Genomic DNA, 142,894 nt, shown 5'->3' on the forward strand with positions numbered 1-142,894 from the left:
AAGCAACAGACGGAAGGTCAGCCACTCCATCAGCCTCGAATGTAAAACAATTGAGGGAAAAAGTCAATTGGAGAACTCTAGAGAGTCTGCCTGGCTTTAATTGTATTTTTTGCCTGAACCAACCCTTGGAACCTGATGAATGAGAAAGGGACCTCTTCTCTCTGTAGGCTTGGGTTCCTCCTTCTCGTCTACAGCCCTCCAGGCTACGACCTGAACCGCTTGCAGTGCATGGCTATGTTTAAACTAGAACCCCTACATACATTACATGCAAACACTTGTACTGTTAAATACCCTTTTGAGTGGATCACTTACGCCCCCTTTTGGTCTACACAAAGGACTACAGGGACCTAGTTCTAATGCAACGGACTATTGCAGTGATATACCAACTTGTCTCCCTTTTATTCTTGATAACTATGAGTGGAAAAAGGGCAAACCATGCCCAAATGATCATATTTGGCAAGAAGCACGTTGGTCACATAATGTGCAGTCAATTGAACCCAAATCTATTTGGCTAGAGTAATTGGAGTTTAATTGACTAGTACACACTTTTTTGCTTTACCAAGCAGAGTTCAGATCTATGGCTCATTTACTTGGCTGTGATTTCATTCAATTTACCCTCTAAGGAAAGATGCTGCTAAAAGTTTAAGTCTGAAGGGTGGGGAGGCAAGAGTGCGTGCATTCAAACCTAGTCTGTGGCCTCACTAAATATCTCTCTAAGAGAAATTAAATCTTCTGTGAAAGAAGTGCTTCTCAGATGTGACATGTAAACAAACATCTGAGCAACAAAACATCAAAAACAGCATCCAGCTTTACAGAAAACTTCAAGTTGTTTTCATAATAATGTGTGAAATGCGATGGGAAGCATTGGGTCTCTTCCACAGAGGTCGAAAAGCTAAAAGCTTCACATTGCAGTAGCAGAGAGAAAAAGTACCAAGAGGCAAAAAGGGAGGGTTAGTATTTACTTGTGATACATATTATACCCTACCATGCAAGGATTTCTAGCGAGAGCTCTTCGTTTAAGCAGCTTATGCACCCCAAGCAGCCAGGCACTGCTAATCCACCGTGCACCTGTTTTATATGTTTATTTACAGTATGTATTCATTAAACAGACACAAATGTTTAGCTGTGAGGATGACGACGCGGCCGCCCTCATCGGCTTAAAGAGCAACAACAATGAATGAGGAAGTTGAACTCTGAAACTTCAGATGAAACCAGCGGGTGGGTGTCTGTTCAAATGAAACAAGTTGTTTTTCTGCTATTGAGGGGAGGATGGAGGGAAACAACCGTGTCTAACTTAAAGTCTTGCAGCAGCAGAGGGGCATCATGGGGGGTTGTGTCCCAAATGGTACCTTATTCCCTATATAGTGCACTACTTACAACCAGAGCCATATGGGCCATGGTCAAAAGTAGTGCACTATATACGGATATGGTGCCATTTGGGATGCTCCTTTGAGATTCCAGCTACTCTCCCCTATCTGACCTAAAATAATGTTTCTGTAAACTAATATGTATGTATGCAAGCATTTAGGCAAGGCCTAATTGATAGATGTGACTGAATGTAGGCCTAGAGTGCACTCTTAGAAAAAAGGGTTCCAAAACGGTTCTTTGGCTGTCCCCATAGGAGAACCCTTTTTGGTTCCAGGTAGAACCCTTTTGGGTTCCATGTAGAACCCTCTGTGGAAAGGGTTCTACATTGAACCCAAAAGGGTTATTCAAAGGGTTCTCCTATGGGGACAGCCGAAGAACCCTTTTAGGTTCTAGATAGCACCTTTTTTTTCTAAGAGTGTATAGGTATCTCTGTCTTCTCAGTGTTTTGTCTGTACAGGACCTTTTGTATTTCTATATTTATTTTAAATGTATGTAGCTCTGTCCTTGAGCTGTTCTTGTCTATTGTTGTTCTGTATTATGTCATGTTTCATGTTTTGTGTGGACCCCAGGAATAGTAGCTGCTGCTTTCATAACAGCTAATGGGGATCCTAATAAAATCCTAAATCCTATTCCTACAATAAATAACTCGTCTCCCAATGGTTTTATTTTCCACACACAAAGCAACGGAGCATAAAAACTAATCTCTGATCCAATAAGAAAACATTGTGAATACTGTAAGTACAAAAGGACTGAACATAATGTATGTCTATGAGCTAACAGGCCTACACTATACCAGACCCTAATATTGGAGAACACTAACACAATACCATATACTACTGCACACTATACTAACCATGCACTATACCAGACCCTAATATAGGAGAACACTAACACAATACCATATACTACTGCACACTATACTAACCATGCACTATACCAGACCATGTAACCATATTACTACTTCTATGTAACATTACAACTATAACAATATTCTGTATACTCTACCAACACCCTAATATAAAACCATGCCAGAACCAGTCCTGCCATAGGTTTTAATCTAATCTAAGAAATATGGGGAATGTTCATCCTTGCCGAGATGTCACCTCTCTCTTATGAACCGTTCTGTGATATTGAAAGATAACGGCACTGACACTTCAGAGCAGCAACCAATTAGTGGAGTGAGTGCCGGGGGGATAGATGGCCACAGAGCGGGGATAAAAGCACACACAACCGCACACAAGAACACACTCACATGCACACACAGACACACACACACACACACACACACACACACAGACACACACACACACACGCGCACACACAGACACACACACACACAGACACACACACACACACACACGCACACGCGCGCACACACACACACACACAGACGCAACGGGGGATAAAAGCAGCTCTACTGAGGGAGGCAACCTGGGTGACCCTGACACGCAGCACAATGCACCGCAGCACAGGAACATCCAAAGACGACGACCTGTCTTCTCCCTCTCACTCATATTTCTCTGGGAACCCAAAGAAGAGAGAGCTGATTAGAGAGCTGGTCCCGCACCCACACACAGTCCTGAGGGAGCTGGCAGAGTGGTGGCGTTTGGCCCTGGCTGAACCACTTGAGACAATGAGCCAAAGTCTATGTACCGCCACTGCTGCAGTGATGAAGACTTGAGTGGTGTCCTGAATATGCCAACCACTTCAGGTTCACTGGTTTGTTGATATCTGACAAACAGTGTGGCAGAGAATATGAAGACGTGCTGAAGAGGATTAGTAGTGGTAGTGTGAAGTGGGACCAGATATATATATATAGATAGATAGATAGATAGATAGATAGATAGATAGATAGATAGATAGATAGATAGATAGATAGATAGATAGATAGATAGATAGATAGATAGATAGATAGATAGATAGATAGATAGATGAGATAGATAGATAGATAGATAGATAGATAGATAGATAGATAGATAGATAGATAGATAGATAGATAGATAGATAGATAGATAGATAGATAGATAGATAGATAGATAGATAGATAGATAGATAGATAGATAGATAGATAGATAGATAGATAGATAGAGCGAGAGAGAGAGAGAGAGAGAGAGAGAGAGAGAGAGAGAGAGAGAGAGAGAGAGAGAGAGAGAGAGAGCAAGATCATTTACACTGAGTAGAAACTCCATTGTTATTCAGTGCCGGTCTGTGGTTCTCTGAACAGCCTGTTCTAACTCTGTCCGTGGTTCTCTGAACAGCCTGTTCTTTGGTTAAGAACCCACATGAATTATAAAGGCCTTCTAGGCTGATATGTATTCTACAGAGCAAGGACCCCACCTGGGTATGTTGTTTTAACCACCCCTGATGGAAAGAGCTGATTGTACAAGGCTTACAAACGTGATAAACAAACATCTACAGTATGTCAAACTTGAGGTGGGTAAAATTTGATAAAACTACGTGAAATACAATCTTTACCCACACTGATAGAGGCAAACACAAAGAAAATTCCTTATATGAGAGTGAAAACACGGTGCGCTGCAAGCCAAAAGAAGAATCTATGAGACTAACAATAGCAGCTTTTGCTTGGAGCAGGAACAGTGAGGATCCCGCTTTTTAATGCTTACTGAGCAAAGTACCTACCAGCTTTTTGAGTGAGCTGAGAACAAAACAAAACAAGTCTATGTCGGCCCTAACAACAAGATCGGCATACATTGCACCCAGGGCAGCAGAAGAAGGAAGCATCTGAAGAGTGGATGCTGTTGAGTCATACTCAGTGAATGATAGCAGGGCAGAGATGATTATTCTGCAAATAAGGAGGAATTTAGTTTATAGGGTACTCTCCGGGAACAGGAGGGAGATAATGATGTCTATGTACGAGAGAGAGAGAGAGAGAGAGAGAGAGAGAGAGAGAGAGAGAGAGAGAGAGAGAGAGAGAGAGAGAGAGAGAGAGAGAGAGAGAGAGAGAGAGAGAGAGAGAGAGAGAGAGAGAGAGAGAGAGAGATAATTAACTGATGCTCTGGGAGACTCCGAGGAAGTAGGCCTACATGGTATTGAGTTTGCACTGTATCGCCAAGCTACAAAGTAAAAATAGGCTATCTCTCACAATATTGGAATTATGACATCCACAGACCAGTAACAGAGCCCAGAGAGGCCTACATCTAGAGCCATGTGTTGTTGTTTTTTGGATGAATCTCATTTCCGTGGCTTCAGTGGGAAGTTGTTAAATATTGTCATGGACATGCAACCAATTCTGGGGACAGTTTACCCTAACCCATCTAATTTTGCCTCGGATGACTTCTTCTTTAAATTGTTTGGGTGGATCACATCCAACTAAGAGGTGCATACACCGCCACCTACTGTACTGGAGTGTGAGGCTATAAATATATACAAACAGGGGAGGGGAAAAGGAAGGTGAAAAGGGAAGAAAACATTTTAAGGGAAGAAAAATGGTCATACCAACCTACACTACACCCATTAAAACCTCTCCACCAAGGTGCAAATTCCAGGGGAGCCAGGAGGGGCTCAGCTCCCCTTAATGAGAAGTTAGCTTCCCTTAATAATGCTAATTTAAGCATTCTACTATTTGTTTAAACTGTAGTGGTCAATATTTGAATAAAAGCTTCCAAATGAAACGAACACCCCTACCTCTCCGTCATGGTTTAAACCAGTTTTCTATGTGGCGGTGCTGTCCACTCAGTAGTGCTGCATTTCGACCTCAGCTGAGCTCCTTTATATACAATATATAGATTTTCCTTTGTACTTTTTTTTATTTTTTATAGCGTTTATTCTAATGCATTAGATTTTCACAGAAGTAGTAGACCAGGGGTATTCAACTCTTACCCTACGAGGTCCGGAGCCTGCTGGTTTTCTGTTCTACTTGATAATTAATTGCACACACGCAGACAAAAATATATATATTTGGCCCGCGCTACAGACGGCTATAAAGTTCTGCTAATACAGGACTAGTAAAGGCCTAGTGCACTACGTGGGTGAGAAAAGAAAAATATATATATATTTTTTAAATCATATTGTATTTTTATTCTAATTTTTCAGGGGGTGCTGCAGCACCCTCAGCACCCCTACTTTCTGACCTTTACAACAATTCCAAAATTATTACTGTACTCCTAATATTCAGCAAAAAAAGCATTAATATAGCCAATCAGAAAATAACTACTGGACTCGCATTTGATCAAAGTAAAAATAGCCTACATGAAAGTAAGAGAGAGTAAACATTATTGTTTCTGGTTTAGTTACAATTGAAGTGTCTTGGCTCGCTGGCTGCAAATGTGATGAGTGTGATTAGAAGGAGTCAGGCACAGGAGGGTAAATCACTGAATACAGAGTTTATTCCGTCGTACACAGTTGCGCTGGATAGCGACAACAAAATACAGGCATAGGGGAACAATCTACCCCGGCAATACAAGGTACTGGTAGCTCCAACAAAATACAGGCACAGGGGAATAATCTACCCCGGCAATACAAGGTACTGGTAGCTCCAACAAAATACAGGCACAGGGGAATAATCTACCCCGGCAATACAAGGTACTGGTAGCTCCAACAAAATACAGGCACAGGGGAATAATCTACCCCGGCAATACAAGGTACAAGGTACAAGGTACAAGGTACAAGGTACAAGGTACAAGGTACAAGGTACAAGGTACAAGTAGCTCCACCGCGCTACACTCAACTCACATAAAACAATCACCCACAAGGACAAGGGGGCAGAGGGAACACTTATACACGGACTAATGAGGGGATATGAAGCAGGTGTGTGTAATTGACAAGACAAGACAAATGGAATTATGATATATGGAGCGGCAGTGGCTAGTAAGCCAGTGACGACGAACGCCGAAGCCTGCCAGAACAAGGAGGGGAGGCAGCCCCGGCAGAAGTCGTGACAGTAAATCAGTTCAAAAGATTGAAGAGTGACTAAAGTGACTGCCCAGGAGCTGTGTGGGAGAGCCAGGCAGATCAGATCAATCAGACTGCGCAACTGAAAGACATTAGAGGATTGCGTTACATATTCTGCAAAGCCATGCAGGCTTATGATTGGACAAAGATGAAAAGGAGCTTCATGTCAAATTGAATGTCCATTAGTCTCACTTGGAATTCTCGTCTCGTCACATTTTTGTCAACTAAAATAAAACAAATTTGTTACAGTAATCGTTATTTTAATGGCGTCTCGTTGTCATCATTCGTTTTCGTCTGGAAAAATAGGTTGTTAATATTTTTCGTCATAGTTATTGTTGATGAAATTAACACTGCTCTGGACATAGAAATCAATAGTGCTTTGTTGGCAGAAACGTGTCCCTGCTCCAACTATAAGCCTGGGATGAATACGATTTTCATTTAGGACTCTGGCCGGCTTCGGCCTTGCTTGACTTGGTACAGTGCTTATCACAGTCATGTGGGGCTCCTTTTGCCTGCAGCTGTTTTCTCCAGCGCTCTGTTTTGCTCTTTCGCTCTCTCTTTCTCAACCTCCCCCCCTCTCTCTCTCTCGCTCGCTCTCTCTCTCAATTCAATTCAATTTCAATTCAAAGGGCCTTCTCTCACACACACACACTCGGTCTGCGTTTCATTCTCTGTACTGTGATTAAAGGTCTCTGTATGGGGTAAACATGCAGACCTACATTGGCAATCATCATTAACATATTGTATTATTTACTCAACCTCCATTTCCCAGGTCATCCTGGTTTTGCATTATAATGATTTGAATAAAGGAGAAGGTGACCACTGGGGGCAACCAATAGGCTACATTAGAACATGAAGGATTACAACATGACCTTTAAGAGTATTTTTGTGGTTTCAACATTGTTTAAGCTACAATGGACTGACTTATTTGTGTCTGTATGTGTCAGTGGTGTAGGCAGACACCTGTTGATGGCAGGGCCAGCAAAAATGTAGGTGGGCCAAAATGGGCACTCAAATCATTATTAAATTATCATAGCCTACCCTATACCCTACTGTAATCAATCACACACACAACAAACCATCTAACATGTGATTTCGCATTACAGACCAAATATTCTTGTAGGCCTATGTAAATCCATGACTCTTGCATTTAACATGTGACTCACATAGACCTATCCTTAATAAACTATAGGTCTATAATTAATAGACTATGAGACTAGAACATAATGCCCTGATATAACAGTAATGATCACAATAGGCAGCCACAGCCTATATAGGTTAGAACACTGGTCACCAACCTTTTCTTAGACGAGATCACTTTATCAATCAAAATGCAAGCTGAGTGTAATTCTCTGCTGGGCGCACGAGATCAAGTGTCCCTAAAATGTATTGTGTGATATCAATTAAATTATCAGTAGCCCATATGGCCTAACTATAGTGAATGGGCGGAGAAGCTCATGAAAAATATATATTTCCAATTCATTTAAATTCCTAAAAATGATAGGTTATTTACATTGACTGGAAATAAATATTGTTTCACACATTTGCCTATTTTCATATATAATAAGAGAGGTCTGATTTTCTCCATGAATGCCTACCTCTTATTATAAATAACGTAGAGTCCCTTATATTTCAAAACTCAAGTCTCACGCTAGGCTATATGATAACACTGGTTATAGGTCAGTTGTTGTAGCCTATATTACTTGCGAGGCACATCGGAGCAGAAATTGAAATAACTTTTTGTATTTTTTATTTCACTGAACTGATGGTCATGTCTCAGCGGAGGGAGCGAGAGAGTACGAGTCGAAGTGGAGAAGCACGTTTCATGATTTCTAAAAGTGTGAATAAAAACAGCGTTGTACAGATGTAGGATCTTAATTTGATCACTCTTGTTGTTCAGGAAATGCAAACTTGTAGTGTATTAGAGTTTTAAAAAGGCCTTTAATTAATGTTTGTAATTTCCACTTTGAAATTTCTGACTTGATTTACCCTAATGAAGAAAAAAATTGCCTGCGCTACAGACGGCTATATCTGTCCGATAATACAGGACTAGTAAAGGCCGCGGCTATGGGTGTCACAAGTCTAAATCAGTGCCTGATTAGAGTGGAACAATGAAAAACTGCAGTGAAACTGGCTTCGAGGTCCAGTATTTAGTTTGAGGGTAGACTATCGGACCACCATTTTATTACGTTTGCAATCGCAACAAATAATCTGCTCAGACCCCAACCAAGGAGCATCAAAAGTCGTGCTATAAATTCTCAGACAACACAAAAATTCCTTGATGCCCTTCCAGACTCCTTCTGCCTACCCAAGGACGTCAGAGGACAAAAATCAGTTAACCACTTAACTGAGGAACTCAATTTAACCTTGCGCAATACCCTAGATGCAGTTGCACCCCTAAAAACGAAAAACATTTGTCATAAGAAACTAGCTCCCTGGTATACAGAAAATACCCGAGCTTTGAAGCAAGCTTCCAGGAAATTGGAACGGAAATGGCGCCACACCAAACTGGAAGTCTTCCGACTAGCTTGGAAAGACAGTACCGTGCAGTACCGAAGAGCCCTCACTGCTGCTCGATCATCCTACTTTTCCAACTTAATCGAGGAAAATAAGAATAATCCAAAATTTCTTTTTGATACTGTTGCAAAGCTAACTAAAAAGCAGCATTCCCCAGAGAGGATGGCTTTCACTTCAGCAGTAATAAATTCATGAACTTCTTTGAGGAAAAGATCATGACCATTAGAAAGCAAATTACGGACTCCTCTTTGAATCTGCGTATTCCTCCAGGGCTTAGCTGTCCTGGATCTGCACAGCTCTGCGAGGGCCTGGGATCGGGAGAGACACTTAAGTGTTTTAGTACTATATCTCTTGACACAATGATGAAAATAATCATGGCCTCTAAACCTTCAAGCTGCATACTGGATCCTATTCCTACTAAACTGCTGAAGGAGCTGCTTCCTGTGCTTGGCCCTCCTATGTTGAACATAATAAACAGCTCTCTATCCACCGGATGTGTACCAAACTCACTAAAAGTGGCAGTGATAAAGCCTCTCTTGAAAAAGCCAAACCTTGACCCGGAAAATATAAAAAACTATCGGCCTATATCGAATCTTCCATTCCTCTCAAAAAATTTTAGAAAAAGCTGTTGCGCAGCAACTCACTGCCTTTCTGAAGACAAACAATGTGTACGAAATGCTTCAGTCTGGTTTTAGACCCCATCATAGCACTGAGACTGCACTTGTGAAGGTGGTAAATGACCTTTTAATGGCGTCAGACCGAGGCTCTGCATCTGTCCTCGTGCTACTAGACCTTAGTGCTGCCTTTGACACCATCGATCACCACATTCTTTTGGAGAGACTGGAAACCCAAATTGGTCTACACGGACAAGTTCTGGCCTGGTTTAGATCTTACCTGTCGGAAAGATATCAGTTTGTCTCTGTGAATGGTCTGTCCTCCGACAAATCAACTGTACATTTCGGTGTTCCTCAAGGTTCCGTTTTAGGACCACTATTGTTTTCACTATATATTTTACCTCTTGGGGATGTTATTCGAAAACATAATGTTAACTTTCACTGCTATGCGGATGACACACAGCTGTACATTTCAATGAAACATGGTGAAGCCCCAAAATTGCCCTCGCTAGAAGCCTGTGTTTCAGACATAAGGAAGTGGATGGCTGAAAACTTTTTACTTTTAAACTCGGACAAAACAGAGATGCTTGTTCTAGGTCCCAAGAAACAAAGAGATCTTCTGTTAAATCTGACAATTCATCTTGATGGTTGTAAAGTCGTCTCAAATAAAACTGTGAAGGACCTCGGCGTTACTCTTGACCCTGATCTCTCTTTTGACGAACATATCAAGACTGTTTCAAGGACAGCTTTTTTCCATCTACGTAACATTGCAAAAATCAGAAATTTTCTGTCCAAAAATGATGCAGAAAAATTAATCCATGCATTTGTTACTTCTAGGTTAGACTACTGCAATGCTCTATTTTCCGGCTACCCGGATAAAGCACTAAATAAACTTCAGTTAGTGCTAAATACGGCTGCTAGAATCCTGACTAGAACCAAGAAATTTGATCATATTACTCCAGTGCTAGCTTCCCTACACTGGCTTCCTGTTAAGGCAAGGGCTGATTTCAAGGTTTTACTGTTAACCTATAAAGCGTTACATGGGCTTGCTCCTACCTATCTTTCGGAGTTGGTCCTGCCGTACATACCAATACGTACGCTACGGTCACAAGACGCAGGCCTCCTAATTGTCCCTAGAATTTCTAAGCAAACAGCGGGAGGCAGGGCTTTCTCCTATAGATCTCCATTTTTATGGAACAGTCTGCCTACCCATGTGAGAGACGCAGACTCGGTCTCAACCTTTAAGTCTTTACTGAAGACTTATCTCTTCAGTAGGTCATATGATTGAGTGTAGTCTGGCCCAGGAGTGTGAAGGTGAACGGAAAGGCTCTGGAGCAACGAACAGCCCTTGCTGTCTCTGCCGGGCCGGTTCCCCTCTCCACTGGGGTTCTCTGCCTCTAACCCTGTTGCAGGGGCTGAGTCACTGGCTTGCTGGTGCTCTTTCATGCCGTCCCTGGGAGGGGTGCGTCACTTGAGTGGGTTGAGTTACTGACGTGATCTTCCTGTCTGGGTTGGCGCCCCCCTTGGTTTGTGCTGTGGTGGAGACCTCTGTGGGCTATACTCGGCCTTGTCTCAGGATTGTAAGTTGGTGGTTGAGGATATCCCTCTAGTGGTGCGGGGGCTGTGCTTTGGCAGAGTGGGTGGGGTTATATCCTTCCTGTTTGGCCCTGTCCGGGGTTTCTTCGGATGGGGCCACAGTGTCTCCGGACCGCTCCTGTCTCAGCCTCCAGTATTTATGCTGCAGTAGTTTATGTGTCGGGGGCTGGGGTTAGTTGGTTATACCTGGAGTACTTCTCCTGTCTTATCCAGTGTCCTGTGTGAATTTAAGTATGCTCTCTCTAATTCTCTCGTTCTCTCTTTCTCTCTGAGAACCTGAGCCCTAGGACCATACGTCAGGACTACCGGGCATGATGACACCTTGCTGTCCCCAGTCCGCCTGGCCTTGCTGCTATTCCAGTTTCAACTGTTCTGCCTGCGGTTACGAAACCCCTACCTGTCCCAGACCTGCTGTTTTCAACTCTTAATGATCGGCTATGAAAAGCCAACTGAGAGACCTGAGCACCTAGGACCATACGTCGGGACTACCGGCCGTGGTGACTCCTTGCTGTCCCCAGTCCGCCTGGCCTTGCTGCTATTCCAGTTTCAACTGTTCTGCCTGCGGTTATGGAACCCCTACCTGTCCCAGACCTGCTGTTTTCAACTCTTAATGATCGGCTATGAAAAGCCAACTGAGATTTATTCCTGATTATTATTTGACCATGCTTGTCACTTATGAACATTTTTGAACATCTTGGCATGGTTCTGTTATAATCTTCACCCGGCACAGCCAGAAGAGGACTGGCCACCCCTCATAGCCTGGTTCCTCTCTAGGTTTCTTCCTAGGTTTTCGCCTTTCTAGGGAGTTTTTCCTAGCCACTGTGCTTCTACACCTGCATTACTAGCTGTTTGGGGTTTTAGGCTGGGTTTCTGTACAGCACTTCGAGATATTAGCTGATGTAAGAAGGGCTATATAAAATAAAATTGATTGATTGATAGTAGACCATTTATTTAGCTTTTCTATTTTCTATCAATATTTGTTTTCTTTCCTGGATCAGCTGATGATGGTCGACAATATCACCAGACAACTACAGTTAGAAACCAATACGCATCCAATCCATCCTATAAGGTGACTCTTTTGGTTAGAAGATGTTTTAACGTTTGGTTAGAAGCATTCGATTTTGCAATGGCAGAGGCCTACATTATTTTGGATTTGTGTGCCCATTATAACTGTTTTCACGGCGAAACATAATGAACTGTTACGTACGCATACAGTGAGGGAAAAAGTATTTGATCCCCTGCTGATTTTGTAAGTTTTCCCACTGACAAAGACATGATCAGTCTATACTTTTAATGGTAGGTTTATTTGAACAGTGAGAGACAGAATAACAACAACAAAATCCAGAAAAACGCATGTCAAAAATGTTATGAATTGATTTGCATTTTAATGAGGGAAATAAGTATTTGACCCCTCTGCAAAACATGACTTAGTACTTGGTGGCAAAACCCTTGTTGGTAATCACAGAAGTCAGACGTTTCTTGTAGTTGGCCACCAGGTTTGCACACATCTTAGGAGGGATTTTGCCCCACTCCTCTTTGCAGATCTTCTCCAAGTCATTAAGGTTTCGAGCCTGACGTTTGGCAACTCAAACCTTTAGCTCCCTCCACAGATTTTCTATGGGATTAAGGTCTGGAGACTGGCTAGGCCACTCCAGGACCTTAATGTGCTTCTTCTTGAGCCACTCCTTTGTTGCCTTGGCCGTGTGTTTTGGGTCATTGTCATGCTGGAATACCCATCCACGACCCATTTTCAATGCCCTGGCTGAGGGAAGGAGGTTCTCACCCAAGATTTGACGGTACATGGCCCCGTCCATCGTCCCTTTGATGCGGTGAAGTTGTCCTGTCCCCTTAGCAGAAAAACACCCCCTTAGCATAATGTTTCCACCTCCATGTTTGACGGTGGGGATGGTGTTCTTGGGGTCATAGGCAGCATTCCTCCTCCTCCAAACACGGCGAGTTGAGTTGATGCCAAAGAGCTCCATTTTGGTCTCATCTGACCACAACACATTCACCCAGTTCTCCTCTGAATCATTCAGATGTTCATTGGCAAACTTCAGACGGCCCAGTATATGTGCTTTCTTGAGCAGGGGGACCTTGCGGGCGCTGCAGGATTTCAGTCCTTCACGGCGTAGTGTGTTACCAATTGTTTTCTTGGTGACTATGGTCCCAGCTCCCTTGAGATCATTGACAAGATCCACCCGTGTAGTTCTGGGCTGATTCCTCACCGTTCTCATGATCATTGCAACTCCACGAGGTGAGATCTTGCATGGAGCCCCAGGCCGAGGGAGATTGACAGTTCTTTTGTGTTTCTTCCATTTGCAAATAATCGCACCAACTGTTGTCACCTTCTCACCAAGCTGCTTGGCGATGGTCTTGTAGCCCATTCCAGCCTTGTGTAGGTCTACAATCTTGTCCCTGACATCCTTGGAGAGCTCTTTGGTCTTGGCCATGGTGGAGAGTTTGGAATCTGATTGATTGATTGCTTCTGTGGACAGGTGTCTTTTATACAGGTAACAAGCTGAGATTAGGAGCACTCCCTTTAAGAGTGTGCTCCTAATCTCAGCTCGTTACCTGTATAAAAGACACCTGGGAGCCAGAAATCTTTCTGATTGAGAGGGGGTCAAATACTTATTTCCCTCATTCAAATGCAAATCAATTTATAACATTTTTGACATGCGTTTTTCTGGATTTTTTTGTTGTTATTCTGTCTCTCACTGTTCAAACAAACCTACAATTAAAATTATAGACTGATCATTTCTTTGTCAGTGGGCAAACGTACAAAATCAGCAGGGGATCAAATACTTTTTTCCCTCACTGTAGTTACACTTACAGTACATTTTCTGAGATCTCCAAGATCTATGATTTGTACAGTTTTAAGTTCAATGACAAATAACACTGTTATAAATTTCATTAATTAAAAGAAAGAAAGTTGGTGTATTATGGCAAACGATCTGTGAAGACTCATTTTACATTTACATTTTAGTAATTTAGCAGACGCTCTTATCCAGAGCGACTTACAGTTAGTGAGTGCATACATTTTCATACTGGCCCCCCATGGGAATCGAACCCACAACCCTGGTGTTGCAAGCGCCATGCTCTACCAACTGAGCTACACGGGCCCTAGACTCCATGCATTAACTCATGAATTATGGACAACTCAAGAACTAGGGTGTAAAACATGATTTGATTCAACTCATGTATTATATTGAATGTAGGCTACCTGTTCTGCGTGTGTCCATGTGTGTAAAATTGCCTTGGCTGAGAGGGTTGGCTACCAGCGGTGGTGTAGGCCTAGGCCTAGCGGAGGGTAAACGCAAGTAAACGCCGTTTACCCACATTTTTTAGAAGAATACATTGAAAGTATTGGGAGCTTTATTTTATTTTTTACCGCAACCGGCAATCAGAGTTTACCCACCTATTTTTTTACCACTACCTAATCTAGTAAATTGACCATGTGTGTTAGGGTGACCATCCCGTTTTCCCGGGACATTGTCAGCCCCATTTCAGCATGTGTTCCGACTTTTCAGGCTACAAAAAAGGTCAATTTGTCAGCAGGATGCATCAATTAATGTAGGCCTAATCAATGGCAATCGCTGAATGCCATTAGGCACACTTTTTGGTGTTTTGTAACAGATGTCTATTTCCGTTCATCAAATGGCACCAGTATACATGCAGTTTGGATGCTGGAATTATTTTGGAGTGAACAAACATGCACAGGTAGCCTACTTTTTTAAGTGATTTGTTTGATGAAAATATCATGACTGGTTGTGTTCATGTCACATTAATAAAAGGTAATTCATTTTTACCATAAAAAAAATTGTGCACGCGCTTTTGCACTTTGCTCACCACTATTCAGCCCTATCTTGGCCGGCAGCCTGAGAGTACAAGAGACTATAGTTCAACACATGTAACTCTTCTGCAGTAAAATCTCGTACACCCAAGTACTTCTCTGCAGCTGACACCATAACATCTATTTTCTGTGATTTACGTTCCATTTCTGCGGTGCAGTTGATAACCATGGCTATGAACGCTAAGATGCAAACTAAAACAAATTCTGTAAATGGAGAGGGAACAAGTTCACATTTTGTAACGTGATGTCTTCCCCTACTGACCAAATCCTGCGTAGCATTGAAAGATGTGGCGACGTCAAAGTCGGCCACAATTTCCAGATGACTCTCGTCCTCTGTCGGACACTTATTAATGTAACACCAAAATGTGTAGACTGCTGCAAAATCGACTGCTCGTTGTCTGATGTTTTTAAATGCAATTGTTTTGTAGCGTCAATCTGTTATAATTGCAGGGAATATATGCATAAAGAACACGTTTCATCAAAGTATATCAACATCATTCCATCCAGGGATGAATGCGTTTACACAAGCTGCTACTGGTAAATGTCAGCAATGCATGCATTATCAAAATAAAGCAAAATACGTACAATGGGTGCAATAATTTCATCTTGCTTTTTCAGTGAGGAAATGTTTGGAAACTATGTGAACACATCAAGACTCAAACGCAAATACCATTGAACGAGGTGTATGCAGTCTTTATATCAAATGAAAGAAGAATGGTGAGTTGCTAGGTCATCAAATTGCCTAGTGATTGGGATTGTGAAATCTTTGTTAACCCTTCACTCTGTTATGAATTTCCATTCCTCTCAGATCCCTATGTGGAAACATAAGTCCAGTCGTGGAGATGAACCTGTTGTTTGGGTAGGCACTGTCATCAAGTCCCTTGGAATTCATTATCACACAGAGGATAGAACAATCCAGAATTAGAAAAACAGATGAAGCCACACCCTTTCCTTTAGCATTATGTGAAATACGGACATTTTAGATTTATCAAAAGGCCAATGGCAATGTGTGTAAACCAGTGGAGGCTGCTGAGGGGAGAACGGCTCATAATAATGGCTGGAATGGAGTGAATGGAATGGTATCAAACCCAAGTTTTTGATACCATTCCATTTACTCCACTGCTGTAAACTGTCAACTATTACAATGGTCGCTATATAACATTCATTATTCTCTGTTTGTAGAGTTATCACGTTATTCTACTACATCAGAATTAGCAGGGACAAAGCTTTATTTATGACCTAGATACTGTCCTACCTTTCTCCTGTTCCTTCCATGTTTACACTACAGAAGCCTTCCAGACCGATCAGGGTCTTAAACCAGCTTTCTGGTGGTAAGCCAACCAGTATTCATATTCAGGTGATCGGTTCTCCTCAATGATAAACACTGTTGAATGCTTGTGTAACACTTTCCAGAAGTTGCAAGTTATTTCTGCAGATACCTACTTAAAGAATTTTGCCTCCGACCGGTCACATATGAAAGATGCCAATGGGACGTGGCTCATGCCTCCAACTCTGTATCATTGTATTGAAACAGGTACATCTCAGTACTATTACATACTTATTTCTTCTTGCAACACTCAATATTTGAATATAAATAATTTTCTGTAGGGTGTCTGTGTGATAATATCAGGATTGTCTATCTTACAGAAGAATGGGTTTCTATCCTTCCAGACTCTAAAATGAACCTGGATAACTTAATCAGTATGGATTATAGTGGGATGTGGACACGTATACAGTCTCTCTGAATTAGTGAAACATTTTGCAGAAAAATGATTGCTGGTTTGAAATCTGGCCATTTATGTCTGTGGTATCTCCAACAGTGCCCATAGACCAGCTACAGGGTCATTAGCCAGGAACCAGCACTCAATGTTACGCTCCTTATCACGGTAGCTACAGTTGAAGTCGGAAGTTTACATACACTTAGGTTGGAGTCATTAAAACTTGTTTTTCAACCACTCCACACATTTCTTGTTAACAAACTATAGTTTTGGCAAGTTGGTTAGGACATCTACTTTGTGCATGACACAAGTAATTTTTCCAACAATTGTTTACAGACAGATTATTTCACTTATAATTCACTGTATCACAATTCCATTGGGTCAGAAGTTTACATACACTAAGTTGACGGTGCCTTTAAACAGCTTGGGAAATTCCAGAAAATGTCATGGCTTTAGAAGGTTCTGATAGGCTAATTGACATCATTTTAGTCAATTGGAGGTGTACCTGTGGATGTATTTCAAGGCCTACCTTCAACCTCAGTGCCTCTTTGCTTGATATCATGGGAAAGTCAAAAGAAATCAGCCAAGACCTCAGAAAAAAATGTGTAGACCTCCACACGTCTGGTTCATCCTTGGGAGCAACTTCCAAATGCCTGAAGGTACCGCGTTCATCTGTACAAACAATAGTACGCAAGTATAAACACCATGGGACCACACAGCCATCATACTGCTCAGGAAGGAGATGTGTTCTGTCTCTTAGAGATGAACGTACTTTGTTGCGAAAAGTGCTAATCAATCCCAGAACAACAGTAAAGGACCTTGTGAAGATGGAGGAAACAGGTACAAAAGTATCAATATCCACAGTAAAACAAGTCCTATATCGACATAACCTGAAAGGCCGCTCAGCAAGGAAGAAGCCACTTCTCAAAAACCGCCATAAAAAAGCCAGACTACGATTTGCAACTGCACATGGGGACAAAGAAAGGTACTTTTTGGAGAAATGTCCTCTGGTCTGATGAAACAAAAATAGAACTGTTTGGCCATAATGACCATCGTTATGTTTAGAGGAAAAAGGGGGTTGCTTGCAAGCCGAAGAACACCATCCCAACCGTGAAGCACGGGGGTGGCAGCATCATGCTGTGGGGGTGCTTTGCTGCAGGTGGGACTGGTTCACTTCACAAAATAGATGGCATCATGAGGAAGGAAAATTATGTGGCTATATTGAAGCAACATCTCAAGACATCAGTCAAGAAGTTAAAGCTTGGTCGCATATGGGTCTTCCAAATGGACAATGACCCCAAGCATACTTCCAAAGTTGTGGCAAAATGGCTTAAGGACAACAAAGTCAAGGTATTGGAGTGGCCATCACAAAGCCCTGACTTCAATCCTATAGAAAATCTGTGGGCAGAACTGAAAAAGTGTGTGCGAGCAAGGAGGCCTACAAACCTGACTCAGTTACACCAGCTCTGTAAGGAGGAATGGGCCAAAATTCACACAACGTATTGTGGGACGCTTGTGGAAGGCTACCCGAAACATTTGACCCAAATTAAACAATATAAAGGCAACGCTACCAAATACTAATTGAGTGTATGTAAACTTCTGACCCACTGGGAATGTGATGAAATAAATAAAAGTTGAAATAAATAAATCGCTGTACTATTATTCGGACATTTCACATTCTTAAAATAAAGTGGTGATCCTAACTGACCTAAAACAGGGATTTTTTACTAGGATTAAATGTCAGGAATTGTGAAAAACTGAGTTTAAATGTATTTGGCTAAGGTGTATGTATACTTCCGACTTCAACTGTACATTTCCTGGTGGCAGAATATTTATAAACCATAGGAATAGCCAGGAATATTTCAAAGACATAGATAGATGCCACAAAAACAAAATTATTACACATTGTATAGTTAAAGGTGCAGAAATCTCGCTGCCATTTCCTGGTTACGGCAGTTAGCTTAGTGGTTAAGAGCGTTGTGCCAGTAACCGAAAGGTCTCTGGTTCTAATCCCCGAGCCGACTAGGTGAAAAATCTGTCGATGTGCCCTTGAGCAAGGCACTTAACCCTAATTGTTCCTGTAAGTCGCTCTGGATAAGAGTGTCTACTAAAATGTAAATGTTACATTTTTTTAAATAGTTTGCCTAATTTCAGTTTGTGACAAAACAAGCAAGTATAGTGTGGAGAGTCATTGTACCATCTAAACCGCTGTTTAAAATTTTTTCCATAACGAAATAAAGTGTATTTTCAGCTGTTTGAAGCTGGTGTACAAAACCGAAAGTAAAAGAGACAAACGAAACTTAACGGGAAGCATAGAAATAGTGCATATAGAACAGCTCTACCACGTCTTAGAGGTGCTTTTTTTTGTTGTTGTATTTAACCCCCTTTTTCCTCCACAATTTCGATCTTGTCTCATCGCTGCAACTCCCCAACGGGCTCGGGAGGTGAAGGTCGAGTCATGCTTCCTCCGAAACACGACCCGCCAAATCGCGCTTCTTAACACCCGCCTGCTTAACCCGGAAGCCAGCCGCACCAATGTGTCGGAGTAAACACTGTTCAACTGAAGACCGAGGTCAGCCTGCAGGCGCCCGGCCCACCACAAGGAGTCGCTAGAGCGGATGAGCCTAAACAATGCAGTGCTCTGACCTCAACCCCATCGAACACCTTTGAGATTAATTGTAACGCCGACTGCGAGCCAGGCCTAATCGCCCAACATCAGTGCCCAACCTCACTAATGCTTGTGGCTGAATGGAAGCAAGTCCCTGCAGCAATGTTCCAACATCTAGTGGAAATCCTTCCCAGAAGAGTGGAGGCTGTTATAGCCGCAAAGGAGGGGACCAACTTCATATTAATGCCCATGATTTGGGAATTCGATTTTCGACGAGCCATATAGTGTATTTTGTCTATTGTGTGAAATGTTCACTTTTATTTTGTGAGAAGCTCAAGTTATAGATGTAAAATAAAAAGACATGGGAGCTTCTTTACTTTCTGGAATTTATTGAAAGTTACTGAACTTGTCAGAAGGGAGGGACTGGAATACAAACGGGAAACAAATGCTGTTATGTTGGAAAATACAGTAGTCAACTTATTTTTGCAATAACCAAAGATAAACAATCAAATCACACTAACACGAGTCACATTTGTTTTAAGCGATGGCCGCCAAGTAGTCTTTCACTTCTGCAGGTGACAGTCGCCTGAAGCCGGCTTCATTGCAGATCCCCACTTCAATATTGTCTTCGGTCATCTGACCCTCAAAGCTTTCCTGTGAATAAAATATAGCATTCAGGATTCTGCTCATGACCCAAATGTAAAAAGACCACAAGAGGCTGCTGGTCTCTTAACAGGCGTGTGTCTGACATCAGGAGCACATAGAAGCCCAGCAGGAGAGGCTTTCAAGAGAGTAACTCACCTTCAAAGTCAAGATTGCTGTGTGAATGGCATCTTCCAGTTCCAGGTCCTCATTGTATCTGAGTGAGACATTAATTTACCCCACATTTATAAAGGGTTACTAACAGCTGCAGTTTAACCTCAACTTCCACATGACATGCGTATGTTGTGAATATGGTGCCAATTGGACGGGGGGGAGAAATAGATTGAAATACCTTTTCTCAAGGAATGTTTTACCATTGACGTAGTTCTTGCCCATAGCAGTTGCTTTCCAGGCGAAATATGCTCCCTGTGTGGAGAAATCAAACCATGATAGTCATCATGATCTCACAAAAAATACATAAGACAAACATGTTCATATCTCAAAAGGTGGTAACTAGCCCTTACAGATGGATCGGACTGGAAAAGGTATGGTCTGTCCTCATCCCAACCAGCGATTAGCAAGGATACTCCGAAAGGACGGACACCCCTGCAGCGGAAGACAAAAAACAACATTTAAGCCTACGTGAAACAAATTGACTCCCTCACAAAAGCCTTCATTGGTCAAATCAATTTACATTAATTGAATTATATCACATTAGAATAACTAAATTTTTTCCCCAGACAGTCATAGAATGTATCTCGCTGTACTTTTCTCCGTTCATTTTTCCCCTCGATCCCGATGGTCACTCTGACAGAGCTCTTCTGTGGAGATGGGAGAACTTTCCAGAAGGACAACCATCTCTGCAGCGCTCCACCAATCAGGCTTTTATGGTAGAGTGGCCAGACGGAAGCCACTCCTCAGTAAAAGGCACATGACAGCCCACTTGGAGTTTGACAAAAGACACCGAAAGACTCTTAGACCATGAGAAACAAGATTCTCTGATCTGATGAAACCAAGATTGAACTCTTTTGCCTGAATGCCAAGTGTCACGTCTGGAGGAAACATGGCACCATCCCTACGGTGAAGCATGGTGGTGGCAGCATAATGCTGTGGGGATGTTTTTCAGCGGCAGGGACTGGGAGACTAGTCAGGATCGAAGGAAAGATTAACGGAGCAAAGTACAGAGAGATCCTTGATGATATCCTGCTCCAGAGCGCTCAGGACCTCAGACTGAGGCGAAAGTTCACTTTCCAACTGGACAATGACCCTAAGCACACAGCCAAGACAACGCAGGAGTGGCTTCGGGACAAGTCTCTGAATGTCCTTGAGTGGCCCAGCCAGAGCCCGGACTTGAACCCGGCCGAACATCTCTGGAGAGACCTGAAAATTGCTGTGAGGATCTTTAGAGAAGAATGGGAGAAACTCCCCAAATACAGGTGTGCCAAGCTTGTAGCGTCATACCCAAGAAGACTTGAGGCTGTAATCGCTGCCAAAGGTGCTTCAACACTTACTTATGTAAATGTGATTTTAGTTTTATATTTCTTATCAATTTGCAAAAATGTCAACCTGTTTTTGCTTTGTCATTATGGGGTAGTGTGTGTAGATTGATGAGGGAAAACAATTTTATCAATTTTAGAATAAGGCTGTAATGTAACAAAATGTGGAAAAAGTGAAAGGGTCTGAATACTTTTTGAATGCACTGTATATACACACACACACTGAGTATACAAAACATTAACACCTGCTCCTTCCATGGCATAGGCTGACCAGTGAAAGCAATGATCCCTTATCGATGTCACTTGTTAAATCCACTTCAATCAATATAGATAAAGGGGAGGAGACTGGTTAAAGAAGGATTTTTAAGCCAAGACCATTGAGACCTGGATTGTGTATGTGCCATTCAGAGGGTGAATGGGCAATATAAAAAATTTTCATCAGCTGAAATGAAAGACCCCAGAAACTTTCCATGTGCACAAAAAGCTTTATTTCTCAAAAATGTTATGCACAAATGTGTTTACATCCCTGTTAGTGAGCATTTCTCATTTGCCAAGATGATCCATCCACCTGACAGGTGTGGCATATCAAGAAGGTGATTAAACAGCATGATCATTACACAGGTTTACCTTGTGCTGGAGACAAAAGGCCACTCTAAAATGTGCAGTTTTGTCACAACAAAATGCTACAGATGTGTCATGTTTTGAGGGAGCGTGCAATTGGCATGCTGACTGCTGAAATGTCCACCAGAGCTGCTGCCAGATAATTTAAATGTTAATTTCTCTACCATAAGCCGCCTCCAACAGTTTGAGAATTTGGCAGTACGTCCAACCGGCCTCACAACCGCAGACCACGTGTAACCTCGCAAGCCCAGGACATCCACATCCGGCTTCTTCACCTGCGTGATCGTCTGAGACCAGCCACCCGGACAGCTGATGAAACTGGGGGTTTGTACAACCGAAGAATTTCGGCAGAAACAGTCTCAGGGAAGGAAGCTCATCTGCGTGCTCGTCGTCCTCACCAGGGTCTTGACCTGATTGCAGTTTGGCGTCGTAAATGACTTCAGTAGGCAAATGCGCACCTTGGATGGCCACTGGCACGCTGGAGAAGTGTACTCTTCATGGATTAATCCCGGTTTCAACTGTACCGGGCAGAAGATAGATCGTGAGTATTGGGTCGTGGGGGCGAGCGGTTTTCAAATGTGCAGTTTTGTCACAACACAATGCCACAGATGTCTCAAGTTTTGAGGGAGCGTGCAATTGGCATGCTGACTGCAGGAATGTCCACCAGAGCTGTTGACAGAGAATGTAATATTCATTTCTCTACTATAAGCCGCCTCCATCGATTTAGAGAATTTGTCAGCACATCCAACCGGCCTCACAACCACAGACCACGTATGGCGTCGTGTGGGGTTGTGGTATGGGCATGCATAAGCTGTAGACAGCGAACACAATTGCATTTTATCGATGACAATTTTTATGCACAGAGACACCGTGACGAGATCCTGAGGCCCATTGTCGTGCCATTCAACCGCCACCATCACCTGTTTCAGCATGAAACTGATAATGTCCCAGTTCTTCCATGGCCTGCATACTCACCAGACATGTCACCCATTGAGCATGTTTGGGATGCTCTGGGTCGACATGTATGACAGCGTGTTCCAGTTCCCGCCAATATCCAGCAACTTCGCACAGCCATTGAAGAGGAGTGTGACAACATTCCACAGGCCACAATCAACAGCCTGATCAACTCTATGTGAAAGAGATGTCGCACTGCATGAGGCAAATGGTGGTCACACCAGATACTGACTGGTTTTCTGATCCACACGCCTACCTTTTTTTAAAGATATCTGTGACCAACAGATGCATATCTGTATTCCCAGTCATGTGAAATCCATAGATTAGGGTCTAATGAATTTATTTCGACTGATTTCCTTATATGAACTGTAACTCAGTAAAATCTTTTAAATTGTTTTATGTTGCGTTTATATTTTTGTTCAGTATATATACACACACACACACACATATACGCACCAGGGTTTACGTTAGCTGGTAATAGCCGGCGTTTGTCCGATAAATTCTAAAAGCCCGATAAATACATTTTGTGCAGGTCAATTGTCCGGGAGTAGAATATAAAATCCCATTGCGAAATAATGCTTTTTAGCCTATTCATTGATGGAAATAAATTTGACTGGTCATGCTTATTGGTCTATAGGTTAATTTGCATAATTTAGTCTAATTAAATTGCCGTGTGTAGGCTACAGTATATTAATTATGCATCTTATTTATCACAACCGTACAGCATACAGAGTCTTTGAGCAGAAAATCTGTCAGACAGGGCGAGAGCTGCTGCTGCAGCATCTCAAACAGCAACGGAAGGTAGGCCTCATCAGCGCATCACACACCACTTTGCAATGAGCTGGAGGCAGCAGGCTACGCATTTTGAAACATATACTCAATTGTTTGAAACCAGAACGTTTTAATAAATGATGCGTGTCTTACCTTGCTTCAAAGTAGCATATTAGATCTCTCTAAATATCTAATGGATATTTTAATCTCTGTCACATGAAACTGCTTGCATGTGCGGTGCCCTTTCGACAATAGTTTTTCCCCGCTAATTGCATTATGGAGCGAACATTCGCACAAATTATAGTTTATCAACATTTTAAGCTAAATGTTCTGATCTTTTGCATCACTCATTGCTTTAAAAAATGTTTTGCCTAAGCCTACTGGTTGTATGATTTTGGGATACATCTTCCCACAACTGTCCCAGTGTTTGGAATTTCTTTCTCGACAAGCTGACCAATAGAATAGGTAAACTTTTCTACTATAGGGGATAGAAGATTGACATAGGCTAGTGATTTTGCTGTTCATTATTCGTCTTCTTGGCTGAGGAAAAGTAAACGTGGACAGTTACATCTTCAAAGGGAACATCAGAATTCGGTCAGAAGGACCGCACATTGTTAGACATGCATGTTCTGTTAATTAATATGAATTACCATAATCTAAATGTGATTACTGTCATTCTGAGCACTGTGGGTGGACGCCCTAATTAGCTTACGCACCCAATGCATATGGGTTCGGCAGATTTCTCAAATGTTGCCAGTCAAATGTCCAGCACCACATTTTCCTAACGGAAACCCTGATACACATATTGAGTTCCACCCCCCACCCCTTTTGTCCTCAGAACAGCCTCAATTCGTCAGGACATGGACTCTACAAGGTGTCGAAAGCGTTCCACAAGGATACTGGCCCATGTTGACTCCAATGCTTCCCACAGTTGTGTCAAGTTGGCTGGATGTCCTTTGGGTGGTGGACCATTGTTGATACACACACGGGAAACTGTTGAACGTGAAAAACCCAGCAGCTTTGCAGTTCTTGACACAAACCGGTGCGCCTGGCACCTACTACCATTTTTTGTCTTGCCCATTCACCCTTTGAATGGCACACATACACAATCCATGTCTCAAGTCTTAAAAATCCTTCTTTAACCCATCTCCTCCTCTTCATCTACTCTTATTGAAGAGGATTTAACAAGAGACAAAAGGGATCATAGCTTTCACCTCGATTCACCGGTTCAGTCTATGTAATGGAAAGAGCAGGTGTCCTTAATGTTTTGTGTATATAACATTCTGTTGGTGGCAAGAATTTTGTATAATAATTTAAATTGAAAAACGTGAAGCGTTGAATCAAGTGTTGTTTTTTGTATCAGTTCATACACCATGTGCGGTGGAATCGGTACATCGAAAATCTCTTCCCAGCTATTTAGCAACCTGTATGGCGCAGCCGTCACCATTTTTGTCCTCAACTGAAACTGGTATATTTTTCTACTTATGCCAATCTTTTTCAGCTAATATTTGTCTTTGATATATTCCCTACCTTCTCCCGCTTCCACTTGCCTCCTCCATTTTTGCAGTAATGCTGCAATCAGTTGGTTGTAACTTTGGATTGAGCAAACATTCCCATATATTTTCGTCTGGAGTAGGCAGCGCCGTAAGTAAACTGTGATTTTTCCATAAATGGTTGTAGAATCTTGTCTATTTTTGTAAACTTTCTATTGAAATTGGTTGTGGTAAATTCATTTATATCTTTAGGAATATGAATACCAAGTATGTCTACGTCACCATCAGCCCATTTTATTGGTAAACTACAAGATAATATAAAAATTGTGTATTTTAACATCCAATACATAATATGGTACACTTAGCATAATTGGGGTTTAATAGAGTTTTTCTATGATTCTTACTTAACAGTCTGAAAACAAACAGTTGACTTTTAGCCTACTCCATACCCTGATTGTGTGTATTCCTGCATGACAGAGGCCACCCTCTGAACAAGCTGAGCTGTGGGGATGGGCTCCTGGTACACCAGGAAGTACTGCTGGGCCAACTTCCTGGCTCTCCGGAGCAGCACCCTGTCAACACAACAAAAAGCATCTCTCTAAGTACTCATTACAGTCAAGGACTGTAGCTTTAGTTTACTTTGTTGATTTACCTTATTTGACCATGCACACTAAGAGATCATAAACCTTACAAATAGGCCTATTCAATGAAAAACAACATAATGTGCCTATTAAGTGGCCAGTATACTAGAGTACCTAGGGAGTGTCATAAGAACAGTACATGCTATGTGTTTAAGTTAAATTCCAGTAAGCAGGAGGTCTCATTACCTGTAGTCAGGTCCCATGCCACTGTACACCATGCCGATGTGTTTGGTTATGGGCTCGACTTTGTGAACACTGGTCTCATCATACAGGATGGACTTCTGTTTCTTCTCTGTTGCCAAGACAACGCCATTTGAGGCTGGAAGAAGTGGAACAAAAATACATGAAATTCCAATGCTTGCAATCAGCTCTCATTAGGCTACTTGAGAATGTGATCAGTAAAGTGAATGTTGAGTAGTGACATGTACAACTCCTTTGTTGAGGCGTTTAATTGGGTGGACACTGATAAATGAAATCAGTCAAAACACTGAAAAAATAGTGGACACTTAGTATTTTTTTCGTCGCAGGTTCGGAGAGCATTTTCACTAAACTGCTACGAGAAAGTCACTTCGGTATCAAAGTGGCTTTAAAAGAGTGTTTCCCGAATAAATAGACAGTGGGTGTAAACTAACGTTACCTGCACCAAATCACTGTTTTTATTTAACTAGCTAACGTTAGCTACTTACCTTTGATTCCCACAGCGGGTGCCCCTGCGGCCACAGCTGCCAGGGCATATTCAATTTGGACCAGCTTCCCAGAGGGGCTGTTGGAAAAGAGGAAGATATGTAGCATGGAAATGTTCTAATTCAATCTTAGTTACAACCATTTAACGTTAGCTAACTTAACTAGCTAAATATCTCACTAGCTAGTTAGCTACTCATCTATCTAGTTAGCTAACTAACGACAGCTGTGTAGCTAGTAGCCAAAACCCGAATAGTTTTGTTTATGTAGCTAGCTAACGTTAGCCAGTTAACGTTACACAGTAGCTATGGGGATTGTAGCTAGTTTGCTAACGGGTTTTTTATTGGGAAAACAAAAATAGATAGCAACTGCAGTGCCAGTACAAATATTATGACATTAGCCTACATTAGATATGTTAACTATCTATCTTATATCTGGGTTCGATCCCCGATGACCACCCATACACAAAAATGTATGCACGCATGACTGTAAGTCGCTTTGGATAAAAGCGTCTGCTAAATGGCATATTATATTATATTATTATATATTAGTTAGCTTAGGCTAGCTAACCCGCTTCAAGCTATACATCATCAGTGGCTTCAACTCTTCAACAGCGGTAGGAAGCTAGTTAGCTAAGCATTCGCTAACATCGGCGTGACACTGCATCTCTTGTATTGTTGCCTCAAGTGCATTTAATGGCCATATAGTTATAATAAGATCACAACTATCGCAGATAATGGCTTCATGGTAAGGTGTTAATTGCGTACGTTTTGGATTGCTACGCAGAAATCTATTGTACTTTTAATTTACCTGAAAGTAGTGAGGGAGAAGCTGTATCCTCGTTCAGCCATTGTTGATCTGTCTTGGGGAAAGTTTTTGCTTGACGGACCAGATAGCGGAAATGAGTTACATAAAGTTCCGCTCATTTCGCTGCTTCTTCTTCGTTTAGGTTTAACGGCGGTTGGCATCCAATAAATGTTGCATTACCGCCACCTACTAAACTGGAGTATAACTCCCTTATACTTTGCTTGAAAAAAAAAAAAAAAAACGAATACCCTACCATCTAACCCTACACTCACTAAAAACCCACCACCCTACTCCACTATTTAAATATATCTAGTCCTACCTCAGGCCAACAGCCTGAAAGGACTGGACACCACCACTCAACACACCCTGTAACTCTAGTTGATAACCATTGCAATAAATGCTACAAATTAAATCTTACTGATGCATATATCACTTGTTGGCCTATCCCTCTGTACTGGTACATATCTACTACTCACACCACTCCTCTCAGGATCCCCGCCCCCTTGACCCATCTTCCTCTACTTTCTTCACTGCCTCAACATACAACAACTTCTGCACTACTCTAACCCTGGAAACCTCAACCTGCCTCTCTCGCACCAGACATTTCTGATCCTCAGCCCCATGGGTACCCTTACAATTAACACATACCACTACTTTCCCAAATGCTACACAATCTTTTGTCTCATGCTCTTCTGCACACTTCTCACACCTAGGAACCTCCATCCTACACACTGCTGCCACATGCCCATAAGCTTGACACCTGTAACAATGTAATGTACTCAGCACAAAAGCTTGTATGGGATAACTTATACAGTGCATTCGGAAAGTATTCAGACCCCTTTACTTTTTCAACATTTTGTTACATTACAGCCTTATTCTAAAATTGATTAAATTCTTTTTTTCTGCAGCATTGAAGGTCCAAAAGAACACAGTGGCCTCCATCATTCTTAAATGGAAGAAGTTTGGAACCACCAAGACTCTTCCTAGAGCTGGCCGCCCAGCCAAACTGAGCAATCGGGGGAGAAGGGCCTTGGTCAGGGACTTGACCAAGAACCCGATGGTCACTCTGACAGAGCTCCAGAGTTCCTCTGTGGAGATGGGAGAACCTTCCAGAAGGACAACCATCTCTGCAGCACTCCACCAATCAGGCCTTTATGGTAGTGGCCAGACGGAAGTCACTCCTCAGTAAAAGGCACATGACAGCCCACGTGGAGTTTGCCAAAAGGCATCTAAAGGACTCTCAGACCGTGAGAAACAAGATTCTCTGGTCTGATGAAACCAAGATTGAACTCTTTGGCCTGAATGCCAAGCGACACGTCTGGAAGAAACCTGGCACCATCCCTACGGTGAAGCATGGAGGTGGCAGCATCATGCTGTGGGGATGTTTTTCAGCGGCAGGGACTGGGAGACTAGTCAGGATCGAGGGAAGGAGGAACGGAGCAAAGTACAGAGAGATCCTTGATGAAAACCTGCTCCAGAGCACTCAGGACCTCAGACTGGGGTGAAGGTTCACCTTCTAACAGGACAACAACCCTATGCACACAGCCAAGACAACGCAGGATTGGCTTCGGGGCAAGTCTCTGAATGTCCTTGAGTTGCCCATCCAGAGCCTGACTTGAACCCGATCAAACATCTCCAACCTGACAGAGCTTGAGAGGATCTGCAGAGAAGAACGGGAGAAACTCCCCAAATACAGGTGTGCCAAGCTTGTAGTGTCATACCCACGAAGACTCGAGGCTGTAATCGCTTCCAAAGGTGTTTCAACAAAGTACTGAATAAAGGGTCTGAATACTTACATAAATGTGATATTTCAGTTTTTTATTTTTAATAAATTTGTAAAAAATTTAATAAACCTGTTTTTGCTTTGTCATTACGGGGTATTGTATGTAAATTGATGAGGGGAAAAAACAATTTAATCAATTTTAGAATAATGCTGTAACGTAACAAAATGTGGAAAAAGTCAAGGGGTCTGAATACTTTCCGAATGCACTGTAGCTACTTTCTTTATGAAACACTATTTTCCACCACCATGCTACAGTCAAAGATTTTCATAACTATCTGTGCTACAGTGGCTAATGCTAGTCCCAGATGTTGCATATAGCTTTCTACCCTTAACCCTTTTAAATTTAAACTTCAATGGGGTAATGTCATAGTTGGGATGTCCCAAGGAACCCAGATAGCAAGGACCTTATATTTGTTGCAGCAGTCTGTTTTTTCACCCCGGTCTGATAGTTTAAAAACATTACCGTGGACCGGGGCTAGCATTAGCCACTGTAGCATGGTGGTGGAAAATGGTGTTTCATAAAGAATGTACACATATTTTCCCAGTTTTTTTCCACCTTCTCGCCATTAAATTGAGTTGAGACACTCGATGCCTTTGCAGCCTGAACGGAGAATGTATAGCCGGCTGCAAACCATTCCCTTTGGACAGTAAGATGAAACGACTCAATATCGTCATCTGCAGGCCTTTGGGCGATTTCCAACCAGTGTAAAAACAATTCAACGCAACCTGCATAAGAGATAATTTACAAAAGTGCCCCCCCCCATATTAAACTACATTTTCTTCTGTAATCAAAGACACTTTCTAATTCCAATGTGCTGGTGCTTGCTCCAGCGACTTTCATTATTGTACTTCAGATGGAACATTGACATGGTATTTGAGCATCTTTATTGAAGATAAATCCTACAAAACAGGAAGCATGCAAGATAAACAGAACTTTACATAGATTAGAAATGTATTTTTCCTTGACCAAGGAAAGCCACCAACTGAAGAAATTGACTATTGTATTGGCACTTTGTGGATATCTTCAAAATTAGGGTTTTAATTGTTTTCTTTAAAAAAAAAAGATTTCTACAAATCATTCAATATCTAAATATGAAATATGTATTTATTTGCCCGTAAGAACTATAGCAAATGTGGTGGAAGTTTAAAGTACACACAAAACACTCAATTTACTTCAGTTTACAGTAAGGTTTATTATCGAACATATCAAATATTCCACATACAGTATTTATTAATAGCAATATGAGAGTCCTGTTGAAACTTTATAAAGGATAACTGCAAAAGCATAAATTCTGATAATAAATAAAATAGTTAAATCAGCGTCGGATAGTTATGTGCTTAATAGGAACGGATGGCGGGAGGGATAGCAGCACAGTCCTCTGCATCCAGAGAGTTATCAATAACTGGTCTGTATTTCAGAGTTACCTATAACACAAGCACAAAAAGGGAGAAATGGGTGAGTGATAGCAAATTAACATTGGCAAGCACATAGACTCTGCTATTATTGTGTTGTAAGAATGAAAGTATGTTACAATTAATCCTGTCATTTATATTTAGAAAAATAAATTAAGAAAATCTGAAGTTAAAACAATCATTAGGCATTGACCGGTTTTGTGAGCGTACTTACTTTTCCCGTCTTAGGATCCACAGTGGACATAGTGTGTTTCCTCCAGTGCTCTTCAATGGGTTTCCTCACTTGTCCCGCCAGAGGCTTGGCGTAGTCAAGCTCATCCATACGGTCCTGCAATATTACATAGGAATCTTTCAGAATGACACAGTCTACAGACTGGTCCAACTACTGCTGGAGAGAGCTCCTATAGTTTATGGTGGATGTTTGTGTGTACACAAAAGCAGTGTCTGTCAATATGCATTACTTTCAGCTCCAAAAAAACATGTCCACATCGAGACCCCTACTATGAAACAAAATGGAACCGTATGCATACGAGTAATATCGCTTTCCCAGACAACACATTCTCATTGCAGGCCAGGCTAGTATAGGAGTGGTTTCTGTGTCTTCAGTTCTTACCTTGAAGTCCTCTCTGGAGTGGGCTCCCCTGCTCTCCTGGCGCTGCTCGGCGGAGTTGATGGTCTGCACAGCATTCAGCATAAGGTTCTGCAGCTCCAGGGTCTCCACCAGGTCAGTGTTCCACACAATACCTAAGGGGAGGAGACAGAGGGAACGATGGAACTTTAACATTGCTTCAGAACATCATCACTGCTGCAATCAAGCCCAACAATGGGACAACAAAGATCTTCTGCCCTTGCGAGAAGGGGCAATTGAAAGACTATTCATATCACATCAGCAGAGGGAATGAGATGCTGACCTCTGTCAAAGGTCTTGATGTCGTCCAGGGTCTGGTAGACGGCGTCCATCTTGTCACACCCTTCCTTCAGGACCTTGCCAGTACGGAACACAGCGGCGTGGTTCTGCATGGTCTGACAACGGAGAGAGGAACACAGGTTTAGAGAAGAAGTGATGGTACTGTACAAGTATTTAACGCTCGTTACCAGTAGATTTGATGACCATCCAAAGTAAATTCCTAATATGGATGTGCTGCACATCAGTTCCATTCCCCCAAAAAAAATATTTTGATTTTTTAAATCCATACCTTCTGCATGTTCAGTCTGATCTCCGACGTCCTCATGCTGCCGTCAGCAAACCTCAACTTGTCCAGGTTGGCCACAGACTCCTCTCCTGCGTTGGGCTTCAGGGGGGAGAGCTTCTCTCCTGCAGAAACATCACATTGCCAGGATTGTCAAACTATTTTTCCAAGGGAGCCTTGGCCTGGCCATTACATTAAAAAGCTGTGGGACAATGTGCTTTTGTCTTGACATACAGGTAAGGGTTAAAGAAGAGAGTTGTTACCTGGATTGCAGATGTCAGTGATGGTGTGGGCGCAGGCACGTCCAAACACCACCAGATCCAGCAGGGAGTTGGCTCCCAGGCGGTTGGCACCATGGACACTGGCACAGGCAGCCTCGCCACAGGCAAACAGCCCTGGCACCACCTTGTCACCCTCCTCGGGCGTGTAGGTGATGACCTGTGGAGAACAGGACAGTAAATCATTATAAAATGATCTGCACTACAGCAGACATTACATCAAGGCTGACAATACATATATTATATGATAAGATATTAGATAGTTTGATTACATTAAACCTAAGGGAGGTCCAGTTTTAAGACTCACTACATATGTCTCTCATTAGATCTGCTTACTTATATTAGGGTTATTTCAAAGGACTTTTAGTTAGAAAACATGCAAATGTATTGCACTTCTTTTCAATGGGTGCTCCTATTTACCTGTCCCTTGTAGTTGGTAGGGATTCCTCCCATGTTGTAGTGGACAGTGGGCAGGACGGGGATGGGCTCTTTGGTGACGTCCACACCAGCGAAGATCATGGCAGTCTCGGAGATGCCTGGCAGGCGGGTGGCCAGCTGCTGTGGAGGGAGATGGTGCAGCTGCAGGTACGCATGGTCCTTCTCTGGGCCACATCCCCTAGGAACACACAGATAAAGGTCTGTTAGCGTGACAGTTGTCTTTCACCTGAAACTCATAGCAAGGTGGGCACATTTCCATTGAAATTTGTGGGTAGATTCCATGTGAATTCCATTTCCTGTCATTCAGCAGGTAGCCCCAAGCGGTTAAGAGTGTTGGGCCAGTAACCGAAAGGTTGCTGGTTCAAATCACCGAACAGACTAGGTGAAAAATCTGTCGATGTGCCCCTGAGAAAGGCACTTAACCATAATTGCTCCTGTAAGTTGCTCTGGATAAAAGCATCTGTTAAATGACAAATGTAAAATTATTCAAATTCAACTGCAATTCTTGAGGTCGATTTTTGTTCACCAAAGCATGAATAGATGGATTCTAGATTGACCATCTATTTTAAGCCATTTTACACCTTCTTTTGAAACTGTGCATGCCGATATCAATCACTGGTCTGACATCCATAGAGCATGCAGTCACACATATACATCAGTTATCCAGCATCAGTACAATACTTCTGTGGGTGCTCAGGGACGGCAGGGCCTTGGTGGTGATCTTACCTGCCCTCTCGGATCTCGATGGTAATGGAGCGGGACACAACGTCTCTGGAGGCCAGGTCCTTGGCGTTGGGGGCGTACCGTTCCATGAAGCGCTCGCCCTCACTGTTGATGAGGATTCCTCCCTCACCACGGCACCCCTCTGTGATCAGACAGCCGGCTCCATAGATACCTAGAGGGATTACGTTACGTCATAGGAAACCAGCACTGAGGGAGGGCACCGAAGGACTTCATTTAACCCCCAATTATATTTATAGTATGATTATGTATCCACAGTATGTAAACAGACGTGTCGGCCAGCCCTCGGACTTCTATGACCATGTGATTGAATGATCAAACACCAACGATACTGGCATGTCATGAAACGCACATGATTATTCAGCAGTTACCTTCCGACTAAGGCAGAAACACTTTCAAGATTACACTTCTTTAATTTTTTTTGTATTTTACCCCCTTTTTCTCCCCAATTTCGTGACATCCAATTGCGATCTTGTCTCATTGTTGCAACTCCCCAACGGGCTCGGGAGAGGCGAAGGTCGAGTCATGCGTCCTCCAAAACATGACCCGCCAAACAGCGCTTCTTAACACCTGCCCGCTTAACCCGGAATCCAGCTGCACCAATGTGTCGGAGGAAACACTGTTGAACTGACGACCGAAGTCAGCCTGTAGGCGTCCGGCCCGCCACAAGGAGTTGCTAGAGCATGAGCCAAGTAAAGCCCCCCTGGCCAAACCCCCCCCTAACCCGGATGACGCTGGGCCAATTGTGCGCCGCCCTATCACGGCCGGTTGTGACACAGCCTGAGCTCGAACCCCGGTCTGTAGTGACGCCTCAAGCACTGCGATGCAATGCCTTAAGACAGCTGCGCCACTCGGGAGGCCCCTCAAGATTACACTTCTAATGGATAGGCCTATTCTGAGTGTTTATCAACTCTTCTCAAATAAATGTTTATTTAATGTTCTTAAGTTCACTCCCTAGCAGACACTATTGCCAATCCGATATGAGACACTGACCTGTGGGGTGGAACTGGACAAACTCCAGGTCTTGGCAGGGCAGGCCTGCACGGGTCACCATGGCATTACCGTCTCCTGTGCTGGTGTGGGCTGACGTGCAGCTGAAGTAGGTACGGCCGTAACCACTGCAGATTGAGCAGAGGCAGGAGTAAGACTCGGGGCAAAATAGGAGCACTTTACATCGTCATCAAGGAGGCACCTTCTGTTCAGGGTGAGGATGTTAAAAAGTTAACATTACAACTTGGTATAACTGGTAAGACAAACCCCCCAGATTACTTGGAACAAGCATTCTAACTGTATACTTATTCACTACAGAAACATCTACTACAGAGCCAGATACATACCCTGTGGCGATGACTGTGTTCTTGGACCTGAAGCGGTGGATGGATCCATCCTCCATACACAGAGCAATCACTCCTTTGCACTCTCCTTCCTCCATCAGCAGGTCCAGGGCAAAGTACTCCACAAAGTAGCTGGTGTCGTACCTCAGAGACTAAATAAGTGAGAAGTGTAGAAGAGTGATAGATGACTGAATCCAGCAAAAACAGGACAAAATTTGAGATTCAAAAAGCAGAGTTTGTCAGTAAAATGGGATTCAGAGGAACAGCAGAGAAAAGGTATGGAAATTTAGCTTGACTGCAAGTGGTGGATTATGGGATTTTGAGTCAAGACATTGTGACGTACCCGTCCGTAGAGTGTGTGCAGGAGGGAGTGGCCGGTTCTGTCAGCTACGCAGCAGCACCTGTGGGCCTGGCCTCCCTTGCCAAACTTCAGACTCTGGCCACCAAAAGCCCTCTGGTAGATCTTGCCATCCTCGGTACGGCTGAAGGGCATGCCAAAGTTCTCCAGCTGGGGACATCAAGAAGAGCTGTTAAATCACTGGCACACCAGCATTCAGTTATTTTCACAACAGGAAGCTAGAAAAAGTAAGTTAGCCAAGAAATAATACATTATTGTTTTCATTTTATCAGCCTATCAGTGTTTGTTTTGATGTTGTGCCAATCCTTTGTGATTGGGGAAGGGGGTTCAACTTAATCCCAAAATAATTATAGGCTATATAATTACACTAATACGCTTGCACTTTAGCTAATTATTTAATTACACAGAATATATTAAATCAAATTGTTTAAGTCTACACTACCGGTCAAAAGTTTTAAACCCTTGAATGAGTAGGTGTTCTTTCTTTCTTTTTACTATTTTCTACATTGCAGAATTATAGTGAAGACATCAAAACTATGAAATAACACATGGAATCATGTAGTAACCAAAAAAGTGTTAAAGAAATATATTTTATATTTGAGATTCTTCAAATAGCCACCCTTTGCCTTGATGACAGCTTTGCACACTCTTGGCATTCTCTCAACCAGCTTCACCTGGAATGCTTTTCCAACAGTCTTGAAGGAGTTCCCACATATGCTGAGCACTTGTTGGCTGCTTTTCCTTCACTCTGCAGTCCAACTCATCCCAAACCATCTCAATTTGGTTGAGGTCGGGTGATTGTGGAGGCCAGGTCATCTGATGCAGCACTCCATCACTCTCCTTCTTGTTCAAATAGCCCTTATACAGCCTGGAGGTGTTTTAGGTCATTGTCCTGTTGAAAAACAAATGATAGTCCCACTAAGCCCAAACCAGATGGGATGGCGTATCGCTGCAGAATGCTGTAAATAAATCACAGACAGTGTCACCAGCAAAGCACCCCCACACCATAACATCACCTCCTCCATGCTTTACGGTGGGAAATACACATGGAGATCATCTGTTCACCCACACCGCGTCTCACAAAGGCACGCGGTTGGAACCAAAAATCTCAAATTTGGACAAATTCCCACCGGTCTAATGTCCATTGCTCGTGTTTCTTGGCCCAAGCAAGTCTCTTCTTATTATTGGTGTCCTTTAGTAGTGGTTTCTTTGCAGCAATTTGACCATGAAGGCCTGATTCACGCAGTCTCCTCAGAACAGTTGATGTTGAGATGTGTCTGTTACTTGAACTCTGTGAATCATATATTTGGGCTGCAATTTCTGAGGCTGTAACTCTAATGAACTTATCCTCTGCAGCAGAGGTAACTCTGGGCCTTCCATTCCTGTGGCGGTCCTCATGAGAGCCAGTTTCATCATAGCGCTTGATGGTTTTTGCGACTGCGCTTGAAGAAACTTTCAAAGTTCTTGACATTTTCCGTATTGACTGACCTTCATGTCTTAAAGTAATGATGGACTGTCGTTTCTCTTTGCTTATTTCAGCTGTTCTTGCCATAATATGGACTTGGTATTTTACCAAACAGGACTATCTTCTGTATACCTCCCTACCTTGTCACAACACAACTGATTGGCTCAAACACATTAAGAAGGAAAGAAATTCCAGAAATTAACTTTTAACAAGGCACACCTGTTAATTAAAAAGCATTCCAGGTGACTACCTCATGAAGCTGGTTGAGAGAATGCCAAGAGTGTGCAAAGCTGTCATCAAGGCAAAGGGTCGCTATTTGAAGAATCTCAAATATAAAATATATTTTGATTTGTTTAACACTTATTTGGTTACTACATGATTCCATATGTATTATTTCATAGTTTTGTGTCTTCACTATTATTCTACAATGTACAAAATATTAAAAATAAAGAAAAACCCTTGAATGAGTAGGTGTTCTAAAACTTTTGACCGGTAGTGTACGTAAAGGCAGCTACACAACATTGCAGAGAAGATTAAGGGCATTGAAAGGGCATTTTCACTTGTTTTGGTACATCAGAAGGGCTGAAAAAGGACAGGACACATTGACTCTGTACCGGTACCCTCTGTATATAGCCTCCCTACTGTTATTTTACTGCTGCTCTTTAATTATTTTTTATTTTTAACTTCACAGTTTTATTTCTTAAAACTGCATTGTTGGTTAAGGGCTTGCAAGTAAGCATTTCACTGTAAGGTCTACCTACACCTGTTGTATTCGCCGCATGTGGCAAATAAAATTTGATTTGATTTAATTAATATGCCAAGTCTGAGGGGCCCTTTAGTTCTGCTGCAGCTCTTTTAAAGCTGCAATATGTCATTTTTTGGGCAACACGACCAAATTCACATAGAAATGGGAGTTATAGGCCTGTCATTCTCATTGAAAGCAAGTCTAAGAAGCGGTAGATCTGTTCTATGTATGCTTTGTCTATGCTTCCCGTTCTTAACTTTCCTTTTTGCGTCTTATACGTCCGGTTTTCTACACCAGCTTCGAACAACTGAAAATACTATATCTTTGGTTATTGAAAATATATTTCACAGCGGTTTAGATGGTACGATGATTTCTACCAAACTAAAAGGCCAACTATTAGAATTTTTGCAACCAGGAAATGGCGGAGCAATTTCTGCATATTGCACCTTTTAGCATGGGACCTTTGCTTACACCACCACTGTTAGCATGCATTTTTACATTTTTCTAATTTAGCAGATGCTCTTGTCCAGAGCGACTTACAGGAGCAATTAGGGTGAAGTACCTTGCTCAAGGGCACTTACACATTTTTCACCTAGTCGGCTCAGGGATTCAAACCAGCAAACCTTCGGTTACTGGCCCAATGCTCTTAACCACTAGGCTACCTGCTGCCCCATGCATGCCACATTCCCCTACTGGCCCCTTCCACCAACTCCCTTTCAAGAGGCTGGTTACCTTTCCATACATTCGTTTTTTAACAAAGAACCGTCAGAGGCATAGTTTAATTTAAGTTATTGAGTGTCCTGCTTTACCATTTTAGTGAATGTCCCGCTTTACCATTGTGTTTTCTTTGACATATCTAAAAAGTTGTGTGTGCGTGTTTCACCTCCACCACGGCATGTGGGGCCTGCTCTGTCATGTAATGGATGGCGTCCTGGTCTCCCAGCCAATCAGATCCCTTCACCGTGTCATAGAAATGCCACCTCCAATCATCTCCCTCCATGTTTCCAAGGGCTGCATTGATCCCACCCTAAATGCAAAAACAACTGTTCAGGACCACTTGAAGAAAGATCAATCTTAAATCATGAACTTTGGACGTTTTTTTGTAGATATTGCATGGAGGTAGGCCTAATACAAGTGTAAAACATTAAGGTGGCTGATAATGCCACCGCAGTGGGAAATTGTTAATTCATTGTGACTTTACATGGCATTGCTTCCTTCTGTGTATAATGCAAACAGAGTGAAGGAGACTTGTTATCATGCAACACAATCTGGGATATTTCCTGCTTTTACATGGTCATTTCCCATTGAATCTTGTAGAATATATAACTTGTTATACCTGTGCAGCCACCGTGTGCGACCTGGTGGGGAACAGCTTTGTGACACAAGCTGTGTTGAAGCCAGCCTCAGACAGGCCAAAAGCAGCACGCAGTCCTGCCCCGCCGGCACCCACAACCACCGCATCAAACTCATGGTCTACGACGGGGTACTGTGTGGTGATCTGTAGGGACCAGCAAAAACACAAGCACAAAACATTAACATTTTAGTATTTTCTCTACCTAGAGTTGTATAATACAAATTGTCTCGATAAGCATAGAGACAAATTAAATCTAAAATAAAATATATTTTGTGCAAACATATTGAATCCATTCATACAGTAATGTCAATGATGAACATGGAGTATGCAGACTTACGCCATCTGACACTTTAGCCTTGTTCTTCCCGTAGATGGAGAAGTGGAGCTTCCTGGAGCTCTGGGATACTGCCGGAATCTAAATGGAAAAAGAAAGGTAAATATAGGCCTATATCACAGGCTGTGTGTGGCTATTGATGAAAGTACTCAATTGCAAGAACTAGACTTATCCACAAAATGTCAAGTCAATTTATGCCTTGTCTATGGGCCTCTAACGTTAGTGTCGTTTGCTCAATGTTTTCAAATGCAGCGAAAACACAGCCAGCTGATGGTTACATAATTAAGGTGAGACTGCTGCAGCAACATGTAGCCTAACTGTTAAAAAATCATTTCACAACATGCATAATAGTGCTTCTTAGCAGCATCCCAACCAATATTTCTGAGGCGAGAGATACACGTGTGGGTGTATGAAGTGTTTTCAGACTTATTTACATAATGCGACAAAAATATTGATTTAAAATCATATAGATCGTTAAATGCTCTCTGGGATCATATATTATCTCACGTCCTCCAATCTAAACAAATAACTTCCTTGCTTATTCCTCAGCAAACATCCTCAAAACACACCCAGTCCCAAATTCAGGAGAAGGGTGCAACTGCAGCCCGCAATTCAGGGCGTTCCTGCATGTGGGCATTTCAGCATCTGCCTAAACCCATCTTTATACTTCTATTGGTCCATTTTTAAACTATGACTCCAGTACATAGGTGGGAGACAGGGGCGCTCCAGTACAGTCGATGACGGTAATGCACCATAACGTTGGATGCCAACTACCGATAAAGCACACAGAAGAAGAAGGCGGGGGCTACATCTAGCACACACCGGTAGAGTGTCTTTCGCCCCTGCCTGTCGGGCACTGTTTTCCCGCAAATGGCGATGGCGAGGGAAGGTGTTCGGCATACGGGAGCGAAAGACACTGTGTGCTAGCTTAGCCAGCTAGTCCTAAGGAGGACTCCGGTACACAGCAGGCGGAGGCGACACCGTGTGCTAGCTAGCGGTAGGCGGGGGCGACACCGGTAGACAGTGTCCTTCGGCCCCGCCTGTCGGTAGGGTTTTTTCCGGTACGCAGCAGGTGGGAGCGACAGTGTGCTAACTAGCAAGCTAGCACAGTGTCGCTCCAGCCTCCCGCCTGCTGTACTACAAGGAGGCGGGGGCAACCGTTAGACAGTGTCCTTTGCCCCTGCCTTTCAGGCGCTGTTTTCCCGCAGTTCTGTTAACGAAGGTGAGGGCAGGCGGGAGCTAGTTAGCCAGCAAAGAGGACTCCGGTACACAGCAGGCAGGGGCGAAAAACCTCAGATAATACTTTTATTTCCCTTTTGACCCACATCCAAAGGAGTCACACAAGCATGAAGATGTTGTGCTCGTTCATTCAGGAACCAATGGGGTGTTCGGGGGGGGGGGGGCCTTCATGCAGGAACCAATGGGACGCTCGGGAGGGGAACGCCCCAAATTGCAGGAATGCCCCAAATTGAGGGCTGCAGTTGCACACTATTATAATTAAGAGCTGGCCAACTCTAGTTAAGTTGCTAACGTTAGATAGCAAAGTTACCAATTTGCCATAGTTTCAATATCCCCTCTTGAAACACAGCATGCATTCAAAAGAAAGGTAGCCGAGAGACATTATTTGTCATCAAACATAAAATCTATGACTGACAGACAACACAAACAAACTCATCAGACAGCCAACACTGGAAAAAAAAGCCTACTGCTTGGTTAGCCACATTGTTAATAGCTTCTTAGCTAACTTGCCTTGCTTGACCTTCAATGCACTGATGTTTATGGCTACTGCCAGGTTTAATTCAATCGTCATACACGAACACTAAAAAGTATATTTATCAAGCTATTCGTCAGAATCGAATTGCCATGGATATGAAAACCATTAAGCTAGCTCCCAGTATTGCATAGCAAATGATAGTTAGGTAGCTAGCTACGAAACCCCGTCAATGGTGAGATATTGACCAGCTGATGTTACAAAACAGGGTGGGTTAAAGTTAAATTATCTGCGAATACCAGCTCATATGGACACATTCCTAAAGACAAAAGATAAAGTAGTTCATAGTGATATTCTATAGCAACAGTTTATCTCCAAATACTTACCGCCTTAGCTGACAGGACCTTTTTGGTGAGGACACGCGAGGCAGTACACACCGCGGCCATGATGGGTGCTCTCGTTTGGGAAAATCAACTTTACCAAACTGCTCTGGCACATGCCCCGGCGCCGGAGCATACCATCTCAAGAGAAGGGCTAATTTGGTCAAAAGGAAAATAAATAGTCCTCATTTATATATTTATTAAATCATCAAGTAACTTTCTATATAACTGTTTTGATATTTCACAACTCATATAATTCGGTTTACGTCATTATATTGACAATATCTAAATTAACTCCAATTGAACTCCCCTCTGCAAAATCTGGTTGGGAAATTACACTATGTTTAATCCGGAAGAGAGACGAATGCAGTTCGATTGAGGAGACATTGTCATTCTTGAACAGAAAGGTATCTGCAATATTACTTAAGCCATGCTTTTATTTTGGTAGCTAACACTTTCTGCAGGTTATGTATCAGGCCTATTAACTAAGTTGGTTTGAATGGAACTGAATAAAAAATGCATCGAGCCAAGGTCAGTAAATAAAGCTAGCTAGCTAACAAACCAGCTCTGATTCCGGTTTATAAAAAGCTCCAGTTTGACAGTCAACCATCGAGTCATTTCTGTCAACTTGTAGTTCATGTAGATAGTGTCATGACTTGCCCTCATGGGTTGAGGATCAAACATTCCTGCTAGGCAAAGGTTTGAACATCCCCTTTCCTGGGGGCCAGTTTTATGACTTAACAGCCGGTCATAAATAGTTTGCAGAAAAATACTCATTTTGGTCTCTAGTATGGGAAGAAAGAATTTCCCTGTGAGACAAAGGAAGTCTTCCCGCCAAGACTCCAACATCCAAAAGTGGATAATGAAACAATATTCCTACTTAAAAGAATGTGGGAAATGGTCAGTGGGGATCTAAAGAATAATCATGTCATATTGCTTATTATTTTGTGATGTCATTAAGGATGGTATCAAGTAATAACTGTAACTCGTAAAGTGTACATATTCCATCTATCAAGTTTACATCTAAATGTTGTATAAAATATATGATTAAGTATGAGAGTATTTTGGTGAAGATAGGAATGTGATTTTAGTCTTCTAATGAGATAATAGTTTTTCATATAAACTATGCACAGTGACTAGCCACGCCCCGAATGACATCAGAGATCGTGTAAACATGATGGAACGTCCCTTTTACCCCGAGTGCATAAAAAGCCTTGATAAACAAATTGACCTTTAGACCAGCAGACGTGAAGAGTGAGCTAAACGTTGCAAATGGTTGAAACTCTACAGACTAGCAGACGTGAAGAGTGAGCAAAACGTTGCAAATGGTTGAAACTCTACAGACTAGCAGACGTGAAGAGTGAGCTAAATGTTGCAAATGGTTGAAACTCTACAGACCAGCAGACGTGAGGCGTGAGCTAAACGTTACAAAATGGTTTAAAATGACAACTCCATTACCAAAGGAAGACCAGCAGACGTGAAGCGTGAGCCAAACGTTGCAAATGGTTGAATTTCTACCCAGACCAGCAAGCCCCAGAAAACGTGAGACGTTAGTCCACACGTTTGAAATGGAGAAACTCTGAAACTCTCAACCTCTACACGAGGTGAAGAAGAAGACAATGCACTAGACCTTATCATTTCAGTCTGCAGCTGGCATGTATAGTCGTCTAGAGAGCTTTCACTATAGACACGAAGTGGGAAGGACAATCCCTCAGACAACCGCTGGTACATCTGAAGTATCCATCTAACCAGCACTACGACCAGAAACTCTACCAAGGACATTGGGATCTCTGGTGGGCAAACCAGAGTCCTACATCATCAACTCAACTATCGAGGACAGCTACACGTAAATACATGTTGCATTTCTAATCCGAATGAGCGTTATTAGGGTGCGTAAGTATTATGATTACTGTGAGCATAGTCTCCAAAGGAACCACGATAGTTTGAATCTGTCTCTCCCTTCCACTCTGACCCTCCTTCTACCCAAGCAGTCATGCGATTGTTAGTCCAGTCCACTAGGGACCTGTTTTCATTGTATTACGTTAGTAATCAATAACCTATGTTATGTTATTATTTAGTTAGCTAGTAAATAAATAATTAAGCCAATTTGTGTATTGCTGATTCATCAATAAGGTTAGGGTTCTTGCAGGTTCAAGGATTATGCAACGTTCAGAATGAGACTGATAAGAGGTAATTATTTGATAAGTGACTGTTATCGATATATAACATATCTTCTAAGAGTTTAATTCTGGAGATGGTAACTCATTAAACAACTTATTCCGTGGTGCCCCAAATTCCTAATGAGTTAATTGTTACATGATTAATTTAATCGAGTGACAATTAAACATAGTTAGGTGATTCGATAAATAAGTCATACATGAAAGTAAGTCACGTCACGACAATATTAAGTAGGAATAGTAGAATAATGACGAATATGGTAATTTGCAATACCCCATATTTAAATGCTTGAGTCAATAAATAATTTATTGGTTGTGTTCTCACCAGTGCAGTTTACCCCAGATTGTGAGCAGTTCATGCACATTATTAATAGGCAGAGATTATGTCACTCATTGAATTTATGCTACCTCTGCAGGCCAGATGAACAACCTGAATGACCCCCAGGAATGGAACATCAGGCCAGAGCAGAGAGGGGGTGGTGGTGGTGGCGATTTGAACAAGTGGAACTATGCCCTACTGGTGCCAATGATTAGCCTCGCTGCCTTCCGTAAGTACTGAATTACATAAGTTGCCTGCTCAAGACTTCAGAAGCACAGAGCAGGTTGCCTGTTATGACTAGACATAATAACAATGTTACTGACTCTGCATTACTGGGCGATCAGAGGGCCACTGTGCTCAGTTTACAGACATCAGTTTTAGGCCAATAAAAATGTACTGTACTGCTGATGTCTTACCATATGCATTAACTCTCAATGCACATCCTGAAATCCAAGATTGGCATGTCTGATGACAAACTTTCCTTACTTTCATTTGGTAAGATAAGGTCTAAGTAAGTGGCAACATTTTGCATCCACAACTTGTAAGACACAGGTAGATAGCAAGCTAAATGCAAACATCTTTCAGGGTGGATCTGGTCCAGGGAGTCACAGAGGGAAGTGTTGGAGGTGAAAGAAAAGTACGACAAGAGCATGCAGGCCATCCGCGATGACATGGAGCTGAAGTACAAGGACACGCTGAGAGAGAACCGACGGGAGACGGTCCACCTGGAGCTGGAACTGGAGAAGGAGAAGAACCGCGTGCAGGGCTACCGCCAGGCCATAGCCTCCCAGAGCCAGCAGCTGATGGAGGAACGCAGGAGGCTTAGCCAGGAGCGGGAGGCCCTGACTGGGGAGAAGAGCCGGCTGCTGCAGGCGGGCGCAGCAGGGGCCCTCTTCCACACGGCTCTGGAGAGGGAGAGTGAGAGCAAGTGGCACCGGAGAGCCATAGCCGCTCTGAGGGAGGTGGAGGAGGGTCTGGTGGAGAGGCAGGGGGCTTTCTGCAGCATCATGGTGCCCCGGGAGAAGAGGCTGGAAATGGAGAAGGACGTGCTGGTCAGAGCTGGCAGGGAACGGGCTCTCGCCCAACTGGACATGGAGGCCGGCCTGAAGGACATCTTTAAAAATGACCGCCACTGTGCACAGTACCTGAACACTGACAAGCGCAAGAACGGTAGTCTGATGTGGATCTACCTCAGATACTGGCAGCTGCAGGTCACACTACAGAAACACAGGAGAGCAGAGGCCATGTTGTTAGAAACACAGTCTAGCAATCTATGATGTCGCTGGGATTATGATCCAAAGTGATATTTATTAATGATGTATAATACACTACCAGTCTAAAGTTTGGACACACCTACTCATTCAAGGGTTTTTCTTTATTTTTACTATTTTCTACATTGTAGAATAATAGTGAAGATATCATAACTATGAAATAACACATATGGAATCATGTAGTAAACAAAAAAGTGTTAAACAAATCAAAGTATATTTTATATTTGAGAATCTTCAAATAGCCACCCTTTGTCTTGATGACAGCTTTGCACACTCTTGGCATTCTCTCAACCAGCTTCACCTGGAATGCTTTTCCAACAGTCTTGAAGGAGTTCCCACAAATGCTGAGCACTTGTTGGCTGCTTTTCCTTCACTCTGCCGTCCCACTCACCCCAAACCATCTCAATTGAGTTGAGGTCGGGGGATTTTGGAGGCCAGGTCATGTGATGCAGCACTCCATCACTCTCCTTCTTGGTAAAATAGCCCTTACACAGCCTGGAGGTGTGTTGGGTCATTGTCCTGTTGAAAAACAAATGATAATCCCACTAAACCCAAACCAGATGGGATGGCGTATCGCTGTAGAATGCTGTAGTAGCCATGCTGGTTAAGTGTGCCTTGAATTCTAAATAAATCACAGACAGTGTCACCAGCAAAGCACCCCCACAACATAACACATCCTCCTCCATGTTTTACGGTGGGAAATACACATGCGGAGATCATCCGTTCACCCACACCGCGTCTCACAAAGACACGGTGGTTGGAACCAAAAATCTCCAATTTGGACTCCAGACCAAAAGGACACATTTCCACCAGTCTAATGTCCATTGTTCGTGTTTCTTGGACCTAGCAGGTCTCTTCTTCTTATTGGTGTCCTTTAGTAGTGATTTCTTTGCAGCAATTCGACCATGAAGGCCTGATTCACACAATTCCCTCTGAACAGTTGATGTTGAGATGTGTCTGTTACTTGAACTCTGTGAAGCATTTATTTGGGCTGCAATTTCTCAGGCTGGTAACTCTAATGAACTTATCCTCTGCAGCAGAGTTAACTCTGAGTCTTCCATTCCTGTCGCGGTCCTCATGAGAGCCAGTTTCATCATATCGCTTGATGGTTTTTGCGACTGCACTTGAAGAAACGTTCAAAGTTCTTGAAATGTTCCGTATTGACTGACCTTCATGTCTTAAAGTAATGATGGACTGTCATTTCTCTTTGCTTATTTGAGCTGTACATGTATATGGACTTGGTATTTTACCAAATAGGGCTATCTTCTGTATACCCCCCCTTACCTTGTCACAATACAACTGATTGGCTCAAACGCATTAAGAAGGTAAGAAATTCCACAAATTAACTTTTAAGAAGGCACACCTGTTAATTGAAATGCATTCCAGGTGACTACCTCATGAAGCTGGTTGAGAGAATGCCAACAGTGTGCAAAACTGTCATCAAGGCAAAGGGTGGCTATTTGAAGAATCTCAAATATAAAATATATTTTGATTTGTTTAACACTGTTTTGGTTACTACATGATTCCATATATGTTATTTCATAGTTTTGATGTCTTCACTATTCTACAATGTAGAAAATATAAAAAATTAAGAAAAACCCTGGAATGAGTAGGTGTGTCCAAATTTATGACTGGTACTGTATGTCCAATGAGGAAGGACATGCATTTGAAATGAGTACAGAAAACTATTGTTGTTGATAATCTAAAAACGTGTATCTGAAAGACAAAGTAAAAATTTAAACAATCATCTGTAAACAATATGGTTAACCATGTAAAGCACTTATTGAACCTAAATTGTTATTTGCATGACCAATATCCTATTCATAGAATCCTATAGTGTTTGTTTGTTATTAAACTAAATGTTTCCATCATACAGTACATCTCAAACCTGTGTTTGTTGTGGGGTATGCAAATAAAGTACCACACTGGCACTGTGTATATCAGTGTATGGATTTGTGTATTAAGTAATTTCACTAGTAGGTGTCAATGTTGTATTACAAAACAAAAAAACATGTTGAGCAGTTGCTGGGGCGCTACGTTGAGGAGCATACAAACTGTTTTAACATGTTTCATTACAGGTTTTTTTATCGCTTTGGTACTATTTTGGTGAATTTTCAAAACTCTTAGTACAAAACTCCAAACTGGTAACACTTATAACACAGCCAGTCTTACATTCAAAATCTTTCACTGAGCATTCATTTTGTTTGTAGACATCTTTCACCACAGAACAATTGATCCAAAACATGTTTACTGTGAAATATGAGTACATTGGTTTAATCACCAAAACACAACATAATGATATCTTCTCAATTTAGTTATTTTAACAACCAGTTAATCCAATAGCAAAAAATTTAAGATACATGTTTCAAAATTGCCCTTTGAATGTAGTATGCTACAGTACTGTAAACTGTAGTACATTACACTGATTTCACATTAGGCAATAAACTTGCACAACCCATTAAAATTGACTGAACATTACATTTCCATAATTTCTATCCCATGTGTGATCATTGAAGACATCTTTCACAATGTAATCAAATGAAAGTAAATGAAAGAAACAATGTTTATCAGGCACTAGTTTGCATCAAGCCTGTCTGGAGCATTTGGCCATAGGTTCTCACAAAAAATTGCAGTAAATATCTTCATTGTTCATTCACCAGGGGAAAAATATTTTGGCATGGCGAATCCACACCTGACATACACTGAGTGTCAGTGGAGGCTGCTGAGGGGAGGACAGCTCATAATAATGGCTGGAACGGAGTAATGGAATGGCATCAAACACACAGAAACCATGTGTTTGCTATATTTGATACCATTCCACCCATTCTGCTCCAGCCATTACCACGAGCCCGTCCTCCCCAATTAAGGTGCCACCAACCTCCTGTGCTGAGTGTACAAAACATTAGGAACACTGACTCTTTCCATGAAAAACTGACTAGGTGAATACAGCTGAAAGCTATGATCCCTTATTGATGTCACTTGTTAAATCCACTTCAATCAGTGTAGATGAAGGGGAGGAGACAGGTTAAAGAAGGATTTTTAAGCCTTGAGACAATTGAGACATAAAATGAAATCACATTTTATTTGTCACATGTGCCAAATACAACAGGTGTACCATGAAAGAACAGTCTATGACTAGGGTGGCTCGAGTCTTAGGGCCTTCATCTGACACCGCCTGGTATAGAGGTCCTGGATGGCAGGAAGCTTGGCCCCAGTGATGTACTGGGCCGTACGCACTACTCTCTAGTGCCTTGCGGTCGGAGGCCGTGCAGTTGCCATACCAGGCGGTGATGCAACCAGTCAGGATGCTCTCGATGGTGCAGTAGTATAACTTTTTGAGGATCTGAGGACCCAAGCCAAATATTTTAGGCTTTGTCGTGCCCTCTTCACGACTGTCTTGGTGTGTTTGGACCATGATAGTTTGTTGGTGATGTGGACACCAAGAACTTGAACCTCTACAGCCCTGTCGATGAGAAGGGGGGCGTGGTCCTGTAGTCCACGATCATCTCCTTTGTCTTGATCATGTTAAGGGAGAGGTTGTTGTCCTGGCACCACACTTCCAGGTCTCTGACCTCCTTCCTATAGGCTGTCTCATTGTTGTCGGTGATCAGGCCTACCACCGTTGTGTCGTCTGCAAACTTAATGATGGTGTTAGAGTCATGCTTGGCCATGCAGTAATGGGTGAACAGGGAATACAGGAGGGGACTAAGCACGCACCCCTGAGGCCCCCATATTGAGGATCAGCGTGGCAGATGTGTTGTTACCTATCCTTACCACCTGGTGGCAGCCCGTCAGGAAGTCCAGGATCCAGTTGCAGAGGGAGGTGTTTAGTCCCAGGGTCCTTAGCTTAGTGATGAGCTTTGAGGGTACTATGGTGTTGAACGCTGAGCTGTAGTCAATGAACAGCATTCTCACGTAGGTGTTCCTTTTGTCCAGGTGGGAAAGGGCAGTGTGGAGTGCAATAGAGATTGCGTCATCTATTGGGGCGGAATGCAAATTGGAGTGGGTCTAGGGTTTCTGGGATGATGGTGTTGATGTGAGCCATGACCAGCCTTTCAAAGCACTTCATGGCTACAGACGTGAGTGCTACGGGTCGGTAGTCATTTAGGCAGGTTACCTTGGTGTTCTTGGGCACAGGGACTATGGTGGTCTGCTTGAAACATGTAGGTATTACAAAATGTCAGTAAAGAACACTTGCCAGTTGGTCAGCGCATGCTCAGAGTACACGTCCTGGTAATCCATCTGGCCCTGCGGCCTTGTGAAGGTTGACCTGTTTAAAGGTCTTGCTCACATCGGCTATGGCGAGCGTGATCAGACAGTCGTCCGGAACAGCTGGTGCTCTCATGCATGCTTCAGAGTTGCTTGCGTCGAAGCACGCATATAAGTAATTTAGCTCTTCTGGTAGGCTTGTGTCACTGGGCAGCTCGTAGCTGGGCTTCTCTTTGTAGTCCGTAATAGTTTGCAAGGCCTGTCACATCCGACGAGCTTTGGAGCCGGTGTAGTAGGATTCAATCTTAGTCCTGTATTTACGCTTTGCCTGTTTGAATGGATTGTGTGTGTGTGCCATTCAGAAGGTGAATGGACAAGACAAAAGATGTAAGTACCTTTGAACGGGGTATGGTAGTAGGTGCCCGCCAGGCACACCGGTTTGTGTCAAGAACTGCAACGCTGCTGGGTTTTTCACACTCATGTGTATCAAGAATGGACTACCACCCAAAGGACATCCAGCCAACTTCACAAAACTGTGGGAAGCTTTGGAGTCAACATGGGTCAGAATCCCTGTGGAATGCTTTCGACAGCTTGTAGAGTCCATTCCCCGACGAATTAAGGCTGTTCTGAGGGCAAAAGGGGGTGCAACTCAATATTAGGAAGGTGTTCTTAATGTTTTGTACACTGTGTAGGTCTGGATTGAAATCATTGCATGCGTCATCCATTGTATTTTACAGTATTGTGCTTATGATTTGTAGTGGTCCAGTACGTGGCTCAGTTCATAAGAGCATGGCACTAGCAACACCAGAGTTGTGAGTTCAATTCCCACTGGGGTCACATACCAAAATGTGTGGACTGTTGTCACTTTGGATAAAAGTGTGTGCTACATTAGACCGGGAGACCCATGAGGCGGCGCACAATTGGCCCAGCATCGTCCGGGTTAGGCGAGGGTTTGGGATGTCCTTGTCCCATCGCGCTCTAGCGACTCCTTGTGGTCGGGCCGGGCGCCTCCACGCTGACTTCGGTCGCCAGCTGTACGGTGTTTACTCCAACACATTGGTGCGGCTGGCTTCTTGGTTAAGCGAGCAGTGTGTCAAGAAGCAGTGCGGCTTGGCAGGGTCGTGTTTTGGAGGACGCATGGCTCTCGACCTTCGCCTCTCCCGAGTCCGTACGGGACTTGCAGTGATGGGACAAGACTGTAACTACCAAAAAAGTGGTAAAAAGTACCCAACATAAAAAACTAAAATAAACACAAAAATATGAAATTAATTTAAAATAACAACAAAAATCTTGGTTACATCAGACCAGAGAATCTTGTTTCTGCGAGTCCTTTGGGTGCGTTTTGGCAAACTCCAAGCGGGCTGTCATGTGCCTTTCACTGAGGCCACTCTACCATAAAGGCCTGATTGGTGGAGTGCTGCAGAGATGGTTGTCCTTCTGGAAGGTTCTCCCATCTCCACAGAGGAACTCTGGAGCTCTGTCAGAGTGACCATCAGGTTCTTGGTCACCTCCCTGACAAAGGTCCATCTCCCCCGATTGCTCAGTTAGGCCGGGCGGCCAGCTCTAGAAAGAGTCTTGGTGGTTCCAAACTTCTTCCATTTAAGAATGATGGAGGGCACTGTGTTCTTGGGGATCTTCAATGCTGCAGACATTTTTTGGTACCCTTCCCCAGATCTGTGCCTCGACACAATCCTGTCTCTGAGCTCTACGGACAATTCCTTCGACCTCATGGCTTGGTTTTTGCTCTGACATGCACTGTCAACTGTGGGACCTTATATAGACAGGTGTGTGTCTTTCCAAATAATGTACAATCTATTGAATTTACCACAGGTGGACTCCAATCAAGTTGTAGAAACATCTCAAGGATGATCAATGGAAACATGATGCACCTGAACTCAATTTCAAGTCTCATAGCAATGGGCCTGAATACTAATGTAAATAGGGTATTTCTGTTTTTTTATAATTTAGCAAACATTTCAAAAAACCTGTTTGCTTTGTCATTATGGGGTATTGTGAGTAGATTGATGAGGGAAAAAAATAATTTAATCAATTTAAGAATAAGGCTGTAATGTAACAAAATGTGGAAAAAGTCAAGAGGTCTGAATACTTTTAAAATGCACTGTATATTATGGCATTACAGTACCATATTGGCCAATGCAATTTTAGTAAAGCAGTGTGAACCCTGCCCCCATCAAAAAGACCTCAGCAACTTCATTTTGGATACATGTTTACTGTATAGGGGATGCATTTATTTATTGTTTTGGACTTTCTGGATTATTTGCATATTGGTATTGTATTACTGCACTGTAGGAGCTAGAAACACAAGCATTTCTCTGCACCTGCTGTAACATCTGCTAATCTGTGTACACGACCAATAAACGTTGATTTGTTACATACAGTGAATCTCTGATCTTGTCAATATCAGATTTTTACAGTACTGTGAAGTAAAATCATATTAGTCATCATCATAGTAGTACATTCAAGTATCATACTTTTTTATGTTTCTACTTTACAGACATACATTTTCATTAAACTGGTTATGTAGACAAACCAGTTTTCATGGAAAATCGATAGATTTACCAAACGTTTAAGGGATCATCAATTAACAGCAGTCTATAAAGTAATAATAAAATGTATTTTAAGAAAAGAGAAGAGAATCATATCAAAGGAAATGTGAGCATTGCATTGTGGAAGGTAATTACTTTATATGAACATGTATTGCAATGTGAAACATGTATTTCTAGATGAAACACTGATTAGGTTTGGTAAAAAAAGTGACTATGCTTTTGTGTTGTACTTGAACTTTTGAAACTGCCTTTTGATTATCTATTTTGAGTTTTGTACTAAGAGTTGTGAAAATGTATCACATCCTTGTGAAAATTGCACCAAAGCGATACTTTTTTTTCTTCCTAAGACCGGGAAACCAACAATAGAGGAGCACCTGAAAAAGACGGAAGAAACTGTTGATTTATGCCAACTCGGGAAAAAGTCACAATGAAGGGAATTTTTTAATAAGTCGTTCTACTCCATCTTTATGAATTCATTCATTCATCAATGCTCATTCATTTCCTTATACTGTACATTGTATTGTCTATATCACATAAGGTTTCATTGTTCATGTCATACATCTCAGGTTTCTGAAGCGTACCCATGTATCACTATGACTGATATACGGTTGTCTGTCTTAGCTACCATATTGTTTTCATGTTGGGTTGCTACCTTGCTGTGTTGTCGTGTGTAGCTGCCATGCTATGTTGTTGTCTTAGGTCTCTCTTTATGTAGTGTTGTGTTGTCTCTCTTGTTGTGATGTGTGTTTGGTCCTATATTTATTTATATATTTATTTGTTTAATCCCAGCCCCCGGCCCCGCAGGAGGCCTTTTGGTAGGTCGTCATTATAAATAAGATTTGTTCTTAACTGACTTGCCTAGTTAAATAAAGGTAAAATAAAAAAATAAAGATGAATGCACTAACAGTAAGTTGCTCTGGATAAGAGCGTCTGCTAATTGACAGAAATGTATTACACGCTCTTTCAGTCGCACAAATTCTAGTGGATTTACAATATACATTTGAGGGTTTCCAGTCCACCATAACATTATGTGTTCCAACTTCGACACAAAATTTGCCTCATGTTACAGATGCTGTCTCAGTGAAGAAGCTGGAATCCTTTGCCGATTAATATCTCCCATAGAAGTGAAGGTGTGTTTTTTGGTAATGACTAAGACAAATAGGAAACTTCTGTTCTTTTAATAAAAATTGTGAAAACAATCCATTAATAAAAAAAAGTGTAATGTCATCTCACACAATTGAATGGTAAGCCATTACATAGCTGGACTGAAACAAGCACATCTATAGTTTCAGTTTTCGAAAATGAATAGTACTGCTCCCTATTTGATGGTACATTCCAGTCTAAATGAATAGTACTGCTCCCTATTTGATGGTACATTCCAGTCTAAATGAATAGTACTGCTCCCTATTTGATGGTACATTCCAGTCTAAATAAATAGTACTGCTCCCTATTTGATGGTACATTCCAGTCTAAATGAATAGTACTGCTCCCTATTTGATGGTACATTCCAGTCTAAATGAATAGTACTGCTCCCTATTTGATGGTACATTCCAGTCTAAATAAATAGTACTGCTCCCTATTTGATGGTACATTCCAGTCTAAATAAATAGTACTGCTCCCTATTTGATGGTACATTCCAGTCTAAATGAATAGGGTCAGGTACTGCATTTATCACACAAATGTACTCTAATTCATTATGCTGGAGACCCATAATTGGTAACAATTAAAAATAAATCAGGCCTATTGTTTGGAGTGAGTCAACTTTTGCATGGCCATAAATATACTATAAAACATGCTACCACGAGCATCCATGTGGTAAACATGATACAAAAATAAATAAAAGTTATACAAAAAATAAAAACACTAAAGATTCAAACATGAAAATAGATATCCCAGATCACCTAATATTTAGAAAACTCACATATTTTCACCATAACACAGTAAACTCAAGCAAGAAAAAAAGGTGTTGTGTCAGTAACTATTGTGCCATCTTTGACAAGTTTGTTACTGAATGCTGTCGTCCTAAAATGTACTATTCCTGTATCTTTACTAGTCCATGATAATGACTGGGTTTCCAACCATCTTTATCAAAGGTTCATCGTCAGAGAAGTCTTGTGACTGATTTCTCTTCTCTGCCATAGCTTCTGGTGAAGAATGAGGGGGATTCGTGACCATTTTTAACAAGATTTCATCATCGGAGTTCTCCTCTTCCATATAAATACACAAAAAACAAATAAGTACAGCATAATAGGTAGACAATGACAGATTTCAATGTTATTTATCAAACAGTGCAGCTCTCGACTATGTCAAAGATACTCCAAATGGGAAGGGAAATATACAATAAGAGGAATTCTTACCTGCACTTCTTTCGCCCGCGTTTCCCACATTGGCTCTACAGTGATCTTCCAAGGCTTCTTTAGTGTCACATCTCTCCAGAATAACCATCAGGGTCTTCATTGGTGGATTTCTCACCATCTTCTTAATCAAGGGCTCATCATCTGATCTATCATCCAAAGACCCTGATAAAGCAATACAAATCAACTATTGCATAACAAGACTCAACCTAATCTATTCTAGGGTGTTTTTAGGATTGCTTTGAAATCCCTGCTTTGACAAGTGCTGAAAAAGTATTAACACCTTCACTCGTGCTTTGAACATATTTGGTGCTCCATCTATTGACTGCTTTGTTTGTCTTTCCTGGCACACTCCTCTTCTTTACTGGTGTCGTGGTCTTCTTTACAGCTTTAAGAGGCTTTTTAGCTAGACTAATTAAGGGCTCATCATCAGAATCAGAATTCACCTCTTCCTCTGAAAATTCAAACAGGATAAAAGGAAAGACAGAGAGACCCATCTAAAACATGATCTGCCAGCATACTCAGCAATATTTGTAAAAATGTGCTCTGTAGGAGAAGTTACCTCTGCTTGTTTTGCCTTCACTTCGACTACAGTTGTTGCCATTGGACTCCTTAGCGACACACCTCTTCACTATTGTCCTCACAGTGTCTTTAGATGGAGACCTCCTGGTTAGATTAATCAATGGTTCATCATCTGAGCTGTCATTGGAGGACTCTGACCATGCAATCAGAACACAAGACTATTGGATTAGAATCAAGGATACAACTGTCAGAAATATTATGCCATAGTGAAAGCATATAGACAAGAGGTGCTATGTGTTCTCACCTATACTCCTGTTGTGTTTTTTAAGAACTTTACTGGGCTTTTTAATGCCGTGTGTTTTTCTGGCTGTTGTAGGGAGCGTCTTTGTTTGGGTTTGTGTCTTGATCTTGATCAATGGCACATCATCGGAGCTGTCACCTGATGAGTCTGGTTACATAGACGATAAGATGAACAGGAAAAGCAAGATTAGCACCCGCTAAAGCCATTTAGTAAATTTCTGTATATGAATCAAATCCAATTTTATTGGTCACATGCGCCGAATACAACAGGTGTAGACTTCACAGTGAAATGCTTTCTTACGAGCCCATTCCCAACAATGCAGAGTTAAAAAAGTAGGCAAATATTTGCTAAATAAAAAGGAAATAGTAACAACAAAAACAATAACGAGGCTATATGCAATGAGTACCAGTACCGAGTCAATGTGCAGGGGTACGAGGTAGTTGAGGTAATACATGTGGGTAGGGGTAAAAGTGACTAGGCAATCAGGATAGATAATAAACAGAGTAGCAGCAGCGTATGTGAAGAGTGTGAAAGTGTGAGTGTGTGAGTGTGTGTGGCGTCAATATGTATGTGTGAGTGTGTTTTGTGTCTGAGCATATGTAGTGTGTGTGTGTGTGTGTGTGTGTTGGAGTGTCAGTGTAGTATGTGTGAGTGTTTGGGTAGAGTCTAGTGAATGTGCATAGAGCCAGTGTAAAACAATTAAGATAAATAAATGAAAGGGGATCAATGTAAATACTCCAGTTGGCCATTTGATTAACTTTTCTGCAGTCTTATGGCATGGGGGTAGAAGCTGTTCAGGAGCCTTATGGTCCCAGACTTGGTGCTCCAATACTGCTTGCCGTGCGGTAGCAGAGAGAACAGTCTATGACTAGGGTGGCGGGAGTCTTAGGGCCTTCCTCTGACACCGCCTGGTATAGAGGTCCTGGATGGCAGGAAGCTTGGTCCCAGTGATGTACTGGGCCATACGCGCTACCCTCTGTAGCGCCTTGCGGTCGGATGCCGAGCAGTTGCCATACCAAGCGGTGATGCAGCCAGTCAAGATGCTCTCAATGGTGCAGCTGTATAACTTTTTGAGGATCTGAGGACCCATGACAAATCTTTTAAGATCAGCCAGGGGGAAGAGGCGTTGTCCTTGGTCCTTAGTGATGTGGACACCAAGGAACTTGAAGCGCACGACCCGCTCCACTACAGCCCCGTCGATGTGAATGGGGGCGTTCGGCCCTACGCTTCCTGTAGTCCATGATAGTCTTGCTGACGTTGAGGGAGAGGTTGTTGTCCTGGCACCACACTGCCAGGTCTCTGACCTCCCTATAGGCTGTCTCATCGTCGTCTGTGATCAGGCCTACCACCGTCATGTCGTCGGCAAACTTAATGATGGTGTTGGAGTCATGCGCGGCCACGCATTTGTGTGTGAACAGGGAGTACAGGAGGGGACTTAGCAGGAGGGGACTGTGTTGAGGGTCAGCGTGGCGGATGTGTTGCCTACCCTCACCACCTTGGGGCGGCCCGTCAGGAAGTCCAGGATCCAGTTGCAGAGGGAGGTGTTCAGTCCCAGGGTCCTTAGCTTAGTGATGAGCTTGGAGGGCACTATGATGTTGAACGCTGAGCTGTAGTCAATGAACAGCATTTTCACGTAGGTGTTCCTTTTGTCCAGGTGGGAAAGGGCAGTGTGGAGTACAACAGATATTACATAATCTGTGGATCTGTTGGTGCCACAGGAGGTTGGTGGCACCTTAATTGGGGAGGATGGGCTCGTGGTAATGGCTGGAGCAGAATAGGTGGAATGGTATCAAATACATCAAACACAAGGTTTCCATGTGTTTGATGCCATTCCATTTGCTCCGTTCCGGCCATTATTATGAGCCGCCCTCCCTCAGCAGCTCGTCTGGTAGGCTCGCGACACTGGGCAGCTCTCAGCTGGGTTTCCCTTTGTAATCCATGATAGTTTGCAACCCCTACCACATCCAACGAGCATCAGAGCCGGTTTAGTAGGATTCGAGCTTAGTCCTGTATTGACACTTTGCCTGTTTGATTGTTCATCTTAGGGCGTAGCGGGATTTCTTATAAGTGTCCGGATTAGTGTCCTGTTTCTTGAAAGCGGCAGCTCTAGCCTTTAGCTCAGTGCAGATGTTGCCTGTAATCCATGGCTTCTGGTTGGGATATGTACGTAAGGTCACTGTGGCGACAACGTCGTCGATGCACTTATTAATGAAGCTGGTGACTGATGGATGTGGTAAACTCCTCAATGCCATCTGATGAATCCCGGAACATATACCTGTCTGTGCTAGCGAAACAGTCCTGTAGCTTACAAATATAGGCTAGATACAAGAATTGAGGAACTAGTCTCACCTGTGCATATGTTATGAGTGTTCTGGATGTTATTTCTGCGCTTCTTCACATCGTTCACCTCTCTGGCTGTGTTGAAGGGTCTCTTTTTGAATGGTAACGATGTCTGTTTAGGGAGCTTTTTAACCATCTTTATCAAGGGTTCATTGTCTGAGCTGTCATAGGAGTCCTCATCCTGGGTTGAACCTATAATTACAACATAGACCAAACAAATTGATGCCTCCTTCCATTCATCCATTCAGAATAGTAGTGTGTGTGTATATGTATTTTACAGTATTCAGGACATACATTTAGAGGAGCTAGAGAGAGGTTCTCACCTGCGATCTTGTTGTTTGTCTTCTGGATGCCATTACCTGTTCCTCTTTTGATATAAGTAGTCCCTGGCCTCTTTGCTTGTACAGTGGCTTTTTTAGGTCTGGGAAGTCTCTTCAACAACTTCGTCAAGGGTTCATCATCTGAGGTGTCACCTAACCCGAATCACACAAACAGCAAATATCAACATATTACTCTAAATAAGGTAAATTCCCTTACGAAAAAAGAATGCAGTCAGAGTCAGTATACCTGCAGTTAGAGTGCGGTATAACTGCAGTATGCTGCAAATACTGCGTCCAAAATAAGTTTTTTTTGTTTGTTTATCTGCAATTACTGCGTCCAAAATACCACAGTTGACTGCAATTACTGCACTTTGTAAGGGCTGCTTTATTTAATAGGTGTTTATAAAGGTTTTCATTTCACATGTTCTCTCACCTGAATCTTGTCTAGTGATGTTCAGCCTTTTTTTACCCTGGGTCTCATTGGGCTGGGGCATCTTCTTTATTAATGCAATCAAGGGTTCATCACCGGAGGAGCTTTCATTTAAGGACTCTGACGGTAACGTTACAGCTATAAAAAATAAAAACATGTTAGACGTGAACACAAATAATAAAACGAATATAGGTAATTGTATAGATTCAAGGGGCATATTCACCTGTGCGTATATCCACCATGTTTTCGCCTTGTAATAATATGACAATGTAGCTAGCTATTTACGCAAAAGGTCGATGTGCCAAGAGCCTTTTCCACGAGTTGCAAGACTGCAAGATTTCAATGTCCTTTTGTTTACACTTGCTAGAAAGCCCGCTGTCCTTCTTTGATGACATCATGGTCCAGACTTTTGTTTTCAAAATTGAAACTACCGCGACGTATTCATTACGCCGATTCTGTTGCAAAACGTTTCTTAAACGGAAGCAAACGGAACGAAACGGGAAGGGACCTTCCTGAATTTGTCCAATGGAAACTCTGTTTGGACTAATGATTACAACCCTGTAGTGTGTACTTTGCAGCTAGTTAGAAATCATTGCAGTCTACCTTCAGTCTCAATTAAGTGAGGCAGTCGTAATTTAGGGCAGTTTGGTTCATTTATTAACCTGCACGTTTAATGAATGACATGTTCAAACATGGTAACATCTGACAGAATATGGAGGAACATGATAGAAAACAAAACAACAATCAAACCCATGTTGTGGTAGCCTACCAATAAAGCCTCAATTACTTGAAGAGAGAGTAAGGGTAGGATGTAAAAAGCACACCTGAAAGACCAGGGGCCTCATGTACAAAGACTTGCGTTGAATTCATACTAAAACATTGCGTACGGACAAAGCCATAAATGTGCGTACGCACCAAAAAAATCTGATGTATGAATCTCTGCGTACGCAGCATTCCACATACATTCTCTTTGTACATCCCAATCAACGCGAAATTGAGCGCACATGCACGAGCACCACACCACACCCTGTCTCCTCCCTCAATTAAATCAATTTAAATATGGTAATTAGTCCAATTTGGCAAAAGAAACCTGCAAGAACATGGCTAAAGCAAGCAAGAAACGAAATTTCACTGAAAACGAATTAGAGGTGCTACTATCAGAGGTAGAAACAAGAAAAAATATTTTATTTGGAAATCTGTCCTCTGGAATTAATAACAAAAGAAAGAAAAAAGAGTGGGCGAGTTTGTCTGATGCCGTCAACGCGGTGGGATCTGAGAGTCGCACCGTAAATGAACTGAAGAAGAAATGGTCAGACATAAAGGTGGAAGTTAAGCGGAGAACTGCTGCGCACCGACAAAGTGTGGGCAGAACAGGCGGTGGTACAGGGACCGATGAACTTGCACCCTTTGATCAGAGTTGCCTCTATTGTAGGAGACACGTTAATCTCTGGAATCGTATCCGCTGATGTAGGAGACTCGGATATACTACAGGACTGCCAGCAAGGTGACTCAGATTTATTTCCTTAACTTTGATATACATAGCCAGCCACCGTTTAATTTTAAAATGCATGCAATATAGCAAAAGGTACACCAGAGATTTCACGTATCCACTGCTTTTATTGCAAATGCGTGTACCCATTAATAAGGAACAGACTCAAATTACTGTTAAGATGTGCCTGTGTTTAATTGGACTTAGGAACCGCAGGAACGTCCACTGGCACGCACTCAGAGTCCGCACCACCTGAGCAGCCAGAGCCCATTCAGTCCAGCGTCTCCCGTGTCTCTAATGTTCCCCCAGTGCTGAAGCCCGTCCATCTGGCCGTGTCTTGACGCATGCTGTTCTGGAGTCACAACAACAAATTGTTAGGGCCATTGAAGAAATGAACAGTCACCTTAAAAATGTCACTGACGCACTCACAGAAATAAGCCATTCATTAAAAGAATTGGTCAAAAAAATGAACTTTGTGTCTGAGTACCATTTATATTGTCGCAATTACACGTTGACGGGCCTGAATGGCTTGTTGATTGTGCTGCACATATACTGGTCCTGGGTCAGGGTCATCTGGCGGTGCCCCCACCTCACCAAGGGGTATGCCATGCCTGTGCGCGACATTGTGCAGCACTCCACAGGCCAGTATGATGCGGCAAACCTTGTCAGGGCGGTATAACAGCATCCCCCGGTCCTGTCAAGGCAGCGCCACCGACATTTCAGCTGCCCAATCGCCCGCTCCACAACTGACCGAGTGCGGGAATGGGCATCATTGTATCTGCGCTCTCGGTCAGTTTGTGGGTTGGTGAGGGGGTTAACAGCCACGTCTTTAGTGGATAACCACTGTCTCCTGATGGGCAGTAATAATAATTACAGACACAAACATTTTACTTTTAGATAGAACCATACATTTAAATGCATAACTTACCAAGTAGCCACCCATCGCGCACCCTGCCAGCTTGGAGTCTCATCCCAACCATGCTGTTTGTAAGGATATATGAATCATGGGTTGACCCAGGCCACCTTGCCACAATATTTGTTAGGCGCATTTGTGCATCACATATAATCTGCACATTTATTGAATGGAAATGTTTCCGATTCACATATGCAAATTCGTCTTCAGATGGCGCCTTTATAGCAATATGTGTGCAGTCGATCGCTCCGATTACATTAGGAAAACCGGCTATCGCTGCAAATTGCGCTTTGATGTTTGGCTGGTCACCTGCATCGTATGGGAACGTTATATACCTGGTAGACAAGCGGATGATGCCGTCCCATACAGGTGGCATTGCACGGCTCAAACACGACTGGCTTATTCCTGAGCGGTCTGCCAGTTCTCTTTGGAAAGAACCGGTTGCTAGGAAACCAAGTGTAGTAAGCACCTGTAAAGGAACGGGTAATGCGTGGCTCCTCACTGTCTCTCTTTCCAAATTCGGACCCAACACAGCGCAGAGCTCCAAGAGTATAGCCCTTGGAAATCTGAAACGGCTGATGAGCCAGTCATCGTCGTGGGCCAGAAAATCACCGTGGTCCCTAAAAACTCGTTCTCTCCGGATTTGTCCATTGAAAATGTCTTCTAATAAAGCCAAAGCTGCCATTGCTAGACGGGTTGTATCAATTTTCACATCCTTTATATATGTTCTTACTTAATTGCATAATTAATAGAATATTCTAATAAGACTCGTGTGACAATAATATGGCAAATCATTTATCAATTACAAATTATAAGCAATATCTGGCAGGTGCGATAGAACAGTTCGTAGTGTAATGTTTGCCACTTCACTTTATTGCCTCTATGAGTCGCCAACGGACAAACATCACAAAAATGTAGGTACGCCAGGCCTGAAGTTTACGTGGAAGAACGCACATTCTTACGTTAATTTCACTGTTAGTACATCTGACCGTGAACGTGAAAGCTGGCGTACGCCGTGTTTTCGTGCGTACGCAAGATTGATACATGAGGCCCCTGGTCATGATTCCTGCATTTTCACAGACCATGTAACCACAATACATGTTTCGGGTCTGTGTTAATGGTTCTCTGCTTTTTTGCAGGTAAATTCATTAACACTTCCACAGAAGGGTTAGCTGACAACGTCATGAAAACAATGCACAAGCTTCCATGTGGCAGAAGTCTGTGTGTTGTTGTGATTCTGGATTGCCAGATAGCTAGCTAGCAACAATGAGTATGGTTACATGCACACAATAATGCAATTATTGTGAACAGTTAGATTAAAACGTTTAAAGGCTTTGCACGTTTTAAGAAAAAAATATTCCCTAATAATCCTGTTTACATGGACACATCTGAAATCTGGCTACCTGATGGCACTCTAATAAATGCAGAAAATCTCCAATCAAAATAAACGTTCTACCACAGCGAGCATGTTATTTTTAGGAAGCATATTTGATTCCGAGGGCGAACATATAAAATGTGTATGTGAAAACTACTTTAAGAAGCATACATTTAGTTGTTCCGAACTCACGCTCGGCTGGTGCTAGCGCATGCAAATCAAAAACACAGCTGGAACGCCGATTAAGGGGTTTACGTGTCCTAATAATTTGAATGATTGCTCAGAAAACCAGGTGTTTTAATCAGCGTATGCTTACTTCGATTTGGACCTTACGCCGATTAAGATAAGCAGAGTCAGGTGTTTACATGACTATTGCATAATCTCCCTATAATCAGTTTAATAGCTAATTATTACGGTGTATGTAAACGTACTCAATGACAAGAAGCTGCAATGTGGGGAATCGTCGGTGGCTCGTTTCAGCTAGATTTATCTTGTTCTTGATACTGTAGCGACCCGCACAGACAGCTGTGTGTTATGTGTTAGGCTAGTAGATGGTTGTGTTGTACCTACCAGTACCCAGTGTTCGCGGGGTCCGACATGTCAATCAACCTGCTATCTGCCAATCACGGGAATGCCTGGAATGTTCTGATGCCGGGCATCCTGGCGGTTGGCGGAGTGGCGTGGAGGGGGGTTGGGCAGGGGGATGGAGCATTGGAAGTTAAGACCAGGTTTAGCCTTTGTTCTCTCTCTTTTTACGTCTGGGCTTCACAAGAGAAGGTCACGATTGGCTTGTGGGTTATCTTTCATTTATTTGGCGTGGGCTACGGCCAAACAGTAGCCTGTGTAAAGTTGGTTTAATAAACCGGTCCATTCGTAAACTCAATCCTCTGTCTGGACAGTTGTTCTTTTATGATCTAGTCAGGTCATTACATTGGTGTCAGAAGTAAAAACGTTGATAAAAGTTAGCCAGCTAGCTAGCTGACTTCTGTGGCTAGCTACCGTAGGTGAGAACGGGGGTTGAAGATGCTTCGAGGGAATCCGAAAGTGAAGGTGGAGGTAGGGGACGATTATGGCCAAGGAGGTGCGTGTGCATGGACGTCGGGGGTTCTGGCTGAGGAGATCGCCAGGGCATCGGAGCCCAGAGGCCGCTTGAGGGAGGACGTTAGCGTGATGGCGGCTGAAGCGGGCATGAGTGCTTCGTCGACTGTGTTTCGCGCAGATTCTGGTGGGCGGACCGAAGGGGTGACGTCGACGCGGCGGGACGAGGAATCTGGGGCTCAGGATGTAAACAAACATGGAGGCGCCCAGTTCCCGGCTGCGTCCGTATCCGTTAAGACCCCAAAGTATTCCGGTAAGGCGGATTGGGAAGCTTTTCATGCTCAGTTTGAACTGTTAGCTCATTTTAGGGGGTGGTCGGATGAAGATAGGGCACTGCAGTTGGCTTTATGCCTCAAGGATGAAGCTCTGGCCTGTTTGATATTGATTAGCCCCGAGGACAGACGTGATTATGGTGCTTTAGTGGGAGCACTGAGGAGGCGCTATGGACAGTGTGTACAGCCCGGGCTACTGCGCTCCGAACTGATTAATAGACGCAGGCAGCCTGGAGAGCCTCTACGGGTGCTAGCTAATGACATTGAGAGCCTCTCTCGGCGGGCATATGCTCACATGCCCCCCTCCGTGCAGAGCGAGCTAGCACGGGACCAGTTCATACAGGCGCTCTCTCCTACGGAGCTGCGCATACAGACCCAGCTGGCTCATCCTGAGTCATTGCAGGTAGCCTTGGAGATGGCTTTGGAGAGGGAGCTGGTGTGGGCTGGGGCTTCAGCTGGGGCTTTGGTGGGGGTGCAGGGAGACAGACCCTCTGTGCGAGCTGGGGGGCAGAGCAGCCCGGAGCCGGAAAAGCCTGCATGGGTGGCTGAAATGACAGAACTCATTCGTGCTGTGTCGCTACAGGCGGCACGAAACACACGCCCTGGTCCCAGGGTCTGCTGGGGTTGTGGCCAGCCAGGCCATCTGTGCCGAGATTGCCCCATGTCCCCCAGAGCTCAGGGGAAACGGCTCGGGGTCCGCATAGACCGGGTAGTGCGGACCCCTGGCTTTCTATCCCAACCACCATCTTCTTCAGGAGGAGCCCACCGGCACAGACGGGGAAGCAAGGCTCCACTTCCCCCAGAAGCAGACGAGGGCAAGCGGATGGAGCCTGTTGTTGTGGTGGGCCGGACCTGTGTTGGGGACTTTTGTCATGTCCCTGTCACTGTGGAGGGGGTGCCCTGCTCCGCCCTGGTGGACACTGGGTCCACAGTAACCCTGGTGAGGCCAGATATTGTGCCAGGTTGGACTCAGTGTGAGCCTACAACTGTGCAGCTCCGCACAGTCACAGGTGAGCTGGCACCCATGAAAGGGAAGGGAATAATGACTCTGACAGTAGGGGGCAGGACTGTGCGTCATCCTGTGTGGGTGGTGGCTGTGCAGGACCCTTGTATCCTGGGGTTGGACTTTCTTAGGAGCACAGGCTGCCAGTTAGACCTAAATAGGGGCACACTGAGCTTCCAGGGAGGGCCGGAGGTCACCATGGCCCCTAATGTCACATTCACTCAACCCAACAAACCCTTTACTCCAACAGTTAAAGCGGCAGAGACTCATGGCTGCCCCCCTCCCCCCACATCTGGGTGTGACTTTTCCCCAGCCCCCCCTGTCACCTACGGCGTTTGCGTTACATTCCCCAGCTACCTCCACGACACAGTCCTCTGTGAGCCCGGGCCGCGCCCCCAGCCCAGCTACCCCAGATGGGAGGGGAGAGGACACTGTCTGCAGTGAGGGAGATATGGGGGGAGGAACTGTGTTGGTCTTGACCCCGAGCAGCAGGAACGGTTGAGGCAGTTGCTGTTTGAATTCAGAGACAGCTTTGCGCTGAGTGAGGAAGAGGTGGGTCAGACTCATCTGGTGCAGCATGAGATCGACACAGGTGATGCTCGACCTATCAAGATGCGTCCCGCCGTATCCCGCTGGCACGCCAGGAGGCGGCAGACAAGGCTGTGTTGGAGATGCAGCGGGCAGACTTCATTGAGCCCTCAGACAGCCCCTGGGCGGCGCCAGTCGTCATGGTTCCGAAGAAGGGGGGCAAGCTGAGGTTCTGTGCGGACTACAGGCGGCTGAATGAGGTAACCAGGAAGGACTCATACCCCATACCACGTATCGATGAGTCGCTGGACCTGGTTAGGGGGTCCTCCTGGTTCTCCTCACTAGACCTCCGCAGTGGCTACTGGCAGGTGCCCCTCTCCCCAGAGGCCAGAGCCAAAACTGCGTTCTCCACTAACAGAGGACACTGGCAGTTCAAGGTCCTGTGCTTTGGCCTGTGCAACGCTCCAGCTACTTTTGAGCGTTTGATGGACAGGGTGCTGGATGGCATCCCCCGACAGCAGTGTCCTGGTATACCTCGATGACATCCTGGCCCATGGCAGCTCCTTCCAGTCAGCCCTGGGGGCGCACGGTGTGTGCTGGAGAGGGTGGCTGCCGCAGGTCTGAAGCTCCACCCCGAGAAGTGCCACTTCATGAGGAGAGAGGTGTCCTTCTTGGGCCACTGAGTGGGGAAGGAGGGGATCAGCACCATGGAGGACAAGGTAGCGGCTGTCAGAGACTGGCCCACCCCCACCGACCAGCGTCAGCTGAAGAGCTTCCTGGGCCTGGCCTCGTACTACAGGAGGTTTGTACGGGGCTTCTCAGCGTTGCTGCTCCACTGAACCGCCTGCTGCCGAAGGACAAGGCTTTCACTTGGACAGTGGAGTGTGAGGAGGCGTTCAACACCCTCAAACGTGCACTGATCGAGGCCCCGTGCCGCCCCCCTGACCTCACATTGCCCTTTATCCTGGACACAGACGCGAGCAATGTGGGCATGGGTGGGGTGCTGGCCCAGGTGGGGCCAGAGGGGGAGAGAGCGGTGGCGTACTTCAGCAAAGCATTTGACAAACATGAGCGCCGCTACTGTCACCAGCGGGAGCTCTTGGCTGTTGTGGCTTCCGTCAAACACTTCAAGTACTACCTGGGTGGTCTGCCCTTTACTGTAAGGACTGACCACTCTGCTCTCCAGTGGCTCATGTCTTTCAGAGAGCCAGAGGGGCAGGTGGCACGCTGGTTGGAGGAGCTTCAGCCGTATGACTTCACGGTGGTGCACAGGGCAGGGGCACGCCACTCCAACGCCGACGCCATGTCCCGTCGGCCCTGTACTGCAGACGGCTGCCGCCACTGTGAACGGAGAGAGGGACGGGGAGAGAGCTGTGTGCAGAGGAGGGGGTCTGTGCCACAGTGTGTCGGGCGAGCGGGCCTGTCTGCTGTGAGCTGCAGACTGTCGACGTGGCTGAATGGGGGGCAGCAGCAGGGACGGGACACAGACCTACAGCCAGTGCTACAGTGGGTAGAGGCGCAGGTGAGGCCACCATGGGAAGAGGTGACAGCGCTCTCACTCGCGACCAAAGGGTTGTGGTCAAAGTTTGAGCGACTGCGGCTGGCTGATGGCGTGTTACAGCGGGCATGGAAGGAGTCAGCTACGGGGGAGGAGAGGTGGCAGGTGGTGGTCCCAAAAGCATTGCGGGAGGCTGTGCTCCAGAGTACTCATGGGGGGGGTGGGGACTGGACACTTTGGGGTCACAAAAACACTGCGCCGCCTCCGTCAAGGCTTTTACTGGGGGCAGCACAAGAGGGATGTGGAAGACTTTGCCGCCGCTGTGACAACTGCACAGCGAGAAAGGGCCCCCCAGGCCGCTCTCATGCTCAGCTCCAACAGTTCCCAGTGGGGGCTCCCATGGAGAGGGTGGGAGTGGATGTAGTTGGGCCGTTCCCCACCACAGACAGTGGGAAACCGCTGGGTGCTCACGGCCATGGACTATTTCACAAAATGGCCCGAGGCCTATGCTCTGCCTGACCAGGAGGCAGAGACCATCGTCGACGCCCTGACAGCGGGGATGTTCAGCAGGTTTGGAGCTGCAGAGTCCATCCACAGCGACCAAGGCAGAAACTTTGAGTCCCGTGTGTTCGCCACCATGTGTGAGAGGCTGGGTATGCACAAGACCCGCACTACTCCTCTCCATCCTCAAAGTGATGGCCTTGTGGAGCGCTTCAACAAAACGCTTGGACAGCAGCTGGCCATCGTCTCTTCCAAACACCAGCGTGACTGGGACAAGCACCTGCCTATGGTCCTCATGGCATGCCGCTCCGCTGTCCAAGACTCCACCTCCTGCACGCCTGCCCTCCTCATGCTGGGGAGAGAGATCCGTACCCCTGCGGAGATGGCGTTTGGTCGGCCCCTGGATAGCCCTCATGTTTCCCGGGGCCGGAGTATGCCCGGAGACTCCAGGACCGCCTGGAGACAGCCCACACCTTCGCCAGAGAGCAGCTGCTGAATGCAGGTGTGAGGCAGAAGAGGAACTATGACGTGCACACCCGGGGAAGGCACTTTGTGGCTGGGGGAGCTGGTCTGGGTCTACAGCCCGCTAAGGAAAAAAGGCAGATGCCCCAAGTTGGACAGTCACTGGGTGGGACCCTGCAGTGTCCTGGAGAGGGTAGGGGAGGTTGTTTACCGGGTGCGGCTTCCTCCCAGGGGGAGAAAGGTGACACTGCACCGGGACAGGTTAGCCCCATATAGAGGGGCCTCTTCTTCCCAAACCCCAGGAACCCCCACAATTCCCCTCTCTGGCAATTACATTCTCCAGGCACCCACCCCCAGTTGCCGCAGACAAGGCTCCAGACAGCCCACTCCCCCTGTGTCACCGCGTGGTTCCCCAGAGCCACGGACTGTATTACCCGTTCCTCGCTTCCTTGTCCCCATGTCCTTGCCTTCATCCCCTGGTTCCCAGAGGGGCACTCTGCGGCCATCACAGCCACGCAGGCAAAGGAGACCTCCGGGTCGCTTCCAGAGACTTTGTTTGTTCCCTCGGGGACGAGGGACTTTGTGGTGGGGGGGGCTGTGTAGCGACCCGCACAGACAGCTGTGTGTTATGTGTTAGGCTAGTAGATGGTTGTGTTGTACCTACCAGTACCCAGTGTTCGCGGGGTCCGACATGTCAATCAACCTGCTATCTGCCAATCACGGGAATGCCTGGAATGTTCTGATGCCGGGCATCCTGGCGGTTGGCGGAGTGGCGTGGAGGGGGGTTGGGCAGGGGGATGGAGCATTGGAAGTTAAGACCAGGTTTAGCCTTTGTTCTCTCTCTTTTTACGTCTGGGCTTCACAAGAGAAGGTCACGATTGGCTTGTGGGTTATCTTTCATTTATTTGGCATGGGCTACGGCCAAACAGTAGCCTGTGTAAAGTTGGTTTAATAAACCGTCCATTCGTAAACTCAATCCTCTGTCTGGACAGTTGTTCTTTTATGATCTAGTCAGGTCATTACAATACCATGTCTTGTTTTGACTTCTATGCTAATATGGCAAAAATTCACTAGCTAGCTAACCAACAACTGTAACGATGTATTTAAGAGACAAGTGCTCATTGTGCAAACGTATTCATGTTTTCAATAAACATTGGAGACTAAATATACTTTACATGTTGTCAACAATCTAAGACAACCTCGTCTGTTTTGCCCCATAGTTGCGCACGCGTCGGTTTTGTTGCTAAACAACCAACCCGTCTATTGTTTAACACCTCTCTAATTTGAAATGCAAACAGCCCGCATGGTTTAACAAACCCCCCTTTCTGAAAACAGAAATTATAATGAATTAATTCATCATTATTAAACAAGAAAAGTGCTATTGCAAGAAGTACTAATTTATCCGTTTAAGTTATCAACTATTATTACTTCGACAGTTAAGCGCTCATTGTACCAACACATTGGAACTTTGAAAGCCATTGATGATGTGTGCACAACATTGGCAGGCACCTCACTCAATAGATATTGACAAACAATCCACATACTATATAAATACTATTTGTCAATTTCTACATCAAAATTAATTGTTTAGGAGCATAATTGCGCTGCCGATCTTTAATTTCTTATTATAGTGATCTCCAACTAAACCAACACTCTGTGTCCCACTTGGCACAGACGTCAGTTCAATGTCTAGTTTTGATCTGGTTGAGTTGTCAACTAATGTGAAATCAACAAAACATTTCATAATGTCACTGGATTTAGGTTAAAAGCTGGGTAAGAAAAATATGAAATTCCCTTCCGTTAATTAATTTTTGCAAATCCAATCAGTTTACCCACATTGATTCAACGTCCATAACATTTCAAACAGCATTGGTCATCTCTGCTCACACACGAGGTACAGTACACACTGGTTGAAAACACCACTTAAAAGAGTAGTGACTCAGTTGAGTGAGGAACTGAAGCTTTGCTCTGTACGACTGAGATGTCTTCATGCTGGTATTGTGTGACTGACTGCTCACAGGGAAGGAGTTACAAAGCGTCGATTTTACTCGCTTCTCGGACGCCACTCAAATAGGTTGGTTGCCTGAAGAGAGGAAGAAGGAAATGCATTGGAAATCTACTCTCACGGATATTATCTTTGATGTGAAGACCTGGGCCCATATTCATAAAGCGTCTCAAGAGTAGGAGTACTGATCCAGGATGGGTTGTGCCTTTTAGATAACAATGAATAAGATTACATGGACTGGTGGAACCTGATCCTAGATCAGCACTCCTACTCTGACACTTTATGAATATGGGCCCTGTAGTGTGATACATTGGGGTAGAATAATAAAAGGAATCTTACCTCCCCAGCAAAGAACACTTTTCCTTGGACATCTTCAGCGATGATGTTATAGGCCTCCCTGCTGCCTCCAGTCTTCACAAAGCTGTATGACATCTGAGACCACAAGTCTCTGCTCCACCACGTCACAAAGTACCTCACTGGCTCTGGGAACTCCTAGCCAAGACAATGAAAAAGACGTGAGGATAAGATACAACATAATACAAAAAAGTTACATATTGCAGCTTTAACCTTTATTTATCCAGGAAGTCCCATTGAGGTTAGGAGACCTCTTTTACAAGGGAGACCTTGAATATCTTGAAAATCTCATGTGTAGTAATGTAATCTGTGTAGTAATGTAATATGTGTAGTAATGTAATCAGTGTAATAATGTAATCTGTGTAGTAATGTAATCTGTATAGTACTGTAATCTGTATAGTACTGTAGTAATGTAATGTGTGTAGTAACTAACGTAATCTGTGTAGTAATTAACGTAATCTGTGTAGTAACTAACGTAATCTGTGTAGTAATATAATCTGTGTAGTAACTAACGTAATCTGTGTAGTAATGTAATGTAATCTGTGTAGTAATGTAATCTGTATAGTAATGTCATCTGTGTAGAAATGTCATCTGTGTAGTAATGTCATCTGTGCAATATTCTCTTCATAGTAGAGGGTTATTCCATTACCTGCTCCTTGAAGAGTTCACGCAGGACCTTCATGCACTGACAGGCAACATCTTTGTGGCCAAAGTAGTCTGTCCCAAAAGCGGTACGGGAACGGCAGAGCAACCTGAGGAATAGGTGTGTCCAGACGCTTCCAGACAAGCTAAACACCTTCTTCGCCCGCTTTGAGGATAGCACAGTGCCACCGACGAGGCCCACTACCAAGGACTGTGGCCTCTCCTTCTCCGTGGCCGACGTGAGTAAGACATTTAAGCATGTTAACCCCCGCAAGGCTGCCGGCCCAGACGGCATCCCTAGCCGAGTCCTCAGAGCATGCGCAGACCAGCTGGCTGGTGTGTTTACGGACATATTAAATCTCTCCCTTTCCCAGTCTGCTGTTCCCACATGCTTCAAGATGGCCACCATTGTTCCTGTACCCAAGAAAGCAAAGGTAACTGAACTAAATGACTATCGCCCCGTAGCACTCACCTCTGTCATCATGAAGTGCTTTGACAGACTAGTCAAGGATACACGTGTTTGATTTGATTTGATTTGTCAAGACACCGTTTTTGGTGACAGGATAAACCAGTTTCTTTTAAATCACCCAAAAGATATTGCAGCTCTAAACCCTTCCCTTTTCAATGACACCTGCTTCAAGACTGTGAATGGCTTTCAACTTTCTCTCAGGAAGTGGAGGGTTGAATGTAATTATATTCTTCTGAAGTAAAGTCAGTGGGACTATCACCAGAACCTAAAAGAAAAATACATTTTAAGACAACTGCAATCATGCAATCCCTTTTATACAAACTGATAGGACGTTAGTTGCTCTGTAACATGACTTATTAAGTGAATGAGTCCTTACATTCTGTGCTGTCCACTGAGTCCCATCGGATGAGGTAACTTTGACGACATCTCTTGAGTAGTCGATAGTTACCACCACCATATTTCTCATACCTGTAATTTCCTTTCAAATCAGTGAAGGGAATTGAACAAGTGCACACGTTGGGAGGAAGGAGAGATAATTGGGACATAGCCATAGTCCTTAAGTGGCTCACCGGGCTCTTAATGCGGATGTCGAGGCCCTCAGCAAGTTTGTTAAGCACAGAGGAGTAGCCCTCTGCCATCAGTGTGTGGTCTCCTGAGAACTGGGCAAAGAACTCATTGTGGTCCAAGGATCGAGCCGACCTGCGAACACACACAAACACACGTAAGGACTATGTTCTCATATCTCCTCAAACTGGCTGAACTAGATCCCAGACTCCCGAAGGAAGTTCTTGTAGACCTCCTGGATTTTTTGGGAAGGGAAAAATATCAAATGAATAGACCAATTGGAGACTTCTTCTATCACTTTGTAGATGTTAGCAAATCATTGAAAGGGACTCGCCATAATAAGTGTTAACCCATAGACAAATATATTCGCATAATATAATATTTTATTTACATCTCATATACAGAATGTGTAGCACCTCCCAGAGGGGTGTCCTGGTTCTGAGACTTGTCCTTCCTCCACTCTGACACCATATCCAGGATGGCGTTGAAGTCCATGCAGTTGTCGATGGCTGGGTCTGTGGCCCTGCCTCCCTCCTGGAACAGGTCACACCTCTCCCCAAGCTTGTGCATCTTAATGCTCAGCTGTAAAGACGAGCTTGTTAATTTAATGGCCATTTGAGTCCTCTTAACAGTTACACAATACCATGTTCTAAACAGAAGGAGCAGGGAGAGGGAGGCAGCATAATAATAAAAACGGAGATTTGGGAGTTGAACTTTGGTTGAACGATGAGGAATCTTGACATTAAAAAAGGTATTATAGTGAGTGCCAATAGTCAGTGTTGTCAGTGTTGTTACCAAGAATTTCTCACCTGCTCGCTCATCAGTGCAATGGGGTTGTTCACACAGCCGTTCACAATCCGAGCCTCCCGACCCACAGTGACACACGCCCAGCGATGTATCGTGCCACACGCCCTCAAATCCACTCCCTCGCCTCCAGCAACACCACCTGTGATTGGGTCAAACACTAGGGAGTCATCATCCCCTGATGATGACTTCATTGTTGCTGTGCCTGCCCAGCACCTGAAGCATTCCCTGTATAATCTGCAAATTGATCATAAAATGTCATTGAATGTGAGGTGACTGTATAGAGGGTGGTGTGGACCTATATGAAAATAGCCTAGGCAGCCAATAGTGGGCGCTAAATCTATATGAAAATAGCCTAGGCAGCCAATAGTGGGCGCTAAATCTGCACTATCGTCTAGTTGATGTGCCCATACGGTAATACACTCATGTCCCCCGTGGAACGTCTCGTACATAAAGCATCCTCCATTCAGGCTGCAAAGGCATACTTTTCCTCCTTAACTAGCTTTAATGACGGGCAGTAGGAAAAAAGTGTGTACCGTCTTAATAAAAACACAATTTTCCACCATAATTTTCGGATTTTCGGCAATTTGGCTGAACGCAGTGTCCAACATCCTAAATTGTCCAAAAATACAAACATGGTGATGGAAAATTTTGTTTTATTAAGACAGTACCTTTATATATACAATGTATGGACAGTACACATATTTTTCCAGTTTTTTTCTGACGGCCCGCCATTAAAGTTAGTTTAGGAGGGAAATGATCCCTTGCAACCTGAATGGAGGATGCTTTATGTACGAGCAGGTCCACGGCGGACACAAGTGTATTACCACAGATAGAACAATGAGAACGATATTTGACCAGATGTATAAATGTGAAGCATCCGCTTATCGTTTCCACTCAATACCAAATATGGTAGTGAGGGGAAGCCCACTGGCTGGCAGTGGAAGAAGATAGAATGAGATGGATTTTGGCCGACATTCTGCAAAGTTTCTCATAGATGAAATATTTGATCTCAATACAGTTTCTGTTCCCCAAACTAAAATAGGTTATGAATAGAGTGGACTACGTTTTGTAGACTTTACCCTTTGCAAAAGTTTTTTTTAAATCGCGTTGTTTAGGAGTGCAAAGGCGAATTGAGTTATTCCACACGCGCACTTCAAAGGAGGCGTTCCCTAATGGAAATATGCAGATGATAATAATATGCCATTTAGCAGACGCTTTTATCCAAAGCGACTTACAGTCATGCGTGCATACATTTTTTGTGTATGGGTGGTCCCGGGGATCGAACCCACTACCTTGGCGTTACAAGCGCCGTGCTCTACCAGCTGAGCTACAGAGGACCACCAATAAGATCTCCCTAGCTCGTGCTTGGCTCTGCCCATCTCCTTGCTTGTTCTGCCCACTATGACTCATTTGTTCCTATTGGACAAGACAGGCTGTGGTCTATCTTGGTTTAGTTATAACAAATCTTTGGTATTACCGGCTGGGTTTATCAATCCTAGATGATACATTTACATAATTTAGCAGACGCTCTTATCCAGAGCGACTTACAGTTAGTGAGCGCATACATTTTCATACTGGCCCCCCGTGGGAATCGAACACACAACTCTGGCGTTGCAAGCGCCATGCTCTTACCAACTGAGCTACAAGGAGGCCAGATAGTGCAGATCTAGCGCCCACTATCGGCTTTCTAGGCTAATATGAAAACACAGGGACATTATAGCACAGACCGAGCAATGAGGTTTAGTTATTAAAAAATCTTTGATTATAGTAATAGAGATTGCCAACATGAAGCTAACCTGCTGCCTAATTGATCATTACTCAGCTTCCCACAACTAACAGATGCGTGCAATTTGGATAGATGCGCACTAACCTGCATCTGTCAGCATTGCTGACTGTGCTCTCTCTCCGATTCAGGGTTTATTCCTTTGTTTGAGACGATTGTAAGAATGACTTGTTATCAATCTGTCTTTGTTGTCGTTATTCTGTCGAGGAAATAAAGGCGAAGTTGTCACCAAAAACCCACTTCCCAGTGTGTCAGAACGGGAAAAGTGGGCGTTTCGAAATGTGGTATCTTCTGTTTGCCGTAGTAGGGAGATAACCATAGTAACGGATACACGCGCAAATAGGTTGGTCCAGAAGCCAACACAGAAGCAGGTGTTTTTGTGAGAGGCATCGACTATAGTTATTTTCTTCCATGTATTTGCGATGTTTGTTATGTCAACTAGCTGAAAACCTTCAGTTGTACACGCGGAACTCTGTAAAGCAGGTATTTTTGCACAAACGCGTTTGCAATGATTGCATCAGAGGCTGCAATGACTAAAAGTTATTTGACAACTTCAACTGGCTCGAAAGCAAAAGTGCATCGAAGAAAACCTGCGATCCCAGTTATCAAACATATAGCAAAAGACAATGATCAAGAGAAACAGCAGGTAAATTATTTCTATTTTTCTACTTTGACATGTTTTAAACTACTTTGTCATGCATTTCAAATAATGGTTAACTTTGTCTTATAAATCTGGATTCATGTGAATTCATCAAATGCATTCATGTGCTTTTTCAGGTTCTCATTAAACCTATTGAACTCAGTCGTGTGATACATTTTCTTGAGGATCCTTTAGCAGTAAGTGATAAATATTGTCAACAAAATCATTAAACTATCAATAGCTAACTAACAAAATCATAAACTAAGTTATTCATCCAATGGAATTTCCAAATGATAATCAACATTTCTATCTCTGCTTCAGGCTACTTTGAAAGAGAGACATATTTTTGCGTTGAAGAAAGTAGTGAAGAGATGTCAAAAAGGCTTTGTATCCTTCTTACCTGACTTTTACTTGACTTCAATAAGTTGATTGATTATTTTCTTGTTCAGAACTAATTTTGCCATGGTGTAAACTCTTCTGACTCATATCCCCTAATGATGTTTTGGAAATAGATACGCCTATGTTTTTAGGCATTGTCATGTCCTCAGAGTCCCAAATGTAGACGTCCCTAGATCCCAATTACCAGCAAAAAATTGTTTGGTTCAGCATTTTTCTTGCCCAGAAATAATTATAGTTATGACACATTGCATGTCTCCATGGGGTATTTATAGACACCATTATTTCCATAGTTAGTCTACTTCTTCACATGCTTATTTGTACTTAAAATTAATTTGTCAAGCTTTTGAAAGAGCTGGCCGACGTTTTCAAGATTTTAAATATCTGTGCTGAGAAGTCCAGAGATCACCCTGAATATACTTCAGTGCTATGTGACTTACTGAAGATTTGTAGGTAAGTTGTTGTTGTTGCTTGTTCAATCGGTTGTTCTTGCTTATTCAAACCAAATAAAAGCTTACAGACTGTAACTTGTATTACTTAGGCTTCCCTTTCTAAAGGAAAAGACCTCTGATGAAGTGACCTACGCACAGACTGTCAAAGAATCACTCTCTCAAATGGGTACGTAACACATGCAGTGCTGCTGTGGTCATACAAGCATCTATGGTCATTCAAAGGTGATACCAATTTATTTTATGTCTGCAGGGTTTCTGATGAGGGTGCCAAATGCTGAAGTGAGGAACCAAATCTGCCGCTCTATTGTATCCTTATACAGCTCTGTGACATCAACACACAGTGTGGACGGTGTGGACAGTCTTTCAAAGCTTGCGGCTGCCTCAAAGCCAGCTGATCCCTCTCACAGATTCTCTAAACATTCAATGAGTGAGCCATTTTAAATGATATTGTGGTTATGTTCGTTCTAAGACATTCACCTGTCTGGAATAGCGTACCACTTCACAGAAATATTCACCTTGTTTTCTGTTATAATATCCTATTTTCTGTAGGACTCCACCCTACCAGCCTAGGCTACAGGGTGCAGCTGTTGGAGCAGAGTGGGCTGGCTGAGACTCTGGTCCTGTCCATGGCCCTCCTGGAGAACCAGCCTGCAGTCAAGCTCCAGATCCTGCAGACCCTTCAGATGCTCTCCAGCTCCTCTGGTAAATAACAAATGCAATTCAAACATTAATTGCTATAAAGGACTGGTGAATTAGTTTCTGTATGTGTCCCAAATGGCATAGTCTCAGAAATCCCAGACCTAGGGAAAGTCAGAACATTGGTAATGTGGGAGGCTACCCATCTGCCTAGGGAGACTACAAATGGCACCCTATTCCCTTTATAGTGCACCACCTTTGACCAGAGCCCTTCATCCTTCATCAGAGAAAGTAGCTCTTGAGATAATGTAGCTCTTTAAAGAAGGACCAATCATAGCAGTAACTTACAGTTTACCTCTGTCAATGTCAAGGAGTCATTCTCTATTCATTCCACCTCCTACAGTCACATGTATGTTTTGTACACAGATGTGAACTGTAGCCTAATGTTAAAGGCACAGGGGGCACAGCAGATCTGTTTCCATATGAATGAGCCAGACCCATCAGGACAAGTCCTGTTTCGCTCCTCGGAGATCCTGTGGAACTTGCTGGAGAGAGGTTGCAAAGAGGAGGTTACATCTCAACTCAGCAACATGGACTGTATTATGTATGTGACTTTTACCTACATTTTTAAAGAGCTCATTCACATTCTGCATGAGTGAGTGCAATAAACAGTACTCACATTGAATAAGTGTTTACAACCATATGACAAATTAACTGTGTAATATGTGAAGGGAAAATGAAGTACTATGATTATTATTGTCTCAAACAGGGTTCTGAAAGAGGCATTTTTGCACCAGCTGTTGAATGGCTTTCGACATTATGACCTCCAACTCAGGAATGATCTACTGGTGATCACAACTCTCATAGCTGAAAACCCTAAATCTCCACTCATTGTAAGCAGAGTGCATTACTAAATCAACGCAATAAGTGAATAACAGGAATGTAATGAATTGTCAATAATCATACCAGACTCCTTAACCACACCTCAAGCATCACGTTATGGATATTTCTTTGTCTTCTCATCAGTGGTTGTCCTCATTTACAGGAGAGTTTATTTGCCAAGCAGCTCATTCTTTTTGTTACATTTCCAGAACGTAAGCCTCTTTTTGCTTCATATATAAATGATGATGTGTTTGTAAGTAGTGATAATTATTTATGCATTATAAAGTAAATCTGTTTCATTTTATCTTCCAAATAAAGTTGGAATGGTCATGAACTATTTTGACATTCTTTTTCTTTGTATCCAAGTCAAGAGTCACAACCCGTTGGTCCGCAACCTCAAGCTATCCTATAACAATGAAGATTTTGAGATGAAAAGGTTGCTACTAAATCTGGTTGTTGTCATGTCAAAAGATTTATCTGCTCTGCAGGTGAGTTAGTATTTTACTTCCATAATGTGAACGATCGATTAGCTGCATTATATAACGTTAGTCTGCCATTGATAGTCTGAAAAACGTGCTCTTATTCCAGAAAGCACACCAGATATACCCTGACATTATGTGGCTGAGCAATGAGGAGAAACTGAAATGTTTTTTTGTCCATTGTGTATTTCCGTTTGTAGAATATTTAGATGAAGCCTGGAATAAAATAAAAAGGGCTACCTATAATTAAATGATATGTGGTAAATGGTACGTGTGTGTATATAGATTGTATAGGCTTGTCTCCCACATGAATCTTCTCTTTGTGCCAGACTGGATTCAAATGCCTTCTGTTTCATTTTTCTGTATTTATTAATCCGTATACAGTGGGGGAAAAAAGTATTTAGTCAGCCACCAATTGTGCAAGTTCTCCCACTTAAAAAGATGAGAGAGGCCTGTAATTTTCATCATAGGTACACGTCAACTATGACAGACAAAATTAGGGAAAAAAATCCAGAAAATCACATTGTAGGATTTTTAATGAATTTATTTGCAAATTATGGTGGAAAATAAGTATTTGGTCAATAACAAAAGTTTCTCAATACTTTGTTATATACCCTTTGTTGGCAATGACACAGGTCAAACGTTTTCTGTAAGTCTTCACAAGATTTTCACACACTGTTGCTGGTATTTTGGCCCATTCCTCCATGCAGATCTCCTCTAGAGCAGTGATGTTTTGGGGCTGTCGCTGGCAACACGGACTTTCAACTCCCTCCAAAGATTTTCTATGGGGTTGAGATCTGGAGACTGGCTAGGCCACTCCAGGACCTTGAAATGCTTCTTACGAAGCCACTCCTTCTTTGCCCGGGCGGTGTGTTTGGGATCATTGTCATGCTGAAAGACCCAGCCACGTTACATCTTCAATGCCCTTGCTGATGGAAGGAGGTTTTCACTCAAAATCTCACGATACATGGCCCCATTCATTCTTTCCTTTACACGGATCAGTCGTCCTGGTCCCTTTGCAGAAAAACAGCCCCAAAGCATGATGTTTCCACCCCCATGCTTCACAGTAGGTATGGTGTTCTTTGGATGCAACTCAGCATTCTTTGTCCTCCAAACACGACGAGTTGAGTTTTTACCAAAAAAGTTCTATTTTGGTTTCATCTGACCATATGACATTCTCCCAATCCTCTTCTGGATCATCCAAATGCACTCTAGCAAACTTCAGACGGGCCTGGACATGTACTGGCTTAAGCAGGGGGACACGTCTGGCACTGCAGGATTTGAGTCCCTGGCGGCGTAGTGTGTTACTGATGGTAGGCTTTGTTACTTTGGTCCCAGCTCTCTGCAGGTCATTCACTAGGTCCCCCGTGTGGTTCTGGGATTTCTGCTCACCGTTCTTGTGATCATTTTGACCCCACGGGGTGAGATCTTGCGTGGAGCCCCAGATCGAGGGAGATTATCAGTGGTCTTGTATGTCTTCCATTTCTTAATAATTGCTCCCACAGTTGATTTCTTCAAACCAAGCTGCTTACCTATTGCAGATTCTGTCTTCCCAGCCTGGTGCAGGTCTACAATTTTGTTTCTGGTGTCCTTTGACAGCTCTTTGGTCTTGGCCATAGTGGAGTTTGGAGTGTGACTGTTTGAGGTTGTGGACAGGTGTCTTTTATACTGATAACAAGTTCAAACAGGTGCCATTAATACAGGTAACGAGTGGAGGACAGAGGAGCCTCTTAAAGAAGAAGTTACAGGTCTGTGAGAGCCAGAAATCTTGCTTGTTTGTAGGTGACCAAATACTTATTTTCCACCATAATTTGAAAATAAATTCATTAAAAATCCTACAATGTGATTTTCTGGATTTTTTTCTCTCAATTTGTCTGTCATAGTTGACGTGTACCTACGATGAAAATTACAGGCCTCTCTCATCTTTTTAAGTGGGAGAACTTGCACAATTGGTGGCTGACTAAATACTTTTTTCCCCCACTTATATATATATATATATATATATATATATATATATATATATATATATATATATATATGCGTGTATGTATTATTTTTTTCACTGCTCTAGGGATATAAGTATTGTTTGGATAACCTTATTTACTAACTGACGATTTGACACATTTATTTTCTTCATTCATTCATTCATTCATTCATTCATTCTTTCATTCATTCTTTCATTCATTCTTTCATTCATTCCAGAGTACAATGATTAATACTTTCTGACTATTTAGTTTTTAATGCGTTATAAACTGTAACTTCATACATGATGTTTGTGTCTACCAGCTGTTCAAAGAGGGCCATGTTGTCCTGGCCCTGCTCCACCTGGTGAAGCCCACTGCTGCTCCTCCAGAGGGCCAGTCAGGGCCACGCAACTGGACCCCTGTCCAGCAGGAGGAGCTGCAGCTGCAGGCTCTGGCCACTCTGGCCACCGTGGCTCCACTGATGCTGGATGACTACATGACCTGTCAGGGAAACACCTGCCTTCTTCTGCTGCTGGAGTGGTGCACTGAGCGAGGTGAGGAGAGGGGACACACCGGGAACTTACTGCAAACTGGGGCAGGAGTTGAACAGAAGTAGTGGTGTGTAGACGACGTTAGTTGCAGATGGACTTCTCCAAAACAATGTTCTTAATTTCATATCTTTGGCTTGTATGGTGGGAGTAATTCAAAGAGTGGTACCTCATAAACATTTGTTTGGCCACTTATGATGACTTAGCTATGAATTTAATGGAACTTGAAATTGGTCACTTGGTTTGATCTGCAACTGTTGTTTGCATCACATCATTGTTTATGCCCAACAGATGCCTACTTTGGACAGGGCCATAGTTTCCATGGCACTGGAGGGAGGGGCAGTAAGAAGGCTCAGATGCGTTACTGTGTGAGGCTGCTGAGATCCATGGCGTCCCTAGGCAACGAAGCAATCAACCAGGACCTCTTTGATCAAGGAGCCATCAGCCAACTGCTTGGTAATGACAGGCGGAACCTCCCGTTTTGGAATATTGCAGCTGTGTTGGATATTTTGATTTTGATTCCAAATGCAAGCTTCACAAAGTCTCATAAAAGGCAATTATCTGAACATCTGTGTTGTCTATAATATTGAGCACAACTTTCCCAGGGATCATTATGCAGATGGAGGGGAGTCCTGAGGAGGAGGATGTTATTACCTTGGAGATCAAGGCTGACATTCAGCTAATCCTGTCAGCACTCTGTGAGAACGATCCACACAGAAAGGTAAAACTAAGATCAGGAACCTTGATCACAACATCATCTTCAAAGAGGATATTGGAGAATTATGTGTTACTTACCCTCATAACAGCAGTTAAGAAGCATCAATGCGCTTTGATGTTTTCGCTTTCATTGAATATAAATGGAGACTAAAATGGGTATAACTCCACGCTATTATATGCCTCAGGAATTGTTTGGCTCGGAGGGAGTTGAGATGACGGTGCATTTCCTCAAGATGAGCACTGAGAAGTTCTACAGCGGCCTGGGACACAACAAACTCATCCTCTCCACCGTGGATTGTGTCTGGTCAGTTCACTTACCAATATGTCAGAGTTTCGTTCTTCCATCTGCGACTCTTGTACTGTATGTTCTCATTTGTGGGCTATTTCTTTACTGTAGGTCCTGTATCGTTGGATGCTACACCACAGAAGACGTGTTTTTGGAAAAAGAAGGCATTTTCCTTCTGCTTGACTTGCTTCATGTAAGTACACTATTTGGTGTGGCATCCTTAGGAGTAGCTCAAGCAAGAATTTTCTGCTGCACCATGTTGAATTTCTGAACCCATCTTACCGGCAGTCGAGCCCTAGGAACATGCAGAACGTGGTCCTTGGAACCCTGCTGGAGCTGTGTGACAACCCCAAGACGATGTCTCACATCCTGGCCTGGAGAGGGCAAAAGGGCCTGACCACCTCGGGGCTCCTCTTACAGCTCTGGAGGCAGGAGGAGGCAGAGCTGGGGGTGAGCAGAGACCTCTATGGAAGGATCTCAGGTGAGTCCATGGTATCACTCTCATTAAGTGGGGTTACTGCTGTTAACAGTCACACAATGACAGTGAAATGCTATGCAGTGAGGTCAATACTCTTTGACTAGTACAGTAAATGTTGCCTCTGTTTCATAGGGTGTGTTCGTAAATTCAATCTGGAGTGCCAGAGTGCGCTCAGAGTACGCTCTGGGCGTTCGTAAATTCAGAGCGTTGTCAGATTGTCCGTTCGTAAATTCAGAGCGTTTCGCTCTCAGAGCGTTCAGAGCGCACACTGGACGCTCTGGCCGAGGAGTAGGGTTGATCTGAGCGTTCTGACCTCACAACGGCAGTCAAGCACCTAATTTAACTGGCTAACGTTGGCTAGCTTGCTAGCTACTTCCAGACACAAATGAGAGAACAACCTCACTCTGACCATTTTACTCGTCCTAGCAGAGCTGATTAGGCTGTTTTCATGTTATCCAGAGAGTTGGTGACTGTAACTGTGCTGCTGGCAACAATTTAATTACACTTTCTTTGCCAACGTTTACCTACACCGGCCATATTCAATGGGTGTTGAGCGTTCGTAAATTCATCAGTTATTCTGCATTCTGGCACACTCAGACGAGAGTGCTCTGAAATCGGAGTAGATAGCCAGAGCAAATTTACGAGCGCACCCATAATGGAGTCACAATAACATCCTACTACTAAACTACTAAAGCTAGAACCTTTTTTTTCTTTTTTTTTCTATTTAATGGCTAGATCCCAAGAAGCCTATTCTGTGTTATTACCAAGAGGAGGAGGATGCCCAGGTGTCACTGCCTGCTAACAGGCCTAGTGCTGCAGTGATGGATGTGTCTGAGAACCTTCGCTCCAAGATCTACTCTGTCTTCTGTAAACTTGGTAAAGGACAATTGACTACTATTTTCAAGGAACGGATTACAGCCTGAAATGTTGAAATTATTACAAATTTATGCTTTACAGTAATGTGTGTTTGTGAGTTGATGTTTCCTTCGGTAAAATAAGGCTTCTGATTTCAGGTTTTGAAGCCCTGCCTGGATTGTCAACTGAGGATTATATCACTCTAAGCATTGTCACCAGATATCTGGACTTTAAGGTGACCATTTGTGTCCTCTCTTAGCCTATCCTAGAATGTACACTTATAACAGGTCAGTCACACACAAATAAGCGTGATATGATATCCGTATCAGTTTAAAATGACAAGGAAAAACAGTCAGAAACAGTGTCAAACTGACAAAGACAATAAGAAAAAAATACATGTCAAATAATGAGGAAAAACTGTTAAGCATTTTTGAACGGTAAGCTGTCTCAATAGGTTGGCGAGGTGTGGGATGAGATCTCCAGAGAGTTGAGCCTGGAGGGAGTGAGACCAGTCACACCTGACGAAGAGGCCCTGGATACTATCGCTAAGATGACAGAGGACACAGCCAGGAGAGTCACCACACAGCAGAGCAGCATGCTGGAGCAACAGGACAAGGTGGACGTCAGTGAGGAGAAACACATGTACACAGAGGTGTGTGTGTGTGAGCGTGCACAACATTATAACAGCTGGGGTTAAATGGCCCCAATGTGTGTAAGGGCTCTAAAATAATTACGGTCTGACTAAATTATTATGTTTATTTCTTCATTTCATAGATAAGTTCCAACTGGAAACAGCAGGAGCTTACAGCCCAGTCTTGGGAGCATTTTGTGGCAAAGACATCAAACTACAAGATTTTAAAGGTTAGCCTATATCTGCCTCTAGCTCTTAATCTTTCTTTGAAAGTGATATTTGTAGAGAAGACTTTGTGATTTATTACTTTATCCATTTCTATTTCAGGAGACAAAAGAGCATCAGGAAATATCTATTGACTCTTCCAGACCTAAACCAAAGCATAAGGAAGCAATATTCCATCCTACACACATCCCTGGCTTACAAATTACAGTAAGTCCTTGTGATGCAGATATTATACTGTACTATATTTAAGCAAGGGGGTGTGGTATATGGCTAATATACCACGGCTAAGGGCTGTTCTTATGCACTACGCAACGTGGAGTGCCTGGACACAGCCCATAGCCGTGGTATATTGGCCATATATCACAAACCCCAGAGGTGCCTTAATGATATTATAAACTGTTTACCAACATAATTAGAGCAGTAAAAATAAATGTTTTGTCATACCGATGGTATACGGTCTGATATACCACGGATATCAGCCAATCAGCATTCAGGGCTCGAACCACCCAGTTTATAATGATTATAAACTGGCTGGTCGAGCCCTGAATGCTGATTGGCTAAAAGCCGTGGTATATCAGGGGTATACCACGTGTATGACAAAACAATTATTTTTACTGCTCTAATTACGTTGGTAACCAGTTTATAATAGCATTAAGGCACCTCTGGGGTTTGTGATATATGGCCAATATACCACGGCTATGGGCTTTGTCCTGGCACTCCACGTATATATATACTATATATACTCGTATATATACACGTATATATATACATATATACTCCATGGTATATATGGTCCTCTGTAGCTCAGCTGGTAGAGCACGGCGCTTGTAACGCCAGGGTAGTGGGTTCGATCCCCGGGACCACCCATACACAAAAATGTATGCACGCATGACTGTAAGTCGCTTTGGATAAAAGCGTCTGCTAAATGGCATATTATTATTATTATAATAGCATTAAGGCACCTCGGGGGCATGTGTGTGTTGTTTCAGAAATTCTGTGGGCGTGTGATGACTGTGGAGAGCACTCCAGCCCACCTGACGGGAGGGCCCCTGGCCAACACAGAGCTGGCCCTGGAGAGGGTGTCCATCCAGGGTGGAGCCCTGAGGAAACTCCCCCCTGCCACTGAGGACCCAGAGTATTTCAACACCGTTTCAGTCAAATAAATACTCCACGTCCTCTTATAGCTTTGCTCAGTGTTTGTTTACTTTTTACTACAGGTCTCCATATACAATTTGGTGTGTTAGCTTGAGAGTGAAAATAAAGAAAATAATTCATCAATCCAGCATGAACAATCAAAATTAGACTACTAGTATCTACTAGGAACAGGTATTAATGGATGGATTAAACAGATTTGAAATAATTAAAATTGTGCCGTAACTGAATTTTGTCATTGTGTTTATGACTGATTTTTTGTGTGGAATTTATCAATATTTAAATAGTGATGTAGCAATCGACTGGATTCACAATCATTTGTGAGAACATCGCCTCATTGTGACCTTCAGTGCAGAAGGTGTTTCATTTGTGATGTCAGAGATACATTTTATGATGAAGATTCTACTTTAGTGTCTGCATACATAACCTGCTAATTTATTATAATAATAATCTATTTCTTTTATATAGCGCTTTTCTTTATACAGATAATCTCAAAGATGCTTAAAAACCAAAGTGCATGTAGTTCTTGAACCATTTACTGTGGTTGTGTGCTTATATTTCTGTGAATATTTGGATAAGTAATTTCCTATTAGATATTTGAAGAATATAAGTAAAATATTTCAGTATAAATTACAGCCTGCCATCCTGTTATTGTTGAAGGTTATTCATTGGTGGTAAGTAAATGTCCATATTTTTGTGTTTTCAGTTACAAACCTAGCTTTCTTACCTTGACTTAAATTACATTTGAGAGACATCAGATAGTCTTTGCCTATCAGTTTCTTTTAATTTACTTTATTATATTTTGCAGTCATCATTACTCAAGTCTAACAGGAAAGAAAACTGATTCTGTAAAGAGCCTGCAGAAAACTGTTCACTGAAGGTTTGTGTCTCTGTTTTACTATAAATGTATTGCCCTAAATAATTCTCACTTTAGGACCAAATAATTAGTTTATAATTGTTTTATGGTTCTGTGGGCCATTTGGTGCTCACGTGTTTTGTGATGGTATAAACTATTTTGTGATGCAATTAGCAGTTTACATCAAGACCAATATGTTACCAGCATCTGCTTTTGACAATCATGTTTCAGTTTACTGAGTGTGCAGACTGACGAATGAAGTCATTTAGGAGGCCACAATCAACAATCTGTAGTCTATCTTCCCCTCCCCCACCGAATTGACTGGCTTTTGTGGCCAAACTGAACGTGACAAAACACATGTTTGTATTCTGCAGACTGTGGACAAAGACCCACATGAAACAAGGCAACTAGTGTGTCAAGTTGGGGAAGATGGCACTTTCCTGCTTTTCTTTGGTTTGAAAATATTGTTTCCATAAAGGAAATGTATTTGGTTGTGCTGTGGTCAGGCAACTAGTTATGGATGTGTTGGATGAAGATTTTTAAAAATCCACATAATGGAAGGTTATACCCCTTTCCAGTACACAACACTCTGACATCACGCACAGATGCGCGTGACTCTTCGTGGCAGTAAGAAAGCCATCGCCATCTGCGCCCATTCAACATAGCCTAGATTCACGTTTTCATTACTTCTAAACAAAATAACTTTTGGGGGTTCTCATCTGCTTACAATGATGTTTTGATTCTTGCTTGAACAGTCGCAAAGATTATATTTGTGTGTGATCTTTGCAAAATAACTATTTTGGATGCAGTAGTTGTTAGCTAGAATGCTAACGCTCATTGATATAGGCTTTAGCAAAAGCCAAAGAGCCATTTTACTGGTTGAAGTGTTTAAAAAATAGATATAATGCAGTTGATTTGCGATGATGACACAAACATTATATTAAGCAGGACATTTACACGAGCCTTAAAATCCAATTATAATCCAAAAGTAGTGTGAAATGCACTCATAAGCAACATGTAAATAGAGGCTTTTTTTGGTGGAGTTCTATTTGTTCTAGACAGGGGTGTCAAACGTACGGCCCGCGGGCCGGATGAGGCCCGCAAACGGGTTTAATCCGGCCCGCGAGATGATTTCGAAAAAAAAAAAAAAAAACTTTTTTTTGTTTGTTTGTTTGTTGTAAAGTATAAAAATGCGCTGCAATTTTTCAATAAAATAAACTGCTGTTCCAATTGCGTCCACTGGATGGCGCAATAGCAATTGTGTTAAGCAAGCAAACTTTATACCGGGGCAGAGCAAGTAGGTCAAGCACGTGCAGCCAATGAGCTACTTTGTTTTGCCCGCAATATTTATTACGGCTTCTACTTTTAACATTATGTGCTTTGGCACCCTCATTGCCCCAATATGTCTCTGTCAAAAAAGAGAAAAGTGGACCCAGAGTGCAGAGTGTTCCAAGAAAAATGGTCATCCTATTTATTCACGGAATTGAATGGGAAAGCTGTATGTTTGGTGTGTTCAGAGCATGTTGCAGTGCTGAAAGAATATAACCTTCGTCGCCACTATGTGAGTCTTCATGCCGACAAATATGACAACTTTCAAGGACAGCGGAGATGAGAGAAGGTGAATGAACTGTTGGCGGGTCTGAAGAAACAGCAGTCTGTGTTTACTCACAGCCGAGACATCAGTGACGCTGCAGTGAAAGCTAGCTACCTCATTGCTAATGAAATCGCAGTGGCTTCAAAACCATTTAGTGAGGGTGAATTTGTAAAAACATGCATGATGTAGGCAGTGGAGATTGTGTGCCCTGAAAAGCGGCAGGCTTTTGCAAATATCAGCCTGACAAGAAACACAGTTGCAGACAGGATTTCCGATCTTTCAGTGGATTTGGACAGCCAGTTGAAGCAAAAAGTAAAGTCATTTATTGCGTTTTCGGTTGCAATTGATGAAAGCACGGACATTACAGATGTTGCACAACTGGCCATTTTCATCCGCGGAGTTGATGACACATTGACCGTCACCGAGGAGTTCTTGGAGTTGGTGCCGATGACAGATACAACGACAGCAGCTGATATTTTTACCGCACTCGTCGGCGCGCTGGACAGGGTCGGAGTGGACTGGTCCCGCGCTGTCAGCCTGGCTACAGATGGTGCGCCCTCAATGATCGGGAAAAAAGCAGGCGTTGTGACAAAGTTCAGAGAGAAAGTGCAATATGAAAATGGAGGACGTGATTTTTTGACTTTTCACTGTATTTTGCACCAGGAGGCTTTGTGTTGCAAGTCATTAAAGATGGATAACGTCATGAAGGTGGTCATCCAAACTGTTAATTTCATCCGATCCAGAAGCCTGAATCCCCGTCAGTTTGACAGCCTTCTCAGAGAGAAAGACCACATCTATGGCCTGCCATACCACACTGAGGTAAGATGGTTAAGCCGAGGTGCTGTGCTGAGGCGTTTCTTTGATTTACGAGAAGAAATTGAACAGTTCATGGAAGAAAAGGGCAAACCAGTGTTAGAATTTCATTCCGCAGAATGGATGCAGGACCTTGCATTTATGGTGGATGTTACAGAGCACCTGAATAACTTGAACAAACAGCTGCAAGGGCGCAACAAAGTTGTCACGCAGTATTATGACAGCATACGTTCTTTCAAGTTGAAGCTGTCATTGTGGGAGACGCAACTTGCCGGTGGTGATGCAGCTCACTTCCCCTGTCTGAAAAATGTGTGCGCGACCCAACATGTGGCAGACATGAAGCGGTTCAAAGATAAAATAACGGGACTGTTACGGGAGTTTGAGCAACGCTTTCAGATTTATGTTTATATGTTTTTATGTTGATGTGCTATTGTTTTTAATTGATTTTATTTTATTTGTATATTTAACCTATTCTTGACTCTGTGGTTCTTGCACTTGTTTGGGGAACAGGATTTCATTATTTTTTATCTACATTTCTGCCTGAGAAATGACACCCTGATATAGTTCTGTGATCTGTGAAACAGTTCTGTTAATCACTGAGGCATTGTGTGTTTGTGTGTTCTTTTTCTTTAGAATTTTCAAATAAACTTGACGTGTTTTATGATTAATAGTGATGTTGTGCTTGTACTATTTTGGACACACTGTCCTCAGGCTCCAGCTTTATGTTGTATGTTGATCGTATTAAAACAAAGAAAACAATCTGAAGTTGTTTTTTTAAAGTTATATATACCATGATTTTTCCGGTCCGGCCCACTTGGGAATAGATTTTCCTCCATGTGGCCCCTGAGCTAAAATGAGTTTGACACCCCTGTTCTAGCACCAACTTGCGCACATCACCCTCTTGCAGCAATGTAAGCAAACACAGAAAGGGGTCTATGCTTTATAAATGATATACACTAGACCACTAACTGGGCGCTGTGTTGAGGCCACCGTGCCTCCATCTTCACACTCCCCCACCGTTGTAAAAAATATTTAGGAAGCTATAGAAATGCATTTATTAATGTCTACATTCGTTTTTGCCACATTTATTCTATTATAGACACCTTAATGCATACTTTTCAATTATATTATGTGAGCTAAACATAAAAATAAAAAGATATATATATTTTTTTAAATCCTTAAAGTGTATTTTGTTTAGATTACTGATGTTACTGTCCCCACTACAACAACAAAAAAATACTTAAATACATGTAATTGTGTCCTTGAAACATTTAATTTCAATACTGTAGAATTTAATTCTTAACTGACTTGCCTAGTTAAATAAAATAAAAAATAAAATAAATACATTCATTCCTATGGGGGACTGCTCCTACTAGGGAGTGTCAATATGCCCTGACCGGTGGCTTCAAAGCCTCTCAATGGCCATTAAATAGCATCAGCAATCCAGGGTTTATATACATCACTGTAAAGGACGATTATAACCCACTGGGCCAAAAATGGTTGAATCAATGTTGTTTCCATGTAATTTCAACCCCCAAAAAATCTATATGATGATGTTGAATCAACTTGGAAAACTGATTGGATTTGCAGAAAATCATCAACATCAGGGCATTTCAGTCTTTTTTCACCCAGTTGTTTTCCTAAATCCAATGACATGGTCAAATGTTTTGTTGATTTCACGTTGAATTCACGTTAGTTGACAACTCAACCAAATGTAAATCAAAACTAGACGTTAAACTGACGTCTGTGCCCAGTGGGAATGGTCATGCCATAAAAGAGAAGGCCTATTTAAAAATGTCCCACAGATAAACCTATAGTGACATCATAGAAACGGAAAGTCCTTATGTAACATCAAAACCTTCAGACAATCATTTGAACATATACAATGCAAGAAGTCTTCCAGAAATGGCAGATACAGTGAGGGAAAAAAGTATTTGATCCCCTGCTGATTTTGTACGTTTGCCCACTGACAAAGAAATGATCAGTCTATAATTTTAATGGTAGGTTTATTTGAACAGTGAGAGACAGAATAACAACCAAAAAATGCATGTCAAAAATGTTATAAATTGATTTGCATTTTAATGAGGGAAATAAGTATTTGACCCCCTCTCAATCAGAAAGATTTCTGGCTCCCAGGTGTCTTTTATACAGGTAACAAGCTGAGATTAGGAGCACACTCTTAAAGGGAGTGCTCCTAATCTCAGTTTGTTACCTGTATAAAAGACACCTGTCCACAGAAGCAATTCATCAATCAGATTCCAAACTCTCCACCATGGCCAAGACCAAAGAGCTCTCCAAGGATGTCAGGGACAAGATTGTAGACCTACACAAGGCTGGAATGGGCTACAAGACCATCGCCAAGCAGCTTGGTGAGAAGGTGACAACAGTTGGTGCGATTATTCGCAAATGGAAGAAACACAAAATAACTGTCAATCTCCCTCGGCCTGGGGCTCCATGCAAGATCTCACCTCGTGAGTTGCAATGATCATGAGAACGGTGAGGAATCAGCCCAGAACTACACGGGAGGATCTTGTCAATGATCTCAAGGCAGCTGGGACCATAGTCACCAAGAAAACAATTGGTAACACTACGCCGTGAAATCCTGCAGCGCCCGCAAGGTCCCCCTTCTCAAGAAAGCACATATACAGGGCTGTCTGAAGTTTGCCAATGAACATCTGAATGATTCAGAGGAGAACTGGGTGAAACTGTTGTGGTCAGATGTGACCAGAATGGAGCTCTTTGGCATCAACTCAACTCGCCGTGTTTGGAGGAGGAGGAATGCTGCCTATGACCCCAAGAACACCATCCCCACCGTCAAACATGGAGGTGGAAACAGTATGCTTTGGGGGTGTTTTTCTGCTAAGGGGACAGGACAACTTCACCACATCAAAGGGACGATGGACGGGGCCATGTACCGTCAAATCTTGGGTGAGAACCTCCTTCCCTCAGCCAGGGCATTGAAAATGGGTCATGGATGGGTATTCCAGCATGACAATGACCCAAAACACATGGCCAAGGCAACAAAGGAGTAGCGCAAGAAGAAGCACATTAAGGTCCTGGAGTGGCCTAGCCAGTCTCCAGACCTTAATCCCATAGAAAATCTGTGGAGGGAGCTGAAGGTTTGAGTTGCCAAACGTCAGCCTCGAAACCTTAATGACTTGGAGAAGATCTGCAAAGAGGAGTGGAACAAAATCCCTCCTGAGATGTGTGCAAACCTGGTGGCCAACTACAAGAAATGTCTGACCTCTGTGATTGCCAACAAGGGTTTTGACACCAAGTACTAAGTCATGTTTTGCAGAGGGGTCAAATACTTATTTCCCTCATTAAAATGCAAATCAATTTATAACATTTTTGACATGCGTTTTTCTGGATTTCTTTGTTGTTATTCTGTCTCTCACTGTTCAAATAAACCTACCATTAAAATTATAGACTGATCATTTCTTTGTCAGTGGGCAAACGTACAAAATCAACAGGGGATCAAATACTTTTTTCCCTCACTGTATGTTCTCGTAATGGGATCATTGGGATCATTGAATGCTTCTTGCAGTGGATCCTATTGGATAGGGTCCTGTTTTGGAGAGGAGTCCGAAGTTTTACATAACACCACTGCAGCGTGTTAACATACATGTTTCTTCAAGCGTGGACCATGCTGCGCAGAAGCACACTCCCCTCTCCCTCACATTTTTTGACTGGATGACAAAAGAGTATTTTATGCAGTAGAGCGAGTGTGTGTGTCTATGCGAGACTGTCCATTGAGCCCATTGGATGGGACTGGGGTGTACAAAGACCAGGGGCACATAGGAGCTTCCTCAGTATCACGGGATTTCACTTTCTTCAGGTGATTCGGATGGTGTCTGGGCGTTCTGCTGCTGCTGCAGGGCTTGGTGAAGGTGAGGATTCACCGGGATTCCTTTGGATCCTTTCCTGGATCACTTCTCTCTCTCTCTCTCTCTCTCTCTCTCTCTCTCTCTCTCTCTCTCTCTCTCTCTCGCTCTCTCTCTCGCTCTCTCTCTCTCGCTCTCTCTCTCTCGCTCTCTCGCTCTCTCTCTGCCCAAGGCTCTCCAACTCCATGCTGTGAGATTATATTTTACTTTTCTCCTAAAATTCAGGGAATTTCTGAAGTTATTTCTCAATTGTGGGATTGGTCTCATGTCATGGTTATCACTGGTTTTGTTATTTTGCTGTCATCATGACTTGAAGTTTGCTTGATTCTCTGCCTGTAAAAGCTCCAATGGGCAATGTCTTTCTCAAATGTTGAATTTGAGTTTGAAGTGTAGGACTCATTGGTTTCGCTGTGATGTAAGAACCAGGGCACCATTCTAAATAGGTGGTCAGTGGAAAATTACATAAAAGAGGCTTTGTTGGCAGCATTTGTGTACCTTTGGGCTGCATTTTTTTGTAATTTGCTGGTTAACTCCTGTACTAATATGCAACATGAATGCAGTCATTGTTGCAGAACAAATTGCATGGACATGAGATTCTAAAAGTGGATTCTACAGAAGTTTATGCTGGGTATTGTTGCCAAGGAGTTTAGTTCCCTCTTAGAAAAATGTGGTGGTAGGATCCCATGTCTATAAAAATAAATAAAGAGAGTTGCACATTCTATATATACAGTGGGGAGAACAAGTATTTGATACACTGACGATTTTGCAGGTTTTCCTACTGACAAAGCATGTAGAGGTCTGTAATTTTTTATCATAGTTACACTTCAATTGTGAGAGACGGAATCTAAAACAAAAATCCAGAAAATTAAATAATTTGCATTTTATTGCATGACATAAGTATTTGATCACCTACCAACCAGTAAGAATTCCGGCTCTCACAGACCTGTTAGTTTTTCTTTAAGAAGCCCTCCTGTTCTCCACTCATTACCTGTATTAACTGCACCTGTTTGAACTCGTTACCTGTATAAAAGACACCTGTCCACACACTCAATCAAACAGACTACAACCTCTCCACAATGGCCAAGACCAGAGAGCTGTGTAAGGACATCAGGGATAAAATTGTAGACATGCACAAGGCTGGGATGGGCTACAGGACAATAGGCAAGCAGCTTGGTGAGAAGGCAACAACTGTTGGCGCAATTATTAGAAAATGGAAGAAGTTCAAGATGACGGTCAATCACCCTCGGGCTCCATGCAAGATCTCACCTCGTGGGGCATCAATGATCATGAGGAAGGTGAGGGATCAGCCCAGAACTACATGGCAGGACCTGGTCAATGACCTGAAGAGAGCTGGGACCACAGTCTCAAAGAAAACCATTAGTAACACACTACGCCGTCATGGATTAAAATCCTGCAGCGCACGCAAGGTCCCCCTGCTCAAGCCAGCGCATGTCCAGGCCCGTCTGAAGTTTGCCAATGACCATCTGGATGATCCAGAGGAGGAATGGGAGAAGGTCATGTGGTCTGATGAGATAAAAATAGCTTTTTGGTCTAAACTCCACTCGCCGTGTTTGGAGGAAGAAGAAGGATGAGTACAACCCCAAGAACACCATCCCAACCGTGAAGCATGGAGGTGGAAACATCATTCTTTGGGGATGCTTTTCTGCAAAGGGGACAGGACGACTGCACCGTATTGAGGGGAAGATGGATGGGGCCATGTATCGCGAGATCTTGGCCAACAACCTCCTTCCCTCAGTAAGAGCATTGAAGATGGGTCGTGGCTGCGTCTTCCAGCATGACAACGACCCGAAACACACAGCCAGGGCAACTAAGGAGTGGCTCTGTAAGAAGCATCTCAAGGTCCTGGAGTGGCCTAGCCAGTCTCCAGACCTGAACCCAATAGAAAATCTTTGGAGAGAGCTGAAAGTCCATATTGCCCAGCGACAGCCCCGAAACCTGAAGGATCTGGAGAAGGTCTGTATGGAGGAGTGGGCCAAAATCCCTGCTGCAGTGTGTGCAAACCTGGTCAAGACCTACAGGAAACTTATGATCTCTGTAATTGCAAACAAAGGTTTCTGTACCAAATATTAAGTTATGCTTTTCTGATGTATCAAATACTTATGTCATGCAATAAAATGCAAATTAATTACTTAAAAATCATACAATGTGATTTTCTGGATTTTTGTTTTAGATTCCGTCTCTCACAGTTGAAGTGTACCTATGATAAAAAGTACAGACCTCTACATGCTTTGTAAGTAGGAAAACCTGCAAAATCGGCAGTGTATCAAATACTTGTTCTGCCCACTGTATAAACTCTATTAATTTATTGGGTAAAACACCAACGTTTCGGCATCACTGTGCCTTCTTCAGTATAATGTCATGAATGCTTGAACCAGGTTATGTAGACAAACAGTGCAATTAGTGCAACCAATTACAATGTTGAGGGGTGAGTCATAATTATTAGATTGATTAGAATGAATTGAGTGAAACTGTTAAAAGACAATAGTTTACAGCATATTGAATATATTAGGCTATTGTTATCATATGGAAACATAATTAGATATTGTACATAATATTTGTATCAACATACATTATTATTTAATTTAATTTCACATATATATTTAATTGTTTCCAATTTCTTTAAATGTTTGTTACATGTAATCTTTTGGTTCAACCATAATGCATAATGCATAATCAACAGGGGGAACATATTGGGTGTACGCTGATAAGCTGTAGAAATAATATATTAATTTATGAACAAGTCTTTCTACAGCTTATCAGCGTACACCCAATAGGTTCCGTACACCCAATATGTTTCCCACTCAGACCACTCCTAGCAAAATTCTTGCTTGAGAAATTGCTGTTTGCTAAGAAGCTATTTTTGTTTCTTTTTGACCATTTTAATTGAAAACAATCACAGTAAGGTACTTAATTGTTACCCAGAAATGATTTGATATTGAGGTCAAAATGGCTGCATTGGACCTTTAACGTTGTATTGGAGCAACTTACCCTACGGTATCCACCACAAATAGCCCCCAATTAGGGCTTTCTTTGTTTATCCTGGCCTGCAAGTATACTGAACAAAAATATAAACGCAACATGTAAAGTGTTGGTCCCATGTTTCATGAGCTGAAATAAAAGATCCCATACATTTCCGATACGCACAAAAAGCTTATTTCTCTCAAACTTTGTGCACAAATTTGTTTACATCCCTGTTAGTGAGCATTTCTCCTTTGCCAAGATAATCCATCCACCTGACAGGTGTGGCATATCAATAAGCTGATTAAACAGCATGATTATTACACCGGTGCACCTTGTGCTGGGGACAATAAAAGGCTATTCTAAAATGTGCAGTTTTGTCACACAACACAATGCCACAGATTTTGAAGGAGCGTGCAACTGGCATGCTGACTGCAGGAATGTCCACCAGAGCTGTTGCCAGATAATTTAATGTTCATTTCTCTACCATAAGCCGCCCCCAAAGTCGCTTTAGGGAATTTGTCGGTATGTCCAACCGGCCTCACAACCTCAGACCACGTGTAACCATGCCAGCCCAGGACCTCCACATCCGGCTTCTTCACCTGCGGGATCATCTGAGACCAGCCACCCGAACAGCTGATGAAGCTGAGGAGTATTTCTGTCTGTAATAAAGCCCTTTTCTGGGGAAAAACTCAGTCTGACTGGCTGGGCCTGGCTCCACAGTGGGTGGGCCTGGCTCCCAAGTGGGTGGTCCTATGCCCTTCCAGGCCCACCCATGGCTGGCGCTGCTGCCCAGTCATGTGAAATCCATTTATATTTTTGTTCAGTGTAGTTATGAATGTACTGTCCTTTGATAATTGTCTTAGAATATCATTCTGGTCCTTATTCGTCTGTATGTTAACAGTGGAACATATTTTTGATTAGCGTGTTTACCTCCAAGGTTGAGTCAGGTGACTTTGTGTTTGTGCTTTTGGGTTAATATGGGAAGAGAGCTTGCTTATTGAGTCTAGTATTTAAAACTTAATTTTTCAGTGTGTTCTACTGTATCTACTGAGGACTCTGGTGATTATATTTATATTTGATGTTTTCTCTGCAGGCAGATGCTAGACTTGTCTGAGAACTCACAGTCGCAGACATGTTCATTAGACTGGGACGCCTGACCCCTGGATACTTCCATCTCCTCCAGGTGTGTGTGCTTGTCTATCTAGGGATGATTTGAAACCTTGGTTTGTAGCTTATTTCCTGCACACACTGTTTGTTTTTAGAGTTGATTTGGAAAGTTGATAAGTTGATATATTAGCATAGTGATCCATTGTACTGTAGGCTAGTTGTGATGGATAACAACACAGTGAAAAGTGGACATTAACATTTCATAGTGAACTACTGATGCAGACCTTAAGTGATTATATAATACAACCCGTATGACTGCTTTTCTCACTGAATGAACCAGCTCATATCATTTGAAGCTTCTGCTGAATTGTACTTTCTTAAATAAAGGGTCATTTTGAAGTCAGTGTATTATCTTGCATGCCTGCCTCACGGATGTGAATAAAAGAAGACCAAAGACTTATTCAGGAAACAGAGTTGTGTTTTTATTTTTATTTTTGTATATATTTTTTTAGGGGGTAGATCAGCTTTAATATTGCAGATAGATTGTAACTTCCATCAATGTAATTGTCTGCATCACTTCCAATCCCCCATATGTTTTTTTTTCTCGTAAATATATATATATACACACATACATACATACATACATACATACATACATACATACATACATACATACATACATACATACATACATACATACATACATACATACACATACATATACATATCCTTAAAAAAAATTAATGTCCCTTTATTACTTTCCAACCCCACCACCCCTTCCCTAATTGGAGTAAATTAGTGAACAACAATGCTTAGGCCTCTACTTCCAGAATTGTGTTACCGTGGTGTGGACCTGTCCGATGAGAACTGTAAATATGAGAGACAGGCAACCTCTGGGACACTGTTTCCTGTCTACTGCCTTTGTGATCAGTGCCCTTTCTACTGTGTGTGGAAAGAACAGTGTGTGTCCTTAACTCAAATCCATAATTTCCTTGTTCAAATATTCATAGTGGGTGCCAGCGTATATTGTTCTGTAAAGGCAACTTGAAAAGTAGGCAACAACAGAACAGGATTGTTTCACAGTTCAAAAACAGTGGGGGCTGTGTGAACTAATGCCAATATAAATTGACCAGACCTCGTGTGTGTGGGTATGTGTGTTTGTTTGTGTGTGTGTGTATGTGTGGGTTTGCGCGTTTCTTCCCCCTGGCAGAGACAGGTCTCAGGTGAAGTCCACATACAGCCGCAGAACAGGTTCATCAACCAGATCGCCATGACGATGGCCACGGTGGGCATCAGTGTGTCCTTCTACAGCGCCCGGAGGATGGCGGAGAAGGTCCATCTAAAAGAGAATGCTCCCTGAACAGTCAGACAGTGTGACCCGTCAACTGGACCAGAGAGATGGGGGAGAGAGAGGAAGAGAACCAGAGCAGGCTGCAGTGATGCGCTCCATCACCATGCATTGCAGCGGTTGGCACCTTCACTAGAATTCAGGCCCACTCAAAGCTGCCATGCCAAGATGGTTCTGTGGGCTGAGTGTTTGTTGTTGTTGTTGTTGTTGTTATTGTTGTTCGAGAGATTGTCTGTGTTTGTTGGAAGAGGATGGTTATCGGGAGCAGTTTTGTCTTGACAGTGAGACCATGCAGTCCTTAATAAAGAACTGCTGGGTTTGAAAGACGTTTATCTTTGTATTGTGATGGTGGGAAATGTAAGTGTACTGTTGGGAAATGGAAATGTGAATTACCAGTAGTAATGCCCTATAGATTAAAATGACCTAATTACATTTTTACCTAAAGACATTGTTGGAAGATATTAGGCGATCTATACATATCTGCTTGATTTGAAAGATTTCACCATGTAGGCCTAGCCTACTTACTTAGGCTCCATACTAGAATGTCTTTGAACATAGCATGAAGGGATATCACAAATGCGGTACCCTAGTAAACGTTTATTATTTGCTTTAGCGCTTTATCAGTTGAACATGGATGCCATGATAATACTGTAGCTCTGGGTTTAATGACATTTATTTGTATCTTTTATTAACAAGTATTTTTAATAGTTAACATTTTTAACTACCAAATAAAACTCTCTATTAACTCAAAGAAGTTTCAATTATTTATTTGGCTGTAAAATACATATGAAAATAATTTAATGTAATGTAATCATCATAGTCACTGATTTATTTCTGTTTTTTCTGTTGATAAATGTGTGTATATGTCAGTGGTATGTGACCTATCGAGACTTGAGTATTGACCCTTTGTCATTCAACTCTTTGAAACAGTTATGCAATGCCAAAGTGTTGTTGTGGAAATCATTCTAATTCTATGGGGTTATCCATGTGGATGGTACAGTACATTAGGTTAGGGAGTGATATTGTCACACAGTCGGACGGCTGCACTGACTTTTATTGGGTGATTCATGTGAAAAGAAACTGAAGGAGAAAAATGTGGTTATGACACTACATGAATGAGATATCCCATCCAGGGTTGGAAAATTCCAGAAACATTCAATAAATTCCCTGGTTTTCCCGAAATCCCAGTTAGGAGGTTTTCAGATTTCCTGCTTATTCACTTCTGATTCCAAAGTCCTCCAAAGGGGATTTCTGGAAAACCAGGGAATTTATTGAACGTTCCCGGAATTTTGCAACCCTAATCCCATTACAGTGATGCGACTTGCTGCATGTCCTACAATGTGCCCCAATACAAAGTTACAGGTTCCTCATGATCTTTATTGCAAAAAATCTGTGGAAATCTGTGTCTATTGTTCCGTGATTCTCTGGCATCTGCCTGAAGCTCAGTCAATTAGTCAGTCAGTGAGCCAGAGTCGACTGTGAGAACACATACTGGGAATAGACGTGTGATGCTGTGGGAACCGACCATGTTTGAGGAAGAATACTGTGCCTAGTTAAACAGTAATCCTCATGGTACGAACTGTTGTCTTTACTGTCGTTGGGTTGAGGCAGCGCAGACAGTCAGACAGATAATGATGACGTGGGGCGATAGCAGAGAGCACATGCGCTCACTCAGAGAGGGAGATGGGATAAACAGACAGGAGCCAGGACTGCATTGGGGGACACAACGCTCCACCTTCCTGCACTGTCCTCATTATGCATCACTGGACTAACTGCTACTAAAAATTCCTCTGAGGAACTCAGCAGTGCAGAGACTGCAGTGGTAGACAAGGAAGTTGCAGTTGGTTTGATGGCAGAACAGAGTACTCCAATGATATTACAAACAGAATCATATAAAGCTTTAGGCTTTTTCATTCCTTTACGCTTCACACTGCTTTCTCCCATCTGGACAAGAGGTGAAAGATACCTAAATGAAAAATCACAAATATGAACAAGAATAAAATAGAGAGAGAGCGTGAGATAGAGAGTGTGTGTGTGTAGGGGGGTGTGGGTGGAAGGACAAAGCTTTCCTACGCGGCTCAAATTGGGCACCCACTGTAGATGATGGGATCTCCCACACAGAGCCTCTGTTTCCTGGTGTCTTCCTCTTTGGCTTTCATTGGGTTCATCCAGCCTTTAATGTGGTTGCTATAGTATTCTGTCTGTTTGGTATGGCCGCAGCCACCCAGTTGTTATCAGGGTTGGGTAGGTTACTTTCTATATGTAATCCATTACAGTTACAAGTTACCTGTCCAAAATGGTAATCAGTACTATAACTTTTGGATTACTCAAACTCAGTAACATAACCTGATTACTTTTGGATTACTTTCCCCTTAAGAGGCATTAGAAGAAGACAAAATGGATCCATCAAACGCATTTGGTTTGTCATCGTAGCCATCTCTGACTTGTGGTCGGACTCGCTCAGGTGGAACAAACTTAAACTTGCGCCTTTTTTCCAATGCTGAATTGAATGTCATTGAGAAAACAGAAAGGTGTCATAATGTATTATTTTCCGCAAACATCCTTTCTGAATATAAAAGTAATCCAAGGAGTAATCATCTAGTTTTTCAAAAGTATCTGTAATCTGATTACGACATTTTTGCTGGTAAAGTAACTGATTACCGTTACAGGTTTTTTGTAATCTGAATACATGTAACTGATTAAATGTAATCAGTTACTTCCCAACCCTGGCTGTTATGACAATCACACAGAGGTGTTTTCATAAAATGGGTATCTCTGACTGCCAATAAGAACTGAGAATATTAAATACAGTAGAATGGAATGTAATTTTACTGTCCATGTTTTGTGAGAAAATTAAAACACACACACCAATTGAGAGGATGGAAGCAGGGGAGATGACATCAGCAGTCCTCTGGTTACAAGCTCATGTCCCGTTTGGTTGGAAACCAATTAGTAATACACTCTTGGACTAGAGTCTTTTGAGCTCATACCACAGAGACTACACTTTATACAGTGCATTCAGAAAGTATTCAGACCCGATCCCTTTTTCCACATTTTGGTACGTTACAGCTTTATTCTAAAACTGATTAAATTAAAAATGTTCCTCATCAATCTACACACAATACCCCATAATGACAGAGTGAAAACAGGTTTTTAGAAATTTCGGGAAATGTATTAAAAATAAAAACAGAAAGACCTAATTTATATTAGTATTCAGACCCTTTTGCTATGAGACTCGAAATTGAGCTCAGGTGCATCCTGTTTCCATTGATCATCCATGAGATGTTTCTACAACTTGACTGGAGTCCACCTGTGGTAAATTCAATTGATTGGACATGAATTGGAAAGGCACACACCTGTCTATATAAGGTCCCACAGTTGACAGTGCATGTCAGAGCAAAAACCAAGCCATGAGGTCGAAGGAATTGTCTGTAGAGCTCTGAGACAGGATTGTGTCGTGGGAAGGGTACCAAAAAATGTCTGCAGCATTGAAGGTCCCCAAGAACACAGTGGCCTCCATCATTTGTAACATCCAAGACTCTTCCTAGAGCTGGCAGCCCGGCCAAACTGAGTAATCGGGGGAGAAGGGCCTTGGTCAAGGAGGTGACCAAGAACCCGATGGTCACTCTGACAGAGCTCCAGAGTTCCTCTGTGGAGATGGGAGAACCTTCCAGAAGGACAACCATCTCTGCAGCACTCCACCAATCAGGCCTTTGTGGTAGAGTGGCCAGACAGAAGCCACTCCTCAGTAAAAGGCACATGACAGCCCGCTTGGAGTTTGCCAAATGGCACCTAAATGACTCTCAGACCATGAGAAACAAGATTCTCAGGTCTGATGAAACCAAGATTGAACTCTTTGGCCTGAATGCCAAGTGTCACGTCTGGAAGAAACCTGGCACCATCCCTACGGTGAAGCATGGTGGTGGCAGCATCATGCAGTGGGGATGTTTTTCAGCGGCAGGGACTGGGACACTAGTCAGGGTCGAGGGAAAGAGAGATCCTTGATCAAATCAAATCAAATCAAATTGTATTGGCCACATGCGCCGAATACAACAGGTGTAGACATTACAGTGAAATGCTTACTTACAGCCCTTAACCAACAATGCATTTATGTTTTAATAAAAAAAGTAAAATAAAACAACTACAAAAAAGTGTTGAGAAAAATAGAGCAGAAGTAAAATAAAATAACAGTAGGGAGGCTATATATACAGGAGGGTACCGGTGCAGAGCCAATGTGCGGGGGCACCGGCTAGTTGAGGTAGTTGAGGTAATATGTACATGTGGGTAGAGTTAAAGTGACTATGCATAAATAATTAACAGAGTAGCAGCAGCGTAAAAAGATGGGGTGGGGGTGGGGGGGCAGTGCAAAAAGTTTGGGTAGCCATGATTAGCTGTTCAGGAGTCTTATGGCTTGGGGGTAGAAGCTGTTGAGAAGTCTTTTGGACCTAGACTTGGCACTCCGGTACCGCTTGCCGTGCGGTAGCAGAGAGAACAGTCTATGACTAGGGTGGCTGGAATCTTTGACAATTTTGAGGGCCTTCCTCGGACACCGCCTGGTATAGAGGTCCTGGATGGCAGGAAGCTTGGCCCCAGTGATGTACTGGGCCGTACGCACTACCCTCTGTAGTGCCTTGCGGTCGGAGGCCAAGCAGTTGCCATACCAGGCGGTGATGCAACCAGTCAGGATGCTCTCGATGGTGCATCTGTAGAATGTTTTGAGGATCTGAGGACCCACTGAAAACCTACTCCAAAGCGCTCAGGACCTCAGACTCGGGCGAAGGTTCACCTTCCAACAGGATGTTGTATCTAAATAATAATGCTAATTATGCTGTGAGACCAAGGAGTCCGCTTACACTGTACTTTGATTATAAAGGTTTATTTATATCACAAGATTTCAGCGTAAGTTTACAGACATCTGCAGGCATCTGGAGAACAACGGACTCAAAATAATATGTTGTTCTGTCCTCCTTTGTTTTAACCGTGGTATTTATATCCTATGCCCTATGTAACATAATATGGGTGTTTTCCCCTACAGACCAATTCCAGGACTCCACCTAACAGACTTCCTCGGCTTTAGGGTGCCCCTATAGAACTACTCCCCAGATGCTCCCTTAAGCTGAGTCAACATCCTCTAAAACCATTTGAAACCATTAGCAAAGTCATAAATTCCTCAGATACCACATATTTCCCCCCTTCGAGACGAATTAAGTCTCGAAAACAAAAAGAATAGGATTATGACAAATAACAATTTTTCTCTTATTGAGTAACTTTTAACAATTAACCAAATTTTATGGGGAGTAAACACCTTTTTCTATGGAGTGTAAATACATTTCTATGAAATACGAACAAATCTCTATGGAGTGTGAATACATTTCTATGAAATATGAACAAATCTTTATGGAGTGTGAGAGCGAAAAACCTGTCTGGCAGCTTTCTTTCCAAATATCCCTCCATCAATCAAGACAGTAAAATTCTCTCACGGCCCCTCTGCCCCAGGCAACCACCTAAGTACTCCAGATCAATTCATAAATCTTTATCAATGCATTTTAAACTATGATGCAATTTGAATACACATGAAAGCCTCAGCAAACAAAATACAATAAAAAATGTCCACATTCAGGCTGGTCGACCCATCGGACCCTCCTGTGGATTCTCTCTATCCCTGCCTAGACCCAATATCCCTAAGCATCCACGAAATAAACAAAAACATCTGAGATCCCCACATGTACCCAATAACAGCAAATATCATTCTTCAAAAATGAATACAGAAAGAATATGACACAAATTATGTATTACACATGCAAATATGTCTATATATCATTGCAGACACTGGAATGTAGTCCACTACACTTCATCTCCTCAGCAGTGTCGACTTCCAATGCTACTTCGATGATGGAATCTGAACCTTTCCACACATCACCTTCCTTGTTCCACTTCCTCCAGTCCCTTCATATTGTCCTTTCATATTGTCCCTTCATATTGTCCATGTTTGAGTATTTGAATCCCCTCTACACATTCCCCCATATGCTTCTGGAAGAAAAGAAAAGACCAAACAGTATCTTTTGCAAAACAACACATTCAAATTAAAACATCAATATCAACTAAAAATGATATATAAAATGAATCACATTCCATTTCCCCCCTTTGATTCATCACAAAATACCAAAATCACCATAATATTTAAAACCATGTGAAAAATTCAAAATTGATATCTATCCATCAATACTCCTTTGAGTCTTGACAGAAGGTTAAACCCTCTTATCGTTTCATTTTCAAAACCCTTCAAATTGTAGGTAATATTATCTATGTTATCTCCCCAAAATTTTACACCATACCATGGAAAAAATCCAAGTCCCCACTTCTCTCCTAGACTTATCCTCCAATGGTAGGCTTCCCAGACTATTAAACTTCTCTCTTTCAGAATCAGATTTATCTCTTTCCCCGAGCTTCCCCTCTTTTAATTTTAAAAACCTCATATGGAAGCTTCAACTTCAACATGTAACAACATCCTTTCCATCCATAGGGTAAGAATATATTCTCTCACCACAAACCCCAGATGTTTCTAAAATTCCCAATAGTCACATTACCATGCAAAACTTCTCTCTCCATCAAAGTCCTTCTCTTCTTACTAAATGAAACATCAAAAGTTATATTATATTTCTCATTACTAACCTTATGTTCCTGCTTACCCCAAAGTCATCATATAATCATCACCATCTGCTATTCCCCTAAACATCCCCTTTCCATCATATGTTTTATTTAAACAAAAACAGCTTTTAGCCCTCACTGGTTTCCCCTCCAATTCTTCATGAAGCGCTGTTAACTGATTTTCCTTCCTATCTAACAAATTCACATAGGTTAATTCACTTAACCAATAACACTTAAACCTAGGCCTAAACAAATGCTTCCACAACAACATTATTTTATCTCTTAGTGATTGTTGCTGATACAACAGCCATAATAAAGCATAAGATTTACACATACTTGATAGAGGTTTAGCTACCTTCTCTAAGATTCAACCCCATGTTCCTAGTGCTGGAATTCTCAACAGACATGGACCCTCAAGATTCCTCACTGATCTTACAGTATGAGTTAACTGCTTGAACCAAAGATTCCTACCTGCCCATCCATCTTTAATTTGCAAACAGAAAAATCAAATCCATATGCCTTCCATTTAGTTTCTCTCTTCCCTAACGAACAGTATTGATCAGATATATCTTCTTGTCTTCCATCAAAATCAAAGAACTCATCCTGTACCTCCATGATAGTATTCTCCCTAATCTTTCCCTGTAACATTACTCAAAATAAGTTAGCAATCACTCATAACCCTCTTCCACTTCATATCATTTTACAAAATATACTTCCTTTCACTAGATGAAACAGCTTCTACTTCTTGTCCTCATAACAACACTTCTTCTCCATAATTATCTCTCCACATGAGAGGAATCTCACCTCTACACATTCCTTCTCTCACATCTACAAGGAAAATGAGCTGTACCACCCATCCTAACCCTAATGACAGTCTTTTCCTCTAAAATTGGTGCTGGAGCAATTGGCTCCCTTGTAATCAAATGTGATACATTTATAGCTTTAATAACTGTCAATGTTGAAAGAGTTGAATTGCTTCTCACTGTTGTTATAATAGGCTGAAATGTTGATGTCATTGTTGTTTATTCATCCATTCTCCCTAAAGCTTTGAACTCTTTACTTGTATTTCCATCTATCACCACTAGTGTCACTACATTAACTCTCAGTCCCAACTCTACTCCCTCACTTTCAAACTGTTGATTATAACAAATACATTTATAATCACCTTGATCCCCCTGCTGGGAATTGTAAATATAGATACTGCAATCACCCTCAATCTTCACTCTTCTCTTATCATTCAACAACGCATACTTTCTCAATGCAACTGCTCCTAACAGATCTAAACTCCTACCATATCTATCTTCCCACTGAACTCTAAATTTCCCTTCCCCACTGTTCTCTCTCTCTTACTACTAACATTGAAACTGAGCTGACTATCCTAGAGTTCCTTCAACCCTAGTTTTCATAACTTTTTAGTCTGACTTTTCCCCAAATTTTTTCCCAAAGACCATTTCACTGATTTATCCACAAATTCCTTTCCCTCTAATTTTTCAAAAACCATTTCACTGATTTATCCACAAATTCCTTTCCCACTAATTTTTTTTAGGATATTTGATCCGGAAGTCCCCACCTGCTTATGACTTCTTTACACAAAAACTTGGCAAACAATTGAGCATCTTTTAGCTTAGTTTCACATCTTATTCCCCTCTTGGTGTAGGAATGTAACCAAGAATAACAGTCACCCCCTTTTAAACATCACTTTTCAGACAGATTGTCCTCCTTCCTATGATATAGTCAATCTTTTCAAGCAAATATGGTTCCCAAAAACCCTACTCCTTTGTAATCTTTCTCCTAATCTCCCCCCTTGCAACATTAGCTAATCCCTAGCTTCCTAAATCATCAGACCTAATAGGTCTAGAGGCGCTACTATCAACCCCTCATGGTTTCTCCCAAAACAACAATTGATTGCTACTCTAAGGATTTTTTATTTTGTCTTCAAAACACCTGCTTTTGAAAGTTCTTCAATTTCTGGTTCAAACCCTTGGATTGCTTCATCTTTCAATGGATACTGATTCTTCCAAGGAGGTCTGGCTCCTCGTCGAAGTTCAACTTTCACCTCAATTGGGCTGATTTCACAAATCCAATATCAGTACTACTTTGATATCACAAACATTCTTGAACTTTTTGCAACATCTCCTCTTTAATAGATTCTCAATCCATCTTCACACTTCAAACAGATTCATTTGTCTTCCGTACAGTTTATGACTCTCCTTGTCCTTGAGCCAAAATCATCATTTTCAGAAATCGCTGATCTTCACTCCTCCAAATCCCCCAATTCTCTTCCATCATTAACTATTGGTAAACCTTTTCCTTTGGCACTTCTACCAGACAGCTGTCTGGTGTACATCTTATTGTACAATTCAATTTCCACAATGCATCTCTTCCCAACAATGCAATAGGTATATGTTCTGATACCAGTATGGGTATTGTAATTTTCAAATTTTCATAGCAGAGCTCAATTGGTTCCTTAAGAGTAATCAACTGTTTTACTCCCTCAAATCCCTATCCTAATTAGTTAATTTGACATAGTGAGATGTGTAACCTCTTCAGGCTGAACACAGATAAAAGCCTTTCCGCTATCCATCATCACTTCCAATGGTCCGTTGTTTATTTTCACTTCAATTGTAGGATCTTTTTTCCCTAACTGGTGCTACCAGCTGACACCCCCCTTTCGGATCTTCTATGCACCCCTAGAATCCTTGCTCCTTGCCCCTATAAGGGTTCACCTGTCCTCCAGATGATCTTCACTTGCTCCTGTATCTTCCTCTGAAATTATTTATTGTGTTTCCTTCTGGCCCATTACACTCACAGCAAAGTCACCAACCTGTCCACAATCATAACACACTTCTCAAGATTGCTGGAAGTATGGCTTAAATCTTCCTACTCTTCCTCTTTCTAAGCCTTCTCATCCTCTTCCTCTCCAATTCTTTCAGTCCAGAAACTATCTATGGATATGAAACAGCTTGTACCACTAGTTGTGGCTGGTACAATTGCATTTGACCTTGTTCAGTTGAAGCTGTGGTAGTGATTGTTGATTTGGTGCACACTGATTCTTCATAACCAAAGCTTATTTCTTCTCCTTCTTCTTCTCCCCCAGTTGTATTTCATCAAGTTTTCTGAGAGTTTCTTGGTCCTGTTCTTTCTAGTTGTGTTCCTTTTTCCTCTACAGATCCACTTGATGGGCTATATGATCTCTATAGACACCTTTTGTCATGCTTCCAAGTCCAACCACCTCTGCCAGTTTGCTCCTTACTTGTGAGGGCAGTCCCATCTGCAGTTTAGCTCTCAAAATTGACTTCTCAATTTGACTCACATCTGGATCATTTCCAGCAATATTTCTCCCTTGATGAACTCTTGACACATAGGCTCTCAGATTTTCTTGTTGTCCTAGTGGATCAGTCAGAATGTTGTCAATTTGCACATTTGTTGGAAACGTATCTTTCAGTGCTCTCCACAGCCGATTCCTACTTGCAGCCAACAATTCAGAGTCATTCACTTCAGTCCCCACATATCTATTAAGTCCCGCTCTCTGAAATATTTCTTCCATATCTGGAATCCCAAAGAGATTAGCCAAAAGTCTCTTAATGTCTCCTATGTCTCCCAGGGATGTAGCTCAGTTGATAGAGCATGGCGTTTGCAACGCCAGGGTTGTGGGTTCGATTCCCACGGGGGGCCAGTATATATAAAAAAATATATATGTATTCACTAACTGTAAGTCGCTCTGGATAAGAGCGTCTGCTAAATTACGTAAATGTAAATGTCCTATGGCTGACTGTGTTCCCACCGTAATTTCTTCCAATTTTGAAATCCAAGGATATGCTCCATCTTGAAGAGTAGACAGCTTCTCAAGTATATCTGACATATCAGTATTTTGCAAAGGCTTATATTCTAAGTTCTGTCCTCGAAATATCATCTTCCATCATCTTCTTACTTGTGCTCTCTTTCCTTTCCTCAATGTATTATTCTTCTCCAATTCTTGGGATCCTTTTCTCAGCAGTTTTTTCTTCTCTTCTGTATCTTCAGCTTCTTGAGTTGTTCTTTTCAGTTCTTACTTCTTCTAAATTATTCGCTTTATCCAGGCATGATACGCATCAGTCTATATCTCTTTCTATTTCTTCTGTGCTAGTCATTGTAGGATAAAATCCTCTTGAACATAAAGCACCTTTAATCTCCAAATCTTCATCACTTTCTCCATCTTCGCTTTCATCAGAACTAGAATATCTTGTATTCTTCTTCTTCAAACATCCATCACCCCTTCTTTCCGCTCTGGCCAACCTCCGTCTAATCACAGGGTCATATCCACCCATGATCTCTTCTCAATCACTCTGATCATCATCATCATCTTCATCTTCTTCAAGTTCCATCTTCCTGAACCTCACTCCACCCTTAGTTTCCAGACATCTCGTTTTCTTCTTAATTTTGGAGTTTGGATTCATCTTTAGGGTCGTTTCTGCTTGATGACGTCAGGGTTAAAAGTCCCTTCCACTAGCCATGGTTGTTCAATGTCAGGCCAACGTTTATTCCCTTTTCCAGATAACCTTGCAATACCATTAACTAAAGGATTACTATTTTCTACTACATCTACAGGAGTAATTACTTTCATAGTTTTTATGTCCTTTTTCCCCCTTGTAACAACTCTTTTATATTCCTTTATTGTGAATTATTTAATTTTTTTAGACTATGTAGCTTATAGTTCCCTCTTTTTTATTTTTATTTTGTTTTTTTCTTCCCCAAATTAATTAATTAATCAATTAATTTATTCATCAATTTATTTATTTGTATCAATTTATTTTATTTTATTTTATTTTACCAAATTATTGATTAGTGGCCATCTTACCACATCAGATCAGGAAATAAATGAAAGTAGTCACCTTAGAGCAATCCAAAAAATAAAGACCTCTAATCCTGCAACACTACAGCACTCACAAACCCCATTGCTTAATAAGCACCCAATTAATTTTACAGAATAATGTCAGTACTCGATTTCCCCCTCAACTCTAATCAAACCCACTCATGCACAAAAACTCCAAAATGCAATTCTTAATTACATCAATTGATCAGTCTGTTGCCAAGTCCTTGTCAAATTGTCATAACATCAAATATGCTAGGCACCCAAAATATCCTCTATGGGAAGGTACGTTTTGTGAATAGAACAGTACTAGCCTTGATTTGACTTGATCCGTTGCAGCACACTCTGTCGCATGATGCACTCGTCAGCACTTCCTCTCTCTCTCTGTCTCCTCCTTCTTATCGTCTCTCATATCACAGAAGAACAAAGAAACAGACAAGAATTTAGTAGTTTATGCACTCACTGGGTTATTTCAACCATTCAATACTCCTCTAGTCACATTCGCTCTAAAAAATAAGCAAACAACTTAACTCAAGAATAGTATAAATAGCTCAATAACATTTTATTTTATTTATTTTTAATCCGTCAACATATCTCTAGTTTTCAATTCAAGCAAATAGTTTCATCGTTAAACAACAGTCGATTTAACAAACAGACTACACTATTAGTGTCTAAATCTCTTCTTTCTTCTCTGTCTGCTCTGAGTCCGCGTCTCCCAGCAGCTCAGTGCAGGCAGAGGAGTGGCACATTTGCTCTACGTAACTGTAAAGTCATAAAATCACACGCATGCGTAGTACATTCACCAGTGCGATTTCAGAGTGGAGGGAGCTCTCTCCCAGCTCTCTACCAGCTAGACAACAGAAAGTAGACAGTCCCGCTGTACTTCCTCTCTTTCCCCTCATAGACAAACAGTAACACTTTAACAGAGCTCACAAACCAACATAAAACATTGAACACAAATCCTACTTTCTTCTACACACATACACATACCGTTTAAGAGGCTTATCTCCATTCCTATGGACCCCTAAGGCAGTATGCTACCTCCATTGCGCTGTATATTTCCATTGTTCCTAAATTTCTGCTACCACGAGTTCGCGGACATTCGATGAGCGGTCACATCAATCATTTCATTCGTCAACTATAAGTTGAGCGGTAACTTGCAACCGAATATATATACCACAACCTCAAGTCCCCGGGACTTACCTAAATTCACCTAACGTGCTTGTAGGATTTTTCGGCCCATCCTAATGATCGCCTCGTTAGAGGGCTTTCCTAGATTCGCAATGTCCTAATTTGTATACATTTACCTTGGCCTTATTCCTTCATTCTATTCTTCAATAGTTATAGACACTCCCCCCTGTTTGCGTTGCTTTCAACGCAAACAAATTTAGAACGGACTCCTATCCCACAGCAAATAACAGCAAAGCACACACGCAAGTTCTTAACGGTGCATTCATTCAACGCACACACAAGACACACGAACTGACCAGTGCCCAAAGTAGTGAGAAAACTCACCCTTATCTGCCGGACTCTGGAGCGAGAGTCAGCTCGGCGCCCATGAATGGAACGCTGAGAAAAGACGCAACACGACCAAATACCTCGTCGCCATTTCTGTTGTATCTAAATAATAATGCTAATTATGCAGTGAGACCAAGGAGTCTGCTTACACTGTACTTTGATTATAAAGGTTTATTTATATCACAAGATTTCAGCGTAAGTTTACAGACATCTGCAGGCATCTGGAGAACAACGGACTCAAAATAATATGTTGTTCTGTCCTCCTTTGTTTTAACTGTGGTATTTATATCCTATGCCCTATGTAACATAATATGGGTGTTTTCCCCTACAGACCAATCCCAGGACTCCACCTAACAGACTTCCTTGGCTTTAGGGTGCCCCTATAGAACTACTCCCCAGATGCTCCCTTAAGCTGAGTCAACATCCTCTAAAACCATTTGAAACCATTAGCAAAGTCATAAATTCCTCAGATACCACAAGGACAACGACCCTAAACACACAGCCAAGACAATGCAGGAGTGGCTTTGGGACAAGTCTCTGAATGTCCTTGAGTGGCCCAGCCAGAGCCCGGACTTGAACCCATTCGAACATCTCTGGAGAGTCCTGAAAATAGCTTTGCAGCGACGCTTCCCATTCAATCTGACAGAGCTTGAGAGGATCTGCAGAGAAGAATGGGAGAATCACCCCAAATAAATTTGTGCCCAGCTTGTAGTGTCATACCCAAGAAGACTCAAGGCTGTAATCGCTGCCAAAGGTGCTTCAAAAAAGTACTGAGTAAAGGGTCTGAATACTTATGTAAATATGATATTTCAGTTGTTGTTTTTTATACATTTGCAAAAAAATCTAAAAACCTGTTTTTGCTTTGTATTGTGTGTAGATTGATGAGGAAAATAAACAATTTAATCAATTTTAGAATAAGGCTGTAACATAACAACATGTGGAAAAAGTCAAGGGGTCTGAATACTTTCCAAATGCACTGTACAGTCGTGGTCAAAAGTTTTGAGAACGACACAAGTATTGGTCTTCACAAAGTTTGCTGCTTAAGTGTTTTTAGATATTCTTTTCAGATGTTACTATGGTATACTGAAGTATAATTACAAGCATTCCATAAGTGTCAAAGGCTTTTATTGACAATTACATTAAGTTTATGCAAAGAGTCAATATTTGCAGTATTGACTCTTCTTTTTCAAGACCTCTGCAATCCGCCCTGGCATGCTGTCAATTAACTTCTGGGCCCCATCCTGACTGATGGCAGCCCATTTTTGCATAATCAATACTTGGAGTTTGTCAGAATTTGTAGGGTTTTGTTTGTCCACCCGCCTGTTGAGGATTGACCACAAGTTCTCAATGGGATTAAGGTCTGGGGAGTTTCCTGGTCATGGACCCAACATTTCGATGTTTTGTTCCCTGAGCCACTTAGATATCACTTTTGCCTTATGGCAAGGTGCTCCATCATGCTGGAAAATGCATTGTTCGTCACCAAACTGTTCTTGGATGGTTGGGAGAAGTTGCTCTCGGAGGATGTGTTGGTACCATTCTTTATTCATGGCTGTGTTCTTAGGCAAAATTGTGAGTGAGCCCACTCCCTTGGCTGAGAATCAACCCCACACATGAATGGTCTCAGGATGCTTTACTGTTGTCATGACACAGGACTGATGGTAGCGCTCACCTTGTCTTCTCCGGACAAGCTTTTTTCCGGATGCTCCAAACAATCGGAAAGGGGATTCATCAGAGTAAATGACTTTACCCCAGTCCTCAGCAGTCCAATCCCTGTACCTTTTGCAGAATATCAGTCTGTCCCTGATGTTTTTCCTGGAAAGAAGTGGCTTCCTCGCTGCCCTTCTTGACACCAGGCCATCCTCCAAAAGTCTTCACCTCACTGTGCGGGCAGATGCACTCACACGTGCCTGCTGCCATTCCTGAGCAAGCTCCGCACTGGTGGTCCCCGATCCCGCAGCTGAATCAACTTTAGGAGATGGTCCTGGCGCTTGCTGGACTTTCTTGGGCGCCCTGAAGCCTTCTTCACAACAATTGAACCTCTCTCCTTGAAGTTCTTGATGATCCGATAAATGGTTGATTTAGGTGCAATCTTACTAGCAGCAATATCCTTGCCTGTGAAGCCCTTTTTGTGCAAAGCAATGATGACGGCACGTGTTTCCTTGCAGGTAACCATGGTTAACAGAGGAAGAACAATGATTTCAAGCACCACCCTCCTTTTAAAGCTTCCAGTCTGTTATTCTAACTCAATCACCATGACAGAGTGATCTCCTGCCTTGTCCTTGTCAACACTCTCACCTGTGTTAACGAGAGAATCACTGACATGATGTCAGCTGGTCCTTTTGTGGCAGGGCTGAAATGCAGTGGAAACGTTTTTTTGGGGATTAAGGTCATTTTCATGGCAAAGAGGGACTTTGCAATTAATTGCAATTGATCTGATCACTCTTCATAACATTATGGAGTATATGCAAATTGCCATCATAAAACCTGAGGCAGCAGACATTGTAAAAATTAATATTTGTGTCATTCTCAAAAGTTTTGACCACGAATGTACATCCATTCCAGCTGGTCATCATATTTGCACAAAAATGTCCTCTGTCAATTTCCTCAATGCACCATGAGAAAAAGGTATTGAAATTCAGCCATGCCCATGTGCCCATCCCAACAACTCTCATCTTGAAATAGGATATAGGCCTACTACTTTCATCTTCATCTGTCTTCCAGCATCAAGAAAAAGGACATGGTGCTGTCTACAGTTTTCCCCCTGCCCACTAGATGTCTCCAAATACCACTAATCTGCACAACTCCAATTAGAGACGTCAAAAGAGAAAGAAGCTAATTTGCTCACTGGACTGAAGAAGTGAGAGGCTATAGCTCAAGAATGATTTTTGCACCACTCACTGAATGCTGGAAAGTTCAAGGAAACATTGTAGACACATCATTTGGGTTGACTCGCATCAGACAAAGTCTGTGTTTAGACCAATGATGTATATAAACCCTGGATTGCTGATGCTATGTATTGGCCAATGAGAGGCTTTGAAGTCACTGGTCAGCCATATTGGCACTCCCCAGAAGAAGCAGTCCTCTACACAGTATTTCAATTACATGTATCAAGGACAAAATTACATGTATTTAAGGAATTATGTACAGTGAGGGAAAAAAGTATTTGATCCCCTGCTGATTTTGTACGTTTGTCCACTGACAAAGAAATGATCAGTCTATAATTTTAATGGTAGGTTTATTTGAACAGTGAGAGACAGAATAACAACAAAAAAATCCAGAAAAACACATTGTCAAAAATGTTATAAATTGATTTTTTCATTTTAATGAGGGAAATAAGTATTTGACCCCCTCTCAATCATAAATACTTCTGGCTCCCAGGTGTCTTTTATAGAGGTAAAGAGCTGAGATTAGGAGCACACTCTTAAAGTGCTCCTAACCTCAGCTTGTTACCTGTATAAAAGACACCTGTCCACAGAAGCAATCAATCAATCAGATTCCAAACTCTCCACCATGGCCAAGACCAAAAAGCTCTCCAAGGATGTCAGGGACAAGATTGTAGACCTACACAAGGCTGGAATGGGCTACAAGACCATCGCCAAGCAGCTTGGTGAGAAGGTGACAACAGTTGGTGCGATTATTCGCAAATGGAAGAAACACAAAAGAACTGTCAATCTCCCTCGGCCTGGGGCTCCATGCAAGATCTCACCTCGTGGAGTTGCAATGATCATGAGAACGGTGAGGTATCAGCCCAGAACTACACGGGGGAATGATCTCAAGGCAGCTGGGACCATAGTCACCAAGAAAACAATTGGTAACACACTAGGCCGTGAAGGACTGAAATCCTGCAGCGCCCTCAAGGTCCCCCTGCTCAAGAAAGCACATATACAGGCCCGTCTGAAGTTTGCCAATGAACATCTGAATGATTCAGAGGAGAACTGGGTGAAAGTGTTGTGGTCAGATGAGACCAAAATCGAGCTCTTTGGCATCAACTTAACTAGCCGTGTTTGGAGGAGGAGGAATGCTGCCTATGACCCCAAGAACACCATCCCCACCGTCAAATATGGAGGTGGAAACATTATGCTTTGGGGGTGTTTTTCTGCTAAGGGGACAGGACAACTTCGCATCAACGGGACGATGGACGGGGCCATGTACCGTCAAATCTTGGGTGAGAACCTCCTTCCCTCAGCCAGGGCATTGAAAATGGGTCGTGGATGGGTATTCCAGCATGACAATGAGCCAAAACACACAGCCAAGGCAACAAAGGAGTGGCTCAAGAAAAAGCACATTAAGGTCCTGGAGTGGCCTATCCAGTCTCCAGACCTTAATCTCATAGAAAATATGTGGAGGGAGCTGAAGGTTCGAGTTACCAAACGTCAGGCTCGAAACCTTAATGACTTGGAGAAGATCTGCAAAGAGGAGTGGGACAGAATCCCTCCTGAGATGTGTGCAAACCTGGTGGCCAACTACAAGAAACGTCTGACCTCTGTGATTGCCAACAAGGGTTTTGCCACCAAGTACTAAGTAATGTTTTGCAGAGGGGTCAAATACTTATTTCCCTCATTAAAATGCAAATCAATTGATAACATTTTTGACATGCGTTTTTCTGGATTTTGTTGTTGTTATTCTGTCTCTCACTGTTCAAATAAACCTACCATTAAAATGATAGACTGATCATGTCTTTGTCAGTGGGCAAACGTACAAAATCAGCAGGGGATCAAATACTTTTTTCCCTCACTGTATACAGTACCAGTCAAAAGGTTGGACACACCTACTCATTCAAGGGTTTTTCTTTATTTTTACTATTTCCTAAATTGTAGAATAATAATATATAGCCTCTGTTGAAATTGTCTTCAGATGTGAAATACATTGTATAAAAGACTGTGCCTGTAGCAAGAAGTGGATATAGGTATTTTGAGTTCACAGTATACACATACAGACAACTTTCACTGGGGACAAGGGAGGGGGGGGTGGACATGTCCCCCCCACATTCTGAAATTGCATTTGTGTCCCCCCCAGTTTTATAATTGGAATGTGATACAAAACACAGCATTGGTGTGCTTTAGGACCATGCGGTCGCTTCCGAGCGGTCGGGTAGGCTGTTTGGAGTGTTTATCCGACTGGATAAAAAATATATACAGTACCAGACAAAAGTTTGGACACACCTACTCATTCCAGGGTTTTTCTTTATTTTTACTATTTTCTACATTGTAGAATAATAGTGAAGACATCAAAACTATGAAATAACACATATGGAATCATGTAGTCACCAAAAAAGTGTTAAACAAACCAAAATATATTTTAGATTTTTGATTCTTCAAAGTAGCCATCCTTTGCCTTGATGACAGCTTTGCACACTCTTGGCATTCTCTCAACCAGCTAAATGAGTAATGCTTTTCCAACAGTCTTGAAGGAGTTCCGACATATGCTGAGCACTTGTTGGCTGCTTTTCCTTCACTCTGCGGTCCAACTCATCCCAAACCATCTCAATTGGGTTAAGGTTGGGTGATTGTGGAGGCCAGGTCATCTGATGCAGCACTCCATCACTCTACTTCTTGGTCAAATAGCCCTTACACAGCCTGGAGGTGTGTTTTGGGTAATTCTCCTGTTGAAAAGCAAACTATAGTCCCAGTCAGCGCAAACCAGATTGGATGGCGTATCGCTGCTGAATGCTTTGGTAGCCATGATGGTTAAGTGTGCCTTGAATTCTAAATACATTCTAAATAAATCATCAACAATGTCACCAGCAAAGCACCCCAACACCATCAAACCTCCTCCTCCATGCTTCACGGTGGGAACCACACATACAGAGATCATCCGTTCACCTACTCTGCGTCTCACAAAGACACGGCGGTTGGAACCAAAACTCTCAAATTTGGACTCATCAGACCAAAGCACAGATTTCCACCGGTCTAATGTCCATTGCTCGTGTTTCTTGGCCAAAGCAAGTCTCTTCTTCTTATTGGTGTCCTTTAGTAGTGGTTTCTTTGCAGCAAATCGACCATGACGGCCTGATTCACGTAGTCTCCTCTAAACAGTTGATGTTGAGATGTGTCTGTGACTTGAACTCTGTGAAGCATTTATTTGGGCTGCAATCTGAGGTGCAGTTAACTCTAATTAACTTATCCTCTGCAGCAGAGGTAACTCTGGGTCTTCCTTTCCTGTGGCGGTCCTCATGAGAGCCAGTTTCATCATAGCGCTTGATGGTTTTTACGACTGCACTTGAAGTAACGTTCAAAGTTCTTGAAATTTTCCGGATTGACTGACCTTCATGTGTTATAGTAATGATGGACTGTCATTTCTTTTTGCTTATTTGAGCTGTTCTTGCCATAATATGGACTTGGTCTTTTACCAAATAGGGCTATCTTCTGTATACCACCCCTACCTTGTCACAACACAACTGATTGCCTCAAATGAATTAAGAAGGAAAGAAATTCCACAAATTAACTTTTAAGAAGGCACACCTGTTAATTGAAATGAATCTCCATTTTAAAATATATTTAGATTTGTTTAACACTTTTTCGGTTACTACATGATTCCATATGTGCTATTTCAAAGTTGATGTCTTCACTATTATTCTACAATGTTGAAAATAGTAAAAATAAAGAAAAACCCTTGAATGAGTAGGTGTGTCCAAAACAGCGCCCACTGACAGTCATCTCGTGTATATATAAATCATTGGTTTAGACAGGCAGCCCATTTCTTTTTTATTTCTTTTTACTTTTACCCCTTTTTCTTCCCAACTTTGTGATATCCAATTGGTAGTTACAGTCTTATCCCATCGCTGCAACTCCTCTACGGACTCGGGAGAGGCGAAGGTCGAGAGCCATGCGTCCTCCAAAACACGACCCTGCCAAGCCGCACTGCTTCTTGACACACTGCTCGCTTAACCCGGAAGCCAGCAGTACCAATGTGTCGGAGGAAACACCGTCCAACTGACGGCCGAAGTCAGCTTGTAGGCGCCTGGCCCGCCACAAGGAGTCGCTAAAGCACGATGGGACAAGGAAATCCCGGCTAGCCAAACCCTCCCCTAATCCGGACGACACTGGGCTAATTGTGCGCCGCCTCATGGGACTCCCGGTCACGGCCGGCTGTGACACAGCCTGGGATCAAACCCGGGGCTGTAGTGATGCCCCAAGCACTGTGATGCAGTGCCTTAGACCGCTGCACCACTCGGGAGGCAGGCAGCCCAATTCTGATATTTTTTTTCACTAATTGGTCTTTTGACCAATCAGATCAGCTCTGAAAAAGATCTGATGTGAAAAGATCTGATATGATTGGTCAAAAGACCAATTAGTGGAAAGAAGATCAGAATGACGAACATGGTGAAACAGAAGATACACTGTCTGTCCTTTAGAGTTTTGAGAAGTCTTTACCCAACAAAGTCATATTAGGATATGTCAGTTATCCCGTGAGAGCTTTTGTGCTGAATCGACAACGGTGTTTCAGGTGCCAAGCTTATGGTCATGTTGCAGCAGTGTGTAGGAGGGAGATTCTTAGATGTGAGAAGTGTGCATGGGACAAAGGAATGTTGAGTATCGGTGGAAGAAGCTGTATGTGTAAACTGTAGGGGTGCCCATGTTGCTGGAGATCAGAAGTGTCCGGTGCGAAAGAGGCAGGTTCAGGTTGCCATGGTTGGAGTATCAAATAAAATAAAATAAAATGTTATTTGTCACATGCGCAGAATAACAGTTTTTATTTAATCAGGTAAGCCAGTTGAGAACAAGTTCTCATTTACAACTGCGACCTGGCCAAGAAAGCAAAGCAGTGCGATAAAAACAACACAGAGTTACATATGGAATAAACAAAACGTACAGTCAATAACACAATAGAAAATCTATATACAGTGTGCAAATGTGGTAAGTTATGGAGGTAAGGCAATAAATAGGCCATAGTGCAAAATAATTACAATTTAGTATTAACACTGGAGTGATAGATGTGCAGAAGATGATGTGCAAATAGAGATACTGGGGTGCAAATGAGCAAAATAAATAACAATGTAAATAACAATATGGGGATGAGGTAGTTGGGTGGGCTAATTACAGATGGGCTGTATACAGGTGCAGTGATCGGTAAGCTGCTCTGACAACTGATGCTTAAACTTAGTGAGGGAGATAAGTGTCTCCAGCTTCAGAGATTTTTGCAGTTTGTTCCAGTCATTTGCAGCAGAGAACTGGAAGGAATGGCGGCCAAAGGAGGTGTTGGCTTTGGGGATGACCAGTGAGATATACCTGCTGGAACGCATACTACGGGTGGGTGTTGATATGGTGACCAATGAGCTAAGATAAGGTGGGGATATCCCTAGAAGTGATTTATAGATGACCTGGAGCCAGTGGGTTTGGCGACGAATATGTAGTGAGGGCCAGCCAACGAGAGCGTACAGGTCACAATGGTGGGTAGTATATGGGGCTTTGGTGACAAAACGGATGGCACTGTGATAGACTACATCCAATTTGCTGAGTAGAGTGTTGGAAGCTATTTTGTAAATGACATCGCCGAAGTCAAGGATCGGTAGTGTCACGAACCGGCTCAAGTTTGTAACAAAAGGGAGACACGTGGAGACAAGGAATACCCAAAATATATATTTATTAGCTAAAGTAAACTAAATCAAATAACAATGGTGTGTGTAATCAGTAATGTAAGTGAGTGTTTGCATGCATAAATGTAATAATACAAAGTGTTGAAAGGTGCCAAAGCAAACAACCAAAAAGCCACAAAAATACCACAACCAAAATCAGTCAAAGTATCTGCCTGGAGAGAGTCTCCTCAATGAATGTGGAAGAGGTCCATTTATGCTGGGACACACCCGGCCCAGGTGTTTCCCATGTAGCTGACGACCCTCCCAACTCCGCCCACCGGCATCCTAATAAGGAAACAAGAGCAAAGAGAAAATACGGCAGACAGAGTGGGAGGGTCGTCACAGTAGGATAGTCCGTTTTATGAGGGCATGTTTAGCAGCATGAGTGAAGGAGGCTTTGTTGCGAAATAGGAAGCCGATTCTAGATTTAACTTTGGATTGGAGATGCTTAATGTGAGTCTGGAAGGATAGTTTACTGTCTAACCAGACACCTAGGTATTTGTAGTTGTCCACATATTCTAAGTCAGACGCGCCGAGAGTAGGGATTCTAGTCGGGCGGGCGGGTGCAAGCAGCATTCGATTGAAGAGTGTCACGTGTAGCTCAGTTGGTAAAGCAGGGTTGTGGGTTTGATTCCCACGGGGGGCAGTATGAAAAATTTATGCACTCATTAACTGTAAGTCGCTCTGGCTAAGAGCGTCTGCTAAAACGACAACAAAAAAAAAAGAGCATGCATTTAGTTTTACTAGCGCTTAAGAGCAGTTGGAGGCCACGGAAGGAGTGTTGTATGGCATTGAAGCTCGTTTGGAGGTTTGTTAACACAGTGTCCAATGAAGGGCTAGATGTATACAAAATGGTGTCGTCCGCATAGAGGTGGATCCGAGCGTCACCAGCAGCAAGAGCGACATCATTGATATACACAGAGAATAGAGTTGGCCCGAGAATTGAACCCTGTGGCACCCCCATAGAGACTGCCAGAGGTCCAGACAACAGGCCCTCCGATTTGACACATTGAACTCTATCTGAGAAGTAGTTGGTGAACCAGGCGAGGCAGTCATTTGAGAAACCAAGGCTATTTAGTCTGCCAATAAGAATGTGGTGGTTGACAGAGTCGAAAGCCTTGGCCAGGTCGATGAAGACGGCTGCGCAGTACTGTCTTTTATCGATCGCGGTTATAATATCGTTTAGGACCTTGAGCGTGGTTGAGGTGCACCCATGACCAGCTCGGAAACCGGATTGCATAGCGGAGAAGGTACGGTGGGATCGAAATGGTCGGTGATCTGTTTGTTAACTTTGCTTTCAAATACTTTAAAAAGGCAGGGCAGGATGGATATAGGTCTGTAACAGTTTTGATCTAGAGTGTCACCCCCTTTGAAGAGGTGGATGACCGCGGCAGCTTTCCAATCTCTGGGGATCTCAGACGTTACGAAAGAGAGGTTGAACAGGCTAGTAATAGGGGTTGCGACAATTTTGGCGGCTAATTTTAGAAAGAAAGGGTCCAGATTGTCTAGCCCAGCTGATTTATCAACTGTACTGCAGAAATGGAACGTAAATCACAGAAAATAGATGTAGTGGTGGCAGCTCCAGAGAAGTACTTGGGGTTACAAGATTTTACTGCAGAAGAGAAGTAATTTCCTTCTCTTTTCCCCTTCTTTTTTTGTATTTTTATCACAAAGTGTAATGGACTCACACTCCAGTCCAGTTAGTGGCGGTAATGCACCTTTTTGGTTGCCAACCGCTATTTTACAACCACAGAAGAAGTAGAAAAAAAGCTCAGAATTGGGCTGGTTGTGTGAACGGTTGAGGTGTGAACGCAGCCAAAGTAACCCAAATAGAGGACATGAGGCACAAACAGGAGTTGTTTTTCCGCCTAATACATAACAGGTGCGCCTTTCACATTAGTGAACACTTCAACGCTTGACTACACTGCGCAAACATTTAAAGAGGAATACAATCATCATCAACGCCAGGGAGCTTTTTACTGGCGTTTTCTTTACAATTACCCGTGATATGCAAGGCACCAGCATCACTTCCCGTTACATCTTCATTTCTGCTTGCATCTCCGACGCATTGATGAAGAGGATGACGATTTGGAGTAGTTAGCGGGATAAATCATGAACAAATTTGAAATGCCGGCATTCTCGTGTTCCTTTCCTGGCTGTCGCCGGGATCTCCTGGTAATAGTTTTGGTTTTGTTCGTGGGGGTTGCATTACCTATTGAAGCCTCTGCCCCTACACATCCATCGCATGGGACTGAAGGCTCATATTTAACTAATATAACTAATACTAAAAAGGCCTTTCCTGTACTTGCCGTAAATTACGAGCACGTACGAAAGCCTTTTGAGATCGCGCTATGGATCCTCCTCGCCTTATTGATGAAACTTGGTGAGTACCTGCCTTTGCTTTTGTCACGATGTTACAGTGATCCATTGGGAATGCCCCCTACTGCATTCATTGATATGAATTGATATGACACTGTATAAACCCCTCAACGTCACACTGCGTCATGCATCATGACACTGCAGCTGTCTACTCAGGGGGTATGATGATAACTTGATTGATAGCTTCAGACCCGTTCAGACAGGGTCATTATTGCAATATACTACAACTCATCAATTCAGACAGGAATGTAATGTTATAAACATACTACAGTTCCTGCCAAGAAGTTTGGACACAGGAGTTAGTAGACTTGCCCACCCTGTTACTAATAACTTAATTGGTGGCAGAAGTGGGATGATACCATAAACGTACTATGGCCACAAAGTTATCTGGTTCTTTATGGCACAGGGTTGGGCTTGGAAGCCATACTATTACCAATAAGTACAATTTGCTGTAGCCATACCCATTGTTCCAGCCCTACTTTTGATGCCTACACTGCATCTTACCTTGGACTTTATATGCAATTGTCCCTCTCACCAGTCATCACTAGAAATAGATACACAAGTTCCATAAGATTAGTGTAATGGAAGACATGGGGATTAAACACTGCATGACCTGGCAAACATTTGATTTGGAAATTCAGAGAGTAGATGGGTGTAGCTTGTTCTGCATGCATTTCCTGTGACTGTACTTTCTCTTTAAAATAGGCTAATGTTCGTCTCAGAAAAAGACATACACACTACACAAATATTTCATATTATATTTCGTATGCACAAATGTCCCTAATGGCACCATATTCTCTCTATAGGGAATAGGGTGCCATTTAGGACGCATACTATAAAGGGATCTTCCGTGTAGGTGTCGTGTCAGTTCGGAGTCAGTTTGCCGAGATAGTGATTGGCCGTGGGGCTTTCCCCTCCCTGTCTATCTTTGGCCCAGCCCAATAAGTGAAGCTGTTTTGGATTTATCTGCAGCAGCAGCTCTCTCCTCAGGGCCAGCCTGCCTTTCTGTACTCTGTGATAACAGAAAGCGGAAAGGAGCTGGTGGGGGCTGATGCATACAGTGGCACATACAGCAGAATAACAATTTCATAACAGTGTTTGACAGCCAAGAGTCCTAGACCTCAAGTCAGCAGCATACCCATTTCAAACAGTGTCCTAGTCCTGAAATCAGCCTTATCGTTCAGTTATCATTGTTATAATGAATGGTCTGTCCCTTGGGGGATACGTACTGTTGGTGAGTTTCAAGTTTTAATGTCACGTGCACAAATACAGGGAAATGCCTTTCTTGCAAGAACTTCTTGTGTGTTATGTAGGGTTTTTGTGCTTCACACCCTTGGCCCATCCCAGATGTAGTAAATTATAATGTTCCAGGACTCAGACATACATTAGGTCGGAGACCCTTGAGGGACTAGAGTTCTCCTGTTTATATCCACTTATCCAGATATAAATTTCTTAGGGCTTCAGTTATCTGCAGTTGCAGCACCAGCATGGTTGACCTATGACTAACAACTTGTGTGTTGCCTAAAATAGCGGCCTAAAAAAAGGCCTTTTACATTTTTTATGGGAGCTCAGAATGACAGACAGTGATGCACAACTAACTCATTGCAGCATTTAATTCATCCAATAATTAAGTGGTTATATGTGTACAGGGGCGCAACTTTGGTTTTAGAAGTGGGGGGGACATAACTATTATTATTATTATTATTATTATTATTATTATTATTATTATTATATATACAGTTGAAGTTGGAAGTTTACATACACCTTAGCCAAATACATTTAAACTCAGTTTTTCACAATTCCTGACATTTAATCCTAGTAAAAATTCCCTGTCTTAGGTCAGTTAGGATCACCACTTTATTTTAAGAATGTGAAATGTCAGAATAATAGTAGAGAATTATTTCTTTCAGCTTTTATTTCTTTCATCACATTCCCAGTGAGTCAGAAGTTTACATACACTCAAATAGTATTTGGTAGCATTGCCTTTAAATTGTTTAACTTAGGCCAAACGTTTCGGGTAGCCTTCCACAAGCTTCCCACAATAAGTTGGGTGAATTTTGGCCCATTCCTCCTGACAGAGCTGGTGTAACTGAGTCAGGTTTGTAGGCCTCCTTGCTCGCACACGCATTTTCAGTTCTGCCCACACATTTTCTATAGGATTGAGGTCAGGGCTTTGTGATGGCCACTTCAATACCTTGACTTTGTTGTCCTTAAGCCATTTAGCCACAACTTTGGAAGTATGCTTGGGGTCATTGTCCATTTGGAAGACCCATTTGCAACCCAGCTTTAACTTCCTGACTGATGTCTTGAGATGTTGCTTCAATAGATCCACATAATTTTCCTTCCTCATGATGCCATCTATTTTGTGAAGTGTACCAGACCCTTTTGCAGCAAAGCACCCCCACAGCATGATGCTGCCACCCCCGTGCTTCACAGTTGGGATGGTGTTCTTCGGCTTGCAAGCATTTCCCTTTTTCCTCCAAACATAACGATGGTCATTATTGCCAAACAGTTCTATTTTTGTTTCATCAGACCAGAGGACATTTCTCCAAAAAGTACCATCTTTGTCCCCATGTGCAGTTGCAAACCGTAGTCTGGCTTTTTATGGCGGTTTTGGAGCAGTGGCTTCTTCCTTGCTGAGCGGCCTTTCAGGTTATGTCGACATAGGACTCGTTTTACTGTGGATATACAGTGGTGTGAAAAAGTGTTTGCCCCCTTCCTGATTTCTTATTTGTTTGCATGTTTGTCACACTTAAATGTTTCAGATCAAACTAATTTTAATATTAGTCAAAGATAACACAAGTAAACACAAAATGCAGTTTTGAAATGAAGGTTGTTATTATTAAGGGAAAACAAAATCCAAACCCACATGGCCCTGTGTGAAAAACAACCTAATAACTGGTTGGGCCTCCCTTAGTAGCAACAACTGCAATCAAGCGTTTGCGATAACTTGCAATGAGTCTTTTACAGCGCTGTGGAGGAATTTTGGCCCACTCATCTTTGCAGAATTGTTGTAATTCAGCCACATTGGAGGGTTTTCGAGCATGAACTGCCTTTTTAAGGTCATGCCACAGCATCTCAATAGGATTCAGATCAGGACTTTGACTAGGCCACTCCAAAGTCTTCATTTTGTTTTTCTTCAGCCATTCAGAGGTGGACTTGCTGGTGTGTTTTGGATCATTGTCCTGCTGCAGAACCCAAGTTCGCTTCAGCTTGAGGTCACAAACAGATGGCCGGACATTCTCCTTCAGGATTTTTGTTAGACAGCAGAATTCATGGTTCCATTTATCACAGCAAGTCTTCCAGCTACTAAAGCAGCAAAACAGGCCCAGACCATCACACTACCACCACCATATTTTACTGTTGGTATGATGTTCTTTTTCTGAAATGCGATGTTACTTTTACGCCAGATGTAATGGGACACATACCTTCCAAAAAGTTCAAATTTCGTCTCGTCAGTCCACAGAGTATTTTCCCAAAGGTCTTGGGGATCATCAAGATGTTTTCTGGCAAAAATGAGACGAGCCTTAATGTTCTTTTTGCTCAGCAGTGGTTTTCGTCTTGGAACTCTGCCATACAGGCCGTTTTTGCCCAGTCTCTTTCTTATGGTGGAGTCATGAACACTGACCTTAACTGAGGCAAGTGAGGCCTGCAGCTCTTTGGATGTTGTTGTGGGGTCTTTTGTGACCTCTTTGATGAGTCGTCGCTGCGCTCTTGGGGTAATTTTGGTTGGCCGGCCACTCCTGGGAAGGTTCACCACTGTTCCATGTTTTCGCCATTTGTGGATAATGGCTCTCACTGTGGTTCGCTGGAGTCCCAAAGCTTTAGAAATGTCTTTATAACCTTTTCCAGACTGATGGATCTCAATTACTTTCTTTCTCATTTGTTCCTGAATTTATTTGGATCTCGGCATGATGTCTAGCATTTGAGGATCTTTTGGTCTACTTCACTTTGTCAGGCAGGTCCTATTTAAGTGATTCCTTGATTGAGAACAGGTGTGGCAGTAATCAGGCCTGGGTGTGGCTAGAGGAATTGAACTGAGGTGTGATAAACCACAGTTGAGTTGTGTTATAACAGGGGGGGCAATCACTTTTTCACACAGGGCCATGTAGGTTTGGATTTAGTTTTCCCTTAATAATAACAACCTTCATTTCAAAACTGCATTTTGTGTTTACTTGTGTTATCTTTGACTAATATTTAAATTTGTTTGATAATCTGAAACATTTAAGTGTGACAAACATGCAAACAAATAACAAATCAGGAATTTCCTCCAGCATCTTCACAAGGTCCTTTGCTGTTGTACTGGGATTGATTTGCACTTTTCGCACCAAAGTACGTTCATCTCTAGGAGACAGAACGTGCCTCCTTCCTGAGCGGTATGAGGCTGCGTGGTCCCATGGCGTTTGGAAATTGGAGGATGAACCAGACTTGTGGAGGTCTACTAATTTCTTTTGATTTTCCCATGATGTCAAGCAAAGAGGAACTGAGTTTGAAGGTAGGCCTTGAAATGCATCCACAGGTACACCTCCAATTGACTCAAATGATGTCAATTAGCCTATCAGAAGATTCTAAAGCCATGACATTATTTTTCTGGAATTTTCCAAGCTGTTTAAAGTTACAGTCAACTTAGTGTAGGTAAACTTCTGACCCACTGGAATTGTGATACAGTGAATTATAAGTGAAATAATCTGTCTGTAAACAATTGTTGGAAAAATTACTTGTGTCATGCACAAAGTAGATGTCCTAACCAACTTGCCAAAACTATAGTTTGTTAACAAGAAATGTGTGGAGTGGTTGAAAAACGAGTTTTAATGACTCCAACCTAAGTGTATGTAAACTTCCGACTTCTTCAACTGACATCAAAACTATGAAATAACACATGGAATCATGTATTAACCAAAGAAGTGTTAAACAAATCAAAATATATTTTTGATTTTAGATTCTTCAAAGTAGCCACCCTTTGCCTTGATGTCAGCTTTGCACTCTTGGCATTCTCTCAATCAGCTTCATGAGGTAGTCACCTGGAATGCATTTCAATTAACAGGTCTGCCTTGTTAAAAGTTAATTTGTGGAATTTATTTCCTTCTTAATGCGTTTGAGCCAATCAGTTGTGTTGTGACAAGGTAGGGGTGGTATACAGAAGATAGCCCTATTTGGTAAAATACCAAGTCCATATTATGGCAAGAACAGCTCAAATAAGCAAAGAGAAATGATAGTCCATCATTACTATAAGACATGAAGGTCAGTTAATACGGAACATTTCAAGAACTTTGTTCTTCAAGTGCAGTCGCAAAAACCATCAAGCGCTGTGATGAAACTGGCTCTCAGTCTCATGAGGACCGCCACAGGAAAGGAAGACCCAGAGTTTCCTCTGCTGCAGAGGATAAGTTCATTAGAGTTACCATCCTCACAGAGTTCAAGTAACAGACATCTCAACATCAACTGTTCAGAGGATCATGCCTTCATGGTCGAATTGCTGCAAAGAAACCAGTACTAAAGGACACCAATAAGAAGAAGAGACTTGCTTGGGCCAAGAAACACGAGCAATTAGACCGGTGGAAATCTGTCCTTTGGTCTGATGAGTTGAAATTTGAGATTTTTGGTTCCAACCGCCGTGTCTTTGTGAGACGCAGAGTAGGTGAACAGATGATCTCTGCATGTGTAGTTCCCACCATGAAGCATGGAGGAGGAGGTCTGATGGTGTGGGGGTGCTTTGCTGGTGACACTGTCAGTGATTTATATAGAATTCAAGGCACACTTAACCAGCATGGCTACCACAGCATTCTGCAGCGATACGCCATCCCATCTGGTTTGCGCTTAGCGGGTCTATCATTTGTTTTTCAACAGGACAATGACCTAAAACACACCTCCAGGCTGTGTAAGGGCTATTTGACCAAGAAGGAGAGTGATGGAGTGCTGCATCAGATGGCCTGGCCTCCACAATCACCCGACCTCAACCCAATTGAGATGGTTTGGGATGAGTTGGACCGCAGAGTGAAGGAAAAGCAGCCAACAAGTGCTCAGCATATGTGGGAACTCCTTCAAAACTGTTGGAAAAACATTCCAGGGAACTACCTCATGAAGCTGGTTGAGAGAATGCCAAGAGTGTGCAAAGCTGTCATCAAGGCAAAGGATGGCTACTTTGAAGAATCTCAAATATAAAATATATTTTTTGGTTACTACATGATTCCATATGTGTTATTTCATAGTTTTGATGTCTTCACTATTATTCTACAATGTAGAAAATAGTAAAAATAAAGAAACCCTGGAATGAGTAGGTGTGTCCAAACTTTTGTCTGTTACTGTATATATTTTTTTATCCAATCGGATAAACACTCAAAACCTATCTGACCGCTCGGAGGCGTCCACATGGTCCTAAAGCACACCGTTGCCGTGTTTTGTATCACATTCCAATGATAAAACTGGGGGGGGGACACAAATGCAATTTCAGAATTGTCCCCAGTGAAAGTTGTGCCCCTGTATGTGTATACTGTGAACTTAAAATACCTACAGTCGTGGTCAAAAGTTTTGAGAAAGATAAACGAGCCTAAATGGACACTTATGTTCACGTGCCTCTTTTGAAAAGTGCCTAACTATTGCGTAAATGCCTCAAGCTACTCTATCTGCACTAAACTCAGTGAGGAAGGAAATGGGAGCCTAGATTGTGATTCAATTCGGTTCTTGCCAAATTCATATCTACAAATTACCATTAACATTTATCAAATCAATCCACATTTCCTGAGCTGTCACATTAAATTGAGTTAATGATCAAGCATATTACATTGAGTTAATGATCATGCATATTGATGAAAGTGTGTGGTTAGGCACTAAAATGCCTAACGCACTATGTAGCCTAATTCTCATACACTCACATGCACACACACATTATTTTTGTATTTTTGTGTGTGTGATTACTGATAAATTAATTTATACATTTATAATTAGTAGGTTTTGTTATCTGTATTAATAAACGTATATATGTACAGTCGTGGTCAAAAGTTTTGAGAATGACACAAGTATTGGTCTTCACAAAGTTCGCTGCTTCAGTGTTATGAGATATTATTTATCAGATGTTACTATGGTATACTGAAGTATAATTACAAGCATTCCATAAGTGTCAAAGGCTTTTATTGACAATTACATTAAGTTTATGCAAAGAGTCAATATTTGCAGAGTTGACCCTTCTTTTTCAAGACCTCTGCAATCCGCCCTGGCATGCTGTCAATTAACTTCTGGGCCACATCCTGACTGATGGCAGCCCATTCTTGCATAATCTGGGGCGGCAGGTATCTTAGTGGTTAAGAGCGTTGTGCCAGTAACCGAAAGGTCGCTGGTTCTAATCCCCGAGCCGACTAGGTGAAAAATCTGTCCATGTGCTCTTGAGCAAGGAACTTAACCCTAATTGCTCCTGTAAGTCGCTCTGGATAAGAGCGTCTGCTAAATGACCAATTTATTTTATTTATTTATCAATGCTTGGAGTTTGTCAGAATTTGTGGGTTTTTGTTTGTCCACCCGCCTCTTGAGGATCGACCACAAGTTCTCAATGGGATTAAGGTCTGGGGAGTTTCCTGGCCATGGACCCAAAATGTCGATGTTTTGTTCCCCGAGCCACTTAGTTATCACTTTTGCCTTATGGCAAGGTGCTCCATCATGCTGGAAAAGGCATTGGTTGTCACCAAACTGTTCTTGGATGGTTGGGAGAAGTTGCTCTCGGAGGATGTGTTGGTACCATTCTTTATTCATGGCTGTGTTCTTAGGCAAAATTGTGAGTGAGCCCACTCCCTTGGCTGAGAAGCAACCCCACACATGAATGGTCTCAGGATGCTTTACTGTTGGCATGACACAGGACTGATGGTAGCGCTCACCTTGTCTTCTCCGGACAAGGTGTTTTCCGGATGCCCCAAACAATCGGAAAGGGGATTCATCAGAGAAAATGACTTTACCCCAGTCCTCAGCAGTCCAATCCCTGTACCTTTTGCAGAATATAAGTCTGTCCCTGATGTTTTTCCTGGAGAGAAGTGGCTTCTTTGCTGCCCTTCTTGACACCAGGCCATCCTCCAAAAGTATTCACCTCGCTGTGCATGCAGATGCACTCACACCTGCCTGCTGCCATTCCTGAGCAAGCTCTGCACTGGTGGTGCCCCGATCCCGCAGCTGAATCAACTTTAGGAGACGGTCCTGGCGCTTGCTGGACTTTCTTGGGCGCCCTGACGCCTTCTTCACAACAATTGAACCTCTCTCCTTGAAGTTCTTGATGATCCGATAAATGGTTGATTTAGGTGCAATCTTACTAGCAGCAATATCCTTGCCTGTGAAGCCCTTTTTGTGCAAAGCAATGATGACGGCACGTGTTTCCTTGCATGTAACCATGGTTCATAGAGGAAGAACAATGATTTCAAGCACCACCCTCCTTTTAAAGCTTCCAGTCTGTTATTCTAACTGAATCAGCATGACAGAGTGATCTCCAGCCTGTGTTAATGAGAGAATCACTGACATGATGGCAGCTGGTACTTTTGTGGCAGTGCTGAAATGCAGTGGAAATGTTTTTTGGGGGATTAAGTTCATTTTCATGGCAAAGAGGGACTTTAATTGCAATTCATCTGATCACTCTTCATGACATTCTGGAGTATATGCAAATTGTCATCATCAAAACTGAGGCAGCAGACTTTGTGAAAATTATTATTTGTGTCATTCTTAACTTTTGACCACGACTGTATATCCACTTCTACAGGCACAGTCTTTTACACAATGTATTGCACATCTGAAGACAATTGCAACAGAGGCTATATCAACATAGGGAGGAAATTGCCACACATTCTTGCCTGGATACGGCAATGTCGTAGTAACAAACCCACTGTCCTACTACTGACCCAGACTCGTATTCATAAAGCAAAAACAAATAAAAATAAAAGATCTAGGACCAGCTTTGCCTTTTAGATCATAATGAATAAGATTACATGGACAGGGGGGACCTGATCCTAGATCAGCACTCCTACTCTGAGACATTTTTTGAATAAGGTCCCTGGTGTACTGCCGACAGATATGTCTTTATACTAACATTAACTTCCTCATCTCCCCATTTAGGTTTCCATCTGATCCCGCGTCTGTCAGGTGTGGTCCCAGAGAGCTGCCTGCTGATCGTGGTAGGGCTGCTAGTGGGGGGGCTCATCAAGGTGATCGGAGAGGAGCCCCCAGTACTGGACTCACAGCTCTTCTTCCTGTGCCTCCTCCCTCCCATCATCCTCGATGCTGGCTACTTCCTGCCGATCCGGCCCTTCACAGAGAACGTGGGCACCATCTTGGTGTTTGCAGTGATAGGTAACTAAGCACTGACTGCTAAGCACTTTATTCCTCCAGTGCAATTTGTATACAGATGTATTTAGTGATATGTATTTGGTACTTTTATAATTCATGTTATCATGACATATTATGTGTAGTTAAACTGCCGCAACCCAATTTCCTTGCCTGGACCCAGATCTGTTTGTGCTATCATGTCAAACTCCTTGTCATGCCATGGGTATTATAATAATAATAATACTACTACTACTACTACTAGTGAAAATTCTATCAAATAATTCAGCCTTCGCTGGTATTGATACCATGTAATATCGCTATATTGAAATAAACCATTGTCCGTGTCCGAAATATGGCTTGCCTACTACTTACTTAAACTGCATACTGTGTATACTAATCATAGTATACACTGTTTAGTAAAAAACTAATGGAGTAAGCAACAAATATCAACATTCTAGGCTCATCCTACTGAGAATGTGTCATCTAATGCGCAATGGCCTTGATTCCCGCCATTCGTTCGTTTTGGTACAGGGCGTCCCCTCAGCTAATTTATCAGCTGTTGCCAAACACACATGGGACTCGAAATACCATTCTCTTCCTCAATAGTGTGCTACGAATTCTACTGGATGAAAAGCCGAAATGAGCTGGCATTTAAAGCATACTAAATGTTAGAATTTCACATACTATAAAAGTTACTTTTTTCTCATACCCAAAATGCCTACGATTTAGAACGCAAGTACAGGTATTCGGACACGGCCATTCTCTTTCTATCTCTTTCAAGGTACCCTGTGGAATGCCTTCTTTATGGGGGGCTTGCTGTATGCCTTGTGCCAGATCGAGAGCGTCGGTCTGAGCGGAGTTGACCTGCTGTCCTGCCTGCTCTTCGGCTCCATCGTGTCGGCAGTGGACCCCGTGGCCGTGCTGGCTGTGTTCGAGGAGATCCATATCAACGAGCTGGTTCACATCCTGGTGTTTGGGGAGTCCCTTCTCAATGATGCTGTCACAGTGGTGAGTGTTAAGGAAGGGCTCTCCAACCAAGGTGCATGAATTGAGTAGCAAACTGAAGTAGAGAGGAAATTCAGCAACTATAAAAGGGCAGTGGATTGATAAAACCAGCGCGCTTCGGCCGTTAGCCTTCATCAGGGTTATTTGTCACAGTGGTGAGTGCAGATGGGGACGAATCAAACTAGAGGCCAAATACTGTTAGTTCACTCAGTTGCTGCCTTTGTGTTTCTGTGTACAATGTTGGCTTGCTTCCATCAACTCAAGTTAACATGACGGGATCTGTTTTGTTACTTTATTCCCATGCCAGCTGTGTAAATTCAGTGTTCATTTCCAGACCCGTGGCTAACGCCACCAGCCACCCCGCTTAACAGGCAGTCAGTGTTCTCACAGCTGAGGAGAATGAGCATAATCCATTTTCCGTTAACCATGACGGTGCACTGTCCTCTCTGCTAGCGGCTAAAAGACCAAGTCCATATTATGGCAAGAACACACAATATATATAAAAGTATGTGGACACCCATTCAAATTAGTCGATTCGGCTATTTCAGCCACACCCGTTGTTGACAGGTGTATATAATCGAGCACACCGCCATGCAATCTCCATAGACAAACATTGGCAGTAGAATGGCCTAACTGGTGAGCTCAGTGACTTTCAACGTGGCACCGTCATAGGATGCCACCTTTCCAACAAGTCAGTTCGTCAAATGTCTGTCCTGCTAGAGCTGCCCCGGTCAACTGTAAGTGCTGTTATTGTGAAGTGGAAACGTCTAGGAGCAACAATGGCTCAGCCGGAAAGTGGTAGGCCACACAAGCTCACCGAACGGGACTGCCGAGTGCTTAAGTGCGTAGCTCGTAAAAATGGTCTGTCCTTGGTTGCAACACTCACTACCGAGTTCCGAACTGCCTCTGGAAGCAATGTCAGCACAATAACTAACTGTTCGTCGGGAGCTTAAAGAAATGAGTTTCCATGACCGAGCAGCTGCACACAAGCCTAAGATCACCATGTGCAATGCCAAGCATCGGCTGGAGTGGTGTAAAGCTTGACGCCATTGGAAATACGTTCTCTGGAGTAATGAATTCACCATCTGGCAGTCCGACGGACGAATTTGGGTTTGGCGGATGCCAGGAGAACGCTACCTGCCCAAATGCATAGTGGAGGAGGAATAATGGTCTGGGGCTGTTTTTCATGGTTTGGATTAGGCCCCTTATTTCCAGTGAAGGGAAATCTTAATTCTGTGCTTCCAACTTTGTGGCAAAGGTTTGGGGAAGGCCCTTTCCTGTTTCAGCATGACAATGCCCCTGTGCACAAAGCAAGGTCCACACAGAAATGGTTTGCGTAGGTTGGTGTGGAAGAACTGGCCTGCACAGAGCCCTGACCTCAACCCCATCAAACACCTTTGGGATGAATTGGAACACCGACTGCGAGCCAGGCCTAATCGCCCAACATCAGTGCCTGACCTCACTAATGCTCTTGTAGCTGAATGGAAGCAAGTCCATTCAATGTTCCAACATCTAGTGGAAAGCCTTCCCAGAAGAGTGGAGGATGTTATAGCAGCAAAGGGGGGGGGGGACCAACTCCATGTTAATGCCCATGATTTTGGAATGAGATGTTCGACGAGCAGGTGTCCACATACTTTTGGTCATGTAGTGTAGATGGCATTTGGCTGTGGCTCACTCACCGGCTAACTGTATGTGTAAACATACATTAATAGATGCCGAATGTCAGTTTAGGTGCTTTTGGCAGGTGTAGATATTACTCAGCCAAATGGCTCTGACTCTATGCCAACCCAGCCCACTGATTCAGCTATCACCCAAACAGAGGCGGATGTTAGTTTAATGGAGCAGTAATGCAATGGGAGGGTATTTACTGCCTGGCGGTGATAATGGCCTCAGTGTTCCAAAAGACTGAGTAGCTGAGAGGGACTGATGCCAGCTTGGGTACATCCCAAATGGCACCCTATTCCCTACATAATGCAACCACTACTGGTCAAAAGTAGTGCACTGTATACTACGAATAAGGTGCCATTTGGGACTCAACCCTAGTATCTGGCAATTGTCTGAAGGATACCATTTAGATAGTACACATGTTGTTTACATACCATGTATAATCATGTTACCATTCAACCAATAGGTCAAGTGAAGCAAATGGATAATGTGTCTCAGCATAACAAGGGTGTATGGATATACTGGTGTAGTGGTTAGGAGACCCTTGGCTTGAAATCACGACTGATCAAGGATAACGTGAAGCAGAATCAAATCGACAACTGTAGCTAAATCTAGTTGATAGAATATTGCTATGTACTGGACATATAGCCTGTGTCCCAAATGGCACCCTGTCCCCTATGTAGGGTGCCATTTGAGACTCACACATAGATCTCTGTGAATTTCCACTGACCCCTCCTTCGTCCCTCCATGCAGGTTCTGTACAACCTGTTTGAGGAGTTCTCCAAAGTGGGGACGGTCACCGTATTGGATGTGTTCCTAGGCGTGGTGTGTTTTTTCGTGGTGTCCCTAGGAGGGGTCCTGGTGGGGGCCATCTACGGCTTCTTGGCAGCCTTCACCTCTCGTTTCACCTCTCACACCCGTGTCATCGAACCCCTCTTCGTCTTCCTCTACAGCTACATGGCCTACCTCTCCTCCGAGATGTTCCATCTCTCTGGTATCATGGCGTAAGTAGCTATTTGACAGAGAACAGATGTGTATTGATAAGGAGATGGGACACTATTCGGTTGTGAATGGAGCATTATGGTTACTGTAGTACATCATGCTACAAGTTGAACTGACAAATGAACATGAAGTTACATTGAAAATCGTCTTGTACTCCCTTCCGTAGTTTGATAGCATGTGGGGTTGTGATGCGGCCGTATGTGGAGGCCAACATATCCCACAAGTCCTACACAACCATTAAGTACTTCCTGAAGATGTGGAGCAGCGTGAGCGAGACGCTCATCTTCATCTTCCTGGGCGTGTCCACTGTGGCAGGGCCGCATGCCTGGAACTGGACCTTCGTCATCACCACCGTCATCCTCTGTCTGGTGTCACGAGTACTGGGTCAGTATTATGCAAAATGCTAAATCTTTAAAGATTTCCATAAAAGTTACAGTAAAACAGATTAAATAAAAATTCTGAATAAAATGTTAAAAAACTAAATGTAAATACACTAACGTTAAAGTATAACTTTTTTCATCTGTTTCATTTTTACTTGGGGAAAAATGCATTTTATTGTATTTATTTTATCTGTCTGTGTATTTCAGGAGTGATTGGCCTTACGTTCATCATAAACAAATTCCGGATTGTCAAGTTGACCAAAAAGGACCAGTTCATTGTGGCCTACGGTGGCCTGCGAGGGGCCATAGCTTTCTCCCTGGGATACCTGCTGTCAAATAGTCACCAAATGAGGAACTTGTTCCTGACAGCCATCATCACTGTCATTTTCTTCACTGTGTTTGTGCAGGTGAGGCGGACAATCTGAATGATGCTCTAAAGCAGTGCTTCCCAACTCCAGTCCTCCAGTAACCCCAACAGCACACCTTTTTGTTGTAGCCCCGGACAAGCACACCTGATTCAACTTGTCAACTAATCATCAAGCCCTCAATGAGTTGAATCATGCGAGTTTGTCCGAGGCTACAGCAAAAATGTGCTGTTAGGCAGTGGTGGGAAAAGTACCCAATTGTCATACTTGAGTAAAAGTAAAGATACCTTAATAAAAAATGACTCAAGTAAAAGTCACCCAGTAAAATACTACTTGAGTAAAAGTCTAAAAGTATTTGGGTTTAAATGTACTTAAGTATCAAAAGTAAAAGTATAAATAATATACAATTCCTTATATTAAGCAAGCCAGACGGCACAATTTTCGTTGTATTTTTATTTTTTTTACGGATAGCCAGGGGCACTCCAACACTCAGAAATAATTTACAAACAAAGCATTTGTATTTAGTGAGTCCGCCAGATCAGAGGCAGTAAGGATGACCAGGGACGTTCTCTTAATAAGTGTGTGAATTGGGCAATTGTCCTGTCCTGCTAAGCATTCAACATGTAATGAGTACTTTTGGGTGTCAGGGAAAATGTATGGGGTAAAAAGTACAATATTTTCTTTACGAATGTAATGAATTATAAGTAAAAGTTTTCAGAAATAGTAATGTACAGATACCCCAAAAAATGACATAAGTAGTACTTTAAAGTACTTTTCCTTAAGTACTTTACACCACTGTTGTTGGGGGTACTGGAGTTGGGAAATACTGCTCTAAAGCGCAGGTGTCAAACTCATTCCATGTAGAGCCGAGTTTCTGCGGTTTTTGCTCCTCCCTTGTACTTGATTGAGCAATTAAGGTCACTGATTCGTTAGGAACTCCCCACACCTGGTTGTCTGGTTCTTAATAGGACACAACTTGAAATTCAAGGAAATAACAAAAATCAACAGACGCTTGCCCCTCCATGTAATGAGTTTTGACAGCCCTGCTCTAAAGTTCAAACAGTCCTTGTCTCTGCTCCAAAATGTTACTGTATATCTCTGAGAGAGTGAAACGGCACACTTTGAACTGCTAGTATAGACAAGGTTCACTTTACAACTAACTACTGCTTTTCTGGGTGTTTTCAGGGCATGACAATCAGGCCGCTGGTTGAGCTACTTGCTGTGAAGAGGAAGAAGGAGAGCAAGCCTTCCATCAACGAGGAGATTCACACAGAGGTAATCTCGAAAACCCAGAACCAAAATCTTGCGTAACTGCATCACCTATTTATGTTACGCACGTCTTTCCTCTAGAGATTACACACGGGTGACGAGCAGTATTATTATAGTGTAGTATGGGTCCTTACATAGTACACTAAAGTTACTGCATGGTTAATCAGATAGACTTTGTAAACACTCCTTTTCTCTCTTAGTTCCTGGACCATCTCCTCACAGGCGTTGAGGGTGTCTGTGGGCATTATGGGCATTATCACTGGAAGGAAAAGTATGGATGCCATTGTGAAATAAACATATTAAAGGGATTGATATCGTTTTTTGGGCTGGAATAAAGCAGCCATTTTATTCTTCACACATCATGAAGTCTTCCTCTTTATCTATCTCCATCTTTCTCTCTCTCCATCCATCTCCCGTTCTTTCTGATTTTTCCCTCTTTCCATTCCTCTACTCTCCTCATGTCAGGCTTAACCGCTTCAACAAGACCTACGTGAAGAGGTGGCTTATAGTGGGCGAGAACTTTAAGGAGCCTGAGTTGATCGCCTTCTACCGCAAGATGGAGCTGAAGCAGGCTATTATGCTGGTGGAGAGTGGCCAGCTGCCCTCTGCTCTGCCCTCCACCATCTCCATGCAGTAAGTATTGGCTCCTATTTCTGTTTGTTTAACATTGCGATTTTTTTTTTTTTTATATACAGTGAGGGAAAAAAGTATTTGATTCCCTGCTGATTTTGTACGTTTGCCCATTGACAAAGAAATTATCAGTCTATCATTTTAATGGTAGGTTTATTTGAACAGTGAGAGACAGAATAACCCCCAAAAAATCCAGAAAAACGCATGTCAAAAATGTTATAAATTGATTTGTATTTTAATGAGGGAAATAAGTATTTGACCCCCTCTCAATCAGAAAGATTTCTGGCTCCCAGGTGTCTTTTATACAGGTAACGAGCTGAGATTAGGAACACACTCTTAAAGGGAGTGCTCCTAATCTCAGCTTGTTACCTGTATAAAAGACACCTGTCCACAGAAGCAATCAATCAGATTCCAAACTCTCCGCCAAGACCAAAGAGCTCTCCAAGGATGTCAGGGACAAGATTGTAGACCTACACAAGGCTGGAATGGGCTACAAGACTATCACCAAGCAGCTTGGTGAGAAGGTGACAACAGTTGGTGCGATTATTCGCAAATGGAAGAAACACAAAATAACTGTCAATCTCCCTCGGCCTGGGGCTCCATGTAAGATCTCACCTCGTGTAGTTGCAATGATCATGAGAACGGTGAGGAATCAGCCCAGAACTACACGGGAGGATCTAGTCAATGATCTCAAGGCAGCTGGGACCATAGTCACCAAGAAAACAATTGGTAACGCACTACGCCGTGAAGGACTGAAATCCTGCAGCGTCCGCAAGGTCCCTCTGCTCAAGAAAGCACATATACAGGGCCGTCTGAAGTTTTGAATGATTTAGAGGAGAACTGGGTGAAAGTGTTGTGGTCAGATGAGACCAAAATCGAGTTCTTTGGCATCAACTCAACTCGCCGTGTTTGGAGGAGGAGGAATGCTGCCTATGACCCCAAGAACACCATCCCCACCGTCAAACATGGAGGTGGAAACATTATGCTTTTGGGGTGTTTTTCTGCTAAGGGGACAGGACAACTTCACCGCATCAAAGGGACGATGGACGGGGCCATGTACCGTCAAATCTTGGGTGAGAACCTCCTTCCCTCAGCCAGGGCATTGAAAATGGGTCGTGGATGGGTATTCCAGCATGACAATGACCCAAAACACACGGCCAAGGCAACAAAGGATTGGCTCAAGAAGAAGCACATTAAGGTCCTGGAGTGGCCTAGCCAGTCTCCAGACCTTATTCCCATAGAAAAGCTGTGGAGGGAGCTGAAGGTTTGAGTTGCCAAACGTCAGCCTCGAAACCTTAATGACTTGGAGAAGATCTGCAAAGAGGAGTGGAACAAAATCCCTCCTGAGATGTGTGCAAACCTGGTGGCCAACTACAAGAAACGTCTGACCTCTGTGATTGCCAACAAGGGTTTTGCCACCAAGTACAAGGTCATGATTTGCAGAGGGGTCAAATACTTATTTCCCTCATTTAAAATGCAAATCAATTTATAACATTTTTGACATGCGTTTTTCTGGATTTTTTTGTTGTTATTCTGTCTCTCACTGTTCAAATAAACCTACCATTAAAATTATAGACTGATCATGTCTTTGTCAGTGGGCAAACATACAAAATCAGCAGGGGATCAAATACTTTTTTCCCTCACTGTACTTCATTTCTTTCCTGGAGTGCAGCCCGTCCTTAGTACTTATCATCCATGCAGTAAGAGTTAGGGCCCATTACTGTCCACATCCACTCCTCTCCACCAGAGGCCACTGTTGGCTTCAGCGTAAATTATAGTCCACAGACACTAGGACGCGAAAGTCCGGCGTCTCATTGTGACATAGCTACGCGGCTTTCAGACCACCATCCGCGGTGGACGCACAGCCCGAACGCGCACCTCCCCAAAATTCCCAACCAACGTGTCTCCGGTACACATCCTCTATTCATTTGAATGTGTTGACAGTTGGAGAAATTGCTTGAGCTGTGCTGAGAATTCGCAAAGTATGAAAGCCAACAGTCCAATATTCTAGAACACTGCTGTGCATACATGTACACATTTGGTACTCTGATAGACCCTTTAGCCTAGTCCCAGATCTGTTTGTGCTGTCTTGCCAACTCATTTGGTCATTGTCATGCAGTGTAACAATGACCAGGAGTTGGCAAGACCGTACAAACCAACCTGGGACTAGGCTATGCTAACAGTGGCCTGTCTGTTCCTGACAGTGGTGTGATGGCGTTTTGGTCATATCTTTGTAATATGTGTCTCCCTAGGAACATCCAGCCCAGAGCGATTCCACGGGTCTCTAAGAAACGGGAGGAAGAGATCAGAAGGATCCTGAGGTCCAACCTGCAGAACAACAAGCAAAAGGTAAGTTACAATGAATGAATTTGCTTGAAGTTGAATGTCTGAAGGGAAATTAGGTTTGCCACCAGAGGAAGACTGAAAAACAGGATATGCACACAGGCATACCCTCCCTGCCTCTTACACTGAGTTTCATTGTTTTTGTGGAAAGTATGACGTCCCTTTACCGGCTCATGTGCAGACCGAGCTCTGTTACAGTTTCTTAGATATTATCCCCAGGCAGCAAGCAACTCCATTTTCACATCCAGTTCCTTGTTTCCCCAGATGCGCAGCAGATCCTACAGCAGACACACTTTGTTTGACGCCGATGAGGAAGACAACGTGAGCGAGGTGCGCCTACGGAAGACGAAGATGGAGATGGATAGGAGGGTCAGTGTGATGGAGAGGAGGGTAAGTGTGATGGAGAGGGAGGGTCAGTGTTTGGATTAGACCCCAGTCCAGTGTTCTTTCTTGACCACGGCTATGTCTCCAACCTTGCAGAGATTTTGCCTCATTGCAATAATGAAGCGTATTTGTGACATTGTAACAATATTGTTTCTGCAGATGAGCCATTACCTCACTGTCCCAGCCAACCGGGAGTCACCTAGGCCTGGAGTCAGACGAGTCAGGTTTGAATCAGGTCAGTCAGTCTATCACACCTGGGTCGTATTCATCAGGGCACACCGCAGCACAATATTGTAGAATGTATCATGAAAACAAGCATTTCTTATTGGACTAAGTTCAGATATTACCTCCCTGTTTCGGCCCATTTTCTTCTGTTTCGTCCCCTGTTGCTTCTGTCCGTCACTGAAGCTGAAACGGTTATAATTCGTACAAAATGTATATATCCATATTATGTTGTCATATTCAATATGAATATAAATATGCAGTAGAAAGAGTTCAGATTTGTCAAGTAAATGTTGATAACAGACCTGGGGCAACTAGTTTTAACTATGCTTTGTGGAAAGTAACTTTTTTGAGGGGAACAAATAGTTACTTCAAATAGGAACTATTTGAATATACAGATCCCAAAAAATGACTACTTTTTAAAACTATTTGAAATCCGATCCCAAAAAATGACAATTAAAAAAAACTAATATTTTAATACAGATCTGAGAAAGCAACTACTTTTCTGAAACTATTGGTTTGGCTGCCTTCAACTAATGTTGAAGATAGAAATAGAATGAATAGAGCACACACAATCTCCTCTACGATTCCAATGTATCTGACAGTCATATCTGATCTACACAATACATTTCTATCTGAACATTTTGTAAATGTTAATTCTCCTGAATGTCCATTGCCCCAGGTGTACATAATCAAGTCAAAAAAAATGACTAAGAATATTTTGTACAGATGGGATAAATAAGTTGTGATTCTCCATTACTGTATGATTTTTTCAACATGCCACTGAAATCTGCAATTCATTTTATGATACCTGAAAATACTGCAGAGTAATTCAAACATGATTTTCAACCTACCTTAGCTGTATTTGATTCAAGAGGGCAGTTTTGCGATATTTTGTTTCCTTTTGACACTGAATAGCCATATTTTGTTATTGTTAGCATTCTCAGTAACACTTAACATTAAACTGTTCTTGTGTAATAAAACTGTAATTACTTTTGGAGCAACATTTATTACCATGTTACATAATACTTTGGTAATTGCATTTTATTTGCATAGCAATGAGCTGAGTTTTTGTAACTACTGTACACGAGGAATAGTGACTTATTTATTCTACTTATGTAATAACTCCATTATGAACATATTTGTTCGTCATTTTGAAGCTGCAAATGTGGTCTACTGTAATTTGAGGTCATTCTATGCTATAGGCTATATTAAGATTAATATCTTAGAGCCCTCCAAACCATGTGCTATTGATCATATATTTAGACTAATTCAACTAACTGTTGTAGTTTTTTGGTTCTTCATCAAATATTTGGAAGCCACCTAATATTTATTTTTGTAATAACTTCAAATACATTAAAATATGATTTGGTTTTCTGAGAGGTATTCAAAATACTTTCAAATATGATTTTTTCTGAGACCTGTATTTGAATATCAAAGAAACTAGTTGCCTTTTAGTTGAAAATCTATATGAACTATATTCGACTACCTTGAGTATTTGAAAAGTTGGTATTTTAAAATAAAATACAACAATTTTCTGTCAAGCTCTGGTTGATAATACTACTTCCTACTTTCTTTCTTCAAGACAACCAGGTTTACAGTGCTGACAGTGTCCCTACTGTCCACTTTGTGCAGCCTTCCCCTCTCAGCACACCTGACGCTGTCAGCTTAGAGGAGGAGGTACCCAAGAGGCCTAGCCTGAAAGCAGACATAGGAGAACCCAGAGGTAATGCATCAGACAACCACCAGGGAGAGCTGGACTACCAGAGACTAGCGCGATGTCTGAGCGACCCCGGTCCCAATAAAGACAAGGAGGAGGACGATCCCTTCATGTCCTGTTAAAGATCTTTTAAACTATAGCGCATCAAATTGGGAGAATAATAGGACTCCACTGTTTCAGAAGCACCTTAATTCTCCTCTGGCACTTACTTGTATGAGATGGAGATTTTTCAAAGGCAACATCTCAAAGTATCTAATGTATTGAAGGACATTTCTAATTTATGTCAGTGCCATTATTGTTGTATTTCTCATGTTTGGGTCAGTGTTCTTTGCTAATTTTGTGATGTAAGATAATGTGAATAATTTGCCAATGGTTCACATACCCATTTTTCAATATCATGAAAGCATGTGTCAAGATTTGTTTGGTTTTCAGAGTTTTTTTTTTTACATTGTTTTTGTGAAGTAAAATAATGCGGCTTCCTTTAGAATGTAGGTGTTTGTCAGCACTTCTGTCTTAATACGTTTTTCACATGATAGTGATTCTCATTCACTTTGCTTGCATGAATGATAAATATGTTTTCTCAGGGACTGCAACACAGGGTAGATGGTCAACTACCCTTAGCAGCCAGAAAACACACTCCTGGTAACTATATAAATACAAATGCAATTTCCAGTATGTCTTTTGACTGGATAAAAGCCTTTTCATAGTAAGCAAGTAACAAAATAGATTCCATATCACACGAAGTAATCGCACCTCATGCCTTGTCTCCATTGTATTTGGGGCTGTAGCTGTCAAAATCAATTTTGACTTGTAAGTGATTGTTTTGTATGTTTAAAAAAAGAAACGGGTGTGCCAAGTTTAATAATTTTTATAAGAAAGACAATGTAGGCCTATTTGAAATGAAATGGGTTGAATTGTTAGTTTGTACTGAGAGGGAAAACAAGCTTTACAGATCACATGCATCAGAAAAAATGATGACTTCATGACTATGAGTTTAACAATAAAGTGCTTATAAAATAAAAATGTTTTGTTAGACATTTTAACAGTGGGATTTGAGGTAAAATAATTATAATATACTGCCATCAGGGGTTAGTATGTAGCTGAAGCCTGAAATTGATGAGTGAGAGGAGGGGGTGAGCACTTCTAGGCTACTGTACAGACCAGTGTGAAGCCCTTACCTACAGTGTGCACCTATGAAATGGGGTACCAGCCTACTCAGTGACACCCACAGAACACAACTATGTAGAGTTTACTCAAATATTAGTATGATAGCTCTTACTGCAGGACACTGAAACCACTGTGAAATGAGCCACATTAGCTCACCAGTCAACCTGTTGTGTGTATTGAACATTCATATTGGACTGTTCAGCCTTACCTATAGAGCAGGGATGGGCAACTTTGATGGGGGTGGGGCCACAAAAAATCTGAACTCATCATGAGGGGCTGCAGTGGCTCACGGATCTGCTTACCCACATCCATACCCACACATGCAGTCAGAGCCGGCCCTAGCCTTTTGGGGGCCCAAAGTGAAATTTTGTTGGAGGGCCCCACCCCCCCACCTTGCTAGCAAAAAATGTTTGCGGCCCTCCTCTTGACAGCAGAGAGAAGTTTAAGAGTTTATTTCTTGCAATTCTACACATTTTGCCATGGGCATTAGAGAAAATGTTGCAGTTTTAAAGCAAGTTTGCAGCAATTCTACACATTTTGCCTAGGGGCAGAAAGAAGATTTTGCAGTTGTATAACTATACTAAACAAAAACATAAATGCACCATGCAACAATTTCATTGATTGTACTGAGCTACAGTTCATATGAGGAAATCAGTCAATTGAAATAAATTCATTAGCCCTAATCTATGGATTTCCCATGATTGGGAATACAGATACGCATCTGTTGGTTACAGATACCTTAAAAAATGGGCCTCACAATGGGCCTCAGGATCTCGTCACAGTATTTTTGTGCGTTCAAATTGCCATCGATAAAATTCAATTGTGTTCGTTGTCCGTAGCTTATGCCTGCCCATACCATATCCCCACCGCCACCATGGGGCACTCTGTTCACAACGTTGACATCAGCAAACTGCTCGCCCACACAACGCCATACACGTGGTCTGCAGTTGTGAGGCCGGTTGGACGTACTGCAAATTCTCCAAAACGATGTTGGAGGCTGCTTATCGTAGAGAAATGAACATTCAATTCTCTGGCAACAGCTCTAGTGGACATTCCTGCAATCAGCATGCCAATTGCATTCTTAAAAACTTGAGACATCTGTGGCATTGTGTTGTGTGACAAAACTGCACATTTTAGAGTGGCCTTTTACTGTCCCCAGCACAAGGTAC

At 42.7% G+C, this 142,894-nt stretch overlaps 8 protein-coding genes and 2 long non-coding RNA genes across 13 annotated transcripts; 5 read left to right on the top strand and 5 right to left on the bottom strand.

Moving 5' to 3' along the window:
• The first annotated feature begins 15,234 nt into the window (after positions 1-15,234).
• LOC121572870 lies at positions 15,235-16,801 on the top strand. Its single transcript, XR_006001928.1, has 3 exons — positions 15,235-15,393; positions 15,475-15,573; positions 15,665-16,801. It is a non-coding gene; the product is annotated as an uncharacterized LOC121572870 (long non-coding RNA).
• Positions 16,802-19,554: 2,753 nt separating this feature from the next.
• LOC121571847 (proteasome subunit alpha type-2) lies at positions 19,555-27,399 on the bottom strand. Its single transcript, XM_041883587.1, has 8 exons — positions 27,292-27,399; positions 26,487-26,563; positions 25,987-26,119; positions 25,609-25,731; positions 20,349-20,430; positions 20,177-20,250; positions 19,984-20,041; positions 19,555-19,836 (listed from the first exon to the last, which is right to left on the bottom strand). The coding sequence occupies exons 1-8, from the start codon at positions 27,330-27,332 to the stop codon at positions 19,720-19,722; spliced, it is 705 nt and encodes a 234-aa protein (XP_041739521.1). The 5' UTR covers positions 27,333-27,399; the 3' UTR covers positions 19,555-19,719.
• Positions 27,400-30,244: 2,845 nt separating this feature from the next.
• Positions 30,245-40,926, bottom strand: LOC121571849 (succinate dehydrogenase [ubiquinone] flavoprotein subunit, mitochondrial). Its single transcript, XM_041883588.1, has 15 exons — positions 40,819-40,926; positions 38,725-38,802; positions 38,370-38,531; positions 37,917-38,060; positions 34,809-34,973; positions 34,469-34,617; positions 34,125-34,249; positions 33,117-33,285; positions 32,373-32,568; positions 31,938-32,112; positions 31,681-31,799; positions 31,396-31,507; positions 31,098-31,228; positions 30,699-30,812; positions 30,245-30,496 (listed from the first exon to the last, which is right to left on the bottom strand). The coding sequence occupies exons 1-15, from the start codon at positions 40,876-40,878 to the stop codon at positions 30,410-30,412; spliced, it is 1,986 nt and encodes a 661-aa protein (XP_041739522.1). The 5' UTR covers positions 40,879-40,926; the 3' UTR covers positions 30,245-30,409.
• Positions 40,927-41,069: 143 nt separating this feature from the next.
• On the top strand, positions 41,070-44,707 carry ccdc127b (coiled-coil domain containing 127b). The gene is made up of 3 exons (XM_041883589.2): positions 41,070-41,219; positions 43,406-43,537; positions 43,894-44,707. Exons 2-3 carry the CDS (start codon positions 43,411-43,413, stop codon positions 44,583-44,585), a joined length of 819 nt encoding a protein of 272 aa, XP_041739523.1. The 5' UTR covers positions 41,070-41,219; positions 43,406-43,410; the 3' UTR covers positions 44,586-44,707.
• A 7,414-nt stretch (positions 44,708-52,121) lies between these two features.
• LOC121572871 (nucleolar protein dao-5) lies at positions 52,122-58,047 on the bottom strand. 3 transcript variants are annotated; one of them, XM_041884903.2, is made up of 9 exons: positions 57,846-58,047; positions 57,626-57,760; positions 57,196-57,345; positions 56,882-57,064; positions 54,536-54,679; positions 54,272-54,424; positions 53,993-54,163; positions 53,713-53,874; positions 52,122-53,499 (listed from the first exon to the last, which is right to left on the bottom strand). In XM_041884903.2, exons 1-9 carry the CDS (start codon positions 57,862-57,864, stop codon positions 53,405-53,407), a joined length of 1,212 nt encoding a protein of 403 aa, XP_041740837.1. In that variant the 5' UTR covers positions 57,865-58,047; the 3' UTR covers positions 52,122-53,404. The 3 variants fall into 3 exon arrangements, with proteins under 3 accessions (XP_041740837.1, XP_041740836.1, XP_041740838.1); XM_041884902.2 differs by having other exon boundaries at positions 52,122-53,562; positions 57,846-58,046; XM_041884904.2 differs by lacking the exon at positions 53,993-54,163 and having other exon boundaries at positions 52,122-53,562.
• Positions 58,048-68,166: 10,119 nt separating this feature from the next.
• Positions 68,167-69,959, bottom strand: LOC121572872 (lysine-specific histone demethylase 1B-like). Its single transcript, XM_041884905.1, has 3 exons — positions 69,770-69,959; positions 69,106-69,258; positions 68,167-68,844 (listed from the first exon to the last, which is right to left on the bottom strand). Exons 1-3 carry the CDS (start codon positions 69,800-69,802, stop codon positions 68,806-68,808), a joined length of 225 nt encoding a protein of 74 aa, XP_041740839.1. The 5' UTR covers positions 69,803-69,959; the 3' UTR covers positions 68,167-68,805.
• Positions 69,960-70,231: 272 nt separating this feature from the next.
• Positions 70,232-73,654, bottom strand: LOC121571852 (lysine-specific histone demethylase 1B-like). Its single transcript, XM_041883593.1, has 5 exons — positions 73,473-73,654; positions 71,605-71,741; positions 71,187-71,377; positions 70,608-70,930; positions 70,232-70,496 (listed from the first exon to the last, which is right to left on the bottom strand). The coding sequence occupies exons 1-5, from the start codon at positions 73,486-73,488 to the stop codon at positions 70,429-70,431; spliced, it is 735 nt and encodes a 244-aa protein (XP_041739527.1). The 5' UTR covers positions 73,489-73,654; the 3' UTR covers positions 70,232-70,428.
• Positions 73,655-73,727: 73 nt separating this feature from the next.
• LOC121571851 (cilia- and flagella-associated protein 69) lies at positions 73,728-83,956 on the top strand. 2 transcript variants are annotated; one of them, XM_041883590.1, is made up of 23 exons: positions 73,728-74,031; positions 74,163-74,222; positions 74,347-74,412; positions 74,765-74,874; positions 74,963-75,039; positions 75,124-75,300; positions 75,423-75,575; positions 75,936-76,113; positions 76,279-76,402; positions 76,555-76,603; positions 76,758-76,879; positions 79,157-79,388; positions 79,674-79,838; positions 79,988-80,103; positions 80,285-80,403; positions 80,497-80,578; positions 80,674-80,866; positions 81,599-81,739; positions 81,877-81,953; positions 82,173-82,370; positions 82,493-82,579; positions 82,677-82,781; positions 83,564-83,956. In XM_041883590.1, the coding sequence occupies exons 1-23, from the start codon at positions 73,894-73,896 to the stop codon at positions 83,735-83,737; spliced, it is 2,943 nt and encodes a 980-aa protein (XP_041739524.1). In that variant the 5' UTR covers positions 73,728-73,893; the 3' UTR covers positions 83,738-83,956. The 2 variants fall into 2 exon arrangements, with proteins under 2 accessions (XP_041739524.1, XP_041739526.1); XM_041883592.1 differs by having other exon boundaries at positions 75,124-75,222.
• Positions 83,957-90,692: 6,736 nt separating this feature from the next.
• LOC121572874 lies at positions 90,693-97,039 on the top strand. The gene is made up of 3 exons (XR_006001929.1): positions 90,693-90,879; positions 94,949-95,038; positions 96,173-97,039. It is a non-coding gene; the product is annotated as an uncharacterized LOC121572874 (long non-coding RNA).
• Positions 97,040-119,396: 22,357 nt separating this feature from the next.
• Positions 119,397-141,601, top strand: LOC121571853 (Na(+)/H(+) exchanger beta). Its single transcript, XM_041883594.1, has 13 exons — positions 119,397-120,283; positions 129,364-129,597; positions 130,355-130,581; positions 132,997-133,247; positions 133,412-133,629; positions 133,833-134,032; positions 135,176-135,265; positions 135,460-135,530; positions 135,725-135,892; positions 138,142-138,238; positions 138,497-138,622; positions 138,776-138,851; positions 140,424-141,601. The coding sequence occupies exons 1-13, from the start codon at positions 120,013-120,015 to the stop codon at positions 140,678-140,680; spliced, it is 2,286 nt and encodes a 761-aa protein (XP_041739528.1). The 5' UTR covers positions 119,397-120,012; the 3' UTR covers positions 140,681-141,601.
• Positions 141,602-142,894: the final 1,293 nt, after the last annotated feature.

This window comes from Coregonus clupeaformis, chromosome 8 (assembly GCF_020615455.1).
Source record: "Coregonus clupeaformis isolate EN_2021a chromosome 8, ASM2061545v1, whole genome shotgun sequence".
Taxonomy (NCBI): domain Eukaryota; kingdom Metazoa; phylum Chordata; class Actinopteri; order Salmoniformes; family Salmonidae; genus Coregonus; species Coregonus clupeaformis.

Coding starts and splice junctions, on each gene's coding strand:
- LOC121571847 (XM_041883587.1), bottom strand. CDS start 27,332: ATGGCTGAACGAGGATACAGCTTCTCCCTCACTACTTTCAG. Junction 26,564..27,291: donor TTCTCCCTCACTACTTTCAG/GTAAATTAAAAG, acceptor CTTTTCCAACAG/CCCCTCTGGGAAGCTGGTCC. Junction 20,251..20,348: donor TTTTCCAGTCCGATCCATCT/GTAAGGGCTAGT, acceptor TTCTCCACACAG/GGAGCATATTTCGCCTGGAA.
- LOC121571849 (XM_041883588.1), bottom strand. CDS start 40,878: ATGGCCGCGGTGTGTACTGCCTCGCGTGTCCTCACCAAAAAGGTCCTG. Junction 38,803..40,818: donor AGGTCCTGTCAGCTAAGGCG/GTAAGTATTTGG, acceptor TTTTCCATTTAG/ATTCCGGCAGTATCCCAGAG. Junction 31,229..31,395: donor CATCAAGACCTTTGACAGAG/GTCAGCATCTCA, acceptor TCCTCCCCTTAG/GTATTGTGTGGAACACTGAC.
- ccdc127b (XM_041883589.2), top strand. CDS start 43,411: ATGAACAACCTGAATGACCCCCAGGAATGGAACATCAGGCCAGAGCAG. Junction 43,538..43,893: donor GATTAGCCTCGCTGCCTTCC/GTAAGTACTGAA, acceptor AACATCTTTCAG/GGTGGATCTGGTCCAGGGAG.
- LOC121572871 (XM_041884902.2), bottom strand. Junction 54,425..54,535: donor AAAACACAACAGGAGTATAG/GTGAGAACACAT, acceptor TTGCATGGTCAG/AGTCCTCCAATGACAGCTCA. Junction 54,164..54,271: donor TGAAGGCAAAACAAGCAGAG/GTAACTTCTCCT, acceptor TTGAATTTTCAG/AGGAAGAGGTGAATTCTGAT.
- LOC121572872 (XM_041884905.1), bottom strand. CDS start 69,802: ATGAAGGTCCTGCGTGAACTCTTCAAGGAGCAG. Junction 69,259..69,769: donor GTGAACTCTTCAAGGAGCAG/GTAATGGAATAA, acceptor TGTCTTGGCTAG/GAGTTCCCAGAGCCAGTGAG. Junction 68,845..69,105: donor AAGTGTTCTTTGCTGGGGAG/GTAAGATTCCTT, acceptor TCCTCTCTTCAG/GCAACCAACCTATTTGAGTG.
- LOC121571852 (XM_041883593.1), bottom strand. Junction 71,378..71,604: donor TTGCACTGATGAGCGAGCAG/GTGAGAAATTCT, acceptor TCGTCTTTACAG/CTGAGCATTAAGATGCACAA. Junction 70,931..71,186: donor ACACATTCTGTATATGAGAT/GTAAATAAAATA, acceptor GTGTGTTCGCAG/GTCGGCTCGATCCTTGGACC.
- LOC121571851 (XM_041883590.1), top strand. CDS start 73,894: ATGATTGCATCAGAGGCTGCAATGACTAAAAGTTATTTGACAACTTCA. Junction 76,403..76,554: donor ACCCTAAATCTCCACTCATT/GTAAGCAGAGTG, acceptor CCTCATTTACAG/GAGAGTTTATTTGCCAAGCA. Junction 80,404..80,496: donor TCCACCGTGGATTGTGTCTG/GTCAGTTCACTT, acceptor TCTTTACTGTAG/GTCCTGTATCGTTGGATGCT.
- LOC121571853 (XM_041883594.1), top strand. CDS start 120,013: ATGAACAAATTTGAAATGCCGGCATTCTCGTGTTCCTTTCCTGGCTGT. Junction 130,582..132,996: donor TCAATGATGCTGTCACAGTG/GTGAGTGTTAAG, acceptor CCCTCCATGCAG/GTTCTGTACAACCTGTTTGA. Junction 134,033..135,175: donor TCTTCACTGTGTTTGTGCAG/GTGAGGCGGACA, acceptor GGGTGTTTTCAG/GGCATGACAATCAGGCCGCT.